This window comes from Copadichromis virginalis, linkage group LG7 (genome assembly GCF_057382275.1).
Source record: "Copadichromis virginalis isolate Kocher_CV1m ecotype Utaka linkage group LG7, C_Virginalis_male_GT1.1, whole genome shotgun sequence".
NCBI lineage: Eukaryota > Metazoa > Chordata > Actinopteri > Cichliformes > Cichlidae > Copadichromis > Copadichromis virginalis.
Window position 1 is genome coordinate 41,730,436 of NC_140624.1, and position 108,785 is coordinate 41,839,220.

The window sequence follows — 108,785 nt, forward strand, 5'->3', positions numbered from 1 at the left end:
CAATCATAGTAAATGATAGAGAACTGACAACATTTTATATAAGAAAATTCCAAATAGTCTAAACAATAAAAACTCTCATTTGGTTTGAACCCAGCGGTGTAGCAACAGAGAATCAGAGATGAGCAAAAACTGCTGATTATTATTATTTATTTAATTAATTAATGTGTGTGGTTCTAGTTTGATTAAAGCTGTGGTGCCCTAGTGTTTAAAAGGGAAACTATATATTTGTAACTGACTTTAAAAGGTTTATGTCTCCTGTAGGAATAAATAGTCTTAGGAGTAAATGTGTTATCTTGAAGATAGACTTTTCAGTGCTGACATTTTGGGGAAAATTTACTCTCTAGGATAAGGAGAAGAAAATGGATAGCTGGATTGAAAATTCAGAATGTGGGTTTGGAATATTTCTACATTGTGATACTGCTACTTTTTTAGAAACTTAAAAAAACCTTCCTCTGTTTGAATATTCTAGCATAAAAAGCTGAACCACTATTACTCATAGTATAAATGATGAGTAAGAGTTCTAAAACAGCTATTTTAGAACTCATAAGGATAAAAGGAAATAATGGTGCCCAAAGAAGCCATTTTCTTGCAATGTTGATTGGAAGCCAGTAGGTGTCACCATTTGATCAAACAAAAGGTGGCCCTTCTTTTATATACAGTTTACAACCTTAGCTCTCAGTGACCATTGTCATCACCATCTTCAATCCCAGTCTAGTTTACGTTTAGGTAGCTGGTGGTGCATGAGTACTTCACGGGTTTTAAAGGTTCAAGATTAGCTCTTGTCTGTCCACTTGTTCTTAGACTGTGCACAATGCAGGGCACTGTATTAGTGTTTTAATAGCCATGAAAATGCACAGGTATCTACCTCGTGTTTACGGGAAAATGAAGCATATGATATGTATTTGTGTGACGCATCCCACATTGTTTTGCAGACAGATCCATTCTGATGGCAGCAGGAGGGAGAAAAGACAGATGGAGGGTGTGTGCGCACACGTGTGTGTGCATGTGTGTCCTTAAGTGTGAATGCATGTGTTTGTGTGCTTTTGCCAATGTATGTCTATGTATAGCACAACACAGATGTTGCAGGAACACTGCTGTTGGTGGTTATTCCCCTAATGAAGAATGCAATAGTGACATTAAGAAGGCAATAATCCTGAGGAAGAGGTCAGCTTTTTCCAGTCAAACAATTTGTCTCAAAAAAGATAAAGTTGAAAAATGACTACATCTACATCAGCTATGCTTGTAAGCATAAAGGAACCAAACAAAAAAGAATACAATAGAATCAGACACAATAGGATGCTCTGCAATCTGCTAAGGCAAAAAATAAAATAAAATAAAATAAAAAATTATAATTTGCTTGTGTCTTTGTCTTCCCTTTCCATACAGTTCCATAGGCGTAACATGTTATGGATGTAATCTCTAAGAGGATTCGCCCTGCTTGGTATCATGGTACATGTTAATTTCTGCTCTTTATGTTCCTTATTGAAACAGACCCTAGATCTCCCAGACCTGAAAGCCAGTCGGCCAGCCAACCATCATCAATTCACCCCTAATCTCTACCCCCACTCTTTCTATAGCTAATCTGTTGTGTTGGTCATTGTCATCTGATCGTGTGTGACCTTGGCTGCTCGATTTGCTGCTGCCTGGTAGCATAACGTTAACAACTGCTGTCCATTGCAGCCAGATATTAGTGGAAGAAAGTGATGATTCCTATTTCTCATCTAACCTGAAAGGAGAACATGACTAAAAATTGGGTAGATATACTGTATGTGTGTTGAAGGTGGAGCATGATAGCAGGCCGATCGGGTCACCAATCTTCTTTCATAGAATGAAATTGTAAGCTAATTAAGAATAATCCAGTTCAGATATCTGATAATTACATATGTTTTAACTCATATTTTGAGCACAGCAATAAAATTGTTATTAAAACTGGTATGTAAAGCCTGGTATTGGATAATGAAAAATAAAAAGAAGAGAAAGAGGAAGAAAAGAACTGCAGCATGATAATTAGATTAGTCCTTTTTTTTAATAACTTCAAATAGGCCCTTTCAAAAAAATCTTGCAGAAGATGCACATTTGAGCCATCAGTTGGCTTCCTTTAACATGTAAAGCAGAGAAAATGTGATTTGAAGTTTTAGGAATAATGCATGTGAAAAAAAAGATTCAGGTTTACTCAGTACTGAACTGAAGGCGTCATGGTCACTGCTGTGACTGTTCTTTAAACAGAAGCAAGTAAAATCCGTCTTTGTTCCACAGAAATGTGGCACACTATGCATAACAACTGTACATGAACCTCAACACAGCTTAGCAAATGTGACATGACAAGCAGCGATGGTGTGATCATTACTGGATAACTCACTCTATAACCATGAAACTTATGGCCATAAAAATCCCACCCACACCTCTGAGCTCGCCCCGTGGCTGTTTTCACTCGTCTGGATACTTCTCATTGCAGCAGGGACAAAAGACTGCAATCATAATCATCATGTCTTCATTGTCTTTCAGAACGGCCACTGCAACCTCCGCCATCAGAGTACTCCCGGATTTTCCCGCCTGTGTCCCCACCCACACCTCACACTCCCCTCACACCCTCCAGGCCCCTGGTCGATCTGTCTATCTGCCCCTGCAGTGACTCCTCATTAACACATGAATAAAGACGAGGAAGGGCCTGCTAAGGCTTGGACGCCAACAGACGGCAGCAGATTTGCAATTCAAACCTCTGACCATCTCCTCTCCCACCCCCTCCTCATCCTTCACATTCTGTAACCTATGGCTGGAACTGTCACCAGCATGACTGAGGATGCATGTGTGAAAGGTGCAATAGACAGTGTAGTTCCATGCTTATGCATGCTTTAGTATTAATAGGCAGAGTGCAAATACATGTTGACGAGAGAGAACTAATACCTTCTAATTAAAATAAGGTAAAGTACAAGGGAATATCAGCTTTTAAATGGGAACAATAGCATGGAGTAATATTTGCCTTACAAATATGAAACATTTCAAAGGCCTTAATATACAAGAGAATAACTCAAAACGTAGATAAAGAATTTTTTAATTTAAAACACATTCTAATTTTCACAACTACGAAACATTTAACTACAGCTAAAAAACTAAACAAGGTTTAATTCACACTTTCAAATATAAACCCCTAAACTGGAGTCCCCTCCTTAAAATTTTTGTGACTATCTTGCACAGTGGCAGTGCTGTCATGTTGACTTATACGAGTATACACCTACCAATTTGCAGTAGCTGTTACACTCCCAAGGTGATAGATAAAGATGCTCCAGGGAGTTACAAATCAAAAAGTGTGTGGCACAGTGGCATTACATGGAAAGGGTGCCTTCCTACTTCCCTCCACCACTCCTCCCAGTACTGCCATGCAGAATTCATGAGTTGGATCACACCCATATTTAAACTCAGCCTTCATTTACGTCCAAGGTAGACGCCTGTAAGATATTTTAAGTCTGACTTGCAAGGTTGTGACTTGAGCTCTTTGACAAAATGTGTCCACAGACAGACATATCTACACAAGAACTCAAAACCGCTTCTTATCATTACATCAAGTAAAAGTAACCGATTTAATTGTTCACAAACAAGTAAATTAATAAAACCAGTAACCTAGTAACTTTTAATGGAATTCAAATAAATGTTTGTATAGTTTACTTACAGTCTGCATATGAATCCATATTTTAGTGGTTTGTTTAATAAATAATAAATATGTTTGTTTCCAACGCAATAATAATAATAATAATAATAATGATGTATGATTTAAACAGATTGACGGTTACGTCTCCACGTGATTTGACAGAAAACGATAATAATTTGCCGCTTCCAAATACGTCATTTCCGACTCCCCCTCCAATACTTCCTGCATGTGCCGACAATATGGCAGCGTCCATAGCGATTCATCTGGAGTTTGGGTAAGCGACTATCGAGTGTGTGTGTTCGTCTCTGAGTTACACAGACAGAGCCTCGCTGTTAGCTTAAGACGGTTATCGTGTGAACAGGGAGAAAACGCTCTCAGCTGCACAACTGAAAACTGCTATAGCGGAAAGTCCTGCCAGCCGACTGCCTCCTCCACTGCTTGATACTCGTTTACTCAGCACGGAGTCTTTCCCAACGTTGTACCAAAAAGTAATTTCCGGTATTCCAAAAAAAAAGTTTGCTGGAATTTAAATGGTTATGGATGACTTTTTGCCTATAATCTGTCAAAAAAATATGTCAATGTGACATATCGCTCATGAATGATATCAATTAAACGTGAGCTTGAGAGAGCGTTTCTGTCACAAGGACGAAGCTGCAGTCAGTTTTTTTTAAACAAATAGACTTTCATTTGATCTTTTTTTTGAAATCCGGGTAGGAAGTCTCATTGAAATTAAAATGTATTATTTTTTTAAGATGAATCTGGCCAAGAGGGCAGCAGACATCGCAATAAAGATAACATAACAGTTCTCTAAACATTAGTGACCAAAAAGGACTACCGGTAGATCGATGTAGGTACAGTTGCAGTCATAAAAATACTTGCAAAACATTTCTTTGTTTTATCTTTATTTTATATGTAACGAATTCATATATCCTGTTCATTACAGTCTATATAGAAACATTGTAAATCACTTTTTGGCAGATGATGGTACTAGACTGACAAACTCGGTAAGTAAGATTAATCTAGAGTGCTGAGTATAAGGTAACCAGTAGAAGTACTATCAACGACTACTGTGAACCTCAGACTTTGGCTAGAGTCAGAATTGCTTGAGAAAATAAGGATTTGAGACTAGCTGTCCTAGACTGATACAAGTGCAAACTGAAAGAAAGCGATATCAAATCTAAGCACACGTAATGTGATTTTCTATGATGCAAAGAGATGACAAATTTAAGGAAACCCCCTAAACTACAGTCTAACGATCTGATGGCTCTGCTACACAGTGGCAGTTTCACTTACAGGGTCCTTGCAAATAACTGTCAAGTTCTGATTGCTTGCCTTCATCCACTGACAATACATTTGCAACCTGATGGCAGTATGTCTTTGGACTCTGGGAGGAAGCTGGAATACCAAGAGAGAACATGTGCACGCATGGGTAAAACATAGAAAGTTAAATTACATCTGAACCTGGCTTTCTGTGAGGCAATGGTGAAAAAAGAGAAAATACTGCCATGAAGCTGTATTGCATCACTAGCCACAAAAAAATGTAACAAAATGTAATGCAATGAAAATGGTCAACCTACAAAGGGCTTAATTCAAAGACAATGTGAAAATCAAAGTGATTAAAAATAACTTAAAATGGTCATTTGTATGGCTCCCACATGCTTGTGTGCATACCTGACAACATTGGGGCATGCTCCTAATGAGATGATGGTGAGACGATAGTGTCTGAGGGTATCTCCTCCCAGATCTGGACCAGAGCATTGCTGAGCTCCTGGACATGGTGATGGAACATAGTGTCCTCAAGGTGTTCTGTTGGATTTAGGCCAGGCGAGCGTGGGGGCTGGTCAGTGGTATCAATTCCTTCATCCTCAAAGAACTGCCTTCATATGCTCACCACATGAGGCCAGGCATTGTTGTGCACCAGCAGAAACTCAGGACCTACTGCATCAGTGTTGGGTCTGACACTGGATCCAAAGGTTTTATGCTAATATCTAATGGCTGTCAGGCTGCCTAGCGTGTAGAAGTCTTTGGGTCCTTCCATGGATATGCCTCCCCAGACCATCACTGACACACAAGTAAACTAGTCAATGCTACAGGCGGCATAATGTATTGCATGGCTTGTCTAGACCCTTTCATGTCTGTCAGATGTGCACAGGGTGAATCCGCTCTCATCTGCGAAGAGCACAGGGCCCAATATAGGGTGTCAGACCATCGGACTACCCTCATGAAGTCTGTCTCTGACTAAAGAAGCATAAACAGTCTCATCAGTGGCCTGGTGGAGGTCATGTTGCAGGGTACTGGCAGTCCTTTCTATGTTCCTCCTTGCACAAATGACCAGATATGTGTTAAGGACCTTCTATGGCCTTGTCCAGCTCTCCTAGAGTAACTGCCTGAATCCTGGAATCTCCTCCATGATCTTGGGACTGGGCTGAGAGACCGAGCAAACATTCTGGCAGTGGCATGTATTGATGTGCCAACCTGGAGGAGTTGGACTACCTGGGTAACCTCTGTAGGGTTCAGGTATCATCTCAACACTACTAGTAGTGACAATGACCCAAATGTAAAAGTAGTAAACAAACAGTCTGAAAAGATGAAGAGGAACACCAAAGCTGGGGAAACTGATTAGCAATTTTATTTTAGTAGGTAATTCAGACACGGGCCTAAGTTGGCAGCATAACCTTTAAAGCAGAAAAACAAAGAAATTGTATAGATAATATACACAGTTCACAAGTAATGTTGTTTCATAGACCTGTGGAGGTTACATAAGATTTATGTCCTCTCCACTGAGGGGTGACGGTGTCACTGTGTCTGATTTTATTGGCTCTACAATCACTATCAATCTGCCAGAGACTGCAAAAAAAGTACCCTACATAATAATTAAACTGCATTAGATGTAATCATCTATTTCTACACTATGTTTTGTAGTCTTTTGTTTTACCTATTAAAATAATGTTTTTCTCCCCAAGTCCTTTCTGTTCTACCTTCTCTAACTATGTTGTTATAATTATTTTAAATGTGATTGTAATTGTAGAAGTTATAAATGCCTAGCTTTGGTAGTTATTCGATGAAGTGCCACACACACATTCTTTATTTGCATATCTGCTCTTTCTTTGTATAGAGGAGGAGCAGAGCTGCTATTTAATGGTGTGAAGAAGCATCACGTGACTCTTCCAAGCCAGTCAGAACCTTGTAAGTATCACCAGTCCCCTGTTTGTACACGTCAAAATTAGAGCCTAAAAGACTTCCACTGTTTGCATCAGTGTCTATTAAACCTTAAGGACCATACCATTGTTTCTGAGTTCTGACAAATCAAAGAAAGCTGCTAGTACCCAATATGTGTTCATGGTGGTACATTTATATATACAGCACAGCTTGACTGTTGAAGAAAAAACTGTACACTTATCAGTCTTTGTTTTGATGAGTGGTCTGCAGGTCCTCTGTCTAGCAGTGCACAGATGCACTGCCTTGGTTTGTTCACAGCAGGCAATTTGTAATCCTGTGCATGTGTTAATGAGAACTTTTTAATGTGCAAAAATGTCTAATATTTGCTTTGGAAAGGATAGGCAGGGATTTAAAGAGATGATTATTTGATTATTTCTACATTGCAAGTTTTGTACCTCTGGCTCCAAACAGATTGGATTAATACAGGTCATTCAGCCTAGAAGAAAGGAAAACCTGCTTTCAGCTGGACTTTTTCCTCCCCAGAAAATCAACTTAGGACCAGGGTCATTGAGGAAAATGAGTATATTAAAAATATGGCTTCTTAGAGGTTAAAATGAGTAGTAAATTTATTGAAAACATATGTGTGCGTGTCACAGAAACGGCGGACAAACCAGAGAAATATGTGTCTTTGGTATTTGTTTAAACAAAGGGTGTTCATCCATGGTCCTGACGTTACCACGACAACAAAAAGACAAAAGTTGACCAGAACAGGGAATGTCAGCTTCATGTGACCTTGCTGTGCCAGCTGACCCCTGTGTGTGTGTGTGTGTGTGTGTGTGTGAGAGAAAGAAAGAGGTGATGTTTTGCTTTATAGCATAGCTCTGGGTTTTAAAGACACAGGTGTACACACATTCTGACAGAACACTACTCGCCTCTGTTCTCGTGATGTTAGGCGTAGCTTCGCTCAGTAGGTTTGCTGATCCTGGAAATGTTGCTACAAACCAGCAGACGTCTGAGTGTGTGCGTGAGAGTGCGTGTGGGTTCAGAGAGGGTGCAATTGGGACAGATATAATGGGTTCTGAATCCTTCGTATTTCTTTTTTGACCCCAGCCGGTGATTGATGACCCTCAACTGAAAAACCCCACCCCCTCTCTTTCTCTATCTCACCCTCTCTCACGCAACAAAACCCCCATAGTCTAAGGACCACGTCATTTTTGCCCGTCACATCAGCAAAAAGATGGATAGCTCATCCCACTCGCACGATTGTCGTAATTGCACAAAGGCAGAAAAGCAAAAAATTAAAAAAGACCGGCACCAAAGGAAAGGAAAAAGCAGCAATGGTTTTAAATCGACATCAAAATGGCGCCCTTTCTCTCCCCTCCCTCTGTGTCTGCTTTTCGCCCACGCAACGCCGCAATCCCAGGATGCATTACGAGCTTGTGACGCACTTTCTCTCTGCCTTGTCTGTTTGGTCCCTCATTTTCTTTTCCCCTCTACCTGGACCGTAAAGCCTGAACCTCGAAGCTTCTCCGCAACCTCCATCTTTTCCTTTTTCATCTCCCAACCTAATTTCTATACATTGTCTCTTAACTGTAAAGCACTGCATCCATATAAGTCTTTCTTTTGGGTTCAGGCTGGGGTTGATTTATATTTGTAGGCCTGTGTAACATTTTACAAGAAATCGATTGAAAAGGCAGTGCCTGATGTTTCCTCTTAAAAATAAATAAATAAAAAAAAGCGCTTAATTGATTAAAGTCTGAATTATCACTAATCTGTATATTGAGCTAAAGCAACCCTGCTTTATTTTCTATGTGAAACTTTTAGTATGTTTGCCTGTTTGTTTAAAGACTGGAATATAAAAGAAGAGGCAAAAAATGTGAAGTGAAAGAGGGGGAAGAGTGCTTTTATGAGTGTATGTGTGGGTGAGAAAGAGAGAGATGCAGAAAGAGAGAGCCAAAGAAAAAAGTAAATGGCTGAGAGGATGAAAGCGTGAATAAGAGGTAATGGTGGGGAAAAATACTAATAGTCAAAGGCAGGCAGGAGTGTAAAGAAAGGAGTCACCACAAAGAAGGAGTTATGACTGCTGTAGTGATTAGTTCTGTTTTTAGCCCCACAGAGGTGCAGGTCAATATTCCCTGCCTTGTACATTTTGTGTGTGTGTGTGCACATGTTGCAAAGGGGGAGCTATTTCTTTTTTTATATGAAGTCCTGCAACCACAGAGAACTAGCTCTGTCATTATACTACTGAGTTGGCAGACAGCTCTACAATTAACCTGCACACAGGCTTGAAACTGCACGTGCCTGACCTCACTCCCAAAGATCTTATGCATCACGTTTTATGCCTTTGCAAATCTCAATGTTTTAATGTATTTATATATATGTTAGTGTTATTTTTTATGTGTTATTTTATTCAGTCACTGTTGTTTAATCTTGATTTTATGAAAGAATAATTAAACCCTGAACTCTTTTTGTCATATAGTAGCACATGAGCCCCATTGCAATGCCTGTCTCTGTGTAATCTCTTACCCTGGATCCTGCTAAATGCTAACTGAAAGTGTGCATTATAAATGAGCAGAATAATGCATTGAAAAAAGTAAAGCAAATCCAAATGTGCCTCCCTGTGATCGTTCAGTATTTTGCTTGCATTTTCTGAGTCTGTTTAATGTAAAGCCTGCAGCCTTTGTGCCGTGTTATTATGATTTTTAGCTCTGCCTTTGATCCGTCTGAACTCTCGGATCTCTGAGTGATTCATTGCCTACCTGGTACAGATTCTTCTCTTTACACCTGGCTTTGGAGGACTCAGTGTCATCCACTCATCCTCATATGTGCTGCCGCACTCCTCCTCGCTTTGGAGTATTTGTTCTTCCTCTGCACTGTTTATTTCTCTCCCTTTTTCCTTGTACATTTCCGTCCCCTCGTCTCCTCTGTTCATTCGCTCCTGTGTAAACTGGTCAAGGAGGCCATTTCTGCTTAGTTGATAGGGCGTCTGTGTGTATCATATGGCTACCAGCGATTGCAGATTGGCTCTGAATTGTTTTCACGATTCGACAACCCCAATGTACGTCAAGTAGACAGCTTTGATCGGACACACACAAACACGCAGACACATAACCAGAAAACACTCATAAGAAAAAACAATAAATTTCTGCGATTGTGTGCGTGTTTTACTTCTGTTGCAGTTTTGTGTGCTCACGTTAGATCAGTGCACCATATTTAAACGAACCCCAGCTAACGCCCAGACACCTTGAATCTTAACGTTAAAGAGAGCCATAACTCTAATATATATTCATTTAGCAGGGATTTACTCTAAAACCTCTCGTTGCCGTTGGCTTTTGGGGCCGTCATTAGCTCAGGCTTTTGTTGAGGGAAGGTCAATCTGATTGTTCAAGAGGTCAGACTCATAGAAAATTCAAGTAACGCTGATGTTCAAGCTCAGACATTGCATTTAATGTGTGACAGCAAAGTTGCTACTCTGAAAATCTGGTTTTGCGTTTGATTTTGTTTGTTTAGTACTTACAAAACAAATCACCTTAATTACAAAGTTTCAGATAAATTGATATTAGTCTTACATGATTTGAAAAAAATCTATGTATTTACATTTTTCCTTACTATTTTAATATAATGAAATAACACATTTCAGTTAATACAATGAAATTTCAGGCTTTAGATTGTCCATTTGATCATTTATACACTAAAATAATTTCTTTTATTTCTTTCTACCAAGGTGAAAAATGTTGCTCTTGGCCATTGACATCAGACAACCTTCCCCCATTTTCAGTGTCCTCTCCTTCCCCCCAACATACACATACACTCATAAATATACATGCACCTACACACACACACACACACACACACACACACACACACTTCCTGTCCCTTCTGGTGCCTCTGTCGCGTCACATCGACCAGGGGGCTGGAATCATGCACCTTGACCCTTAACCCTTGATCTCTATGACCCCTGTCGTCTGCGTGTGTGTGTGTGTGTGTGTGCGCACATAAGACATAAATCTGTTTACACAGTCACACAGTGGGGACCTGCCTCTGTTTTGGGCACAAAAATAAGTCTTCAATATGTAAAGCATTGCATTTTAGTAAGCAGTCTCTCTTTAGTTTAAGTAAATATTAGTTATGGTTAGGCTTAGGGTAATTCTCCAGGACATGAATGCAAGTCAATGCAACGTCTTGTGAAGTCATGTGTGTGTATTTGTGTGTTTTCTAGGGGACATGAAGCAGCTGCTGGTCTGGATCCAAAGGAACCTGCTGAAGGAACGACCTGAGCTGTTCGTCCAAGGAGACTCTGTGTGAGTGCACTGGACACACCTGAAGTAGATATGTAATTCATTACATTACACTGTCATTTGAAAAAAAAAAACAACAAACAAACTTTCAGACATGATCAGAATAACTCTACGGGAGCATTTTTGCATTTTGGGAACAGTGTGTAGGGGGGCTTTAAAAAAAAAAAATCTTTCCAGCAGCTAAAACTGCTGAAATGTTGAGGGGGGAGAGTCTAGCCTTCAGGTTGTAGGTTTCAGTAAGATGATTACCTGTGCACACGCATCACACATGCTTGTGTATTTGTGCTTGTATGCACACACGTGTTTGTGTGTGTGTGTGGATCGTGGGCTCACAGCAGCCTTATAGGATTGGCTGACTTTTACAGCTGCCTTTGTGCAGGACTATTTATAGCACCATCTAACCAGTGAATGGAGAAAAAGACGGGTTACCTATAAACCTTATAGAAGAGATGTGTGTTTGTGTGTGCTTTATGCTTGCAGCACACATTGTTTTCTGAGCAAACCATCATTAAGGTGCTGCTTCATTATCTTTTAAAATGCTCCATGGATCCTGTGTGTGTGATATAGTTTACAAGCTTCTCTTTTATTCTTTTGTTCTTTGTCAGCACAGCTTTGTTTTGGGTGTGCATGCATGCTTTTGCAAATGTGTATTTGTTCTCGCAGGTTCCTCTCACAGAGCATCTAAGAGGTGGATAAAGGACAGATGATCACAGGCATTGTGACTTAGTTATCTCTTCAGTAAAGAAAAAAACCCACATTAGCATCTTTTATTAAAAGACAGTTGTCTGTAATCGTTCACAATTATGACAATTGTTTTAAATTTGTTTGTTGTTGTTATTTTTGGGGCCCTGATAATTTTCATTTACATTTTCTTTTTTTTATATCCTCATTTTCTACCTTCTCTTATCACGTTGGGTTTTTGAGGAATTATGACAGATAATACTTGTAACAATAAGATCAATATGTAAAAATATTAATTACATATTTGTAAATAAATCACTTCAGATACACAGTATATTACATTAGCAGCAATAAGAACAGAAGCAAAGTGGGGGGGTTGTGAGTCACCATGGCTGTAACATGGAAATCTCACACATATCTCTGACATGTAATACTCAATAGTCATTTTATCATTTTAAGACTTAAAAATAATAATGATAAAAAGCTGATTTGATTGCTTCCTGTCTCTGCATAGATTTTGACGTTCGGCAGAATTCATCGCTTTTTAAATGTGTTGTCCGTGAATGATATTAGTAGAGTTTGTCAGCCTCTGTCAAAGAAATCCCCATGCCATGCACCAACACAAATCTGTAGTTGACAATAGTTATTATTTTATTTTTTTAAAAATATGTACATATTTTAATAAACCTGTGTGTAAAACATTATAGTCGTTTTTTATAATTGTTATTACAGATTGAAATTTGGGAGGAAAAACATAAAAATCCCATAGTTTCGACTTCTGCTTTAAAGATTTTCATCTTTGGGCAATACTTTATTATATTTTTTATTTTAAATATTAGGATTTTTATCTCTTTTGTTTTTATTTTAGGTTTTTTTAGGTGTTTATTTATTAATGTATTTTTGTAGTAAATTGATGAAATGTTTGTGTACAGCATGTATGAAATGAGAGCGAGCTACCTGTTTCTACCTTTTACACGCGTGTGTGCCTGTGGTTGAATCTGCGTTGCCTTTGGGAGATACGTCTGACTGAAAATGGTGTTGTGTTTTCCCACAGGAGGCCTGGGATCCTGGTACTTATCAATGATGCAGACTGGGAACTGATGGTGAGCACTGGGAAGTTATGTTTACTGTCAGAATGTGTGTGTGTGTGTGTGTGTGTGTGTGTGTGTGTGTGTGTGTGTGTGTGTGTGTGTGTGTGTGTGTGTTTCCTAACAATATGTAAAATTGTTTCTCGTGAATTTCACTGCATTTAATTTCAAATTATTTGAGATTACATATGCTTGCATCTTCAAAACTAAAAATGCAAAAAAAAGATGGGGGATGTGGAAAGTTGACTTGTTTGGTTGTTTGTTTTGTTTTTATTTTTTCAGTGTGTTAATGTTTCATATAATCAGGAAGAAGCTGCGGGGAAAGATTGTCCTTGGGGTCTCTTATCTGAACTCATATTTACATGAACACACAGCCTGAACACTACAGTTTAAATGAATTGATTCAATTACAAGACTCGGGATGGGATGTAAATGAAAAGTTTGGCATTGATTGGACCCCAGTGGGAACAGGAGCGATTCACACATTTATTTTAATAAACGCAGCTTTTTCTTCAGCGACTTGTGCAGATTTTTTGATTCTCAGTTATTTTGTGTGTTTTCTACACCTCAGGGGGAACTGGACTATCAACTACAAGACCAAGACAACGTTGTGTTTATTTCTACTCTTCATGGAGGATAAAAACATTTTTTTTTAAAAAGAAGAAGGCAAGGATTTTAAATGTTTCCTAACAGTTCAGCCTTTTCACAACATCATCTCTTCTTACTGCCCCACCACCACCACATCCCAGCATCACATCACCCTATTGGATGTTGCAGATGTGTCAACCTGCCCAGCGACAACTGAGAGGATTGATGATGTTTTATGGGAATGAGGAGAAATTCTCATATAGAAAGATGGAAACTGTTAGACTGGTGTAATGGGAAGCGATACAAATCCTGGTTGCACTGGCCATCTCCCAGGCACCAATATCAGTAATCTACACTTACTGGGTCTGCCTTCATCTCCATGCAGACACTCTTCCTGTATGTCTGTCCTGAAGGTTAAAAATTAGCTGCAAATCACCACTTTAGGAAAAAAAAAACCACACGTTACTCCCTCTTCCATTAGTGTTTCAGAGCAATGTATTAACATTTAATAAATGGTTTATTACACACTGACTGTGCTTTAAGTGTTTATAAATATGTAAACAATTAAAACCAACTCAAAGATATTTAATATGCTTACATATTTGTTATGTTGCTGTCAATAATGTGTTCATATACAAACAGCCAGTTACATGTTTGTTTGTATTTGACAAGTCTATTACTTCCTAAAAACGTATTTGTATCCCCTTGAGAGCATTTTTTAATCTCATGTAAACCTTTTATGAAATGTTTTTCCTCAATGTATTTTGCCCTAAATGTCTAAAAAAAAAGGTTAATTTTTTTTCCTTTTTTTTACATTTTTTTACAATTTCATTGTCTTTAAAATTGTCCTTCGTTTTAATATATACATCTATTTGTACCACAGTTTCTGTCACATTTTTTCTGCTACTTCCCCCCCCGCCCCCTGTTTCAACATTCAGTTTATCAGGATTTTTATTTTTATTTTTTATTTATTTATTTTGGCTTGTTTTTTGGGGGGTGAGGGGTTCTAAACCTAGACGACAGAAAAATGCTACCAAAAAACTAAAGTAAAGAAGACGTTCTTTATATAAATTTGTACACTATCACAGCTGTCGTTTTAAATTTACAAATACCGCATAAATCGCTAGAAATTACCTTTTTTCCCGTAGCGATCGACCTCGTATCATAAATCAAGTCACCGTGTGTTTAGGCAATTAATATCGCACCTTTTTCTATTTGTGTTATTTGTATAATTTTTTGTTACAAATTCCAAAAGCACAATGTGTCTTACTACTTCTGCCAATTGCAAAATCTCCCTCCTCCAGCGGAGTCCATTTTTTGGCTGCAAGGTGGTATCACGCACAGGGGCCGCCTATCCAAATGTTTAACACAGTGAGGGTTTTACATCACGCTTCGATAATCCCTGATGATAGCTTATACGTGATCGATTTGAGACCAGCTCGTGTGTTCCCAGCGCATTTTTAGGCTGATTAGACTACACTTGGGAGAGATTTTACCTTCATATAACCAAACTCATGGAGAATATTCATAAGAAGGGGGTGGGGGTGTGTGCGTGTAACATATATGTTTGTGTGTGTGTGTGGTGAAGGTGGTGGGTGGGGTGTGAACTACAGCACCACTGCGGGAGGTCGAGGTCTAGCCTCCGGGCTGCCCTCCCTTGAACGCCCGGGGCGACCTAAAACCTTTTCGCGGTTGTGGAGTCCGATTTGCAACGGGAAACTAGCATATAATGGCCGGCAGAAAGGAAATGCTAATGAGGCTGTGAGGGGGTTAGAGAGGAGAAAACGTTGCACTGTGTCAGCTAGTGCTGGCCGAGGATGATGTACTCAGCAATGTGTGTGTGTGTGTGTGTGTGTGTGCAAAGAGAGACAGGGGTTTAATGTGAGGAGACAAACAGAGCTTGTTGCTCGAATAAATCATTTGTCTTTAAATATCAAGGATATGTAAAGTTGTGGAGATAAATTCTGGTTATCTTTGGCTGGTTAGTTAAATCTGGTTTGTAGCTACTTTGATATGTGGATTATGAGTGCATCCGGTGAAAAACACCTGAGGTTTGGAGAGCTACCTGGGCCTACATTTCTGTATATAGGTAAGTGTGCACAGTGACTAGCTCACTGTGGAGGATGCTGCTGCTGCACGGTGGGAGAGTCGACCTGGCTTCACAGCTCTGGTTATAACAGTGGAAATAAAAAGCTGAAGCTCTCTCTCTTTCTCAGGTAAACACCTACTTAGTAAACAATGGCGAACAAACATAAAAGCCTTATTTACGCGATTGTTCATTTTACATCAACCTGACAACATGGTTAAAAAAATTATATTTTGAAAATAATATACGAATTTTTGCCATATTTTTTCCTCTTGCTTTTCTTTTTTCTTTCGCTTTGTAAATGTCAAGCTAATACTTTGTTTTCTATGTAGTTTTATCGCATGTAAGTTTATATTGTGATGAAAAAAAAACAAAATTTGCTCTATTTTTTGATTACACCATAGAGAGAAAGCGGGAATACACATTTCACTTAAGCCAATCAAAACTTACTTCATCGTCTTCGAAATTTAAAAAAATAAAATAAAATAAAAAGAAGGCATTAGAGTCTATCGCCACGTTATAATACTAAGTCGCTTACCACCACAATAGCAAAACACTAAGTCTATGGATTGCTAATAAAATAGTTTTTTTTCTTTTCGTTTTTTTACATGAGTAATTGTTACTGGTTTACTGTTCGAAGACATTACACCAGCCACTCTGTTTTAAAATGATTATTTTAGAGTGTTTTGTAAAATAGATAGTAATAAATTACAATAAAAACGCTCTCTCAATATGTCAAGCAGGAGAACATACTTGTCCTCTGTATGTCCCCTGCGTTGGACACAGAAGCGTTTATATAAGAGCAAACATGATGCACTAATCCCCTGGAATTAAGTGAGGTTAGTCTTTAATGTTCAACAATACTGTGTGTGTGTGTGTGTGTGTGTGTGTGTGTGTGTGTGTGTGTGTGTGTGTGTGTGTAAGAGAGAGGGAGTGAGTGAAAGACAGGCAGACAAAAGAGATGGAGAGAAAGAGGAAAAAATGCTCATATTTTGAAATTAAATTATGGGCAATTTTCCATGATTTTTGACAAATGTAGAATTAAACAGTTTCTAGGTTGTATTGCTCGAAAATGTTAAAGTTATAAATTCATTTTTGTAAATATTTATGAATTTAAAAAAAAAAACCTATGGATAGTTCAGTAAAATAATCGCATTCTTTTTGAAGTGGGTATAGTTTTATTCTTTATGAACAAAACAATAACGTCGAAGCATCCAATGGGCCAAGAAGTGCCCCACGTGATTTATGAATGACGCTGTTTGGCTCCAGATATTTGACACCATCAAGCCCTGCTTTTCTTTGTTTTCTATATATATATTTTTTATATAATACTACTACACCTTGACATAAATAAACAACGTAGAATCTTGTGGTGGAAGCAATAGATACTTGAGTTTAGTCTGCTGAGCCCTACTTAGAGATAATGTGCTGTAGATGTGTTTTCAGTTTATTAATAAATTTTTAGGAATTGTTGTTGCTATTTTCCATTACGTGTAGTTTATATGGTAAACGAAAACGTTAAACCTTAAAGTCTGTCTATTAAACCCGTTCACTGCTTAATGTACCCGATGGTTTTTTAGCAATGGCTCGTCTCATCCACAGCGTGCATGCTGCATACAGGCCTCACTCTCTGAGCTCTCAACTTACTGCTTTCTCCTATTTGCCAAAGACAGTCAATACATTGATGCTTCCAGTCGATATTTGCCATTTAAAACAAACAGTCTTGATTAGATCTTCGACAAAGTGTAAATACCAATCGGGCCAACCACAGCACACAGCCCGAAAAACACATTACATGAGGCAGAATGCGGTTTCCTCCACTTTATTATCCCAGTCTCGCGACTTTTTCTACATATCATGCATAAATGTGGTTTGTCCCTTACCTGAAACGAGACAGATACAAAACAAAACGAGATTTAAGCCATTTCTACTGGTGTCTTTGTGGGGTTTGGGGTGTTTTTTTTCTAGAGGCCCACAATTTCGGATGTGGCGCTTGGCCAAAGACAGCAGTGACGAATGTGAGTCTGCAGCAACAGATGTCCATACACAATTCTTGGGGTTGAATATGAGTTTACTCAAGAATTGCGTTTGGACAATCAGCCGCTAAAGACTCTATATATCCTCTGCCAGAATGAAAAGACGAAATTAAGCATTTGATTATTTGACTCACAAATGTGCACGGGCAGTTATTGTATAGGTCCATGGGTGCACCTGCTAGCCTGCCTATTTGGCCTTTGACAGTATTAGCTGCCTCTGACACCGAAAAAAACCCCTGCTTTTTTCCCTCCCCCTCGTTTCTCTACAAGATAGGGAGTTGCACTACTGTGCATTATTTTTGACATGCTCACTGCTCAGCACTGCCTCTCGGATTCCGCTTTTCCTGTAAAGAAAAAAAACTGCTATACATTTCAAGCACTGAGTTGTTTCACTAAACCTATATATATATATATTTTGCCATTACAGAAAAGCTGTATTACAACTTCATTTGCCTTTCCTTTAAAATCATTGTACACTCACAGAAACTCAACCTTTCTACTGATAAATACTTTATAAAAAGCCCACCCCTTTGCTGTTTAACCACTGATGCGGTCACAATCACTTTCCTCTTCCCTACTTTCTTTTACAGCTGCTGTCTTCACTCCATGTGTTAACACTGGTTGCTAGTTGTAAAGTTTGTCTACCCACATCTCTAGGCCCTGAAGATGGCTGAATGGACAATGCAGTTTTAAATAAAAAGGTATGTCCTTGTATTTCCTCCAGGAGTCTTACTTTTACAGTGTCTCAAAAGAGTTTACAAGCTGGGAATAAGACGAGCCGCTTAGGCTTTATTTCATCTTAAAGTCCGACGTGAGAACGCCGGGAAAACGCCATTTCTGCACCTGTGTAATGTCATCGATTTAGGGAAGGACTCCTCAGTTGATGGTGCCTCAAGATGCACAATGGCTTTCCACGGATGTTAAATTACAAAAAGAAAAAAATCCGCCTTATATTTGAAAAACAAAAATAGAGGTACTTCGAGCGGTTCTTTCTTCTGCTGTTTATAGCTGGTGACAAAACCGAAAAAATTTAAAAGGAGACCCCCTTAGTTCCCGTTGGTGCGTCCTTGGTTCAGTTCCCACGACGCGCGTTCTCTCGGATCTCGCTGCTCCTTTCCAAATGCCCCCCAGCGAGCAGCGTCGGATACTGACAAAAAGCAGCTACGGGGCAGGAGATGTGCGGGCTTCGTACACTCCAGACAGACGGTCCTGTCTTCCTGCCTTCCTTCCACCCGTCCTTTACGGGTCTCCCGGACTGACTGACTGGTTGACTGGATGCATGTGTCTCTGCCCTCCTGGCTTTTCCTTTAAGCCTCTGCAACAATAAACGCTGTGGCCGCGACGCAAGGCGGAGAGAGGAGTGGAGAAGGTCCTCGCTTGGTACTGAATTTGAATAACACCACGGGGTGATAAATGTCCATTGTACTGCTTAAGTAATGAATCTCCGCTGTCCTCTATGTCACACACACACACACACACGCTCGCGCACTCACACGCACACACGCCAGCAGCTGCGATGAGGGACCAGCAGCCCCTCTTAAAGATACAACAGCCCTATTTTCTACCCAAAAAGAGATTACAATCCCGACACTGTTTACTCTCTGACCGCACTGCATGACGTTTAGTGTTTCTCTTGTGCCCCCTCTCTTGTGTGAGCAAACTAGTGCAACGCTGTAACCAGGCACTTGGACATAAAGCGGTGCCTTCAGCGCCATGTGCAGCCATTCTGCCCCAGAAAAGAGCTGCTTACTGTAGGCCTGTAAGGAGAGTGTTGTCCGAAGTGACAGAAAATGAGTGGATTATATGATGCTCGTGTGACAAGCGACTGATGGGGTAACAGTGGGCATGTTGTCTTGTGCTTTAAATTTTAATTTTAAAAAATCTGTAGCACATTTAACAAGCAAGCAAGAGAACCAAACTGCAGTATGGTTTCCTTGCGTAAGCGACGCAATATATTGCACTGTACTCCAAATTCCTTATATGTGCTTCCGCAGCTGTTTTATAAACCCAGGGGTTAAATAGTACTGCCCTCAATTACGGATACTGGTACCAAATGTGGTATGATCATATTTGAAAGGTAATAAAGGAAGAGAGACAAAATATAAAGGATCTTTGAGCGATTTCTGCTCGCAACACTTAAAAAAAAGGCTCCCAAACACGCAGGCTTTTATTTTCATGTGCACAAGTTCTTGTTTTGTTTTCGTATAACGTTCCCGTTCGTGGCAACAGCTCAGGTGGTTGAAAGTCTTGTATGTGTGTGCTCCCCTCTTACTTGAAATGAGAATCTGAATCATGCCCATCTTGTTGTCGTGCATATCAGCACTTTTTAACGCTGCGTTTGCGCTGCAGCTTTTTGACGCTTGCAAACGCCTCTCTCTCTCGCTCGCTCTCTCATTCTAATAAATCATCCTGACTGATCCCGCCCCAGGCGCAGGGGGTCCTCCTCTTTAAAGCTCAATCCGTTTTTTCCCCTTTTCATCCCTCTGAAGAAGCCGAGTTAACCTCTGCTGATCCACACAGCCAGAGACCCTCTCAGCTCCAGCCCGCCTCTCATTCATTCAGCCAGTCACTCATTCATTGCTCTTTTTTTTGAGTGTTGAAAAGCAAAACCCTCCATCTCAACTCCGCTCTCGCTCACTCTCCCTCTCTCTGTCTTTTCATGACTTGAGTTGGGAAGAAGTCAAGAGGGTCCACTTTCACTCTCACCTTGACATCCTTCACTTGTGTTGCGCAGGGTTATGGATAAAAAAAAAAAGAAGACTGACTGCTTGGTTATATTAAACATATACTGCATCACAGAGACATCTGCGACACAGTTTCTTTTGGTCTGAAACTTTCTGTTGTTGCAGCTCTGCAAACCTTTTAGAATGTGCATAAGACATGCATAAGACTACTTTTCTAACTGTTATTTACCATTTCTAGGTGATTTGATCAAAATAAAGGCTAGGTAGCATTTCGCAAAAAAAAAAAAAAAAAAGTTAAAACACCATCAGCCAACATCAGCTGTTGAATTAAAGCCTTTTAGCTCAGAAGCTTTCATGTTGGCTGTTGGTCTTGGTGGTGTATAGTAGGGGTGTGTGTGTGTGTACACAGAAACAGTAGGGGACTGGTGGGCTCCATGCAGGGGCCACTGTGCTTCCCTCCATTCACAAATCAATGTTTAACCCGCTGGCTAAAAGGCTTGGCAGGGGACAGGGAGGCCCAATCAGCGAGGTGGGCTATGAAACCATCCCGTCGAGAGATGGAGATGAGAGGGAGGACAAAGGCGACAGGGGAATCCTTAAAATAAACCTCCTCTGGTGAAGGCATCTCCTCCTTGCTGCCAGCTACAGAGGTAGGAGAGTAAAGAGGTTAGAATGAGAGGCAACACTGTTGCAGGGAATGTCACTGACATTTATAGTGGACTAGCTGCTCAGGCAAGCCAGGACGTGGAGTCAAAGGGACAAAGAAGTAAATTGGAAGGAGAGTTTTTTTTAAAAAGACAAAAGGAAAAACAAAAATTCTCAGGCCATAAATCTTCCTGCTGGTGCACTGTATTGTGTAAGATGATCTTGTTTATGGCAGCTTATAATATCTAGTGGAGAAAGTGATAGCGCTTTGCAAGTGTTAAGGCCAGACAAGAAACATGCAGTTGTACTTTCATTTAAAAACCAATTATGCGCCACACAGTCTCCCATGTTCATAAGCACATTTGTTTATCACATGTCATTGAGTACATGTCTTCAGCTTATTTATATAGGCACTAAAAATTATTATTGTTCTTTGCAGTCGGGCAGCCAAACCATTAAGAGTGCAAATAACTAAAAGATACATTGTTTGAGTTTTTTTTGAGAAAAGTTGATTCATCAGAGATCTGAGGTTCAATTTGTAAGAGTAGTAAAATGTTGGATCGTGAAATTAATAAATCTTAAAGAAATCACCAAGTGGTGTAAAGGCTGAAATGAAAAGATTAAGAGAAAATTCTCCTGTAAGTGCAAAACTGAGTGCATCCTTCGACTCTGCACTCAGACAAATACACTCGCTTTACCCTCTTACTTCTTCACTGCCACCATCACAGCCACACACACACTCTCTCACACACACACACACACTCCTTCCCCCTCAGCATGCCGCTGCCTAAACATCCCCCAGAATTCTTTGACAGTGGCTGCTCTGTTGCTTGGCAACGGGGAGACGGACAGCGTCATCCAGGGAGCAACGGAGACGATGAGAAGCAAGGAAGTCTGCACTATTCTCACCGAGACTGTACAGATCATGGGGGCAACAGGGTGATCAAAAATATCCAATAATTTGTTTTTTATGTCAAATTTTGAACGACTAAAAGAAAAATGACTCAGTTGCGCAGTTGTACCAATTTTGCTGAGTTTTGCAGGTCGTGAAAAATTTGCATTATATATATTTTAGATTTTAATCTTTATTTAACCAGGCAAAAATGAACATATCCTTTGCAACGATAAAAGCTGAAATGAATGGGAGAACACAACCAGCAGACAAAAACAACAGAACAAGACACTGAAGAAGGAAAACAGCTGCATGATATTAACAAAAAACTCAGATAATGAAGTTTTAAGATCTTCATGAATGAATGTCTCAGTCTGAGGATGTTTCATCGCTTCTGAAAAGTGTGTTGTAGGCTACCTCAAACCAGGTTATCAAGGTTGGTGCACAGGGGTAATATCTAAGGTTAATCATGTACTGGACTTCCTTTATTTAAATAGAGAAGAGATGTGAGCTAGTTTGAGATCTTCGTTGGTAGAGGTTTGTAAACATGTCACATGATGCTGCTGCTTCTTCTTGAGTTTAAGGAAGTCCATCCAGTCTTAGTAATGAAGCACCATGTAAAGGTTATAACTGCTGGAGGGATGTTGGAGCAGATGGCAATGCAGAGTATCCCCATCCATCCATCCATCCATCCATCCATCCATCCATCCATCCATTGTCTTTTGTGTTGGGGAAGCTGTCTTAGCGCAAAAGGTTGAACACACTTGGACAGGTTGCCAATCTATTGAAGGTTTATTTAGTATATTCAAATTTAAAAAATCCATTAAGAGAAACTTGTCAATTTTTTTGACATTGTCCTGCGTCCTGGAAATCTTCACATTTGTGCAATAAAAAGGAGAATGTCGACTGAAAATCCAAACACCACTTTATTCAATTTTTTTTTCCAATTAAAAATGTTATTTTATTTAAAAAATAACACCGGGTCTTACTCATTATTCCTGTTACTGTCAAGATCTTCAGATGAAATTACATTTAAGTATAATGTCTTAAAAAATGAATAAAATCAAAATCCTTGATGTTTCATTGTTGACTCAATTCAGTTTAAAATGTCTATTTCACTTTAAACCAAACTGGCTCAATGTCAGTGTAACTGCGATCATCTTCTGTAAAATGAATCAACTTGACAGGTATCTTAATCGATTATATTAAAACGACCAATAAAAAATAAATGACATCAAAATAATTGATTGCTTTTAAAAAAAAAATTAATTAGAACAGATGTGACCATGTGTCACTGACCTCTTTAATCACATTACCTCCAGCATTCTGAGCGTTCGGTCTGAGCCTGAGGTTGTTTGTGCTGACTTGGTGGTGTTGCATGAAGACAGGACTTCAGGTATTCTAGTCCTTTTCTACTGAAGCAATTCTGTTTAAGTGTTTTAGTCAAACAGCACCTGGGAAAACACACACACACCTGCTGTTTGGCCCAGTAGTCAGTTTATCTGCAGTGTTGCCACCTCCAGAGCATCCCCTCTTCATATTGCCAGCTACAATCAGAAAATCACATCTGTAAGACTGAGTGTTGTGAAGTTAAAAATGAAATGAAATGCAGGTTTGTAAATGATTCCAGACATGCTCGTTTCAGTCAGACTTCAACAAAACGAGTACCTGTAAAACTCTTGGGGAAAACATGGATCCAAGGCCTAGAATAACAACATTGCAATTAAAATGCTGAACATAATTTTCTGATATTATTTCCTAACAGTAAATGTAAGGATTCCTAAAAATCCATCTGATATGCATCTTTAAAACTGAGCTACTTCCATGTAAAACTTAACTCAGTTAGCAAACATGTGCTGGCTAACAAACATACTTGCTTACTTAAAACTGCAATATCGGTTGCACTTCATGAAAATTTACTTTGGAAAGATGAGTTTTGATTGCACAATGAATCAGACTCCAACCTAACAAATAACTTAAACAGGTGTTTTGTGCTAAAGATGAAAACAAAATACTGAAAACAACAATTTAACAACAGCACCATATAATTTTAAACCAAACCCAATTATGTTTAAAATGACAATATTCTGGAGATTAAACAATAATGGTAACTGTTGTTGTGGCTGTTTTATTGGACTCTGTGCAAAGAAAAAAGAAAGCGGATGCTCAGTTGGATATGATTTCAAATGAACCGCACAGCTCCTTAAACTGTGCAAACATGACACTCCTGAGACACATGCAGGAGGACATGCGAGGTGGGGAGCAGACAGAGCGAGGCTGCCGTAGCTGCTGAGTAAGAGGGTCTGTGCCATGACTGAGCCCCTGAGTGACAGGTATTGACCTGCCCAGCCAAAAGACGTCTCTGTGGGAACGCTATTGATTATTGCCACAGCAATAAAGGTCCCGGAAGCTTGCGAGAATGTCACGACTCTGTGCTGCCCACCAGTTTTGGTCCCAACACACAAAAACAGAAACACTTACACTTTGTCACATCCAAACTTACAGCCAATCATTCGCTCACGCTGACAAGAATTTCCTGGCCCAGCAAAGAAAAGATTAAAGATAGAATAGAGGCTGCGTGACCAGTTAGGACATGTGCGTTCTGTATAGATATGAGAGTTGTGAGTATCTTGCAACCTGCACAAATAGAGCTAAAGCTATGAGTATTGATGGCTAACATTTGAGGTGATTTACGTATATTTTGTATGCGTGCATGCACAGTCCTGGTGTCGCTGCAGCTTTCTTTTGCGGTCTCTGCTGCAATCTGGTCAAAACAATGAAGATTTTCTTTTTGTCATTCTCTCGCTTTTCTTGTCCGTCTGTCCCCGATTCACACACAAACGCCACCTCCACCCTTGACCCTGCAGTGAAAAGTTAGTGCACCCGAGGTTGAACTCTCCCAGATCAGCTGCAGCCACAAGCGCTGAGAAAGTGAGCCTGACATACGTGTATGCGTGCACATGAGCGTGCGTGTGTTTTTGTGTGTGTGAGCGTGGCAACACTTGGGGTGTCATGAATAGGAGAGATTTGACCCTCAACCCTTGTGACCTGTCCACACAAACAACTCCTATGCCCCAAGTCTGCCATTGTCAGCCTTGACTGCCTTCGTTTATTCACAGAGCCCGCCAAAAGAGCCAAAATTCATTATATACGACTTTGCTTATTATTTTCCACCCACACTAATGCATTTCCCCATTCTTTATTTTTTCTCTCCACTGCCCTTTCCATCGTTTCCATTCTCTTTTGTCTGTTCCCATCAGTCCCCTTTTCGCACAGCCTCTGTCCTGTCCATCTTACATACAAGTGAATTTTCCCTTGTATGCCGAGCACTCTGAGCATCAGTTTTTAAAACATTTGCCTCCTTATACTCACTAGCCCCATGGGAGCAAGCACATCTTTTCACGTTTATTTTCTACTGTTGTTCTAGACGAAAAATACAATTGAAGATCTAACTGTGTATATGTGCTTATTTCCCCCCGTACGAGTGTGTTTTAGTCCTTTGTTTTAATCTGCTCTCCCGCCACACCTACACCCTGAAGCCAATGCATCTGTCTGCCCCTGCATCTTCTACTTGGCTATTGGCCATGAATTTTCTATTGCCCACATACTGACACTCAATACATTCAAGATGACCTTTGACTCTTTAATATACTGAGGAACACCCAGGCTACTGTACATCTTCTCTTGTCAACAGGCCACTCGAAGCTCTAGGACTGCAATAAATAAGAGCCACAGTGCAAAATGGAAAATGATGTTACAAGCTGTGTTTAAAATTTGGAAGCTCCCCTTTGATTAAAACCACAAACTTCCCAACTTTCTCTGTCAAAGCCCTATAGTATTTAAATGTAAAGATTTACAATGAATATTAGGTTGAACATGTCCCTTAAAAACATTTACACTTGTTTTCATTTTTGTTATTTTTGTTTTTTGTTCATGAAGCCTCAGTGTCTCTGTAGCAGACACTGCGTTTCTTATAAGGCAAATGTCAACAGAGTAAAACTGACCTTGCAACTATTATATGCATGCAAATAAGTACTATATAGCATGAGTGAATGTAGTGGAAGGTGACATACGATGAGAACGTCTCGAAAAGATAACTATTAAGTAGAATAAAATAATAAATGTAAAAATAACCTCGTAATTGATCCTAATTGCAGCATTTGAGAAAACCAAAGGATCAAAGGCCTCAGGAAGACGTGCGCGACATGATGATTCTTCTCTTGGATCAAAACCTCCCTCTGCTGGTGAATCTCTGTAATTGCTACTCTTTGGCTTCATATTACGACAAAGCTGGGTTTATTCAAAATCCCTTTCTATTTCAGATGTATGTATCAGAATATCACACATACAGACTAAATGCCCATACTGTGGTCGGAATATTTAAAAGGCTGTGACTGGTTTACTCAAAAACAATAATTAAATAAATAAATTTTTGACTAACAAATTGCCATGTTTAAATGCACCCCCCCCCACCGATTTCTATCCCTGGGAACATTTTAATGATATTTTTAAGGATGTTCGACCTTAAACTTTAAAACTTTATTCTCCATCTTTCTAATCTTTCCAAGGGTATCCCACCGCTGTAAATACCAGTGTGGCCAAATCACGCCTCTTTCCCCTCTTTCTGTTTTTTTTCCTACAGGAAAAGGTTTATTACAGCGGAATATAACCCTCTCTGGCTTTAGGATTGGGTTTGCATTTCTCTTCAGAAGGGGCCAGCTTGTACATGAAGAAAGGGGTTGAACATTTGGGAAAGCCCTTTTTTCTTGGACTGCTGACGCGTACCGCGGCTACGTGCTGCTCCGGAGCCCCGCGGATTACTTTCCAACTTTAACAGCCTCCACCATGATACTTCACTTTCTAGCTTTGGGGGCCTTTGTTTTTCAGACTGAATGTTACTTTTCGGAGGAGAAGTATCCAGAGGAGTCGAAAATGCAGCCTCCAACCGTGGTTATCGCTATCATAGCGAGAAATACCGGTCACTCCCTGCCATACTACCTCGGAGCTCTGGAGAGACTCAACTACCCCAAAGATCGCATCTCTGTGTGGTGGGTTTCCTGCATGGACTGCCAGGCTGTTTGTAGAGGGGTCTCCTTTTTATCCGTCTATAGCAGCCGTTCAAAAGGTCAATGGCATTTAAATGAGTTTGTGAAAGCAGCAGCGTCCTACCCCTCCCCTGTTCCCTCTGCGCCTTTCACAGTCCAGGCTGCCTTTCACTCCGCCGCATTCGTTTCCTACCGTCGCTCGCTTGGAGTTTTATGTCCCGTGAAGTTTGTATAGAGTAACTGTACCAGCAGTGATTTTACTTCTTTATAATTCATGCTGCATGTTCAAATCTACAAACTCTAGGGATTTAGCTGTTTAGACAGCGCGGAGTGGTTTATTAGTGAGGAAGTAAAAGAGATCCCGTTTAATCGGTGTAATGATGGAAAAAGATTAACTGTTGGTTTAAGATGAGGAGATGACTCTAGTATGTTGAGTCCTACGAGAATATTGATCATCATCGTCATGAAAGTCATGGCAATTTTTGACTTTTAATTATTTATTTGAAACAAAGTAAGAACTTTATTTTGGATTTTCTCTAATCCATACAGAGTCAAAAACAAACATCCACCCACACGAAGATTTAGCAAGCAGCACCTCAGATGCCTTGGTAGCCACCAACAAGCTTCTGGCACACTTCCAGACGGATATTTGAACTCTCTTCTTAGTAGAATTAGTAGAGTTTATTTAAATTGGTTGGATCCAGATCGGGCCTTTAAGCATAGTCCACAAATTGTCAATAGAGTTGAGGTAGGTGCTTTGGGAAGGCCATTCCAGAAGCTTAATGTTGGCCTGCTTTATCCATTCCAATAACAGTTTTTATGTGTGTTTGGGATCATTGTCCTGTTGGAACACTCAGTTGTGTCCAAGTTTCGACTATCCATCTGTTGATTTCAGGCTTTATCTTTACCCCTACCACTGGCAGCAGAGCATGATGCTACCAGCACCATGTTTGACACCTGATAGTGTTATTGTGTTTGAAAGTAACTGTAAATTGTAGTCAAGCTTGAAGGTGTTGATTTTAGATCAGGGGTTTCTTTTTTCGGTTAGCGCTCTCTCAGTCCATGGTGTTGTAAAACTCACTCCAGTGTGGACAGTGACACTGGTGTTTCAGCAACTTTCAGTTCATGGCAGGCTTGAGCCTTGGAGGTTCCTGGTTTGTTCCTGAACATCCTAATCAGTTTCCTCTCATCTGAGAGTAACGATTTGGGTCTTCTTCCAGACACATGAGAGTAACTTTTACATTGTATAATTGTTTGAACCAATGATCTTGGAATCCGCAGTTGTTTAGAAATGGCTCAAAGAGACCTTCCCTAACTGTGTCTCCAGTTGCTGTACAAATATGAGTTTAAAGAAATCATTAAGAGCCCTAATATTATGATGAAGTAAAAAAAAAGGATGTTACTCTGCAGTGGTGTCTTATTTGCACAAATAAAAAAAAACAAGACTAACAAAAACCTGGTCATGCAATAGAGCCATTCTGCTAATTGACAGATATCTAGTATCTTTGATATACCTTGTCATTTTGTCCAACCCTACTTCACCACAAGTAAAGGTTTGCTAGAGTGACACTGCTGAAGATAACTCACAGCTGTGGACAGGAACGGGATCCAATGCATATTTTAGTGCAAAAGCTGTCAGCCACTTTGCTCTTCTTTTCTGCCCAGAGGTCATGAAGTGCATTGGGTTAAAAGTAATTAAAAAAGTAAATTTTTCTTTATATAACCCCTTTCAAGATGAATATCACAAAATGCTAAAAACATAAAGACAAAAAAGTTACCAAAAAGCAAGGTTAAAAATATGCATTTTTAACCTCATTTTTAAAAGAGATCACCAACTTCATAGTGCTATGACTCAGTGGGAGAGAGCTTCAAACTCTTGGGGTATTTGTCTCATTTATTTTTATATTTGTATATCAGCCAGCAAGTCCTGATTAAGTCACCTCAGGGATGTACTGGGGATGTAAGGATACAAAAAGATACCTGATATATGCTGGTGCTTGTTAATGCAGAGCTCTAAAAGTCAAAACTAGAATCTTAAAGTAGACTGAAGTTAATGGGGTGCAAGTGGAACTGAATTAGCGAATTGCAATAATCTAGATGTGATGAAATAAAAGACTGATTATGATTTGATTGATTTCCAATTCAGACTGTGAAACAATGAAACCTAACTTGACAATATTTCTGAAGTGATAAAAACGAGAGTGAACCAGAGCTTTAACGGGAGTATCCACAATCAAAAGTTATTCAAACTTTAGCAAAAGGGGCAAGGCAATCTAGAATTTCCATTACCTTCAGCACAAATCTGTCATGGGATTTTTGCTTTCTCTTCACTAAGTTGAAGAAATTTGACAGCCAGTCTATCTAGCAGTGATAAGAAATGTCCTTAAAAGTGATGAAAATGTGCTGAAAAGGGAGCAGATATGACAAAAACGGTAAAGGCCCCAAAATAGAACCTTGTGGTGTACCGTAAACCAGAGAAGCGGAAAATGATTGTTCAGATCATTCAGTGGAACTGAGAGACAACATTAAAACGTTTACAAACCTGAAAAACTCTGCTCAAATAAGTAGTAATCATTTGTATTGTGTTGTTTTGTATTGTATTTGGTTTTGTTTGTTGATCGAGTAATACACAGGCTGAACATCAGTATTGGGCACTGAATCAAATAAGCCTGTCAGCAAATAATTTGACATTTACCAATGAGAGCGGGAATGCAGCATGAATTTTGCACCGGCATGATGAGGAGCTGAAAAATTCACATAATGTAGATTTCACTGTTCCCCTGGCACAACGAGGGGAATAAGTAATAACAAGAACCAACGCCAAGTTTAGGTTCCCTACGTTTGGTGCAGTTACTTCACCCTCTGCCTTCTCTGTGCTTTCCAGGGCAGCCACGGATCACAACACAGATAACACCACAGCCATACTGAAGGAGTGGCTGACTGTCATGCAGAAATATTACCATTATGTTGAGTGGAGACCAATGGACAAGCCAACGTAAGTCTGAAAATGTTAATGTGTTGAGCTTTGTGTACTGCTGGGATTTGAGTTTGGAAACACCCCCAACTTGATCTTACAGCACACGTGGATCAAAGCAGATCACCTTCAATAGTTGCTTTCTACAAGGGAAATGACAGGAACAATCCCTTTTACTCATCAGGAGGCAAATCTATGATCCTCTGAAGTGTCATCCTGGTATTGACAAAATAAATCAAACAATGTTCAGATTGTACATGTATTGATTTTTCTTACTGGCTCTTTTTGTCCACGTGTTCAGTGAAAGTATTAACACCCCTCTGTAGGCTGCAACTTTGCAGTTCATCTGGTATTCATTTTAAAAGCTAAAAAAAGAGTTTGACAAAGCATATCTAGGCTTGTCTGTACATGATGCTCTGCTTTCTATTAGCAGACTCTTTTATGCCTGTCAGTTATTATTCTGAGTGAGTTCTGCTAAACTTCTACAGTCATGAAACTGTTACGTTATCCACCTGTTTATGCTCTTTTCACAGCACCACAGAACTTATTTACTGTTCTGGTTTTATTTAATCCATTAGCATCGGTATGCTGTATTCACTGTGGTCAACACTCCAGCATGATTCAGCGATGCTGTTTTTGTTTTGTTTTGTTTTTTTTACAATAGAAACCATTCAGCCAATCACATATTTGCTTCACGTGGCAAATTATACAACATTTTACCAATATAGTATTATATCCCCTAATAATACTGTACTTCTGTGTGTCTTAGGTCCTATGCTGGAGAGCTGGGTCCTAAGCATTGGCCCAACAGCAGATACGAATATGTGATGAAGCTGAAACAAGCAGCGCTCAACTTTGCCAGGAAACGCTGGGCTGATTATATCTTGGTACCTTTCTTGTGATAAGTTTCATATTATCTCCTTTCTTGATTAAGCAGATGGGATGTCTTTCTTACTGAGGCTGTTATTTCATCCAAGAAAAAAAAAAAACTTAGCAACTGTAATTTGAATGAAAAATACTTTTTCCTTTGTATTTTCTGTCTCTGTGATTCAGTACGCAGACACGGACAATATCCTCACAAATCCAGAATCCCTCAACCTGCTGATAGCAGAAAACAAGTCAGTCATCGCTCCTATGTTAGATTCTCCGGGGGCGTACTCTAACTACTGGTGTGGTATTACTCCACAGGTGAGCAGCACTTAAAAATGAGTGATTATTTATCCGCTTAAAGGGAATACTTGAGAAAAAAAATTGTTGTTGCTTTCTTGATGAACATAATGCAGAAAAATGACACAGATCTAGGACATAAGTAAGCATATTTTTTTAAATATCTCAATTCTTTAGGGATATTATCGTCGAACAGCAGAGTACTTCCCCACCCGTCATCGTCACCGAGTGGGCTGCTTCCCTGTGCCTATGGTCCACAGCACCCTGCTGCTGGATTTGAGGAAGGAGGGCATGAAAAAACTTGCTTTCTATCCTCCTCATGAGGACTACTCGTGGCCCTACGACGATATTATTGTTTTTGCCTTCTCCTGTCGGGCTGCAGGTCTGTAGATGCTCGTGTGTTATTATGTTCAGCAGTCAGGTTTACTCAACACAGCTGTTGCACTAAATCACGTCTGCGCTTGCTTCACTGTAGAATATTTGTATATTTCAGGACCCAGTGTTGAAAATATACATGAATAAATATGTTTATAATTAATTAAATGATTGCTTTTCGTTGCTACTCAGAGATACAGATGTACCTGTGCAACAAGGAGCGCTACGGCTACCTGAACGTTCCAGCCAAACCGCACTACACCTTAGAAGACGATCGTCTCAACTTTGTCCATGTTCACCTTGAGTCTATGAGTAAGAGCATAGATGATTTGTAATACTAAAGCCAAATAATGACAGTTAAAAAAAGGCACATCAGCTCACCTCTCTTTTACCCCCCCCCCCCAAACTAATATCCCTGTTTGTGGAAAAGTCGACGGGCCACCCATGTATCCTTCCCGTTTCATCCACATGTTTCCAAAACAGAGAGACCTCCTGGGATTTGATGAGGTAGGTGAACCAGTTCAAGTTTTTTCAGTTAATGTGTAAAAAAGGTTAACCCAACCTTATACAGGCTTGTTCTATGCAGTAATGAAAGCATGGATGTAATTATGTGTAATATATAATATAATTATACATCAACTTTTTAGGTAGTACTTTATGTTCAGCAAGATTCAGACCAATTATGATGCATGTTTTCACTGAGTGAATAGAGTTTGAAAACATGCCGAATATGCAGTCGACCCATTTGATGAAACTCAAAGATTTATGATGATGGTACACAGTGTCCAGATTTAAATAACGTTCTGGGTCGCCCATCTCCTGCACAGATTTATCTGATTAACCTGCGACGGCGTGCCGACCGCAGAGACAGGATGTTGTTCTCTCTAAACGAGCTTGAGATTGACGTCAAAGTGGTCGATGCCGTGGATGGAAAGTGAGTGGATTGCTCTCAGGTCTTTTCCTCTCTCAGTTTTATAGTTAAGTTTGTCAAGAAATGTAACACCGTGTCAATTCAGACTCTTGGTGTGAGGCCAATTTCAATTCTTATCTTGAAAATATGGACACTTGTGGCTTATAATAAATATCAGCGTTATGGCTACGTATGCTCCAAATTTGAACGCTCTTCTCTTATCAAAGACAGAATTACCAAAAAAAAAGTGTGTGTGTGTGTGTGTGTGTGTATGCAGTGCACTGAACAGCAGTGACATTAAGATTTTGGGTGTCGACCTGCTGCCAGGATACTATGACCCATTCTCTGGACGCACTCTGACCAAAGGAGAAGTGGGCTGCTTCCTCAGTCACTATTACATCTGGAAGGAGGTGAGAGGACACACACTGTCACACATTTGTCAAATCCCTTTTCTGAAGTTAAAACTCAAATATTTTAATTTATACTTCATAGTATACTATATAAGAAGAAAGCATAATTGTATATACAGTCCTTGCAAATCACCTTTTTACAATATTATGATACAGTCATGTGAAAACAAAACTATAACTTCTTTGAGTTCTAAGCGTTTCTATATCAACTTCAGTAGCTTTTACGTTACCTTTAGCAGTAATAACTTGAAGTAGTGGTTTTCTGGATGACTTAATCGGTGTCTTACATCATTGTGGAAGAATTTTGGCCCGCTCTCATTTACAGCACGCAGCTTCACTTCACTGAGGTTTGCAGGCATCCATTTATGCACAGTTATCTTAAAGTCCACCACAGCATTTCAGCGGAGATGAGGTTTGGACTTTGATTCGGCCGTTGCAACACCTTGATTTATTTCTTTTTCAGGCATTTTGTTGTAGATTTGCTGCATGACCCAAAGGTTTTAACTTTTGGACAGAAGGCCTCATATTTAACACTAGAATGATCTGGTATACAGAGGAGCTTCTGACTCGCAGCACAGGTCCTGTGGTTGTAGAAAAAGCATAAATAATCACCCCTCTACCATTGTGCTGACAGTTGGTGTGAGGTTTATGTGCTGTGTTTGGGTTTTCTCCAGACATATCAGCGTCCATTATGGCCAAACATCTTCACTTTGGTGTCATATGTCCACCACACATTGTTCCAGAAGTCTTGTGGGGTTTTTTAGATGTAAGTTTGCAAACCTAAGCCGTGCTGCCAAGAAGAGGCTTTCTTCTTGCAACCCTTCAAACTTGCCGTTTGTTTGTGGACATTTGCTGGGATGTCCACAGGAAGATTGTCAGCTGTACTGAATGCTTTCATAAAATGGACTTCAAATGATTGAAAATGGCTTCACAACCTTTCCAAGACAAAAGACAGCAACAATTGCTTCTTTAAGGTCATGTGTAAGATGTCTTTCCTTCTTGACATTGTGTTAACACACACCTGAATGCTCCATACCACCAAACTGCCAAAACATCTGCTTTTATGTAAGTGCTCACACCTGCTGATGTTAAGTGTATTTGATTCACAGTGCCTGGCTGCTATTTACCCTCTTAATTCATATCTAAGTAAGTTGTCCTTAGCTTCTGCATTATGGAGTTGTTCTCATACAATCAATAATGACATGATGTAATATATAATGTGTGGTTGTTAATCTGAATTTGCATTTACATAAGAACTGCTAAGGACCAGATTATTTTTATGTAAAACCTTAAAATTCAAAGAAGGCGTACTTTCTTTTTCACAACTGTAAATGAAAATAATTGCACTCAGCTGAAAACCAAGAGTCATGTTTGTAAAGAAGATGGATGCAAAATAAAAACCTGCTTTTATGACACAAACCTTTTGATTTATTTAACAGGTCAGGCTTACAGTGTGTATACTTCTTTTTCCATAGATGGTGGACATGCAGATGGATAAGGCCCTGGTCTTTGAAGATGATGTTCGCTTTCAGGCCAACTTCAAGCGACGAATACTCAAAATGATGCAGGATGTGGAGCAGGTGGAGCTGGACTGGGACATCATGTAAGACACATTTTACTCCTAGTTTCCAGTCCAATTCCTGTTTTTGGTTAAGGTTAAATGAGACGCAGGTAAGAAAGCTCAGGTTAGGTTCATTATAAAGTCCAAAGTGCATTTGTACCCTTTGATATAGTTTGCTGGTTTTGTTTGAAATCATACAAACGGGATTAGACAAAACTTCAGACAAAGTTTGAAGTTTTTCTAGTGTAGAATTTGGGACAAATTTATGACTATGATATACAATAATAACTTAATGGAACATATTTTTGTAGAGCAATCGTATTTGCTATAACCATTAACATTTTGTGTACTGTGCAGAACCATGAAGTCCAGTAGGGTGATTTTTTTTTTCTCATATTATGAGATAAAATCATTTAATTAAAAAACAAACAAACCCTAATAGAATATCCCAAGCTCCATGGTTAAAGCTCATCCAAAATACTTAAACATGTGATGTTAGCACTTTCTTTTTTCGTACATATTTGGAAGGAAAATGCACGTACAGAGCATGTGCTGAAAAATGTTTTATGCCTGCTAGGCAGAAAAGAACAGCAAGGTGGAGTTTGATTGTAAAAATCACATGCCTTGACCATCCTGGGTTTTTGCTGCTTCTACCCCGCGCCTGATTTTTTTTTTTTTAACTTCTTTAGTTCTTATGATCGCTTTATGTTGCCACAGATACTTGGGCAGGAAGCAGGTGAATCCTGGAAAGGAGGAGCCAGTGGAGAACGTTCGTAACTTGGTGATGGCCGACTACTCGTATTGGACTCTGTCCTACGCCATCTCCCTACAGGGAGCCCAGAAACTCCTCAATGCTGAGCCACTTTCCAAGATGCTGCCTGTTGATGAATTCCTCCCCATTATGTACGACAAACATCCGAAGTATGTATCATAAAAAAGTGTCAAAAATACACTCATGCTACTCTCTGCGCACTTTGAAGTTTTTCTGGTTTTCTTCTTGTATGTTCCATACAGTGACCGCTATAATGAAACCTGTTCTTCAGCACTCTTTAATCTCCTTCTCCTGCGAGACCGTTTAAACTAAAGCAGACCTCAGGGCTAAAAACATTCTTTTCTATAGCTGCCTAAACATGTGTACATGCTTTATATTTAGCCTAGTTTTGTTTGGAGTGTATAGATTAAAGAACTATGTGGAAGTCTGTGGTTTTACTTCACTGCGTTTTTCTGAAAGAAAGTCTCTTTGATATGTTGTGCTTGTCAAGCTGAATTAGCGCACCACATTTCAAAATAGATTTAATCTTTCTCAGCATTTTCCTTTTATGATGCACAGGCCTCGTGTCTGCATCTCTTTCTGGGATTAATGGTCTGAATTTTTGTCAGTGTGGGCTGACATTTTCTTAAACACAGTGTGACCGACAGATGTGAGCAGCCAGAGTGGACTCAGTTTTGTTTGTGGTAAAGAAGATATATATTTTTTCCAAGCCTATGTTGTCGCCTTTCTCCATGAATTACACTACTGTATGGTCAGTCCAGACTATTTTAGTCCATACTTAAATTTCTATGGTTTGTTATTTAAGTTTATACCAGTGTTTGTGGCACTAACAGTATGGTCTGTACTTACTTTGGTAAAAACAAAACAAAAATTAAGCTGCAACATCAAAGTTTCTTTATTACAGATTTGATATAAAAGAATTATGCTGCCACACTAATATCAGTCATTTGTTTGGGGACTTTAATTTTGAAGCCTTATATTTAGAACTACAGCATTTTTTGGTTTGTTTATGCCGTTGGCTGCGAAATCAAAATGATGCTTTAATAATGTGTTGTACGTGTATAATCACAAAAAAGAATAATTTTAGCCCATTGATAGGTGGTCGCTATTATCATTTATCATATATATTCAGCTTTGGCAGATAGAAATGAGCTATTGTCAAGAAATGAAAGATGGTAGGATGGTTGACAAGTTGCATCATGTGAATTTGTCACAGACATAGATACCTGCTAATTAAAGCTCACTAAAAATATTCTTTTATATGCACCATAACTAGAGCACAGACAGTTCAGTCACTCTAAATAGCTAAGGCCTACCAGTTGAAGGGGAAATTGTATTTTCTGGTTGGAAGTTGGCCTACTAACATTGGAGTCATTGGGGTTGACTCACTTTGGGAGCAAGCCTCCAGTGGCCATTGTTGGAACTGCTTTTTTAATCATTGCCTTTAATTTTCAACCGCAGATGTTGTTGTTTAGTTTTAACTACTGCCATAATAATACAGACATCCATGGTTCCTCCACCATGATGACTATGGTTATCCCTTAGCGTTCATCTGGCATCACTATGAGGTTCACATTTTTGGTTGCAAAGGTCCAGACGACTGTCTGATGCAATAAAAATGCACGTTTGTCTCTCCGTACAAAGGAAGTCTAACCACATTGGCGATCCTTCAACTGCTGACTTGGAGCCATCATCTGTAAAGCTTCTATTTCATGCTAGATGGTTGCTGGAGGTCTATAAAATATCGACTTCACCTCCAAATGTATCTTTAAATTATTAGTGTAATGGGTGAATCAAATTCTGGCTTTAACAATGATATCCTTGACAGTTTCCCCAACAAGGCAACTGTTCTCGTCATCAGGAACTAACTCTAAGAAATGAAATGCACTTTGTGCCAAAGGATCTGCAAACCAGAAGGCCTGGCTGTGTCTGTGTGCTCCATCATGTGTGGAAATCTGGCCTATAGCCAGCCTGCTTTCTCTGCACTCTCTCTCTTTTTCACACCACTGTGATTCTGATTTGATATGCTTGACTAGTCTGCTGAGAACACTCAACAAATGCACCCCATGCATTGTTGCCCTTCATGCCAAGAGTAACTGAACCATCTCTGAAATTGGCCTGTTGTCACCATCTCTTGTCAAATCAGTATAGTGCAATGAAATCACAAAATATCCCTGATGTTTATATTTAACATTTCAGTAAATGGTGAAAAATTGCTCAAACTGCCCCCCCCCCAAGAAAAACAAAACTTCCATCTGTAGTTCCAGCGCTGTTATTTTTGTTATTTTTTCTTTATTGTGACATCCTATCCTGTGTTTTTAAGTTTCGAATGATTTTACCCAGTCTAAACACTGCCTTTGTGCTCCCTCTGCAGCGAGGACTACAAATCCCACTTCCCCAATAGAAACTTACAAGCCTTCAGTGCGCACCCCCTCCTGGTCCAGCCGTGTCACTACGCCGGTGATCCCCAGTGGGTGAGCGACACAGAGACGTCGACCCTGTGGGATGATGACTCTGTGAGGACTGATTGGAGGGGCTCCCACAAGACCCTGAAAGGGGCTGCCCCGGCACCCGAGATGCTGTCAGTCGCCTACAGGGATGAACTTTAGTGCAGCACAAATGTAGCTGAGGAGAATCTGCAGGTCCACAGGCCATGAGGTCAGAGAGACTGTTACTGAGGAGAGAGTGATACTTTCACTCCACCTTGTGTCATAAAACTGACATGCTCAGTGTCATTTAACCTGAGCTTCTTAGATAGGAGGCAACAACATAAGATATGGTGTTCGTTTCGGCTTTGTGTAAAGACATGCACAGTTGTCTCGGTGTAATAAATGCGTCAACCTGCACAATAGATTTTTCTCAAACAACCCCATGTTTAGAGTGTTTATCCTTCTATGTGCTTTTCTTTTACTTTGCTCAGTCATCTAGTTTAGTTGCTTCATTTAGAGCGTTAATTCATTCTGTATGGTTCGTGTCAACCTGTTTAAATGTACTCCTGTGATAGTGCGTAATCTGTTGATCATATTCTAACCGAGGGTTCAGTAATTGCACTGTTAACAACTCCTGGCAAGTCTGGAAAAAAAAAGTCTGAAATGTATTGGCTATTGTTTTTTTTTCTTTTCTTTTTTTCGTGTTGCTATAATCTGTCTGTACATTTCTGTGCTTGCGTGTGTCCTCCACTGGGGACTGGAGAGTTAACACAAATCTCGAATGACCATAATTGATAAGTATTTTGTTAGTAGCTCTTACACATTGAATGTTTGCTTTTGATCAGTTTACGCTTCTTCAGATTGATTTTTTTTTTTTCTTAACTTAATGGATTAACTTGGATTATCTTCTACTCCCTAGCTGTATTTTAATATTTTCACATTTAGCCATGTTCATCCTTAGGAGTTTAACATGAACTGGAAACAAAATTACCTTCATGTAATTTTGCGCATATTACTGGTTTTAAAATATTACGTCATGATTCGAGAACCGTTTGAGAAGATTTCAGGTTTTATGACACTATTACAACCACGAGAAATTCCTAAAGTAAAAATACTTTTTTTTGAAGGCCCAATTACTTACATAAAATCTATGCAACATGTTGAGGCTTGAAGAGTGTAGCTTTGGTTTTTATCCAGTTTTGGAGAGCGTCCACATGTTATGTTTAAAAAGTATAAATGCTATGTGTTGCTTAAGTGTTTAAAGGTCTTATGAAAGTACAGCCTTTAACAGTCTTTTGTAGCATCGCTGTCGCTCCAGGATTGAGCTGACACTCGTCTAGACAGGGTTGCAGTGCAGGTAACTGATGTCGCAAGTTTGTGGATTTGATCAGGTCAAACTAAACTTGTATTTCATTTTTGTGCGCATTGATGACGGTCTGTTTCGTATATTGTTTTTTTGACATTGAAGATTTGTTTTCCTGCAAATATCTTAACTTATTTGTTTTTCTTTGTGAATCACAGATGAGTTGCACAACATGATGTACGATACGTGGGTCCAGTTTTGTCTCTGGGTCTACTTTTTGTCTCTGCATCTTTGAGCAATAAATTTATATTAATATTACGATTCATTAATTGCCACTGATTTCACATCTGGATAGCAAGCAGCTCAGAATTGAAATACAAATATTTTTGCACTGTTATATAAATGGTTATGGACTGTTAGTTAACAAATGAACATATTTTATTAAATACACAAAGCTACCATGTGCTAAGAAGAAAAAACACAAGGGGGTACTGTTTCCTAAATTCTGCTACTGCAGCCAGAGTTTACATACATGCACACCTATAGATGTGTGTGTAGATGGAGAAGTACATAAATGCAGTTTAAGACACAATTTTTGCAGTGGATTTGAAATCAGTCATTGTGATTGATGTGCAGACTTTCAGTTTTTATTCAAGGGGATTTACAAAAATTTTGCATTAACTGTTTAGGAATTACAGTCATTTTCATATACAGTGCCCCATTTTTAGAGGCTCAGAACTGATGAAAATCCTTTTCAGCCATCAGCATTAAGTCTAAAAAAAACATTGACATTGTTAAATGTGTTTGCTTCACTGAGATGCTGGCTGCCAGGCCTTTACAGCAGCCACCATCAGTTGCTGCTTGTTTTTAGGGCTCTTTGCCTTCAGCTTGTGTATTTAATAACTGAAAAGCATGTTCTGTTGGATTATGACTGACTTGGCCACTGAATAATATCCCATTTCTTTGCCTTTAGAAATGCTTACACTTTAGTTGTATTTTGTGGTTTTTCAGGCCCTGAGCTGGCCAGTGCATTTATTCTTATTAACAACGTACCAGTTTGTTGATTTGACAATTCCTAAAGTCTTTACTGCCTCTGATGGTTTATTTAGTCTTTTTCTTTTCAGCAGAATAAAGGGCTTGCTCACTGGCACTGATGTGTCTTTAGGTCTCAATTAAAATAACAGTAACAAGCTGTAGACTTTGTGTAAGATATAAATTCAACACTTTGAATCATTCTTATGTCTACTACATTTGTCATTTAATTACAAGGGATCAGCCGTCACCTGGCCACGAAACTGCTTGTCAGTCATTTGTTCGATTACTTTTCCAACAAATAGGGGCTGTGTATAAAAATGGCAACGATTCCTTAAAAGTTAAAGCATTATTTTGTTAAATCCCCTAAAGCCGAAAGTCAGCACTTCAATCAGTTAATGTTTGATTTAAAAGCCTCTGTGGTAGTGTACAGTGCAGAGGCAAAACTACAAAAACTGTCTTTATCCAACTTGATGTGTTTTAAAGTGCAGGCCACAAGGAAATAAATACAATACTGTACATTTCAGAATTATAAGGGCAGAAGCAAAGTAAGGTTGCGTGATTTATTTCTCGAACATTTCGTATTTAAAGCCACATGAATTATTTGTTTTGCACCTCATTTTACTGCTACCACATAAGAAAAGGTGTTTCCACATTAACAAATGCCAATAAAACCAGTTTTCTATTTTCATTACTTAAAATATAAATATTTACAAAAAATGCCACACATACAAAATAAAATCAGATTCTGGGAATCTAAACCCAAAAAATAAATCCCAGTTAAACACCTGAAAAACTCACAAGGAAGTACCCCACTCCATCTTACCTGTTGTTCTCCCCTTTAGCAGGTGTTGAAAATCCTGGGAAACTTACCCAAACTCCCAGGAGAAGAAAGATGAGTGCGCACCCTGCCCATGCATTCTGCAGAGGCACTAAAAAACTGCAGAATAATCCAAAGTGCAGGATATTTCTCTTCAATTTCAACTCAAAAACAGTCTGTGCTCCAAGTTGAAGGCCAGGCCAGCTGAAAATGGGGGAATCAAGTCAACACTGCCATTTCTGAGATACTGAAAAATGTATGTGCATATCACCATGAAAGCTGATAATTTCTTCTTTTATTTCTTTGTCATCTTTACAAGTTACCAGTAAAGGACAGCTTTCTCTCTGCTGTGAAAATAACTTCTGAGAGCACTCTAAAAATGAAGGGCTCGACACAAACGTAAAAAATATTTTCTCAGTCTATTCATGTAACAGTTATTAGCTATCCCCCCCACACCCTCTAGCAGATCATTACATGAAGGAACCTTTTAAAAAAACAAGCGCGTCCATGCTCACAGGTGTACACACGGGTGATCACACCCACAAACTACACCCTTTTTGGCTCCTACCTCAAAGCACACTGTGTTCTGTTGATCTTATGTGCTGCACAATAATGTTTAATATTTAGTATTTACTGTCATATTCCCATATATCATTGTGATGTTGTTTATTCTATTACTCTTGTTCTCTTCTGCTTGCTTTCTTTTTTCTTTCTCAGCAGGTGATCCAGGTGATTGATATATGCATTTTTTTTTTCTGCCCGTTCTGTTGGTTTTTGTCTTTTGCCCTTCTCCCCCGTCCCTCTTCTCAGCTGTTTCTCTTTCCCTCTTTCTTTCCCCCAGTCAAGTCTGTCCCGTATTCAGCAAGTGAAAATAAAATAAACAATAAAATATGAATCAAATAGACCATTACGGCAAGGCTGGGATGGTCCATTTGGTAAAGTAAATCCGTTGGGCATCTTTCTTTACCTTTAGACAACAATTCTGATGGCAAAAGAGCCAAACGGGACAGGCAAAAAAAACAAAAAAAACAACATTTATTAGCTATTGACTCAGGTTTGTTATTAATAAGTGACCTTTATGTATATATATGCCTGTATATATTGTGCTATTCTTAGTTAGTGTATTGTCTGTCTTTGTTAATGGTTGTTTATAATGGAGCACTGTAACGAAAAAGAATTTCCCCTAGTAAAGTATTCTGAGTCTGATTGAATCTATTTCATTCTGTCTTTCTAAGTACACCAGCACTTGATACCCAAGTCTGTATCAAAGCATACACATTTACCTCTAAGCACACCCCAGCTGTCTGCATATACAGTAGTTTATCTGGTTCTCTCTGGAACACTCTGCCACATACCACAGGAAGAGAAGAGAAGCCACTATATACAATCTATGTGCTTACAGCTCAGTGTTCTGCTGCATCTGCTGGCATAGCAGCATACACATGTGCGTGCACACAAATACACGTGGACATAACACTAGTGATGGGACGTTCTGTATCGAGGCTTCGGAGCGTGTGTCGAGTAATGGAGGGGGCGTTTCCGCGAAGCGCGTATCGAGGCTTGCTTCATTTATGGGAGGAGCTGAAAATGATGACGTCCGAAGCCTCGCTGCCCGGCTGTACCACGTGACTGGTTCATGAAGCGGTTCGAACTTTGCCGCAAATAATCATTTTCCATACTGCCAGCATAAATATACACAGTATACTGCCATCACTACACTATAGGTGTTTTACACACTCCTTTTGTTGTTGACATTTACAGGCTGTGTGCAAAATGCCACACTCTTCAAATTCATGCCAGCTATTATTTTTACGTCCAGTAGGTGTCCTGCTAGAGCAAATGAAGCTTCATGAAGCTTCGCGTTGGGGTGAACCAATTGGATGAAAAGCTTCAGTGCTTCATGGGGCTTCATCTGCCCATCACTACATAACACTCTGTCCTTAAGACACTGTTATTCAGTCACATAAAAAATTAGTTTAAGGAAATCTACAAAGTTCAAAGGTAGCTGTGGTCCACTTTCTTCGTTTCAGATTCTTATACATAAGATACCAGTGCTGGCAACAGCTCCTATACTCAGCTTCAGTCTAGCTCAAAGCTGTCTAAACTAGAAAGAACCACCTGGCACAGGAGGGACCTAAACTTTGCACTTTATTGGCTGCTGGTTAGGAGGTGGGGAATCATGAGGTCAGCTTGGCAGGCTTCAACTACAGATGTCTCAGGGGTCTGGAGCCAAAGTTTGAATCATTCAGTGTGGCAAGGAGCCTTCTTTTGAGGTTTAAAGTGTTTTTTTCTTCTTCCCCTGTCCTACTGCAGCATCCCCACAACACTGAGTCAAATGCCTCACACAGACAAACTCCACATGTTCAACATATATGTGATGACCTACTTCTGCTTGATTTGATCACTGGGCTGTCAATAGCAGCTGTTACCCTAGCCTCCCGGAAATACAGACACCCACACATTCATGAACCAAACAAACAGAACAAACAGCAAATTGACATTAATGTTTCTCTTTTGGCACATTATATATTTTCTTGAATATTTTCACATAGGAGGTATTTTGTGCATACTTATGTTTATGGGACAAAACCAGCGAAGTCACGAACCTCTGCTGACTCATTTGAGGTACTTGGTCAAGTCTACTTAACCTTTTTCTGGCGTTTCCAAAGTGTCATGTGTTGTTGCTCAATTCCACCACTTACTAGGCTGCTTGGGTATAATCCTATCTGACTGATCTAATTTCTAGTTGTATGCCAAACCGCATGTGAAGGTAGGAACTACAACTGCAGTCTAACACCGTTGCAGCTCACATTTATCTGACAGCTACTGAGCTGTGTCTTGTGGGCTCGACAGCAGTTCTGTCGCTCGTTGGTCTGCGGAACTACTTGACCGTTTCTCACCATAAACCCACTCCCTTAATTCTGGAAGCAGCCCCTCTCACTACTTACCTCTTTCCTCGAGTGTGTTTCCGGGGCAATCTTGGACAAGCGGAATCGAGCGTAAGTGCGACATGAATGTACATCCAAAAGTTGCTGCATTATGTAATTTGCATGCTCCGTTGTTTGAGATCGCAGAACTTCACGCCACGTTGCTACCTGGAACTGCTAATGTAGTTTCTTTTATTTTGAGACTTGTCGTTTCCAGGCGAGCGCACTCTGTGCATCGCGTTCTGTACGTTATTGCATAAATTGCACATTTACCCGCTAAAAGCTTTGTAATACGCATTAAGTGCGGGGTTATTTAGTGGTGAATGTGCTGCCGTTTTTGCGCCCAGGTGCCCAAAGTGTTTTTTCCAAAATCCTTGTTTGGTCAAACTATTGGTGTTTGCACGTGGCTGAACATTATATACTCGATCCGCCAAGTCTTGCCCACTAGATTTACTAACCCTGCGCAAATTTGCGTAAATTCCCCTGAACCTGAGTATAATAAAGTTATTTACATTTATTTTTCAGTTATTATGGTTTTCACTGGGTACAAAATGTTGCAAACAAACAAACAAACAAACAAAACAAATCCTAGCCAGAACAAGCAGAAAATACTTCAGAAAAGAGTTTTTGTACATAATGACTTTATTCTGAAACCTTGAGTGTTACAACTTAAAACTTAAAATGTCCCTTTGTGTTGTCTTACTGCACACAGGGGTCATGGCCTTCCTTAGGAGCGCAGTTTGGCGAGTGTTCTCAGCAGTGAGGCCTCCTCTTTCTCCGCTGTGCCGGACAAGCACTCGGTCCTACAGCTCGGAGCCCACCAAGGAAAAGAGTGTTCCCTACGAGAAGACACTCAAACAGGAGGATGGAGCCTCCTCAGGACCCACTAAGCCATTACCCAGGTTAGATTGGGTTTTGAATGGATAAATGGATTGTGTGGGAATGTTTTCAGAAATATATTCTTAAGATTATATGCAGTGACTTTATACATAAACAGCTGATTAATCTAATGGTTGAAGTGGTGGATTAATACGTGATTGTGAAGAAAAACTAGTTCATGGAGGAATGGACACAGTGATGTACAAGTTCTGAACAGAATATAGATGCTCTGTTGATACTTTGCACTGGGAAAGGTTTGTATCAAAACAAGAGTGTTTATTGTTCGTTTAATTTAAAAAAAGGAGTTATTGGTCATTATTGTTGCTGTAGTTTAAAGATTGGAAGCAGGGGGAAAGAAAAAGGGACTGTGTTGCACTTGTGAATTGATAAGTTAGTGCTAGCTCACAGGCTGGTTGGTTACCTTCATATGTCAAGAGTAGCATCAGCCTTTTTAGTCTTTTCATATACCTCCTCCTGCCTCAGGTCAGCTGATGCGGTGGTGATTGGAGGAGGAAGCCTGGGCTGTCAGACCATTTACCACTTGGCCAAAATGGGAATGACTAATGTAGTTCTACTGGAGAGAGACAGACTGACTGCTGGCACCACCTGGCATACTGCAGGTAACAGTCTGTAACAGTACAGAGAGCTGTGTTTGCCTGAAGTTATACATCCTACTTTAATAGCAGCGTTCTAATAAGAAGTTTTAAGAGTAAATTAAGCACTCTTTGGTAATTTTGTGTAGTAATTATTATCAAGTGTGTTCACCTGCATGTGCGTGATGTGCGAGACGCTCACTAATGTCCACTAAGTTTTTTGCACTCATGTGTCCCTCTGTTTATTAGGCCTCCTGTGGCAGCTGCGACCCAGTGATGTTGAGGTAGAGCTCCTGGCCCACACCAGGAATGTGATTAGCAAAGACCTAGAGGAGGAGACGGGTCTCCATACAGGCTGGATCCAGAACGGAGGGCTCTTCATTGCTTCCAACAAGCAAAGACTTGACGAGTACAAGCGCCTCATGTCGGTAAAGACAGAGACATGTTGGTTGTGAACATTATTAGGAAAGCATAGATTCACTGTTCAGTAAACAGAGGCAAAACACATGAAAATGTGTTTGTATTCATTGATCAGTCTGTTGATCAGTTGTTGTTGATCAATGCTTATGACAATTTTCATATTAATGATGAGGAAACTGACCTCACAGCCCAATGTTCGTCAGTGGTGCTAGTTTCAGTCATTAGTTTCAATCATTATGCAAGTGAACTGTTTATAAGGTTGGGGAAATCTCCGCTCAGCTCAGACTTGAAGAAGCAACTTGGATGAGTGACGAAGCGTTTATTCTGCTAAAAACGCTGCATCCGAATGAACAGAATTAACTTTTTGGGATACAAAAGGAGTCACACAAACACACAAAGACTTCAGATGGAGCAAGTACTTCTGTGACAGCAATTAGACAAGATGAAAGTAAATATTATCCTTAGTCAAAATTGTTTGTTTTCTATTTAGTTCACAGTGCTTCAAGAAAAGGACGCTTCATTTCAAAGTATTTGAGTTTGTAAATCAGTTTGATTGATTTTATGTATATATTTATGCACATTTACCCATCTGCAACAGGGAAATCTTTTTTTATGCATGTAAATGTACTAAATATTTCCGAGACTGAGATAGTTGTTGGTGAGTAATGTCTCATAAATAATTCTATTCTTCAGGTAAAGGATCCTGAAGTCAAAAGCACCAAAGAACAAGACATATCGGCTTAATATGTGTGCACTACAGACATGGCCTCTACAGGATGTGTTTAGGGAACACTCTAGTTCATGAAACATTCGACTGCTGCTCCTCCTTGGGGCTTTTAAATGTAAAATTGATTGTGGGTTTTCTAAAAAAGTTTTTTTTACTGCTTAACATGAGGTACATGAGAGAGAAAAAAACTTAATTTACCTTAATTGTGTGTGTTAGATTTTCAAAGTTCACAAACAACACTACTGTTCCCTTTGCATATTATAAAACTAATACAGAACGCTATGCTGCCATAGCGGCAGACTCAACTTATAGTTACAGTATTGAAAAGAGTCTTTCTGTTTGCTTTATCATGAAGATAAAGACTTTGATATGATTTAAAATGATGGTAGATTTTTCTCTAACCACTTATTTGAAATTGGAACAAAGGTGCCTTTAAAGTAATATTTACATTGAACACGTCATCTCCCCATTTTCTTTTTTCTAGCTGGGCAAAGTTTATGGTATTGAGTCCCATGTCCTTTCACCGGCTGAGACGAAGGACCTGTATCCTCTGATGAATGTCGATGATCTTTATGGAACACTGTATGTTCCAAAAGACGGCACCATGGACCCTGCAGGTACCTGCACAACCTTGACCAGGGCAGCCACTGCCCGAGGAGCCACGGTAATGTCTACTGATCTGCTAAATGCCTCTTTAGTTGATGGCCAGCTTTATTCTGTATCTACCCATAGATTTCAATCTGTGTGTGTGTGTGTGTGTGTGTGTGTGTGTGTGTACACACACACACACACACACACACACACATTAGTTTTGACTTAGCATGTCTTTATATTGTGAACAGCCCAACTACTACACTACATTCTTAAGCTTTGCACAAATGACTCACATGTTCCGTTACTTTTCCTCTGTAGTAATAAGTAAATACGAGGCTTCTCCAGTCGGAAATCTATACGTCTGTAATATTACTCGACTGATTCCCTGTGCATTGTACTTGCATGGAAAAAAGTGCATACAGCATTTCAGTTTTCCATTCTTTAAATCAGGTGATCGAAAACTGTCCTGTAACTGGCATTCAAGTGCGAACTGATGATATTGGTGTGAAGAGGGTAAAGGCAGTGGAGACACAACACGGAACCATTGAGACACCTTGTGTGGTGAACTGTGCAGGTTTGCTGGCTTTCTTTTTCAAAGATGACAAATCCACAAATGTAACACAGTGTAAAGCAGTCTTTATGTAACCTGCAACTGCTCTCCTGATGTAAATGTATCCTGTAAAAGTGAAATCGCAATGAGCAAAGGAAAATCCATACACTTTTTAAGGATATTTGTTTGGTGTTAAAGGTAACACACTTATGACATTTTTGCCTTTCTGTGTTACCGCAGGTGTGTGGGCCACCAAGCTGGGAGAAATGGCCGGAGTCAAGGTTCCTCTCATTGCTATGCATCATGCCTATGTGGTAACAGAGAGAATCGAGGGCATACAGGTATGACCACCGTTCCTGGAGTCAGTGCTATCAGCTAATGTCAGAAATTGCCTCAAGAGGCTTTACGAGCCTGTAGATCCCTTCGTGCCTTTAGACCATTTGATTAAATGAGGAAGACTTTCCTAAAAAAATCTTCAGCAGGAGGGCAAAAAAGGATTGAAGAAGTCCATAAAAGCAGTCGAGGATGGATACCTCTTAAAGTCGCAGCATTGCAGATTTACATCATAAATATTCAAAATGACAAACAAAAATTGTAAAGATGTATGAAAAATGACAACCCGTTCTACCTCCTAAAGCCACGTCCCGAATGATATTACAAAAATATAAAGTTAACGTTTTGTTTACATTTTTAACTTATTTGCAGTAAATGCTGCATTTGACAATGTTGTGTTACTAAGACATCATTGAATAAAAGAGGTGTTTCATTTTAATACATTTTTTTTTAAATTTGTTTGTGAGTTTCCTTTTTACAAAGCAAGTTACTGTGATTTTAATAGGTTTACCAAATCTTCTCCGGGGGAATCATGAAGAAAGTTCAACATGCTTTGTTTTATTTGGCTTTGCCAACATTATAGTGAAGCAATCAGGATAAGTGGGCACACAAAGCTGTTTATCAACTTGAAAAGTTAAACCAGGGTTTTGGAGTCTAGCTAGGATTGTGTTCATATGAAAGGGGCGTCTGACCAATCATAAACATGGACAGGTCTGCTGGCAGCAGAAAGAGAAAACTACGATTTTAGCAAAATGCTGTATGAAGAAGTAAAACGCATGGTACAGGCTGTAAGCAACAAAGCTGCTGCAGTGCAGAGAGGAAAGGCACTGTGTGTGTTTGTGTGTTTTAAGTGCCTTAATCTGTATTTCTGGAAATGATCTACTACACTGATAAAGTTTAATCTCTGTGAACCCAGAAAGGAAAGTGACCAAAAACACTGACTGTTACTTACAGTCAGTGTTTTTGGTCACAGGATATCAGTTCTCTGTCATTAAAACATGAGAAAATCTGATAGATTATAATTGTTACTCTGTTAAATTAATAGTTAATGTGTTTAGGATACTTTAATTTGTATTCTTTCAGCTACAGCCCTGGTGTTGTGTAACAGTGTGAGAGCAACTATAGAATAGAGTAGGTGCATAAGTTTAAATCTATTTAGCATTTTCTCTAATGCACACACAGTAAAGTATGGATATAGGCTCAAATATTTGCATCCACTCGCTTAAATCTTTTAAGAAGTGGTGCTGAGGGTTCTACAATGTCGTTTAACTTGAGGAGGCCAAGGTCTATTAACTTCTCATTAGTGATCATGATTGACTATAAAAGTTAGTTTCTCTTTACCAGCATAAAGTGGATTTGTTTGACAGCACTCACTTGTTTGACTAATACCCAAAATAATGGGAAAGTCCAAGGAACTCTGTGAAGATCTAAAGAGAATTGTAGAGTAACACAACTTGTACATAAGTAAAAGTTTTTCTCATGTGTCACTGAGGCCTAGAATAAGACCCAAGCTGTCACCCTCAGGTAAAAAAAAAAATTGGTAAGGGTGTTTAGGAACAACCCAGGAACCCTGTCGTGAACTGGAAACTGCTGGAACACCAGCTCACTGTCCACAGTGAAGCCAATCTGAGAACTTAGAGAATGCCGACCAAGAAAGAGCGGTGAGTGCTGGCCTTGTCAAGTTAAAAGATATTGTCAAACCTTCAGCGCCACTTATTAAAAGATTTAAGTAAATGTATGTGTATTTTTTACCGTGTGGATTATTGAATTGAATTGATATACCTTTTATTAGTCCCACAAGGGGAAATTTCATAAGGCTGCCGACCTATTGCACGCAATGGCGGCACCATCTTACCCTCCGACCATACATACATTACACAAAACATCACATGGGGAAGACAGGTCAGAGAGGTATAACAATGGGAAAATGCACCACACGAGGAAAGATAAGGAGAAAAAAAATAACTCCCCCCAGACTGAGCTCCAACAGGGAGATCAGTTTGATTCCTTCCTTAATTCTTCGATAAGTCAGGGCCAAGCCAGCTCCGATTCGCCAGAACCCTGTTACCATGGTTCCGAATACTGTAGGTAGATATCTTCAGCACTCAGGCTCACCCAAGCCCAAACTTCTCGTTGAGAAAGGGGTGTCAATTGCATTTAGGGACCAGTTGATCCAATCCATAATTCCTCTTTTAGGTTTTAGAGAACAGACTGTGAGAGAGTGTTCCAGGGAAAAGTAATACAAAAAACACGAGACTAGACAAGGACATAAGAGGCTAAGCAGGGAAGCTAAGGAAGAGGAGGAGAGGAGAAAAGTGCGACCGCCTTCGTCAAGAGCAAGAGCAGAAGATTAGAGAACATCCAAACTAAATTCAAACGTGTGCACCAAGTTCTCTTTCCTTCATTGAAGTCATTAAAGATGTATGCTGTACAGTGTTTCCCCCAGGGGTTAGTTACCACAGCGACGTACTCTCATGAGAGTTGACGTGAAAAACAACAGATTGTTTGCCAAAAGCGGGCGAATGTTTCAAATAACTAATTTCCTTTCATAAATACCAGACATATTATGGTATTGTTTCACTGCTACTTGGTGGCAACTGTTGCACGATGGTGTGTATTTAATGGCTAATTTATAAACAGTTTTTCAAGGTGGAGGAGGGTAATTCTGTCTGCATTAAGGTTATATAACCAGTAGGGGGCACTATGACCAAACAGATTTTCAGCCTGCGATGGCCCAGACTGTTGTTTTATTGTTTGCAATAATTTGTAATAGAAAAGTAAACAGAATAATTTGTGTGTATCTTTATATTAATGGGATGATATGTGAACCTGCATCTACTGGGGAAGCCCCTGTGTGTGTATACTTTATAACAGATGTTCACATGATTCACTGTATCTCTGTGATTGCGAGTCTTACGACTGTTAGATTAAATTAGTGTACACATGCATGACCGTGCTCATCTTCTCGAGGCTGGTGGTTGTAGGCGGTCTGTCAGCTCCCCTGTATTATGTAGTTTAAGAGGAGCTTAACCAGCATTACTGCTACATCACGTTCACAGACGTCAGCCCACACACAAAATGACACACTCGCACACTTGGATGTCAGGAAATCTGTTCCCACCAGAGTGTGCAACTTGTCAGGTCAAACATTTCATGTCATCTGTGTGCCTTTGTGTGACATGTAACCTCCTGGGAGGCTGTGGTGGCTTTAAAGTAAGGGGAAAAGAAACCATACCAGATTGTGTGAATACATGAAGGACAGAAGGTAGTGCAATGTTTAGTATTGATCACATGAAGGAAGCTGGCAGCTGCACCCAGTGCACAAGAGAGGGGAAATGAGCAGTTTGGCTTTTGTTATTTGGAGTGAGCGGTTTTTAAAATGTCAGCTTGTTCGCTGGTATTTTGGTTTTACCCGGAAAACCAGTTGGTGGGTAGAAAAGACCTCCATAGTGACGTGAATACAGATGAGACAACATACCTAAAATGTAACTATTTATTGAACATTTTTGCATAAATATTTATTAGAACACAATGAAATGATTACATGGTATGTTAGACACGATGCTGTGATGCATAAAGAAATGCTTTGGTTTATTAAGATAAGTCATTGTATGGACGACTGCTGCTGTAAACATTTTTAAGGCTGTTTTTTAGTCCCATGTTGTGATGCCCCTTTTGTACAGCTCTTAACATCTTATAAAAATGTAGCACTAAACAAAAGTGCACTTGTCTTTATATTCAGCTTCCAAGGAACCAGACTTTATTATAATTATTTAAGGTAGGATTTTTAGACATTTAAAAAAAAATCTTGACTGGTTTTTCATTCTTTTTTAATCCAGTCCTTTTATCTGACTATTTCCAGATTTTTTCTTCTTCTTTTTTAATCCACTTAACCAACTGAACCCACTTAATCACTCAAGCATTAAAAAGGTATCAAACTCTAGGGATTAACCAGTATTGTGTCCACATATATTAGACAACTTAGCAAAGACACATTTTAAATTGTATCTTTAGGTGCTTTGTTTCTAGCAGCCTGTTGCAAGAACACATGAGGTCATAAAATCAATAAAAATGCCAAAGATAACATTTTGATAGGAATTAAACTGTATTTTTGGCACCAACAAGGTGATTCCCAAAAAGCTATTAGCTGAAAACCTGGCAAATGCTGACATAATGTGCAGTGTATTCTTAAAAATTGGTGAAGAAGAGGCCAATACTATCTACAGGAGATGAGCAGTATCTGAAAGTCATGTACTTAAGAAGTAGGAAATATCCAGCAAAGACTTGACACAGGACCTGAGAGATGCATCTAACCCTTTAGTTCACCGAAGCCTCATCAGTAATGGTCTCAGTGGAAGTTTGGCTGTCAAGAAGCCATTGTTAAAGAAGGGAAATATAGGAGAAAAGGTTGAGGTATGCCAAATTAAACAGGAGCATGACCAAAAATCAGAGGCAACAGAGCTTATGGAGCGATGACAAATTGCTGTCAGCAGGTACAGAAGAAGTCAGGAAAGAGAGACAAAAGTAAGTGTCTACATCCATCTCTAAAACAAATTGGAGGCTCGCATTTCAGCGAATGGTATTGGGGATGTTGTCAAAATGTATGGAATTATAATTGCACTTGAATCCACCATGCAGTATCAACTGGAAAGATTGTGGCAGCAGCTTCGTGTTTTTTAGAATGACAAGGAAACTCACTCTTGTCCATGTTTCAATAAGTCACTGCACCTGTTTTCCATTTTCCTTTAGAACATAAAGAAATTATTAGCAATTTAAAATTTTTATGAATAGCTTTAGACCAGCGGTCCCCAACCCCCGGGCCTTGGACCGGTACTGGTCCGTGAGTTGTTTGGTACCGGGCCATGAGAGTTGAGGCTCAGGTGTGAAATGTATGGTTTTCAGGGTTTTCAGCGTTATCTTGTTATTGTTTTTATCGTTTACTCGGTCTTCCTGGGTCTTTTCACGTGTGTTATGAATAAATCTTCTTTTTTTCGGTACCGGTACTAGTTTTATTTTGTTGTATTTATCCGCGACACCTTAAAGTCCAGTCCGTGGAAATATTGTCGGGCATAAACCGGTCCGTGGCGCAAAAAAGGTTGGAGACCTCTGCTTTAGACAGCCTTTGGGATTTCAGTCTCTGGAGCCTATCCCATCCATCCCTGAGCTCTTGTGACCCTGAATTGGATGTGCGATGAAGAAATTCACTCAATGGAGTGAATGTAGATTTTTATGAACTTGGAGAATTTAAACAACTATTTGGTAATAAAATTACTTTTTGTTTTTTTTTTCATAAAAACCGTCCTTAACTGATTGTGTTCTCATTCCTTCGTGTTTTGATCCGTTCACTTTCATCTTCCCAGAACATGCCAAATGTCAGGGACCATGATGCGTCAGTGTACCTGCGCCTTCAAGGTGACGCTCTGTCTGTGGGCGGTTATGAAAGAAACCCCATCTTCTGGGATGAGGTAAGCTTGAATGTCATCCTGAGGTTAATTGTCAGATTCTCTTTCTATTCGTTTCAGTGAGTGCTGTGATAAAAGATTTAGCTTTGCTCGACAAAAAAAATCAAATACTTTAATTAGGAAGCTGAATAAACTCATCCAGTTTATATACTTCTCATGTGTCATTTTGACCTCATCTCTTATTTACCTTGTCTATTACTTTCTGCTGTATTAGTTTGGAGGTCAAACTGTATTCATAACAGCAGTCAAAACTCTGTGTGTGTGTGTGTGTGTGTGTGTGTGTGTGTGTGTGTGTGTGTGTGTGTGTGTGTGTGTGTGTGTGTGTGTGTGTGTGTGTGTTAATTTTAAAGGAAAACTGTAAAAAATATTTAACATTCAGGGGAAATTGTTATTTGTTTTATTCCAAAAAACTGATATAAAGACTGATAGTTTGTGACCATCCTGCATAGCTTAGCATTAAGACGGAGGTACTATAAGAACAGTTAGCAGTTTTCTTCCATTCTTTATGATCACATCTTTTTACACTCCAATTTTGCTATTTCTCCCATAGTTTGCAGGATGCTCAGACTTGGTTTTAATATATGTATCCTATTTATTTTATTTTTTTTATGTTTTAGTTGTTTGTCTAGGAAGCTGAATTCAGGATGTTTATGTGTGCTTAGCCTGAATACATAACAACAGTAAGCCACTAATCTGGTTCTGTTTAAATATTCCTACAGCCTACTGGGTCGACTTTATAGGTTTTTAATATGACAGACAAATATCAATTCTCTTATCATCTTTCTGTAAAGACACAAAGCTACAAATGTTGGACTTTAAGTATAAAAACTTGAGTAGCCATTATAAAGGAAGGCGCAACAAACTGTGTTTATGATGCTTCTGAAGGCACAGGAGTAGGTATAGTATACCTAGTAGGGAAAGAACAGGATTCCCTTTCCCCCCCCCCAAGTTCTGTTGGAATCTTTGGCTTTTGTTGGATGATTTCATCAAATCCAGTGCCTTCAGGTCACTTACGCGAAGGCGAAGTTTATTAACCTTGATGCAAATAATGAAACAAAAAAGGGATCAAACGCTGACACTTTTGGAAAGTTTATTTTTCTCTAGAAAGTTTATACAGAAAACTATACTTAGAAAGGAAAAAACTAGTCCTATATTTGTATCCATTAATAAAACTGTTGCAAGTCTTATTGCCCACACTCCACATATATTTTATTTCTAATGTGCACAGTGATGAGCACAGTGCTCAAGAGGGAATAAGTCTATTGGATTTTAATTACCTCATACTCATTCTTTTAGCACAACCCCTGACAAACATTGTATTTTTAGCTCCGCTTGGGGTGAAATTTGTTTTATTGGAACATTAAAACCAAAGTACATCTGTAAAAGGAACTGAAGGCTCTGAAGACTAATTATTCGAACAACACTTTGGCAACTAGAAAAAGTCATTGTGCAAGCAGTTGCATGTTCCATGCAAAGACCGACTTTAGAGAGAGTTTGACTTTGGAGATTGATCTTTTTAAGAGCCTTTGAACTGACAGGTGGTCTTGGTCTTAATGGATTTGTACTTTCTCTCAAGGACAGGTTTTTAGAGCAGTTTGTTAAGTGGGCTGGCAGGAGGTTTGGTGGCATGCATTTATGCATTAGATACTTAAAACCTTTCACTCGTCATGCATTCCTTCTTGATTTATGCCTGTTTTTTTTCTTTAAGACTTTGGTCTTTTATACTATTCAGAAGTAATGAAAGCCATTAGACGTTTTCTGCAGGTCACCGATAATATCTTTTTGCCTGTCAACCTAACTTCCTGGCTTTCTGTCCTTCTGGCTGGCTGGCTGCCTGTCTGCAGATTCCTCAGTGGTTTTTACATATTAGAGGATTTCTTTGAGCGGAAGCAGCTTCTTTGTTCTCGTTCTGCAGCAGCTTTGATGTCTTAAAGCAAGTGGAAGAAGAAAGAATAGATACCAAAAGGAGAATTAGCAAGGAGACGTGGAGAATAGAAGAAGCGGAGTGATTGAAGATGAGCTAGATTGATGGCTTGGGAAGGATTGGGAGAAGTGTGGTGCCTAGGACAAAGGTATCTGCTTCTCAGATACCCCAGTTGAGTGTCAATGCCCGGTAATAGTGCAGAACTCTTTGTTCACATGAAAGCAGCTACTGTCAGCTTAGGCATCCATATGACATTAAAGTCTTAATCGAAGCTGAGAGTGTCACAGCAGATGGTAATTGTGAAGCCAAAGGAATTTCCTTCAGTACGTCCTCTGTACTTGACTGTAGACCATAACCATCTATCTAACTTAATCACTTATGTTCAACATTTATAAAAACGGGTTGATATTGTTATCCAGTGTTCTTGTTTTGTTTTTGTTTAGGCATGTCTGTTACATAATTAAAAAAATTGAGGAAAGTAAAGTAAAAGTAGATGAAAGAGTGAATCAGGGCAGGAATTGAGAGAGAAATACGTGACTGATAAAATTGCTGGACAGCTCTGGTGTGCTGGACTTTCCACTTTGAGTGCCCTGAGTCAGCCAGATTAGTGTTTGATGGGAAGGTGGGGGGTCGTCTGTGCTGCTGGCCATTAGTTGTAGGAGTTAAAGGCTGGATTTTGGTGTGGCTGAAAAGGAGGGAGTTACAGAACTCCAGATTGGAGCAAATTAAAGCTTGGACAAGATACTGAGATGAGAGGAAGGGCTGATTTGACAGATGTTTCTGTGGTGAGGAAGAGTTGATTTAACAGATGCTACAGGATGTGTTGTGGCTGCAGCCTTGCTTCCTCCAGTCACATATGAAGAGGATAAAAGAGCACAGCAGTATTTTTGACACTGGCACTGCGGTGGTACATCAGCATTGAACATCACAGTAGTAGTGCTGACTGTAGCCTACAAAGACACACAAAGAAAAGGAAAAATATTAAAATGCACCATTATTCAGTGCTCTTTTTACTGCTCATTTGCATTTTCTCAAAAATCTTCAATTCAATTTTTCTAATTAGATGTGGTCCCTATTTATGTGATTTGGTGTCTTCCTCAAACAGAACTCATTTTCAGTGTGAAAATTAGTTTCAAAATTGGTGTGTTTTAGGGGTAAAAGAGAGAAAGTAAATGTGTGCTGTTATTTTAAGGTTACTCAAGGTTTCAAGGTTATTGGAAGTAAGCCAGTCATTTATTATCAGTGTGCCTTTATTTATTTATTTATTTATTTATTTTTCAATATTTCCCAGGTGTCTGATAAGTTCGCCTTCAGCCTGTTCGATCTGGACTGGGATGTCTTTATGCAACATATTGAGGGTGCAGTCAACAGAGTTCCTGCTCTGGAACAGACTGGCATTAAGTCCACTGTCTGTGGACCAGGTACGTACACACACACACACACACACACACACACACACACACACACACACACACACACGCACATGCTCAGTTGTGTTCCCATCACCTCATGGGGAATTACATTTACTGAGGTCGTTTCCTGGAGACTTACTCTATCTGCAACCTCCTAACATTAACCCTTCCACTAATCTTAAGCTTAAAGTCTACATGCTAAGATGTAGATATGTGTTTAACATTACAGGGATTTATGTCCCTAAAAACAAAGCAGGGCATCTATTTGTGACTATGTGTAAGCGGACATATATATCCCCACAGGAAAAATGCAATCATGCACACATACAAGCACTAGTTCAAAAGAAGCATTAATCTTTGAGCAATTCCTCCATGCCTTTCCCTACAAATCCTTATGCATTACAGCAGCAAACAAGCAACTTTCACAACACTTTGGATGCATACTGTGGTTGCCCATGAATATGTAAACTAGCGAGCTGTATGCCATGTTTGCAGAGGAGATGGTTTGATTAGCTCGAGCCTGACTTCCTGTGCAGGTAATATCACATTGCCCAGCTGGTTATGTGAGCTGGTCTGTAGCCATGCTTTGTGGTTTCTGATTTGAGTTTTTCATTATTTTAGCCTGGAGCAGCAGTTTGGAATAATGATCAGAATGATTTTGTGAGGATAGAAAAGTAAAACAGAGTGATAAAATGAAAGTACAAAAGACATTTAGAAGGAACTTTGACAAAAAGCAAACATACAAAAAAGAAAATGTTAAAGGGAAATAATAATTGATAACATAAATTTTACAGAGATGAAATAAAGACGAAATGATGGAAGAAAAAATAAAGATAGAAGTCTGAAAAGCTGTCTGTTCTTCTTATCTGTGCCCTTGGCTTTAAGTTCATTTTATGTTTACTGGATAAGCTTGCTGCGTTAAACAAAACATTTTCAGAGTGAGAAAATGTTACTAACGAGAAATGAGAAGTTACTAAGGCACCTTTGGCATTTCCATGAGGATACAGCAGGCTAAATGAAGGAGAAATTTCAAATATAAATCGAATATTATGAGTTCCATCAGTATGTGCAATTCACCACTCAGAGAGACTTATTTATATAGACAGAAGTATGGAAAATTGAGTTAAAGGTTTACGGTGTTTTCTTTTGGAATATTCAGCAGTTAGTCTAATGTTGCTAAAAGACGTATTCACACGCATGTGTTTGTAGGTATGTAAGAGAAAATGTCTTTCTTTCGGCTTAGTTCAGTTGAGTAATAAAAGTACTGATATCTTAATGTATCTGCTGCAATTTCTCTGTTACATAAGACATTGTTAGTTTTAAAGTTTGCGTGTATTGGATTTTTGAAAAAGTTATTATTGCATTGCAGAACTTGGCTAAAGTTGCCTTTAAACAACTTCCAGCTCTCCAAAACCACCCATCCAATCTGTGGTTTTTAACGCAAGTGGAAATAAGGAGACATTACGGTTTAATGAACAGCCAGCCTGCCGTTATGGTTAGGAGGCATTTACTGACCACAAACGGCTCGCTAAGTTTCAGTGTTGCACACAGCTGTTCTAAAGTCTCAGAGGACCAAGCCTGACCAAACCTAAATGATAAATGGTGGCTTGCCAACTAAAATGAAAAGTTCTGAGCCTTAGCCTTGTCACAATTCCTCCCCACACTTTTATATCTTGTGCAAAACTAACACATCCTGTACTGTCAGATTGTCCACCGAATATAGAGACGCATTTCTTATTATATCCGCTAACATGTCAGATGATTCGGCGCTCAGACTGCTGATATCATGTTAAGACTGAAGACATCACATCTTTAAATCATCTAATTTGTGGAAGATCTGCTGCCATGTTTGATCATGAATATTTTAAAAACTACTAAAGACAAAAGCCTGAATTTTTCACTGGCCTTTCGTTTTGTAAAAATGAATCAGGATCTGAGATTTTGGATAGATATATCAAACATGACTATTTAAAATATGAAACACAAAATCAAGCTGCCCTGCAAAATACCATATTTGCGCAAACACTAATAAAACATTGCAAAAGGAAACTAGAATTCTGAATGGTTTATAGTCGAGTTTCAGAATAATGCAAAATGAAACTTTTTGAATAGATTAACACGAATTCATGGTCATAAAGTGCTATTTTCAATTAACTTTCACAATGGATTGAGAAAATATGACAAGTTGTATCACAAAGACAAAAATATCAGTAGTTAGTCTCGTCCGATTCTTGCAGGATTCAGTCTGGAAGTCAACTGCCTGATTCCTGCTTGCCTGTAGCAACTGTGGCATTAGGATTTGGGTTGGGTTAGGGGGTTAGGGTCTTGCATTGGAATACAGATCACAAGTGGACACAGCAACTTTACATTGCTACTTACGTGAAAGAGGCTACTAATCCCGTTTTAACTACTTTGAATTGTTGTGCTATATTTATTTTCATATGTGAAAAGTCTTACATCAGTACTTGTTGGGTTCTTTGCATTGTTATCGCCTCTTAGTATTTTAAGCTTACCCTGAATTATAAGATCTCTGATGGGCGTCAGATCTGGAAACGGTAGGTAGAGTATGTATCAAAATGAAAAATATGCAGATATTTATTGTTACTGAGCACATTATTTTACTGATATTTTTGTTTTACACTTTGTCATGTTTACTCAATGCAGCATGAAATTTGGATTCCTTCTTCATATTTGTGACAAGGAATTTCATATTAAAAAGTATTCTACCTGCTTTATTCTGCATTATTGTGAAATTGGGTTATATACACTTCAGAAAATGTTAGTATTTGTATGTATGCAACGTGATGTTTGTTATTAGTGTGTGCTCGCATAAGTGACTTTTTTTGGGGGGGTTTTTTCTTCATATCTTGAGTAGATAATACTGTGACTTTTTTTTAAATCTCTCTGTTCAAAATTACAGACCCTGATTCATAAGAAAGGTCCGGGAAAATTTCAGGCTTTCATCTTTTGTACTTTTTGAGATATTCATGCTCAGACATACCAAAAAAAATATCCATCTCTAATTTTTAGGCAAACTGGAGATGGATGAGCATAAAATCTTCTCAACATTTGATGATTTGGCATGGAATGACCCAAAGCCAGAGATGACACTGATAAAATAGCCAAAGTAGTCAAATGTCCATCTATCAGTCCTTTTTCTTCTGCATATCCAATTCTGGGTCATACGTGGACTGTATCCTATTCGAGCTACCACAGGAGCTGAGACTGACTCCTGTGACGAATTGGATAGAAACATTTTGTTCCCACCTTTATCACAAAGTTTCTCTGTTATTGTTTCAGAGTCCTTCACAGCAGACCATAAGCCTCTGATGGGAGAAACACCAGAGGTCAGAGGTTTCTTCCTGGGCTGTGGCTTCAACAGTGCTGGTAAGTTCTGCGTCAGCTGACAACTGACAGTCTGAAGAAATAAAATAGTCAGAGGTGAGAAAAGAGAGGAAGGGAGGCAGGGAGTGAGCGAGAATCCCAGAGAGTGCAAAGACATCTTAGATTAAATGGTTAGCTTCATCAACTTTGCCTTAAAGAAACAATACATACACTGCACTCACTGATTATTTATTATAAAGTACTTCATCTTTAATAGCTTTCCCTTGAGGAATCTATGAAATGATTCTATGAAATGATTCCTCAAGGGGTGACAAAGGTCGAAGAAATCTTCTTAGAAAACAAATGGGCAAAAATAATGAAGAAAATAAGGGAAATGGCCAAAGAATTTTTTTCTTAGACTCTGACCTAGCCTTCACCAGTCTCTCAAGGCACAAATGAATAATAGAGTGGTTTTCATTTTTCAGCTTTCATCAAGAACATACACATACACGCAGGCACACACAGAAACAACCCGAGTAACTCCATTACTTCACTCAGGGATGTTTCTACTGACATTAGAGAAGGAGGAATGCGAGGATCTCAGCGGTCTGAAAAACAGAGAGAGGGGGCGTAAAGGGTAAAGTAATCACCATAAGCATTAAGACAATTCAGACAAAGCCTTTTTTTTTCTGCACAAGAGCAAAAGACTATGGGATCCGGCTCTGCAGTCCTGACAGACGCTTGGGAGACGCAGTGAAGTGAAGACCTGATGTGTGGGCATCTCGACACTCATATGTTACACAGACCTCCCTCTTCTGTATTTTCTTTTCTTTCAGAGGTGTAGTTGACTCGCTGCAAATTAATGAGTGGTCCTTGATGTTTACCACTGCTTTTCTATTCCGCAACCACTTAACCATGAAATATTCTGTCCACCACCCTGATCAGAGTACTAACACGTCCTTCGAGTACTGCCTCATATTATACCTGAAAACAGTGGTAAAACTTGCCAATAGGCTTCTTCTCATAAAAATAATAAATTGTCATCAGTTTGGATTATTAATTCATGGCAGCTCAGTGAGCAAAAAGCTAAATGTTCAACAACCTCATGTGAGAGGCCGACCCCCATCTGTTATTCTCTGGTAATTAATAACTATAAAGTGAGCTTGGGACTGTTGGCATTACATTTTCTTTTCTACATTTACATAGAAACACAACCTGCCTGTGTGAATAGAGGTGGTTACAATGCTGTCGTACCCATTTTATTTTTTAGTGTAATGCCGGGTACTAGCTCAGTGAAATGGGCCTAGTATTACTAATATCACACCTGAGTCATTTTCACACATGCACAGCAGCCCTGAACTTTCCTAAACATTACATGGTGGAGCTGTGCTGCCTGCTCTATGGTACAAAATCAGTGTAATGTCCCATGTAGCTTATGTGTGAATTAAGCACGTAATTGTCATGCGAATTCACAGACAGTGAGTGGGAGTCGTGAGGCTGGTCTCCTGCGTGTGTTACCCGCTCACCAAAGGGAGTGCTTCCTGTAGTGAGAAGACTATTTGCACGTCTTGCAAGTATATACTTTTAAAAACTAGAGTTTGGGGAAAGCAGCGGTACGACCAGCAGCACAGAGGAGAGCAGGCATCAGTGATGCAGGTACTGTCTAAGTTGGAGATTTAGTATGACGTGTAGATGTATTGCAGATGTGCAGTAAGTGTGGGAAGGCTAAAGCAGCTTAAATAGTGTGCCCTGCATAAGAAACTGGATGTGCAGAAAGGCATTTGGAGCATCAGTTGATGTGGGCTGCCATTGAGATCAGCCGATCTGCTGGGACTGAGCTTGACTTCGTAGCCTGCCTGAACTGTGCTCGATTCGCACTCAGCATCCACACACACAAAGGAAACACTGATGTGCCATGTCGTCCCTTCTTCACACTCTCTGCATCTGTCACTCTTTCTTCCCCTGTCTTTATGCCCCTCTGACAAGGAAACGGCATCTTTCGCATTTCCAGTGACACGGCTGTCTTGGCTCAAGGCCGGGCACGGAGAGGCAGGAAAGTTCAGAGACCAAGGGGTCACTTTTGATAGATAGTCATTGAATGCTCTTTACTTGCTGGAGCTAAATTTGGTCTCCAAGCAATCACCAAGCCTTCAGACTGGTTGAAGTTGTATTTGTTGCCTGGCAACCTTTGGATACTTATTCTTGGTGTCAAACCCATCATGCTTAACATTTAACTGCTCTTGTTTATAAAGGCATTTTTTCTTCTTCTTTCTTTTAAAGCTATGAACTGCAGCCCCTCTTACCCGGCTGCATCCTTGTCTTGCTAACAATCACAGGAATAAGCACCTTTATTATTTCTTATTGTGCACAATAAGAAATAATAAGGATACTGGTGCTGATGTAAATCTTAGAAAAAAACTCTTCTGTTTTTTGGCCAACTTTGTTGGCTCATAAAATGGAAGCATTAGTGTGAACGTGAAGCCAAAAGAGGATCAAATTTCTAACTTAGAAAAATTATTGAAGAGGGCATCACGAAACACACTCTCTGCATTCTGAGGAGAGTATTGTTAATTTCAAGGTGAAGAACATACTGACTCTAAAGTTCTAGTTATTTTAGTGCTGATTATATGTGCTATATTCAAATAACCAAAGCCTTTAAGTAAAGAGTAAAGCATTTGTGGCAGTACTTGGCTTTCTATATGTTAGAAGAGAAGGTTAAAAACACTTAAATGTGTGAACTGTAATATATGAAATTGTGTATGAAGTACATGACGTTTTCTCCTTGTTGTGGAGGAGCTTTGGCTCATTCATCTTTACAACTTCGCTTTAGTTCCTCGAGGTTTGCAGGCGTTTGTTAATGTACAGTTCCTACAGCATTTGGGATTATTGTTCTGATGAATGACCCATCTTAGGCCAAGCTTTAGCTATCACACAGATGGCCTCATATCAAGACCAGCATTCAAATGTTTAGCTAAATATGAAGACTAGGATTTTAGAGTACTGACTATCCTGGCTCTGAGGACTAATTCATTTAGTGTATCTTGTTTGTCTAACTTCTGAATAACACATCTTGATATGCAGCACTAAATGCTGTTTTAAAATTTTGGATTAATGCGCTTGCTAATCTGCTGAAGAGGATATTGGAAAAGATTAAAAAAAAACAATTGTGCATGTTTTCCTGCTCTTTCTAAGCATCGGTGGTATTGCTGGCAGCACCGCTGTAAACGTCAAGAAGAAGAATTTGACACCGAGGAGATTAGATGACACATAATGACCGTGAAAGGGGCAAATATTTGCACGGCATAAACGCGAGGAGGAAAAGGGACGGGTTAGAAGGGGACGACAGAATGAGTGGAAGCTCAAGCACGAGGATTTACAAGTATGGAAACTCACACATCAACCCAGTTATCTCGAGTGACATTTATCAGTGCCACCTCGCCTTGCTGGTTGTCCCCACATTGTCTTGGGAGAACTTCATCAACATCCTCTCACCCCTCCTCCCTTTATCGCTCAATCCCTGCACCCATACATCCATCTGTCTAGCAAAACAGCCATTCAACTGTCCACCCGGGCTCGGAGTGACAGTGCCTGCAGATGAGTGAAGTAATGAGAGATAGAGGGAGAGGGGACGCTGTGAGAGATGGAGATGGAGGGATGACAGAGGGTTGCAAGGACACACTGTTCGTGCTGCTGCATATTGATGCTGTGGTTGCAACACATGGGAGAGACATACATACAGCACACACACATACGCTTGATAACTGCAAATTACCAGCAGCACAATGCAAGCGGGGGGTTGCTAAAAGGGCCCAGCTCATTAACCCGACAGTTTTGGGACTTGACAGATAAAATATTGAATTGCTGATGATTGTTTGTTGGTTGGGTTGAAAGATGCACAATGCTGCAGCCACTGGGTGCAGATGATGAGGTCACATTGCTCGGGGGCTCCTGTGAGCAAGAGTCAAAAGATGGAAGAAGGGTTGAAATAACCTTATGTGGATCATGTGCCACATAGGAGCCATAGCAGAGGACATAAACTGCTCTGTTTCTCTTCTTTTTTTCCTTTCTTTTCTACAAATTAATGTGACTCTGTCCTCTAGGCGGGATGTAGGTGAGCAAGAAGGGGATTAGAGATCTGCTGTGACTTATTCAGAATATCCACAAAATAGTCTGTTTCTTTAAAAAAAAAAAAAGTTGAGGACAAACATGGGAAAGATGTATATAAGTAACAAAAGAGTGAACTTAGATGATAGTTCTGATGAAAATTTTAATTGTACAAAAGCTTAAAAGACCTCCCCATTTCCCTTCCTGAGGAACAGTTTCTTGACACCCTTCAGATCATTTCTGATGAGGCTTTGGCGAACAGTAAACAGATCAGAAACATCTCTCCGGTCCTGTTTTGGGTCTTTGCTGCATTTTTCCCTATTTTAAATACTATTCATAGAATAGATAGTTTGTTTTATTCTTTTATTCTTCTTTGGTCCTCCACTTCTTTCTTTGATTCTTTTTGAAGGCCACACTGCACACAGTGCCAGAATGTGAAAAGTCTTTGGAAATCACGTTGCTGGCTTAAAAAACGATTTTGTGTCTGTTGAATTGTGCTATCTTTGGCATTTTCAATAGATTCAACTAAAGAAATCGGGGAAAAAAAAAGATGTTTGTGTGATAGACTGCTAGTAACAAAATGCCTAAAGATGAAACTAAAACTAGATTTAGCAAAGTTGTCTGTTATGTGTACTAGTTCATCCTTTTTGGTGGTTACCTGATTGATTTGCAGGTCAGTGTTGAGTGCCTTAGCAAGCAACTAAAAAAAGCATTCCCCTAAAAATGATTAAGGACTGGACTGAAAAGGAGTGATGTTTCTTAAGACTTTTGCACAGTACTATTATTATTATTATTACAGTTTAAAGCTTTGGACATTTGTCTGTGTCCTTTCTTTTTAATTTAAATCTGTTTTAGCATTTATTTTATGGGTTTTGGGTTGTCTTTAATTTCAAAAAGTGTGAATAAATGCCTGTTTTTAAATGATCATTATTTTTCCCCCTCTGGTCCTCATTCAGGGACCCACAGGGAACAATTGAATCCAAAGTGGCATCTTTTGTTTGGTTTGACTATCATTCCATCTAAATGTTATTCCCTTGGGCTGTGGAAATTTATCTGACTTTGCATTTAAAAAGCAGTTAATCAGGTACAGAAATATTGGCACTCATAATATTCACAGGCTCCGTCCTTTAACCAAAAAACAAACACATTCAGTTTCAAAAGACAGTAAAGAAGCTATAATCTTCAATTATTTTATTCCACAATTACATTAAACTGGTTAATATTGTTTCAGCATTAATTAAAATGAGCTGAATTTGACCGGGAATGCTTCTCACATCAACATCTCTTTTATCCTTACACCTTCTGTTTCAGGTATGATGCTGGGAGGTGGTTGTGGTAGAGAGCTGGCTCACTGGATCATACATGGCCGCCCTGAAAAGGACATGTACGGCTATGACATCAGGTACATCACTCCACAAAATCTACTCAAAATTCTTCAGATTATCACTTTAGCAAAAGGCAGCAGGAACTGCAGCAAGTTTTAATGAAGTCTGAACGATTGTGACTTTTAATGAGCATCTTTTGAATCCGTCTCCCTTCTTTCTCAGGCGCTTTCATCACTCGCTGACAGACAACAAACGGTGGATCAGAGAGAGGAGTCACGAGTCGTATGCTAAGAACTACTCTTTAGTGTTCCCCTTTGATGAGCCGCTGGCCAGCCGAAACATGAGGAAGGATCCTTTCCACCAGGTAGGTCAGTGGTTTGCTCTCCAGTGCAGACAGTTAATCAGTGTTTCATGAGGAGTTCAAGGAAGTGACCCACATGCTTTGTCTTTGTGCTTGGAGTTAGTCACACTCCTTTCAGCTGTGGTGTGAGTCACGGATGAGTTTGAGATAAGCGCAGAAATGATAAAAGAACTACTGTATGAACAGGTAGTCTAGCAAATGGTGACAGAGAGCACAGGACTCATGCACGACTCATAAAAAGTTTAAACCTTTTTATTAAAGTTAGGCAGGCAGAAGCTGGCAAGTAGGTGGGTGAAGGGGAAGAAGATACGCATGATTTTTTTTTTCTTTTTTTCCTTTGAGATAAACATTAAGCCTAACCTTGGCTTCCTTAAAGCTTTTTTTAGTTGGGTAATCGTCAGGGCATTTACTTACTGTGTCTGTCTTGATTTAGACAAACATGCATGCTGGTTTGTGGACCAATATCCAGTCCATGTTTTTCCCTGCATGTAACTTGACCTGTCATTTCCAATTTCTTCCTTCTGTTACCCGTCTAACTTTTGCACTTTTCTCCTTCAGTCACTCAGTTTTCTTCATCTATTCATTCAGGTTTTCGTCAGATTCACACAAGTCTGCTTCCCTTTTTTCTTCTTCTCGTAATTGTGTTGCTTTAGTTATTCTCATTAAAGTCTGCATTTTATGTGTTTCCCCTTTCTTTCTCTTTCTACACTTCTGCTACCACAACATCTGGCTGGCTAGCTGAGACAGAAATGTGCAGATAGAACAAATCTACATATAAATGATGCTGCTGAAACCCTAGCTTGTCACATTTCCATGTGTGTGAATGTCATAAAAGGGACTTAAAAGACTTGTGAGAGATATAGGCATACAAGTGTTTGTAAACTCGAGGTTTGGGACACGGGGATCTCACTTTCTTATTCCGTTGCCTTTGTTCAAACCTAGAGGCAGCTGATTCAAGCAGAAGGCAGTTAGAGGTGTAAGTTATCCCCAGCAGTTACATTTAATAATGCAACCCCTGCCAACATGAATCTAAATGCTACACTTAGTTTCAGTAGCCTGGTCTCAGATGTCTTTCAGCTTCCCCTCCCTCCTGAGCCTGGCACAAACTTTTAATGGGCCCCACTACCACACTTTATGCATTAATGATCCACTTAGACATGCTTTCCTATTCCAGAATTCATTTACATTTAACGGTTGCAATTTGTACCCCCACTCGGAAATGTAGGCATCTTTTCATGAAAGATTATTAACACAAATTCCATTAGTAACATTGCCAATTTGTCTTGTAGCTTATATCGTGTGCTTTCTCAGAGTTTGCTTCGTTTAAATATATGAGGGGGTTTTCAACATCTGGTTTTTGCTCTTCACTATGAAATAAAAATAATTTGTAATCATTATAACTTAAGTTTGCCTTATAGTCATTGGAAGATCTTGTTGTTTACTTGGATCTATGAGTATAGGTTTCTTTGTGTTGGGGAAATAGTAAAATGAAGTCAGATTGAGCAAAAAGTCAGTAAAAAGCAAAAGAATTTAAGCCTTACTTACAGTCATGGTAAAAAGTACATACACCCTCTTTCAATTATAAGGTTTAAATATTATGATTTAATCTGGTCGTTAGCAGATCTTTGAATCAAGGAAATAAAACCTGAGATGAACAACAAGAAGTACCATTTTACACCATGTCATCGTCTATTTAAAAGAAAAATTATCCAAAATGCAAAAGCAGGTTGTGGAAAAAACAAAGTACACCTTACTGCTTCCATAGCAACTAAGAGGGCAAATAGCAGCCAGGTGTTGCTAATCAAATGCACTTGATTAACTGATCAAGTGTAAAGTTTTGGCAGGTCGGGAGTAGTCAGAAATGTGTTAACACAGACATCAATGATAGCGGTGAAGTGACTGTTGCTGCTTTCTGTCTGGGAAGGCTTACCGTGCTATTTTGAAGCCCATCCTTGTACAGTGAGAAAGGTTACTCAAGTGGAGCCAGTCTTCTCGGGGGTGGATGTCCCAGCAAATTCACCCCAAAGCCAGACCGTGCAACGCTCAGAGAAGCTGCATAAACCCAAGAGCTACCTCTCGCGTCTACCGTGGACTCTTCTGTATACTAAATCCACGTATAGGCAAAATTGGGTCATGCGACAGGACAATGATCCCAAGCACAGCAGCAAATCTGTAACAGGATGCGACTCAAGACGTTGCACCGAGTCAGTGCAATGACTGAAGTTTTAAAGAGTGGGCCAAAAAATTCTCTATGGCTAAATCTATTACTTCAGGTTAATAGTGATAAAGGTGGTTTGTATAAGCTTTTGCATCATGGGGTATACACATTTATTTCACACAAAACGAATGACGTGGTGTATTATATAATATAATTGAGAGAGCGTTTACTTTATTTTTTTACCATCCATGACTGTCTAGCACAACAACAAGTAATCTTTTCATGTGTAACACACCTGTGACCTTTCCTATTTAACACAAGACAAAGGTTTAATGTATTGTGGCTCGGAGGTACTTAAGGGTTGGATCAATCGGGGAAGCTATGCAAGTAATGAGACTGTCTAGCTTTAAGAGGCAATATGGGATTATTTCAGAGCACATGCAGGCCATCTCTGACACTGCTGCTCACACGTTTTCTCCACCTCGGTAGCACAGATGGTAAATATAGCCTAGTGTGGGAAGTTTTGGCAAGAGACTGCTAGATGCCTGCTAGGAGCAGAGCATAGCAGAACATACCTACCGACTGTGGGCGACTGTCAGTTTAACAAGGAGCCCTGATATATCTTTTCTAAAGACTGTTCAAGAAATAAGAAGTTTAATATTTCTGCAGCAATTTATGGAAAACTAACAGTGTACTTGCACTCTCATTGATTCCTGTGATGTTAGATTAGTTTTATTGTTTAGGCCAGACAATCTTTTCTCTTTTTGACAGAATGTACTGTATTATCTTTATACTGACAATGGATCAAAAGACTGGGTGTGATTGGGGGGGGGTTTGCTTGTTGTGACTAAACCACAGAGAATTATTATCACAATACCTCTCAGCTAGAGTTTTTCAATTCATGCTGGAGAACAGAGCTTAAAGGAAATTGTAGTTCGATCCACAGGTGTCCAGAAATACAGCATCGACTGTGTTCATGTATGTTTTCTTCTTTTGGAAATTGTCAACTGTTTGCTCCCACTTTCGCCCTCATTTAAAGTGTGAGAGTGTGTCCAAGTTTTGTGTTAGTTCATCATGTTGACCTCTAGTGAATAAATAGCAATTCTTCAAAGACAGACACGAACTGCTTTTGCTGTACTGTGCTCCGTATGTGTGGTTGTTTTCAGGTGCTCACAGAGCAGGGCTGCATGTTCCAAGAGCGGCATGGCTGGGAGAGACCTGGCTGGTTCAACAAAGAAGGACCTGCTCCTGTGAGAAACACACTTACACTGCACATATTCTGAATGCTATACATAGTCGCAGGCACACTTTTATATAATTGCCCCGGTGATATTTTTCAGAAGCCATGCTGGATAGAGGCTGTTAGAACATACTGACTGCCAATAATGGATGATGCTACCACAGTGTCTGGCTCAGTTCTACATCTTGCCTTGTTTCGTGCGAAACCGTAATGATTAATTAGCTTCTAATTGTTTTTTGTGTCATATTGCACAGGTTAAAGACTATGATTATTACGGAGCTTACGATGTGAAGAGGAATGAAAAGTACAAATACGATGAACTGCTAGGTCAAGAGTACACCTTTGACTTCCCTCCACATCATGACGTGGTAAGAGACAGTACTAAGAGTAAATGGTATGTGTGGCTGAGCGTGGGTGATCGATAGTGCAGTATTACCGTGCGGTCAGATGAGTATAAACGCACTGAAGGCTTCTAAGGGGAAGTCGGTGAGTTTAATGGTGTTTAAATGGTATTGAGGGAGAACACACGCTAACTCAGCAGCTTGCAGGATTAAATTAGAGGAGAGAATGCTAACCTTGATTTTAAAATCTCTCTTCACTGCTGTAATGAATGTTGCTTTCAGGGATCTGACAATAACATGCATTCTTCTTAGAAACATCATACTTTGCAGTTGGGACAGTTTGTTTTTATCCTTTTGCTATCATGTTCTTTTTGTTTTATTTAGATTAAGAACGAGTGCCTCTCATGTAGACACAGTGTGGCTGTGTTTGACATGTCCTACTTTGGAAAGTTCTATCTCACTGGACCCGATGCCAAGAAGGCAGCTGATTGGCTGTTCACTGCTGATGTCAACAAGAAGCCAGGTCAGAGTAAAAAAAAAAAACAAGAAAGAAAGATTGACAGAATAAAAAGGGCAGCTACGTGCATAGAGTTATGAAAAAGATGCCAACAAGCGAGGAATAGCAGCCTTCTACACAGGACTAAATACCAGTATGTAATGTGTCTGGTATGCTGTTAACAGTGGCGACAAATGTCTCTACTGCTTCATTTTCTTGTATTCTTGTCACAATCAGCAAACTGACAACCGTGTCTGAATCCTACCATTGTGCAGATATGAAAATGGAAAGCTGCGTTCTTTACATTGCTACTTTTTTGGCCCCAGAGCCTTTCCAAAGGTGAGATCAAGTTCTGAAGAAGTGAGAAGACAGATAATCCTTTTAGTTTTAAGCCTCTCTGTTACTTTCCTGTATGGATTTAAAAAATGTATGACACCGGCATCTGCTGAGGTTCGGCGCACTCGCATCTTTATAACTTGAACCCCCAAGTGTTTTTCTCTTTCTGTTTGTAGTCTTCAGACCTGATTAAAACTAGTAATAACATACTTTCTAAGAGTGCATGAGGGTCTGTTAAAGACAGCCTGTATGACTAGGTCTGTCTCTACCTCCATCTGTACATGTGTGGTCAAGTGCCACTGCATTGAAATCATTCCAGATTTGGAAAAAAGAAATACATTTCTTGTTACTTATCACAGAAAGCAAAGTCAAAACAGCTAGAAGTCTGAGCTAAAGTAAAATGAAAACCAAGGGAAAGGTTAACCCCTCTTTTTGATGAAAGAAACAATCAATCAAAACAATACTTTTGCACAGTACTCTGCTACAAAAAAGCAGAGTTTTATGAGTTAAGAGGATCAGAGCCACGATTATTGTTCCTTCAGAACAACTAAGTTGTGAACTTAGTGTCAGTACACTTGAATGTATTAAATATTCATCCCTGTTCACACATAGAGCACGCTTCCATCAGTATGTTTCCACTCAACAGCATGCTTAAAATACGTCTGCAAAGTCTGCAGCACGTATTAATTGTTTGTGTGTGTGTTGCAGGTACCACTGTGTATACCTGCATGCTGAATAAAAGAGGAAGGTCAGAGGCCGACCTGACTGTGAGCAGACTGGAGCCTGGTGTGGCCAACCTGCCCCTGGCACCAGAATCCAGCGGTGAGAAATAGTGTGTAGACGTGTGTGTTTCACAGTTATTTGCTGCACTCTTTACCTATTACTGTTATTTCATTCATCTCCCTATCTCCGCATCATTATTTGTCAGCTTAGCTGTTGTATTTTGTTTATTGGATTTAATAATGTGCTATTCTGTTTTATCTTATTTCAGACTTATTGTTATTTTTTTCTCTGTTATTTGTGGTTCTTTCGCCCAATCAGTACTGTTTATCCACATTTATTAATTATTTTTACTCTTGTCTCACTCAAGAAAAGAGAATATCATGAAAGATGTCTCCTTTTGACGTTACACAGCAGTAGCTTGTTTCTTTATGTTGTCATTTTGACTCCACTACATCAAAAAAAGCCTGGAAAATAACATCTGTTCAGGTATCCCTTATTTCTATTACCACAGCTGCTGATTGAAAAACCCCAGGGAGCACATGAATCACAGGAGATAAATTAATTTAAGTAATTAATGTTGCGTAATGACATCTTAGGTGGGAAGCGGCAATTAAAATGCCATGAAAAAGTTGCTGCTGCTCTATTAATTATGCAAATTTCTTGACAAGTCCTGCTGAATATATCTACATAAAGTGGAAGGATTCAACAGAGTCAACTTTCAAAACATCTTAATGTAATAAACTCTGTTATCTCATCATCAGATCACCTAATGTAGCTGTCAGCTGAGATTCTTCACACTTGTGATTACAAACTGTATGCTATAGATAAAGTGGTTTCATGTGTCTTTCTCTTTCTTATACTTGACCTGATCGCCATCTGACTTTGCTCCAGGTGATGCATATTACCTGGCCATTGGAGGCGGTGTGGCAGAACACAACTGGAACCACATTAAAACAGTTCTTCAGGATCAAGGCTTTCGCTGCCAGTTGACGGACCACTCTGAGGACATGGGGATGATCAGCATCCAGGGGCCCAAAAGGTGAGGAAAGCAAGAGGGTTAGAAGTGAATGTTAACTCTGGAATGACTTATATCCAGATGAGAAATGAACAAGAGAGCAATTGAAGGTGTGTATCCAACTGTTAAGAGACTATAGGGTACTGAGACCTTTGATATCAACTCTGACCTGCAAAATCCTTGTAAACCTTGTGAAGTTCAGGACACCTGGGGTACCTTGCTCAGTATGCAGTCTACTACTGCATGATACCACCTCATCGTACATTTATTGGTTAGATTATTTTTTAGGGCTTCTCAAGTTCACTCTTCTGCACCTCAGAGCTGAAAATAATAAATCCCATGAAGGTTTGCATCAGCTTCCAAGTTGAACACTAGTGATGAGTTTCAAGGATTAAGTGTTAATTCTGCTGGCTTACATAAATAATTTTCAATAGACTCTGTCAATGATGCAGTTTGTCAGAGATTTTGAGAAAACGGGTGCAGTGATTTATTGAAACATGTGCAGACACAACGGAAATCCATTATATAAGGCAAAAACAGAGTTGCACTAATGGAAAGTTCTGCAGGCTTCTTGACGGACATTCAAAGCTCTTCTTTGGATGCTGGATGATTTTTGCTCGCTTCAAGATGATCACAAGCTGCTTCAATAATGTTGAGATTTCAGATTTCAGTTCATCACTCCATAAGACCTGTTGTGACATAGCAATTATTTCTTCAGCTTCAACCATCAACATCAGCTTGATTTCTTAATCTACGGATTCAAATTTGTGCACGGTGCAAGTAAAAATCTTACTGCAGATATGGAGGGAGATCAATGTTTTCTTTATCCTTCCCACAGTTTCCCTTTGCTCAACACTCAAATAGTGAAGCTACACCACCTTTACCTATTCCTTATCTTATTCTCTGCACTCCACATCTATCTTTTTCTTCCCCTCTCACCTCCTCTCCTCCCCAGCTCACCGCCCTCTGTCTTTGTTCTTCCCTCTCACCAGCAGCAGGGTTAGTCCACTCCGTTCCCTGTGTGGGTTTTGTCGATTTTTTTTTTTCTTGAGGCTTTGCTTCTTTCTCCTGTTCTCCTAAGTTTCTTTTCTCTGTCTCTGTGGATTGTATCCACTTCTTTCTCACACACACCCCCTGTGCTCAGTGTCATCTTCACTTTTTTTTCCTAGGTTTTTCTATCCCTCTTGCTTTTATTGCTTACGTCAAACTGGAAACCACTGCGTCACTGCTAGATAGTCCAGTATGTGCTCTGTGTGTATGTGCTCTCTATGTGTGTGGTGTGTGTGTGTGTGTGTGTGTGTGTGATTTTTATATGCTCATACACACAAGACAATATCTATGATGATTACGGAGTTCATTGACTTTTCTTTAGCATCCAAAGCACATTTATTTCATGAGTGTGCATATTTTCACCCGCGCGTGTGTGTGTGTGTGTGTGTGTGTGTGTGTGTGTGTGTGTGTGTGTGTGTGTGTGTGTGTAATTTAGAAAAGACTGGCATCTGTGTTGCCTCTCTGCGCACATTACTGTAATCATTTTTAGCTCCTCTGTATTGTTTTTGCCACGTTTGAGAAATTCAGCATTTTGGGGGTTTTGTTTTCTTACGAAGCAAATTGATCCCTTTAGAGCATGAGGAGAGGAGCGATTGCAGCATTTATGGAAATGTGTTTGCCCGTGTTTTCCCTCCCTGAGTCGTCTCATTCAAATTCACTCAATAAGGGAGTCTTTAAACTTGCAGCCTTTCTCTCATGCAGCTTTGGCAGTGTGTTCCAGTGGGCAAAAGTAGTGCTTAACCACTCGCTTTTGCAATTATGCACCTTGTGCGCTGTATAATGGATGAAATTATGTGACGTCCTTTAATCGAGCCTTGTTTGTGTGGATGCGGATTCTCAGACGCACAGCTGAGAGCCACAGTGATGCGGCAAGTAGGAGAAACAAATTGGTAGTTGCGAGTGCCCCTTTTGCCAAATACGCAAACACACATACAAAACAGAGCAATTCACTGATTATATAGCTAATTAGCCTTTGCTGTTGGGCTCTTAAGTTCAGTGAGAAAGGGATGGGAGGAACTGGAAAATGGCACAAAAAAAATTATTATTAGCCCCACACATGCATTGAGACCTCCACACATACATATGTTAGAAACCCTACATATTCCAGCTATATTTCTGCAGGGAATTTTAAGAGCATTCGTTTTTTGTTTTTTTTTTCCGCATTTATTTCTTTTGAATTAGAGGACACCCCTCCAGTTGCATTTCTAACCCTTCCCCTGATATCTTCATCCCTGGCTTCTTGCCACAATATTACAAAAAATATCTCTTTGACGAGGCCTCACACATTGTATTCTCTACCTGCCCACTCACAAACATACAAATGTACAAGCAGCACAGTGAGCTAAACTTAGCCCCCCCCCCCCCCCCTTTTTTTTTTTTTTGTTACTGTTGACTCATTTTTTTTATGTAATATTGATTTTGTGTGTGTGTGTGTGTATGATTGTGGGAGAAGAGCTGGTACATTTTTGGATTGTTCCAGCATTATTTGTGCTGGTAAAACGTATACCAAAATATAAAAATAAATACATAAAAAATGTCAACAATAATTGTGTTTCTGCACTCTGGTTGCACAAATACAGAAAATGTGTTGAATGACTGCCAGAGTTTCTTCTTCTTCTTATTGGTGGTTTTTTTTTTTTTTTTTTTTTTTCTTTTCCCTTTTTTGCAGCCGGGAGGTATTACAGGAGGTTTTAGACACAGACCTGAGCAACGAAGCTTTCCCCTTCTCCTCACACAAAGTTGTTATTGCAGCAGGACATCAGGTGACAGCACTCACACACCCGTTACATGCACACACACATGTACACGATGGATGCTCTACATTTCTCTGCTTCAAAATAACCCTGTCTGTCTTAGTTAAATGAAGAATGCAGTTAATTAAAAATGCCACTATGCAAATTGCATGCTGTTGAGTGAAACTGTATTTTCTTTTCTTTTTTTATTTAAAAGGTTCAGTCATCAAAGATTGTACACTGTGTGTAGGAGGAACAGATGGTGTGTCTCAAGGCGTCCTTGTGACTTCCTTGCATGTCGAGTCTGTCCAAAATTTATGTATTTTTTTTCACATTCTACCTTTTGTTAAGGTTCAAAATTGAGGAGGGAGAGTACAAACTCCGTCCCTGAGGTCTACTGACTCAAAACAAAGTTTATAAGGCCGTGGCTTAGAAGGACATGGGAAACTCTTTGTATTCATACCATGGTACAAATAAAAGACCAATCGCGATTTTTTAAAACATTTGGTTGGTATCTTAAGGGAGGGATGGAGGTGCAGTTGCTATAAAGGAAAGGGAAAAGAAGCAAAAATGATGCTCATGTACTCATTTTTAGCTGTCTTTTTATAAATTTTTCAAGAGGTGATGCAGTTAAGTGTGATCAGCCTCTGCCTTTGACCTCCACAGACTTCCTGCCCTCAAAAAAAAGAAAAAAGAAAAAGAGCATGTTGTACCAACACATGCAGCGACACATATGTCCACACACATACTCGCTCTCTTAGTTGGTCTTGCATGAATTATGCAGCGCTCTGGTGGTTGCAGTCAGCATCTTCTCACAGCTCTGCAGGAGTGTTTGTGTTGCTTGTGTGCAAGTGTGCCACTTGTGCTGTCTTCCAGCTGGTTTCTGGCCTTGTCTGGGTGACATTTTAATGGCTGCACTGCTGTGAGACCAGAACCCTCTGCTCCCCTCATAGCTCATTAGACTCTCTCGCTCTCTCTCTTTCTCTGTCTCTCGCTCTCTCCTAATAGCAAATGTGCAGCGGGATGGAGGGAGATACAAATTTATGTGTAGATGCAGTCTTGTACATATGTCAGCCTTTTAGCTATCTGTCTTTGATTTTTTCCAGGTAAATGTATAATTGCTGGTCACTCATGTGCTTCAGGGTGTATTTTGAATATATGCAGGCATACATGTACCTTCCCCAGAGCTTCATGCGTACATATGGGACTCAGGGTGATCCCTACATGGCCAGATGGCCTGGCTGTCACTACACCTACTGGGGAAACTGTTGTTTTCTCTCCACGTTTTTTTTATTTTATTTGCTCTCTCTCATATTTTTTAAAAAAATTTTTTTTTAGATGTGATCTTTCCATCTCCTTTTCTCTCACCTGAATTTGATGTGATTTCATTTTAAAGAGCAATATGGGATTTGTCACCTGTGTGTTCTCATATTGTTTCATTGTAACATTGTACACTCACTCGCCACCTTGTTAGTTACATCTGTTCAACTGGTCATTGCTGAAAATATCTAATCAGTCAGTCATGTGGTAGCAAATCGACACAATTAGGTATGCTGTTGACCTGCAAAACAAGCGCGTCCATGCTCACAGGTGTACACACGGGTGATCACACCCACAAACTACACCTCCTACCTCAAAGCACACTGTGTTCTGTTGATCTTATGTGCTGCACAATAATGTTTAATATTTAGTATTTACTGTCATATTCCCATATATCATTGTGATGTTGTTTATTCTATTACTCTTGTTCTCTTCTGCTTGTTTTCTTTTTTCTTTCTCAGCAGGTGATTGATATATGCTTTTTTTTTTCTTTTTTTCTTCTTTTTTTCTTTTTCTGCTCATTCTGTTGGTTTTTGGTTTTTGCCCTTCTCCCCCGTCCCTCTTCTCAGCTGTTTTTCTTTCCCTCTTTCTTTCTCCCCTTCTTTCCCCCAGTCAAGTCTGTCCCATGTTCAGTAAGTGAAAATAAAATAAACAATAAAAGGTGAATCAAATGGACCATTATGGCAAGGCTGGGATGGTCAATTTGGTAAAGTAAATCCGTTGGGCATCTTTCTTTGCCTTTAGACAACAATTCTGATGGCAAAAGAGCCAAACGGGACAGGCAAAAAAAAGCAAAAAAAAAAAGCATCGGAATGAGGAAGACAGATGATTTATGTGACTTTGAGAACTGAAGATCTACTGTACTGGGATTTTCCCCAGAGAACCATCTCTAGGGATTGATCTTAAAAAGAGAAAATAACCAGTATGTCTGAGCAAAAATGGCTTGTTGATGCTTTGCTCGAGGCCAGGAGAATGGTCATACTGCTCTGGGCAGATGGGAAGGCAACCACTTGTTACATTCGAGGTAGGCCGAAGATCATCTCAGAGTGCCGAACATTGAGGTAGATGGATCTGCAGCAGCAGAGGACCATTGTACAGGTGGCACTCGTGTCAGCAGAGAACAAGAAACTGAGCCTACAATTTGCGTTAGCGCTCCAAAATTAGACAATAGAAGTTTGGAAAATCATTATCTGGTCTCAGTCTGAATGTCTGCTGTGAAATTTAGATGGGGCCAGAATTTAGAGTAAACAAAATGAAAACATAGATCCATCCTGCCTTGTATCAACAGCTTGAGGCTGGTGGTGTTATAATAGGGGTGGGGGCATTTTTTTTGTTGACACATTTAGGCTTCTTAGCACCAACTGAGCTTTGTTTAAACACAACAGCCTACCTGAGTATTGTTGCTGACCATGGCAATATGGAGACATATTGCCACTGAACAATATGTTCCCATATTGAACAAGCTTCTGGTTGTTCAGTGGAACAACCAGAAGCTTTCCTACACAACCAGGCTCCACCATCAGCCCACAGCCAGGCTCCACCATCAGCTAGCAGGTCCAGCCAGCAGGCCACAACCAGGCTCTACCACAGGTCTATCTGTCAGTCAGCATGTTATCCTCAGTAGTCTTTTTTTCCTTTGTTTTTATTGACAGCTTTTTGTCTACATGATGTCTGTGGAGCAAGAAAAACCATACTTCTTACTCCTCTCAAAGGGAACAAGGTGGGATTTTACATCTTTTAAGCTTCTCAAACGTGATCATCAGCAGAGATCTCATTTTAACTGATTTATTCCATATCACTGGTTTATTTCCCAATTCTCTCACCCCCCAAAGAGATTGGGCACTAAGAGAAATCAGTCTGTAATCCTACAAAAAAAAATCTGTGAAAAGAAAATGTTTTATTGTTCTTCTGCTTCTTTTATCTGGAAATGTGCAACCTAATCCCGGTCCAGATTGCAAATGCTTAAGTACTCCTTGTGATTTTAAAACTCGAACAGGTCTTGGTATCACTCATTTACATGTCAGAAGTCTTCTTCCCAAACTTGATTTTGTGAAAGTTTGGATGAAAGAGTTAGATACCAATATTCTTATAGTATCAGAAACCTGGCTTACAAAATCGATTACTGACAAAGACATTGCAATAACAGGCTATAATCTTTTCCGTTGCGACCACCTCAGAAAGGGTGGCTGTCAAGAGATTTATTTTAAAAGACACTTCTTCAGCTGAGAGTCTAAGAGTGAAGACACACACACGCTGCAGATTTTACTTGCAAGGGCGGTCACAGAGCGCTCACACGAGAGTGGGGGGCCCTGTGATCAGCGCTCTGTTCTTGCACTTGTCTTTATTTATTTTATTTTAGTGTGTGTGTGTGTGTGTGTGTGTGTGTGGTCAGTCAGAACTGGGGAAGATTCAGATAGAAATATCAGAACACGTTTTATAAAGAACAATCAGTTCTGCATGAAGAAAGGTCATCATGCAGTATTCTATCACACGTAAACTTATATCATTAAAAGCTTATACTGACTACTAAATACAATTTTCCATTGACAGTGGCGGTGTTGCAATTTATGTAAAAAGCAAATTCCATGTTACTGTCTCTCCCTTTGCTGAAAGGAGGTGATCCTTCAGATGTTACTACAGGCCCATATCTAAATTGTGTGTTCTAGCAAAAGTTCTAGAAAAGTTCATTAGTGAACAACTGAAAGACTTTTTGGACAAAAATTCCTTTCTTTCCCAACATCAGTCAGGATTGAGAAAACAACACAGCACAATAACTGCTGCTATTAAAGTGGTTAATGACATCGTTAATTTAATGGACTGCAAAAAATACTGTGCTGCTCTTTTTCTTGACTTGTCAAAGGCTTTTGATACAATTGACCATGCTATTTTATTAAATAGACTAAACAATATTGGTCTATCTGTAAATGCTGTAAGTTGGTTTTCAAATTACTTGTCAGCAAGAAAACAGTGTGTTGGTTCATGTTATTCTCAAATGGCAAGGAGTTGTTAGCTACGTCTCCTAAGATTAAAACAATTCAAGGAACTGAAATTGAAATGGTCACACCTTACAAATATCTAGGGATCATTATAGATCAGAATTTGTCATTTAAAACTCACATCCAAAGGCTTGTGTCGAAGTTAAAACTAAAACTAGGTTACTTTTTTAGAAATCAATCCTGTTTCTCCCTCCAAGTGAGAAAACATTTGATTCATAGAACTTTTTTACCTTTATTGGATTATGGTGACCTGCTTTTTATGAATGCACCTGCCCACTACCTAAAGAGGTTGGATACTGTGTACCATTGTGCTTTACATTTTATTACTGGCTATGGAAATCGTGTACATCATTGTTCTTTGTATGCTGCTGCTAAATGTCTATCTTTGCATATTCGCAGACTCTCCCATTGGTTGATCTTTATCTATCTCTCGTTGGGCTGGTTCCATCTTATTTATGTGTTTATATGTGTAAAAACCACAACCAGTACAGCCTTTGTTCCCATAATACCATACAATTGATTATCCCAAAAATCTGAACAGAATTGGGGGGAAAGGCTTTTAAATACGCTGCCCCTGCTTCCTGGAATAATCTGCAGAAGGAACTGAAATTATCAGAATTGGTTACCTTAAAGGAACGAGAGAATAACTCTTTTACTCAATGTGATTGTTTTTAATGTACTCTTAATTTGATCTGTTATTGTATATTTTACACATGTTGGTATGGGATATTGTATTTGTTTTAAATGTTATATATTTATGTGGTATGTGTATTTTAACTTTTGTTGCCATGATGCCAGGTCTCTCTTGAAAATGAGATTTTTAATCTCAATGAGATTTTTTTACCTGGATAAATAAAGGACTAATAAAAAATAAATAAATCCCATTATGACCACTGTGCACCCATCTTCTGAAGGCTACTTCCAGCATGTATCGCATCATGTCACAAAACTTAAATCATCTCAAACCAGGGTGTTGAACATGACAATGACTAATGACTATACTCATGGTCAGATCTCAATCCAACAAAGCACCTTTGGGTTGAATCAGGAGATTCACATCATGGATTTGTAGCCAAAAAATCTACAGCAGCTGTGTGATGCTGTCATGTCACTACGGACCAAAATCTCTGAGGAATGTTTTCAGTGCTTTGTTGAATCTGATACAAATTAAGGCAGCAGAGTCAGTCTTGTTATGATTAAGTGGCATATTCTGGATTTTTAAAGCTGTTACTGATAATGCAACTTGATTTCAGATCTTTACATGTATTGCTTGTTTTGTTTTGTTTTTCCTCCCTGGTGGTTAACGTTGTAATGAAGACACATTGCCATACTTAATTATAATATATAACATGTACATGTACTGGGACTTCTTGTTACATTACTGACACATTATATATATTATTGTAGTGAAAAGGGAACTGAAGGAAGAACTTTTTATTTTCATCTCATACAACTTAAAAAAAAAAAAAGTTAAGATGGATTGTTTATCAAAGATAGACATTGCCTGGTAAATGTGACATCATCTCAGAAAACACTGCCGGGGTTAGCACAGATACCTGCTATATGTAAAATGATACATTTCATTTTTCAAATGCTGAGGTTGGCGTTAAAACAGCAGTGCTAATAATAATAATGCAGACTTTTAGCCTGCAGTTTTTCAGTGCTTCAAGCCCAAAGCTATCTACATGGTTTAATCTTATTTCACTCCCAGTTAAAAATGAAAATGGCTGTCACTGTTGTAGTAAACTGCATAAAATATTAGATTATTATAACCACTACATGGCCATTCTGCTGGCTGACATTTTTGCTTTATTAATTTCACACAGTTTTCTGTAAGGGTGTGAGGGCGCTTTAGCTTACATAATACCATAGAAGAAGAAACAGAAGGAGAAGATTTGTGTGCAGATTTTCACTTTGCAAAAATGAAATGACAGGATACACAGTCTGTACTCGCAGTCTTCATCAGTTGTCAGAAGGTAAACAGATTGCAGTTGCTTCTCCTGAGCCGTTCGCTGGAGTTTTTTCTCCTCTTCCCTTTTCTGCATTTTTTGCTGTGAAGATGATGAACGTTAACACGATCTTTATTGAAAAAGACAAACTATAAAGAATGACACACAGATTGCAAAATGCTTTCCATTTTCCTTTTGATTCATAGCAACGTCTTTCATGCCTTCAGTATGATTGTATTTTCCCTCCTGTCCTTTCTTGTGCACCTTGTATCTTTGTACATCTGTCCTGATTTTTCTCTTCTGTTTTCTGGCTTTCTGTGAAGCTGCTTTTGGTATTAAAATGAATTCCATGTAAATTTGGGCCTCAAGGATGAAGTGTGTTTGTGCATGAATGAGAACAAAAAGAGTATGGCAGCTCGGTCCTCTTTGTGCATCTCTCCATCTTCTAAGCCTCTTCTCTGACCCCTCTCTCATCACAGGTGCGAGCTATGCGCCTGTCATTTGTCGGAGAGCTCGGCTGGGAGCTGCATATTCCCAAAGATTCCTGCCTTCCAGTCTACCGTGCTGTCATGGCTGCTGGTGCAAAGCACGGCATCATCAACTCAGGCTACAGAGCCATCGACTCGCTCAGCATAGAGAAAGGTAACTTGTATTTAAAGGTCATAAATCTATAACTATAATATCCAATCTAGCTCAGGTAGGATTTAACTAGTAAACAAAACAACTGAGTCTACATTTCTTTTAATAATCATCCAGCATGGAACTCAGCCAAAGTTTACTTTTAATAATATTGTACCAAATATGCAGGAAACATGGCTTTTACTCTAATCTTTTGTGTTTCTTGTTTTTAAGGGTACAGGCATTGGCACGCCGACCTGCGCCCTGATGACACACCACTGGAGGCGGGGCTAGCCTTCACCTGCAAGCTGAAGAGTTCAGTCCCTTTCCAGGGTCGTGATATGTTAGAGAAACAGAAGAAGGAGGGACTGAAGAGGCGCATCGTCTGCTTCACCACTGATGAGTCAGTAGAGCTTCTGTCGTGACATGATATTTTAGTCATCAGAAAGAAATTAAGAAAATTAATTAAGGGGGGGGCATTTATAGATGTAATTTAACAGAGGTGTGGACTCGAGTCACATGACTTGGACTCGAGTCAGACTCGAGTCATTAATTTTATGACTTTAGACTTGACTTGAAAAAATGTTCTAAGACTTGTGACTTGACTTGGACTTTTACACCAATGACTTGGGACTTGAATTGGACTTGAACCGGTTTACTTGAAAAGACTTGATATTTTACCCAAAATATAAAATTTAACATGCATATAGAGATTGAAAATGTGACGTCATTCACGGGTAGAACCGCAAAGGATTCTGGGAACTCGTGGCAAGCGGTACTAGCGCACGCAGGCTTTCAATTAAAATCAGTCACACAGCGATAAAAAGAAACACAAAAATGTCAAGAAGCCGTTGTATTATTAACTGCAATAGCCGGTCGCATGACAGCCACGGGAAGCCGACGGGTAAAGAGATCGGTTGTTATCGGATTACGTCGTTGAAGAGAAATTGTTCGAGCCATGTTTCCGAAGTAACAAAGACGCGACGGATGGCCTGGATTGCAGCCATTCAAAGATCAAATATAACGTCCCAGAACCCTCCAGCTCACAGGTTAGTCTGCTCCAAGCATTTACACGAAGGTCAGTGTTTTTTAGTAGTTAATACGTCATTTTCATAACATAATTAGTGATATAGGTTACAAGTAAGTCTGGCGCTGAACAGAAATTGTCGCGCTATGCTCCTTTATTTGTGCATAAATAGTAAATTGTCCTGACACAATATTGCGTTTCGCTTCTGTTATTATGGTACATTAACAAAAACATATACTTTTATTCACAGGATAAAACAGGTTTTTTGTATCACTAATTGCCCAGTACGATTACAGCATACAATATTATTGTCACTGCTACATTTCTGTGATGCTACCAGAAATTATTTCCACTACTAATTAATTATCGTTGAGCTCAAAGGTCCTATTAATAAACGGTTAACGAATGTGTATTTATGACGACAATTTGTGAGACTGGTAAACTTATGATACGTACGATGGTCTTTCGTTCTACACGGTGCATTTCAAGGTCCTGTACCCATCCGTCGGTAAACTGTACCCGGACTTGTTGCAGTGACCTGAAGTTACTAAACTTCACGAGTGTATGCACTCACTCCAAGAACCGTATGATTATAAATATGCATATAAATATGCTACGATGAGATAGCTGACTTCATCTAACTAGCAAATGTTTTCCAGGCTACGTTGGTGATGCAGTTCTTTTTAATGTGTATGATATTTTTGTCATGCGATTTTAAAGCTGGTCCTACAACCGCATCCAAGAATAACATGCAGCTTATCTCAGAACTGTTGGTGAAAATTATTCTTGGAGCTAGGTTTAATTGAGCTGCATTTTAAAGAGGTGCAATTTCACAATTTGTGTATATTTTCTAAGTTCACTATTTTGTCATGTGTTGAGAAAAACACAGATTTTAAAATTACATGGTCTAATATTTACATTTAGCATAACTGCAACATTATTTTTTCTTTTTTTTTTTTAAAGACTCGAAAGGACTTGAAATTCAAAGTTTCAGACTTGTGACTTGACTCGGACTTTTACACCAGTGACTTGAGACTCGACTCTGACTTGCCTGACATTACTTGAGACTTGACTTGAGACTTGAGGATAAAGACTTGAGACTTACTTGAGACTTGCAAAACAATGACTTGGTCCCACCTCTGTAATTTAAATATTTTCAGCAGCACAGCAACCATCCATGTTATTCCCAGGCAACAGGATCATTATATTTAAAGATGGTGCAGTGAATAAATGTAACATTGATTTGAAAAATCAAATAAAATCAAATATATGTTTTATTCCAGAGCGAAAGATGGGAACAGGTGAAGCAGTTTATAGATGTTATCTTTAGATATATTATGTTTAAGTAGTTCTGACTATTAATATTTAAGATTCATAACCTTATTTTATGAAGTAAATAATACACCAAAAAAAATACAAATCTTTTCATTTTCTGAGACCTGAGACTGTATTTATACACCAAACAACCACATTATTAAAACCACTGACAGGTGAGATGAATAACATTGATTATCTCGTTACAGTGGCAGTTGTCAAGGAAATGAGGTATTTTAGGTTGCAAGTGAACAGTCGGTTATTAAAGTTGATGTGCTGGAAGCGGGAAACTCTGACCGACTGACAGCAGTCAGTTGTGATGGCGGGGTCTGAGTTTCTCAGAAAGGTCTTGTGGGCTGTTACTGGTATGCACTGGTTAATATTTATCAAAAGCGGTCCAAAACAAACAAATCCAGTGAAACGGCAACAGGGTTGTATTGTTGAAAACTTGACACTGCCTCCAGTCTTTCATTGTCAAATGTCAAAATCTTTGCAACATTGTTTTGAGATAAAGCTGTTATCATTATCTGCATCTCTTACTCTGTGGCTTTTAGGAAAGTCCCGATGTTTGGTCTGGAGGCTATTTACCGCAATGGTGTTCCTGTTGGTCACCTCCGACGTGCCGACTATGGCTTTTATATCGACAAAACTATTGGTTATGGATACATCCGCAATCCAGATGGAGGAGTGGTAAGTGCCTTAAAAGCACCAACACACTGCAGTGCCCACACTTATTCTGACCACATTCTCTCCCGTTTTCCAGTGTTTGTGTTAAAATATGAAAATGGCAGAGATCTGCGCTGTTGTGAAAAAAATGTGTCGAGTTTACTAAATCCTTGAAAGTAAAGTGCAGAAAACTAAAATGATCACACGAGCCGTTGTCATAACTGAATATCAGACAGCTTAGATTAGTAGCTAAGGTTGTGTGCAGCAGTTGACTTCTGTGATTTTAATATCTGCTTAGATATGTGTCATATGTCCCTGCATGTATTTCTGCATTTAAATTCTTCTCAAGGTTTTTCTTTGATTAGTAATAAACAAGTAGTATGCACGCGTATGGTTAGCGTGAGGCTCCAGGACATGGAGCATGTGTCTGTCAGCGAATGAATTCGAGACACGGTGACAGATTAGTGGGAGAGTCGGGGAGTCAGTCAGTGAAAATTAGCACTTGGTGTTACGAGCGAGCTGACACTGAGTCATGAGGGAATTGATAGCTTCCTGTGCTTTAAAACTCCTGCAGTCACATTGTCCGTTCTGGAATAATCTGCCTGCTCGGAGCAGTATTTTATACAACCAACAAGTAATGGTGTTCCTCCTCTATGACTTGTCAGATTTTTGTGATACTTGCACACAAGCATTTACAACCAAACTGTGCTCAGGGTCAGGGTTTTATTTGTCATCTTACGGACTATATACAGAACCATCCATCACAAATCGCACAGTCACAAATGGCATTTGTATGCAATTTGTGAATTGTGATGGATCGTGAGCCTGATGAGCTGCTCCGTCATTCTGGTTTACAAAGTACGTGGATTCTTGCTCATCTCTTTTTGCTCCCTTGTCATTTTCATCTTTAATGTGTCCTTGTTTGACACATTTGAAATTCTCCTCCCCATACTTGCTTATCGTTCTGTCTTTTTTGTGTTTTATGACTTATCATTTTCTCTCACCGTCTCTTTCTTCATCAGGTTAGCGCTAACTTCATAAAGAGTGGTGAGTTTACCCTGGAGAGGATGGGAGTAGTATACAAGGCCAAAGCACACCTCAAATCTCCTTTTGACCCTGAGAATAAGCGTGTCAAGGGCATCTATGATTGAGATCAGACCACACATGTAAAAACTGACGAAAAAAACACCAGCTACAGAACGGCACCAGAGGTGGAGGGATTTACAACCTTTTGTACGAGCAGCTGTTTTTGTCTTCTGTCAAATACAAGTTCATCTCAAATGTTGTTAATTTTGTTCTGATTTGATGGGACTCATGTGCATATGATCGATTTTATGCTCATTTGTAAAAATGTTGCATGTTGAAAGCTGGTGAAAAATGTGCATCAGTAAAAATCAGATATGACTGGATTGTTAAGGGTGCTTCTGTTTCTTGTCTCCACGTTTTTATATCCACTCTGAGAGTAATAGCACACTGTTTGAATCGTCATGCAAGTACTAATACCATGAAAACGTTCAAGGGATACACTGATCGTATTATCTCTAAGAGTCGAGGGATTTGTGGTCCAGATTGCCTTCATCTTTCCAGGGTTTAACTTAAGAACTTTAATAACGGATGATGTATTTCAAACCGTTTTTCTTTTTTTTTTTTAATAATAACTAAAACATCTGTTGGTTGTTTATGTCAAAGGATCAACAGCCAGAAATAGTAAAGACAGTTAACTCTTAATCTGCAACTAACCCTGTTAGTAGCGTTTTCAGTGCAACTCTTTGGATAGAACGTGTGTGTGTGTGTGTGTGTGTGTGTGTTCTAAACAGTACAAACAGCTGATACAACAGATATTTGGATGTTTTTATCCAAAGTAAATATCAATAAATATACTTCTCAGTTTTTGGGAAGGTCCTTTGAAAAAGCTAATCAGGCTGAAGAGAAAGCTATCCTTTATTAGAGGTACTTTGATATTAATGGCGGTGTTAATTTGACCTTTTACTTGGTTATACTAATACTCTGTAATGGGGAGTAAAATTATTCTCATAACAATACAGACATTTACAGAGAATACAATAACTGTTTGTGCTGATAATGATGACAAAATCCAGAGGCTTTTTTTTTTTTTTTTTTGTTCTCTAAATCTGAAGCAGTCATCCTGGGAGAGAAAGGAAGGCAAAAAAAGAAACACCCAAAGGCACGACGTACCAGGGAAACAAGACACTAATGAAGTAGAATAACAGAAGACAGCAGTTTTCAGAAAACACTTTTGGGAAAAGATCTCCTTTGTCTTCTGATCCGTCCCCTCATGGTCATGGCATTATGTGTTAATGTACCGCCTTTTGTTCTTTAACAGATAGAAGTTTGCTAAATAAGGCGAGCAGTTAATTTATGCATAGGTAAACCTCTCATTTTATCTTTGCTATAATTCCTAAATATTTAAATTTGAAACTAATAGTAACGCAAGACATGACTTTATAGATGTCATGCTGGGAAAAATTAAGTTGTTGATGAATACCTTGGCTTATATTGATTTTTTTTTTTTTTTTTTAAAAAGACTAAATGCTCTTAATGTACAGAGAATCTTATCTTTAATGTAGGTGCTGTTTTTTTTAGTTATAATTATTCTTAGTGTTTACACAAGCATCTAAATCTGGTTTGACACTCATAAGACAATGTTTTGTTTACTCTAACTTACACGAATACACTTGGAGTCCAGCACACACACTGTGAACAGCTCAGAAAAAGGTGTCTAAATAATGGAAGGCATTTGTGTGTTTCCTGCTTCTCCCGCCGATGTTTGTTGAAACCAGTTCAGCACGAAATGTTTACTAATGTGGAATGATTCATCGATTCTGCTCACAAGGCCATTAATCATTGCAATGGTTGTTCTCAGGAGCAGTCTAGGTTAATAACGAGATTTATGTGGGAAATTTGAAACATGCTGATAAAACACTGCAGCTCTTTTATCACATTGTAGGTAGAGTTTCTGTTTCTTTTGTTTGTTTGTTTTTTAGCTTCTTCCTGTAATATGATTAAACACTGAAAACCTCTCGATGGAAAACTGGCTTGTTGTTAAAATTTATCTTGTTATTGGATGTTTGGATGTACATTTGGACTGTGCGTTTATTATTAATGCTTAGAGAGGAAAAACTTGACCAGTTTAAAGTGAATAAAAAATGAGAGGTGGAAAGATGTGGCGGCCAGTCAAATTATAAAGCAAATGTTAACCCTCATTCATTTCTTCTGTCCAAAGCGATTTGTGTATTAATAAATGTCTATTTAACATTCAACACTTTGTGACATTCATTATTCATCCATCCATTTACTTTAACTAAGGAAAGGATAAAAATGTGTTTATTTTTAATTATTTTTATTTAATTTCTTGCCTTTGAATAACACTCAAGTCACTTATTATGCTGTGTTTAGTACAGATTGTAATTATTTACCAAATGACATCATGTTTCCAGCCCAAATGTTTTGAGTTGGTCAACAGGATCACAGGGAACAAACATGCAGATATGTTATGTCTCTGCACAAACGTAACATGTCTGTTGATAACAGCTACAAAAAAAACTGCCAGCATTATTTTAATTTAGTTTGATACCTGCCATTCCCAATTTGTAGAGTTTTTAATGGTTTCAATGGGGGGGAAAAATGTGATTGTTACTAACAGAATTTATATGTACTAACGATAACAAAGACTGCAGGAATTTATATAAGTATATAGTTACAGCAAGTAGATAACAAACACATAAAAACCAAGGCAAACTGAATAAAATTGTGGGAACTTGTTTGGGTTTCCACTCTTGAGGTCTCCCTTTTCCTCGGGCTGAAACATCCTGCGAACCCCCTGCTGCTCATATTGAAGGTGTAAGGCATCAGTTGGTGCGAAGCGTGCCTCGCTTACAGGTGTACTGAGGTTTTTCAAGGACGGAGGTCACCGCTGGTATGGGCTGTTTGTCCCAGTCACCCTGGAAACACACGTGATATGTTCTTAAAATCAAATGTATTATTTAGTTCTCGGTGCTTTAAAATAATAGCCAGACGGTTTAGACAGATTTTATTGAAGTATTAACATTGCCGCCACTGTCACACATTCCTCAAATTCACAAAATTATGAAACGCACATGAAGCTTTGGGACATAGCTTTAAGACTGAAAATGCTAAATACTGTTAAGCTAAACCAGGGGTAGGCAACTCCAGGCCTCGAGGGCCGGTGTCCTGGAGGTTTTAGATGTGTCCATGAGCCATCACAGCTGATTTAAATGGAGAAATTACCTCTTCAACATGTCTTGCAGTTCTCCAGAGGCCTGGTAATGAACTAATCATTTGATTCAGGTGTGTTGACCCAGGGTGAGATCTAAAACCTGCAGGACGCCGGCCCTCGAGGCCTAGAGTTCTACACCTGTGATTTACAGGAAACACTGTGACTATGTACTACTACTTTTCAGAAAAAGAAGCTGGTGTGACTCTGATACATTTAAATACGTTCAGTGGCCTTTAACTACATCTTGCTATTATCGGGTCACAAGAGAAGGCCATGGTCAGCAGAAATACTCAGATAGGCTGTTGCATTTAAATGATGCCCAGTTGGTACAAAAGGGCCCAAAGTGTGCCAAGAAAACATCCCCTACACCATTAGACTACTACCAGCCTGAACCACTGATACAAGGCAGAATGGATCCATGTTTTCATGTTTGTATCAGCAGAAATTGAGACCTGTCAGGCCAAGCAACATGTTTCCAATCTTCTTTTGTCCACTTATGGTGAGCCTGAATGAACTGCAGCCTCAATTTTGTGCTTTACAGTAGCTCGCCTGTTTCAAGATTCAGTGTGCCGTGTGTTCAGAGATGCTCTTTTGCATGTCTTTTTTTGTAAGTGTTTAACAAGTGGTCATCTCAGCCATACAATTTTCTGTAAACCTTAGTGATGGTTGTGTTGGAAAATCCCAGTAGGTTGGCAGTTCCTGAAATACTCAGACCAGCAACAAGTATGCCAAGTTTAAAGAGTAATTTGTGTTCTGTATGCAATGCCTTGCACAGTGCTTAAAGCAGGTGCTGTTGAGCTTTGGTTTTTCTTTGTTGAGCTTCACATGTTTGATTCATGTTTTGTTAAAAACAAAACTTGGATATTTTGCATGAGCTCATCCCTAAATTGGCTCCACTGCTCATTATCTCTTGCAAAGTTTTCAAGTGCCAAACAACATCTGCTGTATGTACTCTGCCATACAGAGTGCTGGCAGCTCAAATACTAAAACCGTGAGCCTGACTATAAGTGCAATTGTTGAATTACTGGGTTAATTTCACTCATTACGGATTCCCCGAAAAAAAAAAAAAAAAAATATATATATATATATAAATATATATATATATATATATATATATATATATATATATATATATGAAGGCTTCATCAGGAACTCAATGGGGATGTGGCGTACAACACTAGAGGCCAACTCCAAGCCCATAGCACAAGTTACCATCAAGTGCGGGATCTACCAAGGAGATGCTCTGTCCCCACTGCTGTTCTGCATAGGCCTGAACCCCCTCAGTGAGATCATTAACAAGACTGGCTACGGATACCGACTACGGAACGGAGCAGTTGTCAGCCACCTCCTGTACATGGATGACATCAAGCTGTATGCCAAGAGTGAACGAGACATCGATTCACTGATCCACACTACCAGGCTATACAGCAATGACATTGGAATGTCGTTCGGACTGGAGAAGTGTAGTCGGATGGTAACAAAGAGAGGGAAGGTAGTCAGAACTGAGGGGATTGAACTACCAGAAGGCAACATTGCAGACATAGAGGACAGTTACAAGTACCTGGGGATCCCGCAGGCAAATGGGAACCATGAAGAGGCCGCTAGAAAGGCTGCAACCACCAAGTACCTGCAGAGGGTCAGGCAAGTCCTGAGGAGTCAGCTGAATGGTAAGAACAAGATCCGGGCCATCAACACGTACGCCCTGCCCGTGATCAGGTACCCTGCTGGGGTAATAGGCTGGCCAAAGGAGGAGATAGAAGCCACTGACATAAAGACAAGAAAGCTCCTTACCATGCATGGAGGGTTTCACCCCAAGTCCAGCACCCTGAGGCTGTACGCTAAGCGGAAGGAAGGGGGCCGGGGACTGGTGAGTGTCAGCACCACAGTCCAGGATGAGACAAGGAACATCCAAGAATACATTGGGAAGATGGCCCCAACTGACCGAGTGCTCAGTGAATACCTCAGGCAGCAGAAACCCAAGAAAGAGGAGGGAGACGAGGAACCATCATGGAAGGACAGGCCCCTGCACGGTATGTACCACCGGCAGATAGAGGAGGTGGCTGATATCCAGAAATCCTACCAGTGGCTGGACAAAGCTGGACTGAAAGACAGCACAGAGGCACTAATCATGGCAGCACAAGAACAAGCTCTGAGTACAAGATCCATAGAGGCTGGGGTCTATCACACCAGGCAAGACCCCAGGTGCAGGCTGTGTAAAGATGCCCCAGAGACAATCCAGCACATAACAGCAGGGTGCAAGATGCTAGCAGGCAAGGCATACATGGAACGCCATAACCAAGTGGCCGGCATAGTGTACAGGAACATCTGTGCCGAGTATAACCTAGAAGTCCCGAGGTCAAAATGGGAGATGCCCCCAAGGGTGGTGGAGAATGACCGAGCTAAGATCCTGTGGGACTTCCAGATACAGACGGACAAAATGGTGGTGGCTAACCAACCGGACATAGTGGTGGTAGACAAACAGAAGAAGACGGCCGTAGTGATTGATGTAGCGGTTCCGAATGACAGCAATATCAGGAAGAAGGAACACGAGAAGCTGGAGAAATACCAAGGGCTCAGAGAAGAGCTCGAGAGGATGTGGAGGGTGAAGGTAACGGTGGTCCCCGTGGTAATCGGAGCACTAGGTGCGGTGACTCCCAAGCTAGGCGAGTGGCTCCAGCAGATCCCGGGAATAACATCGGAGATCTCTGTCCAGAAGAGCGCAGTCCTGGGAACAGCTAAGATACTACGCAGGACCCTCAAGCTCCCAGGCCTCTGGTAGAGGACCCGAGCTTGAAGGATAAACCGCCCGCAGGGGCGTGCTGGGTGTTTTTATATATATATATATATATATATATATTTTTTTTTTTTTTTTTTTTGCAGTTTTGGCACCATTACTGAAATATGCCAGATAAAAAGGTGTCAAACTAGTTAAAGAAGAGATGTACAGATATACCTTATTTCTAGAGAGACAGAATTGATAATACTTCCGTATTTTAAATCATAAGATTAGATAGAAAAATGCTGCTGGTGCCATTTTTCCAAAGTTGCTAACCACAGTATATTCGCTGACGGGGCTACTGACTACTGCTATGAGAATACACAATATAATTTGAGAACATCAGATGTAGAGCGTCTGTGTTATCGACACATTTTTTTCTGGATCACAGGCAAGTGACTTTCATTACTAGAGCACAAGCTTTTCATTTTGATGTGAAAGTTTTGCGGATGCTCCTGACAAAATGTGGGGATTTTTCAGGTAAAAAAAATCAATCAACAGCTTTGGCCTTAATGGATTAACTAAACAAATCCTCACAGCAGACAGATTTTCTGTACATTTAGCTGATTCAGAACTGTAGCTGTGTACCTTGTGGGTTTCTTTCATAAGCAGTCCTGATTTTAATCTGGATTTTTATGTGACGTATTTGGCCTGAATTTTAAATTGTGTGCTGTTTCCAAACCTAGATCACCTAAAATCCGTTTATCCTTTACTTGTCTTAGTCATGCTCTGTTCGTGTATCCACCGAAACGCTGCAGTATGGTATATGTAACTGCTTTTCACTAACTGCACAAATTAAGTTAAACTTAAAGACTAAAGCAAAATTTCTGACAGAAAACCTTGATCGAGGCTTCTTCGCAGTTTGTAATTGATTTATTCTCTCTGATCCAAACAGCTTGTGTGCATCTGAGTTGATTTTACAAGTTAACAAGCTGTCTGTTCAGCTGCTCTGACTCACTGTCCCACTGATGTCTTCTTTTGAACTGGCCTAATTGGTGGCTTGGCAGTCTATTGTAGCGGGTGTATGTGTGTGTGACTGGGGACTTACAGGAAAGAGGCGTGCAGTCGACTGATTGCAGTGCATCGAGATGGGGGCTGTGTTATAAAGCGAGTCCAGCACTTCTCCGGTGAATTCATCCCACTCTAGTTGAGAAAACTGCTCCGTCACACTAACCTCACCACACACACACTGGTCATTTCCGTGGAACCTGCAGGGAAGGAGGGTAGGATGGAGAGGGGGAAGAGAGATTTGAAGGAAAGTCAATAAAAGAAGGAGGCAGAGTGAGATTGAGAAAGGATTAGGAATCTGAGTTATCAGGACAGTTTTACTTTTGGACAATGTAATCACCACGCGTCCCCAGGAGGAGATGAGCTGAGAACAAAAATGGCTTAGTCACATGTGAGAGGAAGAGGGAAAGGAGAAAGAGTAGCTAATCGTTTTAGGGAGCGGGAAATGTTGTGTGCCTGCACTACCTGTTAATGAAGTTAAAATATTTCTGCAGGTATCCTTGGTCAACGTGGCTCTTGCAGAGCTCCAGCTGGGTACGGGGGTAGTAGTGAATGTAGTTGACACACATTTCCTCCATGATGCCAAAACCACCCTGAGGAGACAAAGATATTTCAGACAGTGAAAATATAGTACACAGAGCAGATACAGGGTTGCCAAGACAGCGAGAACAAAAGAAATATGTTGAGTTTTGAAGGAGAAAGATGGAAGGAGATTAAAGAAGCTGCTCGTGGTTATCCTTCTGTTATTCACAATGATCAGGGTGAAATCCAGCAACAAGAAAAGAGTTTTTATATATTCAGAGTGCGCTGCTCACCACTGTAGGCTTGCTCCTATCTTCTGTGTTATAAGTACACTTTGTTATAAGTACGTCACCCTGTGGGATTAAACACAGATATGAAGACATTCCACCACATTTTATATTTAGCAAACAACACTGATGATACTTTAAGATTACTGCCAGAAAATCCATGCAGTGTCCAGTCAGAGGTCTGCTGCTGCTATTCCCAAGAGATGGGCCAAGCTGCCTCTTCCTGTTGGACTTCTGTTTAAACGCTTTCTACAGTAGTAAGCTACTCTAATTAAAAACTTCATAGGCGAAGGGGAAATCATATCTACAGGGCTCTAGCATTAAAAAAAACAATTTTGGAAGACAGTAATCGGAATCTGTTCGTAGAACAAGCACTGTCGTGAAGTAAACAAAAACATGTTATTGCCTTTTGTAATTTCTGTTGAAAATACAGCCATTTGTTGGATACTTACAGGCAAAATGTTCACCATTTTCCTAAGAACTCGGATTGTCTGTATGAAAACAAAGACAAAAAGAAAGACAAAAATAGAGTTTTTCAAAATTAATAATAAGTCCTGCAAGAAGCTTCTGGGTTTAAGAAGCTTCTGGGCTGTAAGTGATGATGTGATGGTGAATGGGTGTTTGTCTCTATGTGTTAGCCCAACAATAGATTGGTGCTATAACCTAAAAAGCAGTCTGCTGTTCAACCTATGACAGGCGTAGGATAGTCCCCTGGATGGATGGATGCATGCATGGATGTATGTATTGATAAAAGAGTTCACATTTACCACTGCAAAATGCAATACTCTGCATAGCATCTTAATTTTAGATATAACTGGATACTCTGTGTACAGCACAAATGCAGTAAGAAAAACCAGTGGCTGCTTTCCTTGGAGGCACCTTTCACAGTTATTAGCTTTCTCTGTTAAAAGGTCTATTAGCTTGGCTGAGATTGGTTTGATGCGGTTCTTATTGCTCAATAAGGCTGCAGGTGAAACTTAATCGGACATCAGCAGCAGCTGGACGTTTTATTTGAGAGTCTGTGTCCAGCTGTGTGTGTGTATTTGCCTCAGGATAGTGTGCATAAATAAAACACAGCAGATGTCGACAACTGATTAGATGTTTAGTTGATAGGTCTTTGCATATAAGGCATTATATAAGGCATCCATCTATTACCTGAACTGCACCTTCACTCATTCATCAATGCTTTTCTCTAATATAAAGCTGGAAATGGAGACAAATTGTGTCTCTTTGCTGCTGCAAAGCTCCTGTAAAGGGAACTATTCAAAACCAGGATGCTGCTGAAGCTGAAGACTACATCACTATCTAGTGACGTCAATACTGATGTCAGTGCTTATACAAGGTTGCTGATGGTCTTTAGATGTATAAAAATGTTAAGTGTTCTAAGTGTGAGCTTCTCTTTTGCTCCTGTTTTTTGGACAGAAGTGACTTCTGACCTTCATCACTAGATACACTTTTTTGTTTTTTAAGAATAAGAATCTTTTTCAGTTACATATTGACTCTATTTTGAAATAGTTTTTCTAAAGCACATGTCAAAACTTGTTGAGCCTTTGCTCCCCAAAAATGAAAAGCTACCCGATGCCTACAGCCAATTTAGAATCGCCAGTTAACCCAACCTTCATATTTTGGACTGTGGGTGGAGCAGGCACAGGGATGATGTGCAGTACTTTCATACTGAAAGATTTCAGCTGATCAGTAAGTTGGAACTTGCTGAGAGACAGGAGTGCTAATTTGTACACAACTGTGCCATCCAATGTGTCCCAAGTGCTTTTTAATATTAAACCCAACATGTTATTAACCAGCCAGTGAAAATATACTGTAAAAGTATGTGATTTATTCCTATTTTAACAGAACATTATTAAATTACTCAGCATTAACCACAGGAAATTAGTAAGTAAATGATGAAGAAGTACTGTGATTGACTCACAAACACGTTGTGTACATCATTAACAACATGCATGATTGCATATTTATTTGCATTTTTAGCTGTTTTTTGCCTCTCTAGCTTGTCTGTGTATCTTATGGCCTGTGTATAGTGTACACGGGTCACTTTACCACAGTCCAATCAGACTTTACGGCAGTAAAACAGCTTCTTTTTTTTAAATGTTGGAGAAAGTAGTAAAAGGGTAGAAAAAGACTTAATTTACCAAATATTTGTTGTGAATAAGCTTTGAAACACACATCTCTTTGAGATCTAAAATAAAGGCCACCTTAACCCAGTCTAATTTTAGACACAGTGTGCAAAGGTGGAGTTCCTCTGCGTAAACAGAGCCCTGCTATCTCCCACCTGGTAGTGCGTACTGAAATGCTGGTCTTCCTGTACCACCTCCAGCTCTTTGCCTCCCCTCACCAAAATCGTCCTCACCCCACGCCCCGCCAAGTGGGTGTGCAGCTGGGAAGCAAATACATAGATTCCACCTGAAGGCAAAGCCTGGGTAGACAGAGAAAGAGTCAAGCTCCAAGTAAAACTTTTTTTTTACCATGGAGACAAAGAGAAAAAACTTGGGAAAAGAAAGACATGTCAGCCAAAATATCCCCCCCAGCATTTTAACTATAAATAATGAAGTAAATCTGTACATACTGTTTGGGTACACTTGGAGGTGCAGTATCCACTGAGGTAAAAGGTGTGTTGTTTAGGTGGGATAGCCATTACAGGAGTGTAAACGAGGCCCAGCTCCATGATCCCTGCATCGTAGCGCCTCAGGCTCGGGGTGTAATACAGTCGTATCCCTGATGAGTCACGCCGGCCTGCGTGAAGAATATTAAAATATTAGAACACATTTAGCATATCTTAAGTTAACTACTTACTTTTAGATCATTTTAAAACATTTGATAGCCAGAATAGTCTTGTATTATACCAGACTAAGAATACACATAAGGAATTTATTTCAGGTGCTGTTTGTGTGCTACAGCAACAGATCTTGGAAGGAGATTAACAGAAACATAAAAAGAGGATTATAAGGTAAGGTCTAGTTAATATGTAATTATATACTGTAATATGTAGTATGTATGTTTGGCCCAGGTAAATATGACTCCTCCTATTTTCTGTCAACTGTTTAGACAACACAGTATAACAACCTCTAAAACGCTTGCTATGTGCAATTTGTTAGCATAAGATATTAAAAGGTGATCTTGGTGATATTTCTGAAATTAATTTAATAATTCAAGAGGAACCCTCTTGGTCCAGGGGTCCAGCTGGGGACCTTTGTTGAATGTCATCCTCCACCCCTCGCTTCCTTGTTTCCTGTTATTGAAGACCTGTGGTTTCTAAATTATTTTAAATCGCAGAAATACTGTATTATAAGAGCCAGGGCTGAAAAAGTAAGAAATACTTGGAAGATATCTGTGTATTTCAAGGTTTGATTGGGATAAGGAAGACAAAGTGAGTCTGCACTGACAGAGTTCAAGACAACCCTGTGGATCTTGGAGAGAGATACTGCACAGAGAGTCCTGCTGCTGCTGCTGCTGTGTGTGTGTGTGTGTGTGTGTGTGTGTGCGTGTGTGTGTGTGTGTGCGTGTGTGTGTGTGTGTGTGTGTGTGTGTGTGTGTGTGTGTCAAAGAAAGTGAAAAACATTCTTAGAGGCATGCGCCTGAAGTTTGTATGTTCACATATATACTGTATGTACCGGATATAAGGAGAGGGTTGTGGTAATGGACCTCCAGACGGAGGAATCTTGAGGAACCTGGTCCACCCATAGCCAAGCCTGCATCAGGGGGATAGTAGAAAGCCTGCAAATACACATAAATGCACACAAATACACACATATGTATGATTAGTTGTTTTTTTTAAGATCATGTCACAGGTTTTTTTCACATATCATACAACACGGCAAAAACGTTTTCGGGTTTCCTTTAATAATTTTTTTATATGCTTGCAATATATTGTTCCATTTATCCATAAGCATCATTCTTCTGTTCTCTGAACATGTGATCGCTTCGTCAAAGCAAGCTCTCCTTGTCCTGTTCAATAGAATTCTTGCTGAAGCCCGCAAAGAAACAGGGATACCTATGCACAACCAAGTACATAGTTTAAATCTGTAAATTAATTTACTTAGCACAGGTTATTACTGACAACTGAGAATTTTTTTTGTCATGTCATGTATAATTATGACTTAAATCATGTGTATCTATATTTTTCTTATAGAAAAAGAAATATTTTTTTACAAAAAAGAAAAAAAAAATACTACAAACAAAAAAGGCTGTATTCTTCGGGATCATATCAGAGCCACTGCCTTCATCGATTACATAGAGAAATCCACGTTAAGCTTTAATCTTGCTCTCATGTCATAACATTAAATCCTCTGAAACATGTCCCTTGCACACAAACGCACCTTTTTCTTCAGTGCTATTCTCCCTTTTTGCATTCTGATAGCATCATTCATTATTGATTTTCTTCACTTCAGAACTTCCTTCACTCTATTTTTCTCTTTTTCCATTGTTTTGCATGGCCACGTTTCCCTTCTGATGCGGTGCCGAGGAGAATGAAACAACACTATTAAGAGGTGATGAAAGAGGCCTGAATATTTCCCACCTAATCTTGTCTCCACAGCTCACAGCTCACAGAAGGCATCCTGCTTGTTTTTGTTTAGCTGGCAGATAATCCAATCGGAGAGGGGCCAGGCTGCCTGTGATACAGTGGGGAGTAGTGCAGACAAATATGTTGACAGCCTCACCATTCCTTGTCTGCTTTGCTTCTTGTGGCCAGCAGTAGGCTACCAAAGTATGGTAGATTAATAGCTGATAGATGACCGACTGACTATGTAGCTGACTACTTCATAACAAGCGTCACCTCCCCTGTTTATGAGAGGTCCTTTCAAAAATGTAAATCTCCCAAAGAAAATGACACAAATCGTGGAACCTGGTTAAAAATAAAACAAACTGGCGATATGATGATGTTTTATCACTGCTATGCAATCTTTTAGTGACTTTCAGAGGTAATAAGGACATGACTCCAAAACTCTGCAACCAGATGCCACAAAGAAAACTTCTAAATGTTATAATTATTATTAGATTTCACTACATAATAATTAAAGATGAATGAAAAGCTTAATGGCATTAAAGATGCTGATTTACGCTCATTTGTAACTCTGTATTTTTATACTTGGTGTTTGTGGGATTCATAGTTTAGTCCTTATTTATCATATACTGGACCTTACATCATCCCCTCTAGTTCGTCTGCTGTCTGAAACCAGACAGTTTAGCTCTCCTTGGGTTGGGGGCCCCATCTCTTAAAGTTCTCAGCCACCTTTGGTGGTGCCTCCCATTGATGTTCCTGTACACAATGCCAGCCACTTACTCGTGCCTCCGTGTAAGCATCTTACATCCTGCTACTATGTGGTGAATAGACTCTGGGACATCTATGCGCAGTGTGTGGCAGACTCCTGTCTCTATGGATGTGGTCCTTAGGGCCTGTTCTTGTGCTGGTATAATCAGAGCTCTGTAATGTCCTTTAGGCCGACATTTTGTAGCCACTAGCAGGATTTTTTTAATGTCAGTCACTTCAGTCAGTGGTACATCTTATGCAGGGACTTAGTCCTCCACTATAGTTCGTCTTCCTGTTCCTCATCACTGTGTGTCTTCAGCTGCTTACGGCACTTGGTGTACAGTGTGACCTTGGCAATGGGGGACAGCAGAGCTCTGAGCAGAACTCCTTTTTAACTTTGGTTTGTTCGCTACCAAACCTCAAACTTTTTAGGTGCTAAATGTTCCACACTGACTTCTTTGCTCTGAAAACAGCTGTCTTCTACAGCTGGCAATGAATTTGTTGAAGGTAAAAACTGTGGACAGGGAAGTGAAAGCAATGAGAAAAAAAAAAGGCAAGCAAGTTTTCGTAGAGGGGAGGCAAGCCTCAGAATAAGGTAGCAGTTTTGTGATTGAAAAGAAAAACAAATCACTAACAACAAGAATCTAAGTACTGTTTGGGTTGCATCTGTATTTTTCTGCTTCTTAAAAAGCCATCCCAACCCATGTTCTCTAGTAGCAAACACTTGGAGAATTCAGCCTCACAATGATAGGAAGAGCCAGCGTTAAAGGGTAGAAAAGTGGCACTGCTATAAACGGCTCGCTGCAGCAAGCCAAGTTATTCCTGTTTCAACTTTTCTGACACCTTCTCCTTACCTCCTCACTGCAGTTTTAATTTGTGTCTCCTATGACGATATTTGTGCTTCCATGTAAGCATGAATATTTCTGTGTGAGTGTGCATCCCACATGCAGACTGTCTCCAAGCTCTTAATAGATATGTGCTGCGTGTGGGCTCATCTATACAAGATTTTATGCTGGCAATTCTAGGCTTGGATATCACTTGCGTAGGAGTTTTTGTTTATCTCCTATTATAGGTACAAGCTTTGGACCAAAAACTTTCCCAACTCTGTGTTTCAATTAAGCACTTGCTATATGTATTGAAAAAAAAAAGTTTTTAAAAATAATGTTTATGTGGGTGTCAGTCTTTTTTAAATTATTTTCCCTTTGTGGCTTATCTGTTTTGCAAATTGAAGACATTTGGGTTAGGAATTTAAGCTTATTTGTATTTCATACTGAGGCAAGGTAATGTCATTCAGACAGGAGTAGGAAGGTCAGTATTTCCCATCATACCTCAGCCCCCATAGCCCATGCAGCTAGCACGTGTCGGCAAAAGTTGAGCTTTTTCGGCTTCATTTTGTCATCACAGGAGCCGCTGTACCCTGGAACTGCAGGGACATCCGGAGAACACTCAAACACTTCTATGTGATGCACGATGGCCTCGTTCCCTGGAGTTATCGCCGACTCGTACTGAAAGAAAAAAAGAAACCGTATATGTATTTTTATTGCTGCAAGACATGTCAATACTGCTGTGGCAGGAAGTCACAGGCTGAAATGTATCTGTTTTTTTCTGCTGTCATGTAACATTAAAGGCATTACGTTCCCATATGTGCCGAGGATTTCTTAGTAATCTATGTCACTAAAAATGCCTGTGAAAAGGGTTATTTTTTGTGTTGACACTTCTGCTTTGTGGCCATGCTGGGTATTTTGTTTGACCTAGCTTGTAGACATGGAGAATAACAGCTGCCTGTGCACAATCATCTGAAACACCCCCTCAGCTGTGTGTAAAAAGACTATTCGCTGAATATTTCTGTTTTTACAAGCTTTTTTTCCTTTCTTTTTTACCATAACAATGTGGTTCTTGGCCAAATTTTCCGGCAGGTTGTGGATGTAGCACCAGTAGGTGGTCTCTTGATTTGGTATGATGACATTTGGTGCCACTACATCTAACATTTGTACGTCTGGAGGCAGGGTAGGTGGCGGCGTGTCGGGACGCAACATCAGGACTCTCTGTACGCCGGTGCGGATCTCGGACAGGTTCAGCTTATCCAGTGAGGCAAGTGGTTTATCCAAGAAGCCGTAGATGATGTGCACAGTCCCCTCCTGACAAATTAGAGCAATCACAAAAGAAAGAGTGTTTAATGGCCACAATAGGAGAATATGAACCTCCATGATGTGCATTTCTACTTAAGCGTCCCTTCATTTTTATTAGGCTTTAATGCCTTCTGAGGCAAGCACAGCAAACTTTTCATTATGTTGTCATAGTGATGAGCCTTGCTTTGGTGCATCTGACTTAAAAATCTAATGTGGTGCCATGGAAACTATAATCATTATAATGTTCAGAGTGTTTTATATTCACACCTTAAATTAATCAGGTTCACAGCAATGAAAATACTGCAAAAGTGCAGGCACGTGCAGACGCATGCACATAGGCCCTTTCTCATTAGCATGCACAGTGCAAAGACAATGTGTTACATTGATGCGCTAACTCAAATACTTTCTGTCTGACACTCATGATTTTTCCTCCTTCTTCATCACCTTCTTGTTGTTTTGGCTTGAGGCCAAAACCAGCAAGTAAAATCATGCTGTAGTTCAGTCAGACGTGATCTGTGTAGCACCTTGTCATACAGATTATTGCCATACAAAGTGATTTAGAGGTGAAAAATCAAAAAGACAGCAAAAAGATAAACACTACAGTACTGGGGTTACAGTAAATAATTTTTCAACTTAGTCATTAAAGGCAATTAAACAAACAAAAAGAAAATGTGTGCTCTCAGAATAAAACAACGCCCTTAATTTGAAGAATATTTAAAGCACTTCCTGGATTTCAATTTGTTGCATCTTCAAAAAATAAAAATACAATAACTGAGCCTTACACCGGAGTATCGTTGCACTGGTTTACTGAACCTTACTTTCAGGGCATGTACAGAACATGAGCATCCATTTTCTACTGCCTCCTACAGGACACACTCTTCTTCCACTTCCTTACACATTAATGTAACACAGAACTAATACTGCCTCTCCTGGCATTACCATTGTAACAACACATTCATTCTGTTTCTTTCAGAAGAATAACAGGAACTTAGGATGTAGGTATCTATGAATAATAACTATTATGTATACTCATATATTTATATAACCACTTATTTCTTGCGATACCACACAATTGTTTTTGTTTAGAGTGCTCCTTAGAAGGGACACATATAAATTAAAAAATATATAGAAGAGTTTAGAGGCGCTGTCTTTTAAACAATATTTAAAATGCATTTATTCTTACAGCGTAGCCGTCTTCAAGTAAGTTTCGACAGGGAGTTAAACAGATTTCATTGAATCAATTATTCTTTTCTGGCATTGTTCCACAGACAGGAATTTTCTCCTCCAATCCTCCATTGTGGTCAAGATGGTATCTAGCCATCACAGGAGGTAATTAGCATACCTCTAGCCTACATATGACAAACAAGGTTTTACAGTAAATAAAGTGATGAGCGGCAAATTAGCATCAGCATGCATCTTTGTCTGAATTTAAATGACACATTACACGTCTGCTGAATTGCCAACATCTCCTTTCAATGTGAAGAGGCGCCAGTCAAAAGAGACTAAACCAACGGGAAGGTTTTTAGATTTACAAATTACAGACTATTAAATATCCTGGCTTACATGAGGACTTCACTGCCTTTTTAAAACCTTGTTTGTCATTTAAAATGCTTTTATAGTATGTGCAATCAGTTTTGTGTTGCTTAAGAATTTGAGGGCTTGCTGAAAATCACTGGGAGGTTTTTTCAGTTTGAACAACACCCATAACTATGCGGTTCTTCAGTAATAGGTAACTTACCTGCTAATTTCCTAACTGAGTTTATCTGATGACTTCTGGCGTGCACTCCTTTTCCTCCGTTCACCTTTACTTGGGGGAGCAGTTCAGATTTAGCAGTTTGTAAGATAAATTGTTGCTTTGGGGAGTTTTATGCATTTATTTATTCACTGCATTCTAGTGGGATAGCCGTGACGATAGCCAGCCTCTCTTTCTGAAAACTGTAATTAACAGTGTGAGCAATATTTTAATAATCTTTGGTTTTAAAAAGGAAAGCAAAAGGAAAAAGAACTGCACCATCAAATTCATAAATAAACCACCTAAAGAAAGAGTCTCTTACTAGGTTTCTCCTGAGTACCAGAGCTTTAAAGAGCAGTGACATACACTAAGAATATAAACTCTTCACACCTCTATGACGTAGTCTCTGGGATCGCAGGTACTGAATGGTCTTTTGAAGAGCAGGTAATATCCTTCAGCTTTCTGTTTGGCTTCAATCAGGTCGTAGTCTTGTTGGCTGTCTAGTGATACATGACCCTTGCTGTCACTCCAAGCATCCTGCAGGAGAAGACAGAATAAGTCTGGTTAGGTTTTGAATAACACGCAACAAATAGCAAAGCAAAACATTTGAGAACACAGCGATAAGTTAGAGTCAACACTGAGCAACCTATTCTTAACTGAGGGTTAGTCTAGGTTACATTCTTTCAGGGAATTTCATTATTCTGCCATTAATGAACAAATTTCGGGAGAGTTACGAGTGTGTGCAAAGCATGTAGCTGCTTGTTTCTTAAGTGGTGAAAAAGTTTTGGAGTTGTTTGGCAAGTAATTATAATCCAGTTAGAGAAATCATTGAAAGTGTGCCAGTTTGTGTTTTAGAGCCATCCAAGCCTGGTGTACACGATATTCTATTTCTCTGCCAGGGGGCTTTGCAGCAGCTCAGCTCGCTCTATCCACTTCTGTTATGTTTCTCACATTCATACCTGGCCAGAATAGCACCTAAGATCTCTTTCTTTATTTCCGTCTCCCTCTCTGTCGCTCTTATATAACTGTTCTGCACACACTTCATAGACTTTAAAGCCAGCAATTCTGAAAACATACAGTATGTACAAATCAGGGGGAAAATGTTCACATTAAACAATATGTGCTATGTATGCATGTATGGAATTCACAAGCTGTGAGCTCTACAGATGGCTGAGACACAGAGTTATACAACTATTTTAAAAAGTGTTGAAGCCACAGTTTATGTGTTATCTAATCTTTTTATTTATTTGTTGTTGTTGTTGTTTTTAAAGGAATCTCCGCTGCGTGTGAATGAGTGGAGGAATCTTTTGTCCCTGCCCTCTGAAAAAGCACAGATCAGTGTATAAGTTATGATAGAGGTCTTTCAGTCCTGGGTCACACAATAAACATGTTGGTAAATGCAGTGGGTAAAATTAATGTTGATTGTGAGGGTTTTTTTCCTAGTGTCATATAAAGAAATTAAGACTTGAGACTTTTGCTAGCTTTTTTTTAGCTGCTGAATGCTCCAGTGTGTGCACAAGGTAGGCAACACTTTCTAACATCCTCTTTTCCCCCTGAGCAGGTAGGTGGGATTTTAGAGCTTCCATCCAAGCGCAGGTGAGAATGATCCTACACAAGGAATGAGAGTAAACAAAAAAAAAGATAACATTTCAGAACAGACAACCAAAGAATGACAGGCTTGATACAGATGAAGAGCTATTGAGACTAAACTGATAATTCTCTGTAGTTTTATCATTTCCAAGGACTCTTTACACATCGTCATCTGGTACAGACCATTATCAATTTTTTTTTATTGTTTATATTTGCTTTAATACTCTTGAAAAAAATTCCAAACTACCGGTACTTGCATTTGTTTTATGTTATTTAATGTTACTATATCTAATATAGCAGCTGTAAATGGCTTTGCATTAACAACTGTTCATAACTGTCATACTGCTGGACCCACAAGTTTTGAGTTCTGTGGACTTTGAAATCTTATTTACAGTTTTTTCTGAATGCTTAAACCCTAACTGTGATTCCTGTAGCACAATCTCTAAAACTATTCAGACTTATAGCAAAACCACTCACTGAGTTTGCAAAACTAAAAGCACAAAAACTGCTTTGCACTCAGTTTGCAATTTTGTAACACACACTTTGCAAAACTGTAGGCACAATTCACTGCACAACACTCAATTACCAAATTTCCAACACACTCCTAGCAAAAGTATACACATGTATGGCTATCATTAACACTAATTTGCCAACTGTCTGGCACACTTTCACATGTGAAAACTTTTTTAGATAATTAGTTCACTTTGCAATCAGCCTAAGCACTATAATACAGGTAAGCTGTGTGTGCGGAGTACAATGGAGGGAGCAGAAAGAGTGAGAAGTAGAGGAAGCCGAGGAAGAGGACGTGGAGGTGAAGAAGTAGGATGAAGAGGACGACAAGGACAAGGAGGAGCAAGAGGAAGACGAGGAAGGGGGAGAGGAAGATGAGGAGGGGGGAGAGGAAGGGTAGGAAGAGTAAGAAATAGAATTGCTGATGACATCAGAGCTACAATAGTGGACCATGTAATCAACCGTGGAATGACACTGAGGGTAGCTGGCCAACGGGTCCAGCCTAACTCGAGCCGCTACACTGTAGCAAGCACCATAAGGACATCTTGAAATGAGAATCGGTGAGTACAGTCACTTCGCACAAAGATTTGTAGCACTGCCATATGCCAATGAGAAACACACCAATACCATTGATGTAAAAATACTGAAATTGTTACTTTACAGAATTGCTAGATGACCAGATGCTGGGGGCAGAGGAAGCATGTTCACTGCAGACCAAGTAACCCATATAGTCATTATGGTGATTGCAAATAATCCTATACTTGGAAATGAACACTTGTGTTTGTTTTGATGTGTTTGAATAAACACCAGTACTTGAAGTTTGGATCCCTCTATGCTTATGGATCTATGACAGAAGTATGAGCTCAAACTGACATAGCCTACCTTGTGCACAGAGAAAGCAAAAGCCAGATGTGTTTTGTATTCATACCATCAGTGTGTAGTTGGCGCATTGTGTGCTTAGTAGATGATGGCTTGTGTGTACTGTTTGATACGGAAACACCATTTTTACGAAGGTGTGAAGAGTTAATCTAGCTGTGTTCGCTTTTGCAAGAGAACTACAATGTTTTGATTATTGGGTGACAGGTTTTCTTATTTGTGTGAAGAGTTTTGCAAAATTAGCCAATAGTTACAAAAAATGTGCTTAAGCAATCAGAAAAAACTGTATTATGTTTTTTAGCTTTTTAAATGTCTTATTGTTTTCTTTCTTTTAGCTTTAAGTTCTATTGTGTGTTTATTTCATCTTCCATACACACTGCTGTGAAGATCATAGCAGAGATTTTTTTTTTCATCAATCTATTGAAAGTCCGGAGTTTCTGAGTTCCTGATTGTACAGAAATGGTTCAAGCTTGAGTAGCCAGTCACTGAAAAGTGTGTGAATATATGTGCGTGTGTGTGTGTGTGTGTGTGTGTGTGTGTGTGTGTGTGCGTGTATGCGTGTACGCGTGTGTGAGTATGTGCCTGAGAGGGAGCAAGAAAGAGAGGGAGGGAGGGAGGGAGACAGTGGAACAGCAGTGACCTTTCTTCTGTGGGTAATTTTGGCCTCCTGAGGGAAGAACGATGGAACTGGAGAAGAAAGAAAGTCCGACAGGAGGCAATCGATTGAACAAGAAAAGACTTACAATGATGCGAGTGTTACATGTAGATTGTAGATGCTTTTAAAAGGTGGGAATGCTAGACACCGACATTTATGGAAATATTTCAGAATTAAATGAAGGCATATCTTTGAAATTAAGTATAAATTATACAAATTGTTTAAATTTTACACTACTCCTTATTAATTCATAAACATTCTTATTACATGTATCCCCATTTTAAACTGGACAATTCCATGTCAAGATCCAAAAGCATGCAGCTTGTTGATATATATGTAAAATAAATGTATTGTACTTAATTTTTTTCCCCATCTTATTGAAGGAAACAAGAAAATTGTCTGTAATAGATATGGATTATTGGAACGTATTAGCACCACATGTGTTGCCTGTAGCTGAAAAATAAGTGATATTCCATATTTTGATAACTACACCACTTAGACTCTGTTCTTATGTTACTATTATAAAATATTAAAGAAAAATATCTAAAGGAGAAGGAATGAGAATCTAAACACATTCTGGTGCTTTCGTTAATATTTCCACATAAACTCTTTAGGAATACTAAAAGAGGGGGGAAAGTGTAAATCCAAACATTTTTATCCATCCATCTTCATCCGCTTATCCGAGGTCGGGTCGCGGGGGTAGCAGCCTAAGCAAAGAGGTCCAGACCTCCCTCTCCCCAGCCACCTCCTCCAGCTTGTCCGGGGGAATACCAAGGCGTTCCCAGGCCAGCCGAGAGATATAATCTCTCCAGCGTGTCCTGGGTCTGCCCCGGGGCCTCCTCCCGGTGGGACATGCCTGGAACACCTCGCCCAGGAGGCGCCCAGGGGGCATCCTTGCCAGATGCCCGAACCACCTCAGCTGGCTCCTTTCGATGTGGAGCAGCAGCTGCTCTACTCTAAGCCCCTCCCGGATGGCCGAACTTCTCACCCTATCTCTAAGGGAGAGGCCAGCCACCCTTCGGAGGAAGCTCATTTCCGCCGCTTGTATCCGCGATCTCGTTCTTTCGGTCACTACTCCTCCTTGAATCGCTACCTTATCGTGGTGGAGGGGTTTGTGTGTCCCAGGGATCCCAGGGGCTATGTTGTCTGGGGGCTTTTGCCCCCTGGTAGGGTCTCCCATGGCAAACTGGTCCTGGGTGAGGGACCAGACAAAGAGCGATTCAGAAGACCCCCATGAAAAGAATATCGAGGGAACAGTTTACCCTGCCCGGGATAGGGTTACCGGGGCCCCGCCCTGGAGCCAGGCCCGGGGAGGGTGCCCGAGGGCGAGCGTCTGGTGGCCGGGCCTTAGTCCATGGGGCCCGGCCGGGCACAGCCCGAAGAGGAGACATGGGCCCATCCTCCCGCAGGCCCACCACCCGCAGGAGGCGCCATAGGGGTCGGGTGCATTGTGAGCCGGGTGGCGGCCAGGAGCGGAGGCCCTGGCGGACCGACCCCCGGCTGCCAAGACTGGCAATAGGGACATGGAACATTTTTATAGCTATGTATATTATTTTTAAGGACAGCGTATTAGAGAAAAAGTTGGATTTTGTTTAAAGGCTCAAGTCTGGCAAAAAGAAAATGAGGTAATATACATACACATCTTAATCAGCACAGGATTCAACTTTGATATGCTAATATCTGCTAATAATTCCCAGATGAATTTCAGCTATTAGTGCTGTTTGAGTGATTTCCAATTAGTGCAGACCGCCTGCATCCTTTGTGACTATGTGATCATGAAGCACACCATCCGCCGGCTCCTTCTGGAAAAACACCAATCTCACACTCCAAGGACCACAGGCAGATGATTTCTGAGAAAGAGGAAAATCTCACCTCTTTAAGGACTTCTGTGTAATCCCTGAGCATTTATGAATATGGCAAGCTAACTTGCAATAAAAATTGGCAAAGGGGGCACGATAGACTCTTTTACCTACTAAAATTAAAGTCCTTTTTACAGAGTCTTATGAAGATAAAATACACACATCTAGGGTTTACTTACTCCAAAGTAGCTCTGGGTTCCAGAGTCCCACAGTACCAACAGGTCAGCATTGGTCAGCTCTCCCCGATCGGACATCCCCAGGACCACCCCGTGTCTGAGCTCTGCAACCCTCAGCTCCATATAAATCTCCTGGTTGGTGTAGCTGACGTTCCAAGCCAGCTGGAGCTCCCCACGTGGATCAAGGGGCACCCGGAAAGGCATGGGGAGAGGTGGGAGCGGGCGAGAGGGGTTCGGTTTAAGGCTGGACACTTCAACAGCATTGTTGGGCGCCTGGTAAGAAGCCACCAAGATGACCATTAGAGCAGCCAGGGCAGTAAAATACATGATGGTTATGTCCTGAAGGCGAAGGTTTTTGCTGAAGATCCGCATCCCCAACGACAGATCGTAATGAGCTTCAGTAAAACAGCGAACAGAGTCTCTCAGGTTTTCTTTCCACCTCTATTTATTTTCTTTCTCTTTAACCAAAGTTGAACTGGAGTTCAATCCAAAATGTTTTGTGGAAACTTTTTCTCCAGAGCTGTAAAATTCTCCAAACTCAAGCACTCACTGTGTTTCTCTTCTTTGCATTCTGGCCACGGCAGAATCCCTTTCAGTGGTCATTCGAGGATTGTTGTTTTTTCTTC

At 39.7% G+C, this 108,785-nt stretch overlaps 4 protein-coding genes across 5 annotated transcripts; 3 read left to right on the top strand and 1 right to left on the bottom strand.

Moving 5' to 3' along the window:
* Nucleotides 1-3,834: 3,834 nt before the first annotated feature.
* Nucleotides 3,835-14,336, top strand: urm1 (ubiquitin related modifier 1). Its single transcript, XM_085463417.1, has 5 exons — nucleotides 3,835-3,920; nucleotides 6,762-6,832; nucleotides 11,025-11,106; nucleotides 12,839-12,887; nucleotides 13,444-14,336. The coding sequence occupies exons 1-5, from the start codon at nucleotides 3,886-3,888 to the stop codon at nucleotides 13,510-13,512; spliced, it is 306 nt and encodes a 101-aa protein (XP_085319543.1). The 5' UTR covers nucleotides 3,835-3,885; the 3' UTR covers nucleotides 13,513-14,336.
* Nucleotides 14,337-26,457: 12,121 nt separating this feature from the next.
* On the top strand, nucleotides 26,458-39,072 carry cercam (cerebral endothelial cell adhesion molecule). The gene is made up of 12 exons (XM_085463418.1): nucleotides 26,458-26,851; nucleotides 29,733-29,843; nucleotides 30,592-30,709; nucleotides 30,876-31,010; nucleotides 31,167-31,371; nucleotides 31,557-31,676; nucleotides 31,795-31,871; nucleotides 32,192-32,298; nucleotides 32,552-32,684; nucleotides 34,160-34,287; nucleotides 34,963-35,166; nucleotides 37,392-39,072. Exons 1-12 carry the CDS (start codon nucleotides 26,649-26,651, stop codon nucleotides 37,624-37,626), a joined length of 1,776 nt encoding a protein of 591 aa, XP_085319544.1. The 5' UTR covers nucleotides 26,458-26,648; the 3' UTR covers nucleotides 37,627-39,072.
* Nucleotides 39,073-43,091: 4,019 nt separating this feature from the next.
* On the top strand, nucleotides 43,092-85,927 carry sardh (sarcosine dehydrogenase). 2 transcript variants are annotated; one of them, XM_085463420.1, is made up of 22 exons: nucleotides 43,092-43,226; nucleotides 44,241-44,430; nucleotides 44,891-45,027; nucleotides 45,250-45,428; nucleotides 46,632-46,811; nucleotides 47,192-47,315; nucleotides 47,532-47,632; nucleotides 52,985-53,089; nucleotides 56,302-56,431; nucleotides 59,723-59,809; nucleotides 65,162-65,252; nucleotides 65,398-65,539; nucleotides 68,861-68,944; nucleotides 69,189-69,302; nucleotides 69,660-69,798; nucleotides 70,816-70,929; nucleotides 71,722-71,869; nucleotides 74,565-74,658; nucleotides 81,373-81,535; nucleotides 81,746-81,914; nucleotides 84,407-84,542; nucleotides 85,541-85,927. In XM_085463420.1, the coding sequence occupies exons 2-22, from the start codon at nucleotides 44,246-44,248 to the stop codon at nucleotides 85,667-85,669; spliced, it is 2,751 nt and encodes a 916-aa protein (XP_085319546.1). In that variant the 5' UTR covers nucleotides 43,092-43,226; nucleotides 44,241-44,245; the 3' UTR covers nucleotides 85,670-85,927. The 2 variants fall into 2 exon arrangements, with proteins under 2 accessions (XP_085319546.1, XP_085319545.1); XM_085463419.1 differs by lacking the exon at nucleotides 43,092-43,226 and adding an exon at nucleotides 43,316-43,600.
* A 1,355-nt stretch (nucleotides 85,928-87,282) lies between these two features.
* Nucleotides 87,283-108,531, bottom strand: dbh (dopamine beta-hydroxylase (dopamine beta-monooxygenase)). Its single transcript, XM_085463421.1, has 12 exons — nucleotides 108,163-108,531; nucleotides 102,884-103,030; nucleotides 100,513-100,770; nucleotides 99,961-100,137; nucleotides 96,996-97,098; nucleotides 95,951-96,117; nucleotides 95,657-95,800; nucleotides 93,822-93,860; nucleotides 93,376-93,435; nucleotides 93,026-93,153; nucleotides 92,601-92,760; nucleotides 87,283-88,480 (listed from the first exon to the last, which is right to left on the bottom strand). The coding sequence occupies exons 1-12, from the start codon at nucleotides 108,529-108,531 to the stop codon at nucleotides 88,388-88,390; spliced, it is 1,845 nt and encodes a 614-aa protein (XP_085319547.1). The 3' UTR covers nucleotides 87,283-88,387.
* Between the last annotated feature and the right edge of the window lie 254 nt (nucleotides 108,532-108,785).

What these genes read in the sequence shown, in the direction of transcription:
- urm1 (XM_085463417.1), top strand. Translation starts at nt 3,886, where the DNA reads ATGGCAGCGTCCATAGCGATTCATCTGGAGTTTGG. An exon ending in GCGATTCATCTGGAGTTTGG is followed by an intron (nt 3,921 to 6,761) that starts GTAAGCGACTAT and finishes TTCTTTGTATAG; the next exon opens with AGGAGGAGCAGAGCTGCTAT. An exon ending in ATGCAGACTGGGAACTGATG is followed by an intron (nt 12,888 to 13,443) that starts GTGAGCACTGGG and finishes TCTACACCTCAG; the next exon opens with GGGGAACTGGACTATCAACT.
- dbh (XM_085463421.1), bottom strand. Translation starts at nt 108,531, where the DNA reads ATGCGGATCTTCAGCAAAAACCTTCGCCTTCAGGACATAACCATCATG. An exon ending in CATGGGCTATGGGGGCTGAG is followed by an intron (nt 97,099 to 99,960) that starts GTATGATGGGAA and finishes GTGTATTTGCAG; the next exon opens with GCTTTCTACTATCCCCCTGA. An exon ending in CGACTGCACGCCTCTTTCCT is followed by an intron (nt 88,481 to 92,600) that starts GTAAGTCCCCAG and finishes GTGTGTTTCCAG; the next exon opens with GGTGACTGGGACAAACAGCC.
- sardh (XM_085463420.1), top strand. Translation starts at nt 44,246, where the DNA reads ATGGCCTTCCTTAGGAGCGCAGTTTGGCGAGTGTTCTCAGCAGTGAGG. An exon ending in TTGTGTGGTGAACTGTGCAG is followed by an intron (nt 47,316 to 47,531) that starts GTTTGCTGGCTT and finishes GTGTTACCGCAG; the next exon opens with GTGTGTGGGCCACCAAGCTG. An exon ending in GGAAGGATCCTTTCCACCAG is followed by an intron (nt 65,540 to 68,860) that starts GTAGGTCAGTGG and finishes GGTTGTTTTCAG; the next exon opens with GTGCTCACAGAGCAGGGCTG.
- cercam (XM_085463418.1), top strand. Translation starts at nt 26,649, where the DNA reads ATGATACTTCACTTTCTAGCTTTGGGGGCCTTTGTTTTTCAGACTGAA. An exon ending in AGACCAATGGACAAGCCAAC is followed by an intron (nt 29,844 to 30,591) that starts GTAAGTCTGAAA and finishes TGTGTGTCTTAG; the next exon opens with GTCCTATGCTGGAGAGCTGG. An exon ending in GAGCTGGACTGGGACATCAT is followed by an intron (nt 34,288 to 34,962) that starts GTAAGACACATT and finishes ATGTTGCCACAG; the next exon opens with ATACTTGGGCAGGAAGCAGG.